The sequence below is a fragment of the Lampris incognitus genome, chromosome 3 (assembly GCF_029633865.1).
Source record: "Lampris incognitus isolate fLamInc1 chromosome 3, fLamInc1.hap2, whole genome shotgun sequence".
Taxonomy (NCBI): domain Eukaryota; kingdom Metazoa; phylum Chordata; class Actinopteri; order Lampriformes; family Lampridae; genus Lampris; species Lampris incognitus.
The window spans coordinates 4,277,810-4,401,418 of NC_079213.1; the positions used below are offsets into that span (position 1 = coordinate 4,277,810).

At 47.2% G+C, this 123,609-nt stretch overlaps 5 protein-coding genes across 9 annotated transcripts in view; 3 read left to right on the forward strand and 2 right to left on the reverse strand.

The window, feature by feature from the left end:
* The window catches only part of LOC130109570 (zinc finger protein 37-like), a 12,302-nt gene extending 11,803 nt beyond the window's left edge, over positions 1-499 (reverse strand). For all 3 annotated transcript variants that reach the window (XM_056276523.1, XM_056276522.1, XM_056276521.1), the window contains exon 1: positions 201-499. In XM_056276523.1, the coding sequence (XP_056132498.1) occupies positions 201-215 (15 nt within the window). In that variant the 5' untranslated portion in view covers positions 216-499. The remainder of the gene's footprint in view (positions 1-200) is intronic.
* A 2,325-nt stretch (positions 500-2,824) lies between these two features.
* Positions 2,825-15,325, forward strand: selenoo2 (selenoprotein O2). Its single transcript, XM_056275777.1, has 10 exons — positions 2,825-3,282; positions 6,791-6,994; positions 8,917-9,094; positions 9,454-9,584; positions 9,727-10,004; positions 10,968-11,101; positions 11,439-11,470; positions 12,091-12,276; positions 12,541-12,697; positions 15,173-15,325. Exons 1-10 carry the CDS (start codon positions 2,825-2,827, stop codon positions 15,323-15,325), a joined length of 1,911 nt encoding a protein of 636 aa, XP_056131752.1.
* A 2,859-nt stretch (positions 15,326-18,184) lies between these two features.
* LOC130109065 (NACHT, LRR and PYD domains-containing protein 12-like) lies at positions 18,185-34,586 on the forward strand. Its single transcript, XM_056275784.1, has 10 exons — positions 18,185-18,455; positions 18,713-20,462; positions 20,904-21,077; positions 21,492-21,665; positions 22,178-22,351; positions 24,952-25,125; positions 26,418-26,588; positions 31,136-31,309; positions 33,468-33,514; positions 33,949-34,586. The coding sequence occupies exons 1-10, from the start codon at positions 18,185-18,187 to the stop codon at positions 34,500-34,502; spliced, it is 3,663 nt and encodes a 1,220-aa protein (XP_056131759.1). The 3' UTR covers positions 34,503-34,586.
* Positions 34,587-42,043: 7,457 nt separating this feature from the next.
* Positions 42,044-56,935, forward strand: LOC130110676 (angiopoietin-related protein 5-like). 3 transcript variants are annotated; one of them, XM_056277846.1, is made up of 7 exons: positions 42,044-42,052; positions 44,187-44,274; positions 50,296-50,323; positions 51,151-51,242; positions 51,937-52,054; positions 55,450-55,635; positions 56,282-56,935. In XM_056277846.1, the coding sequence occupies exons 2-7, from the start codon at positions 44,200-44,202 to the stop codon at positions 56,578-56,580; spliced, it is 798 nt and encodes a 265-aa protein (XP_056133821.1). In that variant the 5' UTR covers positions 42,044-42,052; positions 44,187-44,199; the 3' UTR covers positions 56,581-56,935. The 3 variants fall into 3 exon arrangements, with proteins under 3 accessions (XP_056133821.1, XP_056133824.1, XP_056133823.1); XM_056277849.1 differs by having other exon boundaries at positions 42,046-42,052; positions 51,157-51,242; XM_056277848.1 differs by lacking the exon at positions 42,044-42,052 and having other exon boundaries at positions 44,102-44,274; positions 56,285-56,935.
* An 8,016-nt stretch (positions 56,936-64,951) lies between these two features.
* Positions 64,952-121,642, reverse strand: LOC130109066 (receptor-type tyrosine-protein phosphatase zeta-like). The gene is made up of 31 exons (XM_056275785.1): positions 121,564-121,642; positions 119,166-119,345; positions 113,067-113,218; positions 111,812-111,907; positions 107,940-108,006; positions 107,480-107,637; positions 104,861-105,011; positions 101,884-102,068; positions 101,424-101,550; positions 101,293-101,330; positions 99,863-100,345; positions 98,210-98,378; positions 97,452-97,589; positions 92,660-92,804; positions 89,418-89,509; positions 89,082-89,167; positions 85,594-85,614; positions 82,925-83,021; positions 81,122-81,204; positions 80,598-80,732; positions 79,699-79,839; positions 79,293-79,441; positions 78,907-79,042; positions 78,663-78,809; positions 76,393-76,486; positions 73,040-73,113; positions 72,428-72,556; positions 71,619-71,771; positions 70,079-70,221; positions 69,827-69,962; positions 64,952-65,095 (listed from the first exon to the last, which is right to left on the reverse strand). Exons 1-31 carry the CDS (start codon positions 121,640-121,642, stop codon positions 64,952-64,954), a joined length of 4,128 nt encoding a protein of 1,375 aa, XP_056131760.1.
* Between the last annotated feature and the right edge of the window lie 1,967 nt (positions 121,643-123,609).

A 123,609-nucleotide genomic window follows, 5' to 3' on the forward strand; every position in this document is an offset into this window, starting at 1 on the left:
TAGTGTGGTTTCGGAATGACGCATATAACAACAACAGCTCCGAGTTTCGCTTCAAGCCAGGAGTCAACTCCTCCATGAATATCAGCTAGCTCCAGCTAGGCTAGGTTATCCCAGCCAGGCTGTAACCAGTGGCTTGCTCCAGGAGCACAAACGATACTTGGTAGGTTTCCCCAGTCCCCGGTGTGTGAAAGTTCACCTACCTGGGAAGGCGGCATCGAAAATAACCAAATCCATCCCGGCGCAGGCCACACGGTTAGCTAGCTAGCTGGCTAGCTGGCTGGCTGTATTACTCGCGGTGGACATTGAACAGCAGTTTATGAGGGAAGCTGCGGACGCAGGGGCTTAAGCGCACCTCCCACCTAGCCTAACACAATAAAGACGCGCGTCTAAAGCGGGCGCGCAAAGGCTCGCTCCCCGACAGGGCGCGTTCACCGCCGGCATTTTGCATTTCGCCTCGGAAGATTTCCCAACCCTCCGAAACGAACACTAACAAACGCGACTTCCGGTACCGAGCTTCTTCTGCGATTTCTGTAGACGATTAGCGCATGCGCGAAAACGAATCTACTTCCGGTCGCTAGGGGGCTCGTCTTCGATACCGGGTCACCCACCGTACCGGAGAATACAGAACGGGCTCTAGTTTACGCTAGTCTACAAAAAACCAACTCCAAAACAAAACAAAACAATATTCTATCAACAAAAAAAATCGGTATTTATTAGGAATATATATCACTCCTCTCTGTGTTTCCCACACGTTCTCTCCATTTGTTCCTAATCTACCGCCGCTACTTTCTGCTGCTTCCGTTAGGGGGCGCCACAGCGCATCCTCCGTTTCCATCTCTCCCTGTCTTCTGCATCCTCCTCTGTCACGCCAGCCACCGTGTTCTCCATTTATTCCTAATATCCCTTCCAAATCCCGTCTCCCTTTAACACTCTGTGCTCTGTCTGTTCTGCCCTTACTGTCCTCATCACACTTTCTCTGCCAAAGTTCTGTTTGATTAGTGCTTTACCCCCCACCCACCCACCCCTTGTGCAGGAACAGACACTCATGACGTAAATATGGCACTTTGTAAACAGCCCCCTCTGATTAAGATGTCCCACCTACATATCTATGATGTGCACTGCCTCTTTAAACCACATGCGCAACACAAATGTTTGTGCAACACAAATGTACAATTGTAGTTGTGAGGTGGATGGTAGGTGAATATATTTTGGTGTATAAGATGATATAGTGTAATATAGTAGGAGTGTACAGTATTGTATATGGGCATGATGGGTTGTGGAGTCGTGGTATGGTATATGGTATGGTACATAATACATGGTATATGGTATGGTACATGGTACATGGTATATGGTATGGTACATGGTATATGGTATGATACATGGTATATGGTATGGTATATGGTATATGGTATATGGTATGATACATGGTATATGGTATGGTACATGGTATATGGTATGATACATTGTATATGGTATGGTACATGGTATATGATACATGGTACATGGTATGATACATGGTATATGGTACATGGTATATGGTATATGGTATGATACATGGTATATGGTATGATACATGGTATATGGTATAGCACATTAAATATGGTATATGTATGATACATGGTATATGGTATGGTACATGGTATATGGTATGATACATTGTATATGGTATGGTACATGGTATATGATATGGTATATGGTATATGATACATGGTACATGGTATATGGTATGATACATGGTACATTGTATATGGTATGGTACATGGTATATGGTATATGGTATGATACATGGTATATGGTATGGTATATGGTATATGATACATGGTAGATGGTACATGGTATGATACATGGTATATGGTATGGTATATGGTATGGTACATGGTATATGGTATATGGTATGATACATGGTATATGGTTTATGGTATATGGTATGGTACATGTTATATGGTATGATGCATGGTATATGGTATGGTACATGGTGTATGGTATATGGTATGGTACATGGTATATGGTATATGGTATGGTACATGGTACGATACATGGTATATGGTATGGTACATGGTATGGTACATGGTACATGGTATGGTACATGGTATATGGTATATGATACATGGTATATGGTATACTGTACATGGTGTATGGTATATGGTATATGGTACATGGTATAGTGTATCAGAATGAGAATCATGTTTATTGGCCATGCAGGTTTGCACATACATGGAATTTGACATTCAGTGGGAAGACGTGGCGCAGTATGAAATATGGGAACTGAAATATTAAAAGAAATGATTTGGCAATCTGGATTCTACGCTATTGTTTGAGACACTTCTTTCAAATACAAATACTTTATATTTATATTTATAAAATAAAATAAAAAAGTGACTTGGCAACCTAAACTCTTGTTTGAGACAGTTCCTTCAGTAACAACAGTTTCAGCACAACAAGAAGAGCAAAATGAGCTTTGAGCGCAGTGACAAGAGGGATTGGTGGAGCTGAGTTTATGTGGATATAAATGTGGTGCACTTCAAGCTATTTCACTCTTACTCCTGAATAAATTGGCCCTCGTGAAAATATAATGCTTCACGTAAGCTACGTGTAAGCTTATTAAAGTTGACGACACTTTGGACCCGTGACGAGTGGATTAAGAAGCCCAGCACAGGCAGTAACACATGTAAACCTGCCTGCCTGGCTTTGGGGACTCGGGCCTGCTGCACCGGCACAGGTCAACCCATCGCCTTCTTGGTTTACTTTTGTTTCATCGTAAAGCGCACGGCAGTGTATTGAGATATTCCCTATAGCTCATGTTTGGGTGATTGATTGATTGATCATGGATATCTGCACGGCGCTGGAGCATCTGTCCTTCAACAACATGGCTCTGCAGAAGCTGCCGGTGGACTCCTCAGAGGGCCCAGAGGCCCGGGGCCCCCGGCCTGTGCAGGGAGCATGTTTCTCACGCATCCGGACCCTGCAGCCTCTCCTTAATCCCGTGTTTGTGGCCCTGTCGCCGGCGGCCCTGGCGTTAATCGGACTGAACACACGGGATGTCCTGAGCAACCCTTCTGGTGCGGAATACTTCAGCGGCTCCAAGCTGCTGCCCGGCTCGGAGCCAGCAGCTCATTGCTACTGCGGCCATCAGTTCGGAGTGTTCGCGGGTCAGCTGGGAGACGGAGCGGTGCTTTACCTGGGGGAGGTGGAGGGCCCGACCCCGGGGCAAGCCAACAGTCTCTGCCCTGGTGCACGATGGGAAATCCAGGTGAAGGGTGCAGGAGTCACACCTTATTCCAGGTAATTTATCAAATGTGGGTTCATGCACCAACCTGTCTCATGCACGTCAACCGACCTGACTTGAAACTAGGCATGGGGGCAATTTTGCCAACAATCCAGAAAGGTTACCTCAAGTATTTGCCGGAATACCACAAGTATTTGCCTGAGCAAATACCAAGCCTGATATGCAGAGGCACGTCTAGAAACACTTGTATGGGTGGGGTTGGGGGCAAAGATTGTTGCTGTTTTTTTTTTTGTGGAGTAGCACTGAAAATGGTCTGAAAATTTGTAAAAATGTACAATACAATTCTGCACAACACAACTGCATTTCATATAACTTTGCAGTGAAGGAGGAGTAGGTAAGAGTTTGGTGGATTATCGTAAGTGAGTTGAAAATATTGACCCTCATCCATCTTTGCCGTGTCTCTCGTGACGACACACCAGTTATGGCATCTGCAGACAGCTCTGCTGAATGACAGAGAGAACTACTGGCATATCTGAAAACAAGCCCAGAGCTGGAACTGACCTTTCGCAAAGTCCCGCCCCCCTTAGTTACTGTTGCTATGCCTGTCAAGCATTTCAGAACTATCCAGGAAGTAGCCGGAAAAAACCAAAACATGGAGGAAGAAATCAGCGCATCGTGTGGGTAAAAGTAGCAGTAACGATACGTTAGCTGTATTAGCTATCAATACTAGCTAGTAGCTAGCTTAGCTTGGAGCAGGCAGGTATTTGTGTTGATTCTGGATGGATTAAGCTGGCCATGGGGTCTGCTATACTGCCAAATCTACTACCTACATGGCGCTTCTTGCGTTCTGGGTTTGGGGAAGGGAAAGAACATGACACCCCCTCCAAACTTTCCCATATCTAGTATCCGGTCTGCAGATCCCATAGGAACACCGTTCCAGCATTTTGTTGTGTGTTTGAAAGCTTGACGGACCGTTGCTAAGGGAGGATTGGACCAGCACCGTTCTGGGGCGGTACTTTGCGAAAGGTCAATTGTAAGGTCTCTCGTAAGCGTTGTAGGATTGCTGATCTGAGGCCAAAAAGGTTTTTATGAAATATTTGTTGTTACGCGAGCTGACCTCTGACACAACATCGAATGGCGACAGGGGTCCCGGGCCACCACATACTAGATCCACCTTTTGGTAGTCCATCCATCCATTATCCAACCCGCTTATCCCAACTGGGGTCACGGGATGCTGGAGCCTATCCCAGCAGTCACTGGGCGGCAGGCGGGGAGACACCCTGGACAGGCCGCCAGTCCATCACAGGACCCCCCCCCCCACACACACACACACACATTCATCTCTAGGGATAGTTTAGTACGGCTGATCCACCTGACCTACATGTCTTAGGACTGTGGGAGGAAACCGGAGCCCCCGGAGGAAACCCACACAGACACGGGGAGAACATGCAAACTCCACACAGAGGACGACCCGGGACGACCCCCAAGGTTGGACTACCCCAGGGCTCGAACCCAGAACCTTCTTGCTGTGAGGCGACTGTGCTAACCACTGCACTACTGTGCCGAGGAGAAAAGGGGGGAGGGGGGGCATGATTCAAATGTGTTTTTGTTTATCACTATGAAACAGCTCTTACCTTTACCTTTACATTACCTTTGGTAATGTGGTTTTTTTTTTAAAGTGTAGCAAAACTTGAATCGCAACCCGTCTCCTGTGAGTCCCGCTCACTAGAAGCACGTGGCTGTGTAAACTGACCTGAAAGCCGATTAAGAGATTAACTGCTCGCCACACGTCCGCTTTACCCCCACTGCTAAACGGTCCACGCCAACCCTCGCACCACAAACCTCCTCCGAGTCCAAGTGTACTGGCAGCCAAGGAAGTTTGCATGTGATGGGGGATTTGTGTTGGTGGGCAGGCCCGCCCGCAGATACGGATGGGCCCCTGAAAAGGTCCAGTGAACCCCCCCCCCCCCACAATCTGCTTTACTCATACCAACGCATGTGTGTGCTCTCTCTCTCCTACTGAACACATCCATGTAAACTGAGAGAGACTTGCGACTGGCTCAGCAATGGGGGGCACACACACACACACACACACACACACACACACACACACACACACACAATACAACTCTTTGACACACACACAAACACCCACCAAGGTCAACAAAGATCTGCTACACTTACACCACATCTCTTAGTAGAAAATGTAATTTCTTACCTTATGACGCCATCTTTGCTCTTAGGCAGCCATCTTGTCTTACTGGATGTCAAGTCCTGTATGACGTCTCTGAAGTCCGTCTGTTCAGCCACTTCACACTCCGTGCCAAGCGTGACCAGCGTCATTGCTTATATTTAGGATGAACATGATTATTGCTGGCGTTGTGGTGGTGCAGTGGTTAGTGTGATCACCTCACAGCAGGAAGGTCCTGGGTTCGAGCCCCGGGGTAGTCCGACTTTGGGGGTCGTCCCGGGTCGTCCTCTGTGTGGAGTTTGCATGTTCTCCCCGTGTCTGTGTGGGTTTCCTCCACGTGCTCCGGTTTTCTCCCACAGTCCAAAGACCTGTAGGTCAGGTGACTCGGCCAGACTAAAGCATCCCTAGGTGTGTGTGTGTGTGTGTGTGTGTGTGTGTGTGTGTGTGTGTGTGTGTGTGTGTGTGTGATGGCCTGGCGGCCTGTCCATCATGTCTCCCCACCTGCCCCCCAGTGACTGCTGGGATAGGCTCCAGCATCCCCGCGGCCCTGAGAGCAGGATAAGCGGTTAGGATAATGGATGGGTGGATGATTATTGCTGGCCTCCATGGCCCCCTCTAGTGGTTGAGCTCCAGAACCCTTTCCCCTTCCCCCCCCCCTAGAGGGCGGCTATGGTGGTGGTGGCTCAGCATAAGCACCACGACATAAGCGCTATGTTTTGAAGTAGAACAAATGCTGGAACGTTGAACGTTATCCGTCAAAAAAGCATCAACGTAGCACTGAAATATCCGAGTGTCAAACAGGAAACTTAAATGGCGGCACAGGGCAGCAATGTAAGAGCTGAACCACAAGTCTGCTTCTAGCGGTGTTCTGCTACACACCAGCCACATGTCTAACATGGCGCTATGACAGGACACACTATATGTCCCGTGGCTATACACAGAGGGAGTATTCAGATGAGAGTGCTTCTGAGATAACGATGGTTTGAAATGCAAAACAATGCAAACCATCTGCAAGCAGAGCTTAAACAGTACCACAACAGACGAGCTAACGGCACAACCTGTACCGGCTGTTTATCCTACCGACAGGTATGTGCAGGTCATGTCTGCTGTCTGTTTTCCTTCTGTGCTCGATAACACAAAAGACACCTCTGACCACCACCTCCACACGGGTGGAGGAAGCAGAAAAAGCCCCAAGATCATTTAGCGATGACAAACTTCCCAGCATTCCGACGAGTTGCTTGTAGGAGACAAATCCCAGGGCGGGCCTAAGGCTTCCCGGGGCCCGGTAAGCAGAGTTAGATTAGACTGAACAAAGGACAGAAACCCACTTTAGCACCTGGTGATTTGAAGCGTCTGGGATTCTCTCCCCCCAGGGACGGCGACGGGAGGAAAGTCCTTCGCTCGAGTATCAGAGAGTTTCTGTGCAGTGAGGCCATGGCCGCCCTGGGTATACCCACCACCCACGCCGCCTCCATCGTGACCTCTGACCTCTACGTCTACAGAGACCCGCTCAAGCGAGGCCGGCGTATCCCAGAGCGCTGTTCGGCCGTGCTGCGCATTGCTCCGTCCTTCATCAGGTGAAATGTTCATTTTCCTGCCATCTGATCACAGGACAGGTCGTCTTGCTGCTACGCCCACAAGCCCCCCTGTAATAACGAGCTGCCTGTGCTTTTACAGATTTAAATCAGTGCTCTTATTAGACATCGGCCTTTTCCGGGAATTTACATGGACAGAAAACATATATCTATATATATAATCTTGTTTGTCGAGGTTTCATTTTCCAGGTCGGTCCTCAGAAAGTGATTCTTCATCCCAACGAGGGGCCTTTACTCTCTAACGAAGCATTTTTGTCTACATATAAAAAACAACCCCACGACTTCTGTTAAATGGACGTCATCCACAGTTTATCCACAGCTTTAAAGTCTCATCTTTTTACGGAGGCAAGCATTTTGTCACGTCATGTTTCTAAACTGACAGCTTGTGCATAATCTTGGTTCCAACGTTTCCGTGCGTGTCCCTCTGTGACGAGGCCGCACGCTGCCATCAGACCAGCAGAGCACCATCATAAACCAGTGGGTCAGCAGGTCGGTGGGCTGCTAGAACTGTGGTTACCATGAAGTACAACAGATTTGTGGTGTTTTGTTTGATCACTTGGTGCAAGTAATTATTACGTGTCTGATCAGAAGAGTTCACTGGAAAGAAGTAAAAACAAAAACAAAACAAAGTGACGCTTGTCATTGAGAAAAATTAGTTACAATGTAACTGTAATTAATAATGAACTCTAATTACAAAATTACCACTATGACAATGGTTTGATCAAAGATGATAGACTGAAAATAAACGATAACTATTATAGTTTTTATTAATATGCAGGCCAATAACAAAACAGGAAACTTAATTTCTATGACATTAGATGTGAATTTATTAGATGACCTAAGTTGTGTTTGCTGTGCCTCCGTTTATTAAAATACTGCTTTTTAGAGAGCTGCTTTTAAAAAACAGGTATGTGCTTTCCAACAGGGTCCTAAGAAGCAACACTGGTGGGGACGGGCTGCTCTCTACACCAGAAGAGCCAAAACTGAGTTTCAACGATTTTCTTTTGTGATTCATTGCTTGATGCTGAATGGACATTTGTCCAGTGGTTACAATCAAAGCGGAACCATGTAGAAAGGGGGGCGATAACCTGATTCAACAACAACAACAACAACAACGTCCATTTCCCGTGAAGCAGAAATGGGATCAAACTACAGAAGGCAAACTTTCTCCAGAAAGTTGGCATGCTTGCCAAGTTGTTCTTCAGTCTGGGAGTCTGTTTTAAACACTCAGCCATCATTCTATTAGGACTTTTTTCACACAAATAAAGACAAATATCTCCAAAAGTACAAACAGCATGACAACATTTATCAGAAGCATAAAGAAGCCTAAATTGCAGGACATTTTAAGAGCTGAATGGCACTCAGAGCTGCAAGTGCCTATGTGCAGGATCTCTCCCAAATGTGGATTTGGGTCTCGATCTGGTTCGGTCTCAGAGGTAAAAAAAATGCCTCCATCGCTGTTGCAGGGGGCGGCACAGTGGTGCAGTGGTCAGCGCGGTCGCCTCACAGCAAAAAGGTCCTGGGTTCGAGCCCCGGGTAGTCCAACCTTGGTGGGACATCCTGTGTGGAGTCTGCATGTTCTCCCCGTGTCTGCGTGGGTTTCCTCCGGGGGCTCCGGTCTTCCCCCTTACAGTCCAAAGACATGTAGGTCAGCTGAATTGGCCGTACTCAGTTGTCCCTAGGTATGAATGTCTGCACGTGCATGTGCGTGTGTGTGTGTGTGTGTGTGTGTGTGTGTGTGTGTGTGTGTGTGTGTGTGTCTCGGCCCTGTGATGGCCTGGCGGCCTGTCCAGGGTGTCCCCCCCACCTGCCGCCCAATGACTGCTGGAATAGGCTCCAGCATCACCGTGACCCTGAGAGCAGGGTAAGCGGTTCAGCTAATGGATGGATGGATGTTGTTGCAGGTTTGGATCCTTTGAGATCTTTCTGGGCCGAGACGACTTCTCAGGTCTGCAGGGCCCCAGTGCGGCCCGCCACGACATCCGCCGTCAGCTGCTGGATTACGTCATTGAAACCTTCTACCCCCACCTACAAGCAAGCCGTGGCAGTCGCAGAGACAGGAACACGGCGTTCTTCAAAGAGGTATCAAACCCTTTTTTTTAAAGGATCATGTATCATTACTACCAAACTGCATAGCAGCTGGCTGTGGTCGCTGCACAGCTCAGCGGGTGTTCGTTGAGGCTTTCAAATACAAAGAAGCAAGGTATCCTGCGAGGCCACGGTGGTTTTGAATGGGGAAATGGAGGGTTGTGAGCTTTTTGTTTCGATCAGTACTATTTAGCAACTCCTAATGATATTTACCAGTCATATTATTATATTTGCTACTCACATTCTGATATCGATTAGTCCGTTTATAATATTTGCAGGTCATAGAGTGGTATTCACTTGCCACGTTGCACTTCAGGGAGGCAGAAATATGACGCTCGTTCCTGTGGTTTCAGGTGGCGGTGCGCACCGCTAGCCTGGTGGCCCAGTGGCAGTGTGTTGGTTTCTGTCATGGCGTCCTGAACACTGACAACATGAGCATCCTGGGATTAACTCTGGATTATGGCCCTTTCGGTTTCATGGACAGGTAGCCGTCTGAATGTTTTGTCTGTCAAAAAGGAAAGGGAAAAGAATTTACTAATTAATTTTCATAAACTACTTTTTTTTTTAAACCTTGCCTACTGTCCATTCTGCATGCATTCACATTATGAATTTACTGCCGTTGTCAGGTTTGACCCAGACTTTGTCAGTAACGCCTCAGACAGGAGGGGGCGCTATTCTTACCAAGCTCAGCCGTCTGTGTGCCGCTGGAATCTGGCCCGCCTGGCTGAAGCGTTGGGCTCCGAGCTCCACACGGCCGAGGCGGGGGCCATCCTGGATGAATTCACGCCCACATACGAGGCCTTCTACCTGGCTAACATGAGGAGGAAGCTGGGCCTTCTCAGAAGGGAGGAGGCGGAGGACAGGGAGCTGGTCTCTGACCTGCTGCAGCTCATGCACAACACCGGTACTGGGAGTTGTGGGAGTATTGTGAGAATTTGGAGGTGTCATGGGCTGGCTGGATAAATGTCAAGATTTTGATTATTTCATTCATTCATTACATCCGTTTTCATTGCTAAAGTTTCTCTTAATGTTTGCTTTGTTGTGTTGAGGTGGAGCGCCTCCTGCTGGTAATCTCTTGTAGGCTGTGTTGTAGGAAGTAACATAGTAGAAAACAACTGAAAAAAAAACTATACATACTATACGTTTATTGCCGGCAGCCATACCAACATGTACCCCGGCTCTGCCAAATGACGGAAGCTAAGCAGGTGTGGGCTTGGCTAGTACTTGGATGGGAGCCCTCCGAGGAAAATTGAGTTGCTGCCAGAAGGGGTGTTGTTGGGCCAGTAGGGGGCAATCTTCCCTCTGGTGTCCTGGCAAAATTCCCAACCTGGCTCTCTCCATCTGGCCACCTAATCATCCCCCATGTAATTGGCTTAATGGTTCCTCCACCTCAAGCTGATGTGGGGTGAGCGTTCTGGTGCGAAATGGCTGCGGCGCATCACCCAGGTGGTGCTGCACATTGGTGGTGTGAAAAGTGCTTTGGGTGTCTAGAAAAGCGCTATATAAATGTAGCTATTATCATAATAACAGACTGCTGCAGCATCATGCTAGCTTGTCTGAACCATGCGGTGTTTGTACACTGAAGGAGGGTTGTGGATTTGCCCTCCATTGATTACATCGAAGTGTAGATGACAAGCTGGAGCGGTGTCCAGCATGAAGAAAAGGATGGACGACCGAGAAAATTAAAACTTAGCGATGCACTACGTGAACGCCACGTATAAAACAGAGATAGACTTGAATTAGTCCTTTAATGATACGTCAGACGATGGACATCCGCAGAAGTTACATGTGAAAAATAAAACCAGGCTCCTTCAGTTGTGATTCTCTGGTTTTTATGGTCACTGAGGTCTTCTCCCTTGTGCTCCAGGGGCGGACTTCACCAACACCTTCCGTCTGCTGGGGAGGATCCCCTGGCCCGAGGAGGGGGATGACCTGAGGACCACAGTGGGGCCTGCGGTGGATCTCATCCTGGAGCAATGTGCCTCGTTTGAGGAGCTAAAGGTGGCTAACAGGCCTACTATGCATGACTGGTGAGGGGGGTCGTAGGGTGGTGTGGTGTAGGCTTTTCTAAGTAGTGATCAACAACCTCAGGTCCAACCTTTTGAGTTCCTTTGTTTTGGGCCGTATGGATCACTGTTATGAAATTCGCTATGAAAATGCTTCATCCGGGACCCAAAGTCAGGTGGCTAAACGCGTCTAATCGCGATGCCATCACACGATACCTCACAGCTGGCTGTTTCAAGACCCCACCTCACCACACAATACTGGCTCATCTACATGTAGAACATTTTACCCAGTTTTTCACGTCTCCTAATTGTTTTTCTCTTTGATCTGCTAGGATTCCGGAGAAAAAGCTTACCGAGACAACGTGTAAGTTAAACGCGTGTCTATCAAATATTTCTAAAGAACTGAATTGAGCTGAAAATGAACTGAAATGGGCGGCATGGTGGTCAGCGCGGTGGTCAGCGCAGTCGCCTCACAGCAAGAAGGTCCTGGGTTCGAGCCCCGGGGTAGTCCAATCTTGGGGGTCGTCCCGGGTCGTCCTCTGTGTGGAGTTTGCATGTTCTCCCCGTGTCTGGGCGGGCTTCCTCTGGGGGCTCCGGTTTCCTCCCACAGTCCAAAGACATGGAGGTCAGGTGACTCGGCCGTACTAAATTGTCCGTAGGTGTGAATGTGTGTGTGTTGGCTCTGTGATGGCGTGGCAGCCTGTCCAGGGTGTCGCCCCACCTGCCACCCAATGACTGCTGGGATAGGCTGCAGCATCCTGAGAGCAGGATAAGCAGTTTGCATAATGCATGTGAAATGACATTTCTGTCATGCAGCACTTTTCTAGTCCACAGTGAAATGTCTGCACCTTATAACGGGGTGGAAGTTCTTTTATAAAGCCCAACACGTGAGTGTGGATGAAGCGGTAAACTGCAGCTCTCTGTGCTTCTTTCCGTTGGTTTCTTATCTAACACTCGTCTCTGTGTGGATTCTGGCGTGTGCAGCGAGCTGGCGATGATACTCTCCACGGCCCAGACCAACCCGGCCATGTTCCAGATGATGGCGGACCGGCCGGAGGTTTCCCGACAGCTGGAAAAAATGGGCCGGTTGAAAGAGCTGCTCGGAACCGAGCAGGGCGAGCTCAGCGGGAAGCAGCGGGAAGACTGGATGCGCTGGGCGGGCCGGTACAGGTCAGAGCAACACACAGCTCCACGACTCAGCGTGTAGAAACCTGACATGAGAGTGAAAGTATACAGTCTTCATTTTCCATTGTCATGCTCTTTTGACCCGCACCTTTGTGCGGGTGTAAGATCTGAACATCCATAATTCAGGGAACCCCCCCCCCACCCCACCCCCCAAGTGACTATACATGCTGAGAGTATCCTGGACATGAGCTCTTATCCGGGTTAAAGTCTTGACACTAAACACCTGTCTGGTTTCTGTAAGTGACGCAGGAGGCGGTTGGCCCGGGAGTGGGATGGACGCAGCGATTTGTCCGCCATCAAAACGGAGAGGCTCGGCGTCATGAACAGCACCAACCCACGTGTCGTCCTTCGCAACTACATCGCACAAAACGCCATACAGGCCGCCGAGCAAGGAGACTTCTCCGAGGTCAGCCGACACTCCGAGTCAGTCCATAGCCGATCACTGTCTGTAGCCTCTTATTCCTGTTCAGGCTGGAGTCTATCCCAGCATGCATCGGGTGGAAGGCGGGGGACACCCTGGACAGGTCTACGGACTGGCCAGTCCATCACAGGACACACACACACACACACACACACACACACACACTCATCCATCATCACTGTATGGACCATTGAGAGTCCGTCCATCCATTAGCCATTAGCTTCTCCTGCTCTCAGGGTGGCGGGGATGCTGGAGCCTGCCCCAGCAGCCATTGGGAGGCAGGGGGGGAGACACCCTGGACAGCCGCCAGTCCATCACAGACTCCACACAGAGGACGACCCGGACTGGATTTGAACCCTGACACATTTTAAGTTATAACTATTACAGCTTTTTTTAATGTTATCAACGACTTGATTTTATTAATAAATTACAGGCGGCCCAGCGGTTAGCCCTGTCACCTCATAGCAAGAAGGTCCAACCTTGGGGGTCATCCCAGGTCGTCCTGTGTGGAGTTCGCGTGGTCTCCCCGTGTCTGCGGTGGGCTTTCGCCGGGTGCTCCGGTTTCCCACCACCATCAGAAAGACATGCATGTCAGGGCTAATACTCCTGCCTGTGCCCCTGAGCAAGGCAACGAGGAAAGACCTGGAGCTGGTCCCCGGGTGCTGCAGCTGCCCACTGCTCCTAGCTACACGGCTAGCAGGACATTTTGTTCACGATGCACGTTCAGGAAATAGCCCTGCACGTCTTGATATCTGCCCCAGAGGGGCAACTGTTGTGCAGCAGCGGCAACATTCAAACACACAGACACTCCACAGAAGACACGAGGCAAACGGATACAACGGGTGGCGAGGAGAACGGCGCCAACGAGAAGCGAGGCAGCGGTAAACCGTGTTTATCCGGGTGGAGCTGGTGTTACCTCTCACTGCTGGAGCTTAGCAGTGGCGTGGCTGAGTGAGGGGATGACGGAGCCTTTGTGAAACTCCAGGTGCAGGGGGTGGGTGGGTGCTGTCAGACAGGATGGATTCTGCTTTCCTTAACATCCGCTTGTTATCCGCTTGGCCAACTACCCCACCCTTCTGAGCCGTCCCGGTCTCTGCTCCACCCCCTCTGCTGAGCCGGGGAGGGCTGCAGACTACCACATGCCTCCTCCCATACATGTGGAGTCACCAGCCGCTTCTCTTCACCTGACAGTGAAGAGTTTCACCTGGGGGACGTAGCACGTGGGAGGATCACGCTATTCCCCCCAGTTCCCCCCGAACAGGCGCCCCGACCGACCAGAGGAGGCGCTAGTGCAGCGACCAGGACACACACCCACATCCGGCTTCCCACCCGCAGACACGGCCAGTTGTGTCTGTAGGGAGGCCTGACCAAGCCGGAGGTAACACAGGGATTTGAACCACCGCCCCCATGCTGGTGGGCAACAGAACAGACCGCCACATCACCTGGACGCCTCCTACTGCAGACCTTGCTCACCTTCGTTAGTCAGTTCTTCTGTTTAAGGTTGAGAGAGGCCTACCAACCGATAAAAGAACAAGTAGTAACTGACTCAATAAAACATCTGTAGGGCAAAGTCATCAGGGACCTGTCGACACCCAACGTAGGCAGCTCCCCTGGTATTACAATCACAGTTCAGCTTGCTATCAACTGTATGTAGGACTCGACAATTTCAACCTCCCGATCGCTCATCTTGATGTGGACGGGGTCGGAGGCATTACGTCTAAAGTCAATACACGCCTTTGGTCTTAGTGGCATTGACTTCCAAAGGGGCGTCCTGGCACCATCTGGAGAGATGACAGGACCGTGAGACGGGTCGCTCTCCTTCAGCGGGCTCACCATCCCCGGTGCCAGCTGCACATTTCCCAATGTGGTGATTCTGAACTCACTGCGGCAGTCATTAGTGTACAGGACATACAGGGGAGGGGGGAGAGGGGCCACAGCGCGGAGGGCAGCCGGTTGACGTGGAAGTCAAGGCCAGGAAAGTGTCGCTGCAGGGTCGTCTATCGCCGGTCCCTCGTAATGACACATCGCATGCAAAGAAACCCCTTTGATAAGCTAACACGTTGCGTTCTGCATACCGACTTCAGTTTCTCGTCACTATTTGAGTGTTTGTGCGGGGCTGCCCAGTTGGGCTGGGGCTCATTTCTGGTGCATTGTTATGACACAAATCCAGTCCACGCTCGCCCGAAGACGACAAATGACCGACAGCTGTGAGTGTTGTCAACAGCTTCTTAGATCAAACGATCTTCTGCTGTTGACAACAACGTGAGCATTACGTGACGTAACGTAACGCAATGGGCCGTCCCAGTGCACTGGAATCGAACCCTGGGCCACTTGGATAACCCGGCAGGACTGGGCCAGGGGACTCTCTTTACTAATTAATATTTCTTGTATTTCTGTCTCCATGCTGTTATTTGCTGCTGCAATGACTCATGCCATTTCAAGATTTACTTCTGTCCTCAGGTCCGTCGGGCCCTCCGAGTTCTTGAGAACCCGTACTGTGACACGGACGGTTCCGACGCCGGGGGAGACGGAGGAAAGACGGGTTATGATGAAGCGAGGCCGGCCTACGACAGCAAACCCCCCACCTGGGCGAGAGAGATTTGTGTCACCTGATCGTCGTAGAGCCTCCCGGGGGGCCACGAGAAGGAGAGGGACCGGTCTGGTTTGACATCAGTGGACTGCAGGACAGGGGCGGAGACCGGTGTCGTTTTGGTGTTGGTGGAGTTTTCTTCCCCATCTGGTCCTGATACAATTACACCACACCGTCTCTCTCCTGTGGCCGGTCAATGTGAAGGGAGATCTTATCGTAACTAATGCCCCTTTTTCACTACATGGTACCGGCTCAGCCCGACTCGACTCGACTCGACTAGCGGAGTGTCGTTGTCCATTACCGTAACAGTGTAGCCGGTCTGAATTGGTTTTGGTACCCGCTCCACTTTTTTTTTTTTTTTGGAACCTCCACAAAGGTGGTACCGGAAAAGTGGCAACAGTTACCAAACTGCCGGTACTTTCCAACAATGGAAAATGAAAAAGTGGAGTCGAGTTGAGCCGGGTACCCTGTAGTGCAAAAGGGGCAAAAATGTGCTCCCGTCCTCGTCAGTATCTGCACAGCCTGCACAGAATGTAAGCGATAAGCCTGGTTCTGTCCTTCAACAAGTCCACGCATGTCTGATGAAAAATGACGAATCAGACGAAAAGTTCTGTTGTGACCCGTCTGATTCTGATAAACACACAGACATACTTACAGCCTAATTTTCCAACCATGCGGTTTGTGTTTCTGACCATCATGTGGCATCCAGAGGACAAAGTGTGCAGGTTTCTCTTCCAGCTGTTCTCTCCCCCAGCTGAGTTCACCATGACTTCCCTCCTACTCTCAAAACAAAATGATCCCTTGTGAGTTTAAAAACCCACAGTAATACCCAATGAAGAGACATGGTTAGCTACAGAACCCAACCGCGAGAGGTTTGCCTGCATGCTGAATCATCGTCATCGTCGGTGGTCACTCGGTCACTATGACGGTCTTCTCCATCGGGTTGTCTACTTGTGGGTCTTCAGATGACTGTAGAGGCTGATCCGCGATCCACGTCCCAAAAAAAATATGAAAAAAAAGAGGACACCTGTGCATGACTTTGCTTAATGTGGGGAGACCGGTGCACAGACAGCCACCACACGGTCCTTGACCGATCTGGGTCAGGATCCAGTTGCACGGAGTCCAAGACGACTGGGGGCCCCATTTCTGCTGCAGCCTTCATCCGCCTTTCCAGCCGCTGTGACACTTCCCGAAAGTCAGCCATCATCCTCCACCTGATCCACCGCTGAGGTCTCGGTTGGATTGCTCTTTGTCAGGGACCTCCCCCTTGACCTTACCGCCATGCAGGGGCGGATCTACAGGGTGGCAAAGGGGTGGCAGCTGCCACCTCTGGGACACGGTCTTGCCACCCCTGGTACCACCCCATTTATAAATCAGATAATATGTTTTTAAAGTATATTTTATGTACATGCATGGTGAAGGTCAATGAGACCCACACCAAACTCATCTCAAACAGAAGTCGCCGATTTAGAATCCCCCCTCCCCCTCACAGGCCCGGATCTACAGGGTGGCAAAGGGGGGGCAGCTGCCACCTCTGGGACACAGTCTTGCCACCCCTGTTGCCACCCCAGGAAAAAACCTCTAGATGCACCACTGCCGCCACGGGTGACCCAACCAGGAGCATAGCTCCAGACGGCGTCGCTCTGAGGATCTCAGGACCATGCAAGCTTCTCCACCACAAGGGACCAATCCACGGAGAAGCACACTGAATAATACCGAGGAATCCGTATAGTTAAATGTTGATCACGTCCATAGCTATGTAAAAGTCTGACAATGTTTGCAATAAAAGGTTTTTTTGAATCTTTTTCCCCGTTTTCTTTTTAATTCACTGAATGGGTTACGTCTAGAAAACTGCTGGTTTTAAGACGCAACATTTTCAACAGCTTAACAGAAAGATAGACACGATCGACCGATCGATCGATAGAGTAAGGACGAGAGATAGATGGACAGATAGATAGATAGAGATAGTACATCACAAACTGAAGAGGTAGGCCAATTAGCAGATTGTGAGTTAACTGTTTAGGAACAAGTGGGAGACAGATAATCTCAGTAAAGACTCTCCACATGAGAGGCCGTATGACAAGTTTACCGAAGCAGAAAGCTGTTTTATTTCTTGCTTCATCGTTATATATTGACTGCACACGACGGACAGAACGCAGAGCATGCAAGATAAGGACCGAGGACAAGGGCGTGTCGGTGCTCCCCCCTCCTAACAAGCAAAACGCATGTGCTGTATGCGGCCATGACAGGCGCCCTCCATGAGGGAAGGATCAGGCCGCTTCTGTCTTTCACTACCGGTTCCTTCAGGGAACGAGAAGCGATTTGGAGCAAAAGTGACACAGAATGAAACTGAGGATGTGGCTTTAACAAAACCACAGGTCATCTTTCTTTACACCCCAGGCCGAGACAGGGAAAAAAAGTAAATTCCCACTGTTGAAGTTCATAAGTGCCCCCCCCCCCCCACACATTATCCCTGTCCTATCTCGCAGGCATCAACCCAGCTGAACTGGTTCAGCTTGTGCAGTGATGTGCAATATGCAAACAAAATCACACAGTAACAGGAAGTTTACAATACGGACACGCACAAGACAAGAATACGTCTGTATTTAGTTTGCTCACTTTCACTGCAAGGCAGGAAAACCTTCTATGACATCACGACTTCCGGTTCAGCACAAAACGCTGACAAGAGTTCCTTTCTCTTCAGTGCCAGTTGGCCGGCGTCACAGTCGAGTGTGTTTCTCCGTGCCGGCTGCATGAGAAGACGGGCGCTTTCTAATTGGGTGGCAAATAAGTCTTTTCAAACTTTTTCTTTTCAACCTCACCCTCTCCATTAAGCGTAAGAAGCTGGGGAACGCCGGTGTCGGCGGAGCAAGAGGAGGGCCATGGCGCGCGTCCCACAGCTTCTCTTGGACACGCTGGATGACATGGTCGATAAGGAGCTGAGGACCTTCCGGTGGTTTCTCTACAGCGATGTTCTCCAGGGGTTTGCTCGTATTCCAAAAAGTCGTCTTCAGGAAGCGGACAGGCCCGAAGTTGTCACCCTGCTGGTGCAAACGTACGGCTATGACGATGCTGTCGCTGTCACGGTGGATATACTGCGAAGGATGAGGCTCAACCTGCAGGCAGAGACACTGAAGGAGACGTGTAATGAAGGTTGAAACGAAAGCCATCAATTTTAAAATTTTTTTCAGTTCTTGACAAGAACTCGTTGCGCTGGTCTTGGTATTGGCTAATGTGTAAAAACCATTTTGTCTTTCTTGTTTTCTCAGTAACAAGGACCGAAGTGGGCAAAGGTAAGCACAACATATCACTGACACAGGCATGCACACAGGAAAAGACTGATGCAAAAATATGTAAAAAAAAGACTAGAACTATATTGACCCGAACATTTGTTAATATTCTTTTGACAGGGGTGGATCACTTTGTAATCCAAGAAAAAGTGAAATCAACCCTGAAAGAAAAATGCCAAAACATTTACGAGGGGAACACCGATGAAGGAGACACCGTCTACCTGAACAAGGTCTATACAGAGCTGCATCTGATAGAGGGCGCCTGGGGAGGAGTCAGCGAGGAGCACGAGGTCAGACAGCTGAGGTCAAATCAAACAGCAGTTGACGAATTATCTGTCAAACTCTGTGATATTTTCAAAAACCGGCCCGGTCAGGAGAAGAGGATCAGAACCGTGCTCACACAGGGCATAGCCGGAGTTGGGAAAACCGTCTGCGTGCAGAAGTTTACCCTAAGCTGGGCGGAAGGAGAAGAAAACCAAGATATCAGCTTGCTCTTCCCATTGCCGTTCCGTGAGCTGAATCCCAACATCAGCAGGGGGAAATGCAGCTTGATGGGGCTTCTGCATCAGTTCTTCCCCGAAACTAAACAACTGGAGACACTGGAGGCTGAATGCAAAGTCTTGATCATCTTTGACGGCCTGGACGAGAGTCTGCTCCCTCTGGACTTTAAAAACAACCAGGTCCTGAGGGACCAGACCGAGCCAGCCTCACTGGACGTACTGGTAACCAACCTCATCACAGGAGACCTTTTGGGCAACGCCCTGGTCTGGGTCACCTCGCGGCCAGCCGCGGCCAATCGCATCCCTCGGAAGTACATCCACCAATGGACGGAGGTTCGGGGATTCACCAATGAGCAGAAGGAGCAATACTTTACGAGGCGTTTGGGGGACGACCAGGCTGTCAGGATCATCAACCACATGAGGTCATCGAGGAGCCTCTACATCATGTGCCACATCCCTGTGTTCTGCTGGATCACTGTCACTGTGCTGAAGAGGATGCTGCATGGTAAAGTGGGCGGAGTCATGCCCAGCACCCTGACTGAGATGTATGCCTATCTGCTCCTCTGCCAGATAGGCCGGATGAGGGAAGGTGACTACCCTGTGCGGAGCGACAATATCATTCTGAAGCTTGCCGAGTTGGCTTTCCGCCAGCTGGAGAAGGGCAAACTGATCTTCTATGAAGCCGACCTGAAGGAGTGCGGCATGGATCTGAAGGAGGCCACCGTCTATTCTGGCATGTGCACGGAGATTTTTGTGATGGAGGGTAGGAGAAGGCGAGAGGTCTTCAGCTTTGTGCATCTGACCATTCAGGAATTCCTGGCGGCGGTCTACGCTCATCATGCATACTTACACAGGAAGGAAAACGTTCTCCTCAGTTACATGAAAAGAATATCCGCAAGATGGCTTCCCAAGTCCGTCTTCGGCTTCCACAAGACTGCAATTGAGAAAGCTTTGGAAAGCAAGAACGGCCACTGGGACCTCTTCCTGCGCTTCCTCCTGGGCCTGTCGTTGAGGTCAAACCAAGAGCTCCTCAGTGGAGTCTTAAATGTGAACATTGGCGGAGAGGAGGAAATGGAGAGAACTATCAACTTCATCAAGGAGAGGATCAAAGAGGAGCCTGAGACCAAAATCAACCTTTTCCACTGTCTGAGCGAACTGAAGGACGAGTCTTTCGTGCAAGAGATCCAGAGTTTTTTGAGCTCTGGGAGACTTTCCTCAAAGCAGCTGTCGCCGGTCCAGTGGTCGGCGTTGACCTTTGAACTGATGACTTCCGAGGCCACACAGGGAGAGTTCGACCTTAAAAAGTTCATAAAATCAGAAGAGGGCGTAAGGAAGCTCCTGACAGTTATTACTTCCTCCACACGTGCTCTGTAAGTTTGTCGAAAGTTTAATCTTGAGGCCTTTAAAAATTTCTGAGTATGCTTTGACACTGACTGCAGTTGAGGGATGCAACGATTCATCGTGTTTCAAGCAGTGTGTTCTCTTGTCGAAAGCTAACTTACATGTCAAACACACAAAGAGGAGCATGAGAACAAGTATGCTACCGAGATAACGAGTGGCCTCCCATTGCTATTGAATGGACAGTTCCAGAAGGCTGGACTAAAAGTTCTGCTTGTTCAGAAATGCACACTACTCCCACATCCTTCATCCCATACTCACCTGCTCTCAACACCGACCAGACCTATACTCACATGCACAACACACAGAGCCATAACATTGTGGAAAGTCCACACTAAGCCCAAAAGTTCTTACCCAATAACAAATTAAAGATAGAAAACATACTGGAGGTAATAGGTTTTTATTTTCTTTAGGTTAAATCGATGCAACCTCACAGAAAAGTGCTGCCAAGAGCTGGCCTCGGCTCTCAGCTCAACTTCCTCTCACCTGAAAGAGCTCGACCTGAGTGACAACAGCCTGAAGGACTCAGGAGTGAAGCTGCTCTCCGATGGACTAGTGAGTCCACAATGTATACTGGAGCTCCTCAGGTCAGTAACATTTGCTTTTTACCATGCATTTAGCATCAGGGCAGCACAATACTGCCCTACAATATCAAAACAGCAGTCAAGGTTTCCACTCTAAGAAATCACTTTCCAGGACTTTTCAAGAACATTTTCCAGGACTTTTTCTTGGATATACATGACAGTCTATCATAGAAGGTCATATTATTCAGTATTAACTATCAGCAGAAGCCTCAACGCTCTCTAAAAGAACCGTGTAACTTTAAGCTGCTCACTGACCAAACGTCACAAACTTCAAACTTCCCAAAATATGTGATCCCTGCCAAATAATTATATTAAAAATATGTCATGTAAAGGGGTAAAAATACTATGTCACAACTTCATTTCAATTTCTATGACTAGATAAACCTAAAAAAAAACTTTTCTGATTCTTCCATTCAGATTACGTAATTGTAAGCTCCAAGGGGAGTGCTGTGAAATTCTGGCCCTGGCCCTGAGCACGGACTCCACCCGACTCAGAGAGCTGGACATGAGCACCAACGACTTGCAGGGGGAAGCAGTGAAGCGTCTATCTGCAGGACTCTGCAGCCATCACTGCAAACTGGAAGCACTGAGGTTGTTTCATCGTGATGATGATACTGCTTTATACCTTTTTACTTACGTCACTGATTTGCACGATTTTCATAGACTTGCATAGACTTGCATGTACTAAGAATTTGACTTGGTGGCATGCTCCACATGAAAATACAAGAACGTATTTCAAGTAAAACAGAGAGAGAGCCTCCAAAAATAGATAAAATCGAACAGAGTATTCAACAGATTGTTTTCTATGGGAGAATATCAATATACATAAAAATCCCAACGTATCTAAATTCGCAAGAAAGTAAAGAATTGGGGAATGGAGAGCATCTTGAATGGGACCGCAAAAAGCAACAACAGTCAAACTCTGCTTAATAACAAGACTCTACAATTCAGTATTCATAACTTTACTATTGCACTTGTAACAAATATACTATATAGCACTTGTAAGAAAGCACCTTGATACGCCCTTTTGACTACTCTCAGTCGTGTTTGTGTACTTGCATTAAAAAAAAAGGGGGGGGGTTTGATTGTTTTTCTTTGCGTAGGTTAAATCGGTGCAAGCTGAGGGAGAAATGCTGCCAGGATTTGGCTTCTGTTTTCACCTCGGGCGTCTCGCAGCTGAGGGAACTGGAGCTGAGCAACAACAACCTGCAGGACTCGGGGCTCAAGATGCTTTTGGCTGGACTGAGGAGTCCACAATGTAGACTGGAAACTCTGCGGTCAGTGCAAGACAAAGCCCCCCAAAATCTATTTTCATTTCCTTCCTCTGCCTTTTCATATGGCCCAGAAAGGGCTGCCGTGCCATTGTTCCGATGGCCCATTGTTCCAAAACCCCCAACAGTCTGAAAAATGTCACACTGGACCGAAAGACCGTTTGTCTGCCAGCCCGTTAAACGGCTGATCACACCGGGGTGGCCGCACGCGCCAAAGGGTTACTAATGCAAGCGTAACCGGTTACTTTGTTGCCCGGTGCGGGATTCGATACGGGGTGTACTGCACCACAAGGCGACGTCACTAACCGTTCGGCTAAAGGGTCAGACCCGTTAGCTAGGGGCTAACGTGTCTTATTAGTAGTTTACAGTCGTCACCCTCCCCGGAAGCGCGCCCTCGCGCTTTGTTCTTCCCGCGCTCCGAAGAGACTTCTGAGGATCTGCACACTTCCGGATCCCGCCGCTGCCACCAGTGTAACCGAGGGTGTGCAGATGTCGCCTATACTGTATGAAACTATAAAATACCAAATACGGAGGCTCCACTTTCACACGAGGACCACTTTATTTGGATTCTTCCCCCCAACAGAACTCCACAGCAACAACACTGCGTACAGCACTTCCGCTCTCTCTTCAGCCTTCAAAATAAGAGCTCGAGGCATATACCGTGGCAACAGCTTATAACAGGAACTTAAAATCACCAACAGGCTAAGTCCAGAAAAATAGGTTACACAAGCAAACTGTTAGCTGTAGCTGTTTACGCTAGCTGCTACTGAGTTCACCAGTCAACGACAACATTTCCTGACCACAAGTCTTACCTTGTAATAATTGCACAAACAAATACTTTCGCTCACCTTCAACTCTTCGTGGTAGTCTCGCAACGTTTGGTTTTGATTCTTGCTCCTGGGTCAGAGCTGACAGCTGGTAGCCGACGTTCTTTCGCGCTTCAGCCCGCCAGCGGCGGTGTACCGCTCTAAAGGACCCGACTAGAATGTTGAGCCACATTAGTTCCGCCTTTCGCATCAGCGTCCCAAGAAATCGATAGTTTTATTATTAGTGTAACCGGTTATGTTCTTGCCCGGTGCGGGATTCGATACGGGGTGTGCTGCACCACAAGGCGGCATCACTAACCGCTCGGCTAAAGGGTCAGACCCGTTAACCAGGGGCTAACGTGTCTTATTAGTAGTTTACAGTCGTCACCCTCCCCGGAAGCGCGCCCTCGCGCTTTGTTATTCCCGCGCTCCGAAGAGACTTCTGAGGATCTGCACACTTCCGGATCCCGCCGCTGCCACCGATGTCACCGAGGGTTTGTAGATGTCGCCTATACCAGTGTTTCTCAACCCAGTCCTCAAGGAACCCCTATCCTGCAGATTTTCATTGTAACCCTGTATAGGTAGCCCTGCTTGTACTTACTCGACCAATCATCTCGCAGCACTTAATTATGCAAGGTGTGCAACATCTGACAAATGTCATTGCTGATTGGTTGAATAACTACAAACAGGTACCGATTCAGGGTTGCAAAGAAAATGTGCAGGATAGGGGGTCCTTGAGGACTGGGTTGAGAAACACTGGCCTATACGGTGTGAAACTATAAAATAACAATCGATAGTTTTATTATTATTGTAGACTCTTCATTCAGATGGGGGGAGGGCAAGTTCAGTGTTGGCCCCTCCCCAACACCGCCTATGGATAGCAGAAGCGAATTCAAGGGGGCAGCCCGGGAACCGCCGCAGCCGGGACGCGAACCCGAGTCTCCCGCACTACGGGAGACTATGTTAACCAGTCGACTAAAGGGTCCGACCCGTCAGCCAAGGGCTAGCGAGTCAACTTATTCGTGGTCGTTACAATATTAAAACAGTCCCAAAACAACGACCGGAACTCAAACACTACTAGAACGACAAGACATCTCCATGTGGTATGTCACAGCGATGACAACTAAATCAGAGAAATGGAACAACCACGATTTACTCTCTATGCCTGATCAGTTTCATGAAAACACTGATAATGTGCAGCAATGCCAAGTGAACCATTTAGCGTGGCAATCGTGCTAACCTACAGCTAAACATAGTTGACCAACATTCAATGGGGTCCGTTTTTTTTTAAAATTCTCCCCAATTGTATCCGGCCAATTATGCCACTCTTCCGTGCTGTCCCGGTCTCTGCTCCACCCCCTCTGCCGATCCGGGGAGGGCTGCAGACTACCACATGCCTCCTCCCATACATGTGGAGTCGCCAGCCGCTTCTTTTCACCTGACAGTGAGGAGTTTCCCCAGGGGGACGTAGCGCGTGGGAGGATCACGCTATCCCCCCCCCCGAACAGGCGCACCAAACGACCAGAGGCGGCGCTAGTGCATCGACCAGGACGCATACCTACATCCGGCTTCCCATCCGCAGACACGGCCAAGTGGGTCCGTAGGACGCCCAACCAAGCCGGAGGTAACAAGGGGATTCGAACCGGTGATCCCCATATTGGTAGGCAACGGAATAGACCGCTACGCTACCCAGGCGCCCTGGGGCCAGGGGTTTTTTGGTTGTAACTCATCATGACTGTTTACTGGCGACTTGGAGGACGCAGCTTTCCTTGACCATTTACTTCTCACTCCCCTTTTCAGGCTCAGTAGGTGTGGCCTCACGGAGAAATGCTGTGGTGAGGTGGCCTTGGCTCTCACCTTGGCCACCTCACAACTTAAAGAACTGGACCTAAGCGGCAATGTCCTGCAGGACCCAGGTGTGGACCTGCTCTCCGAGGGCTTGAGAAGTGCAAACTGCAGCCTGGTAACACTGAGGTCGGTTTGTTAAGACCCCTGCGACTCTTACTCCTTCCTCACATTAACGCCGCTTAGCGAAAGGAAAAGTAAACACAATGTACAAATACAGCTAAGAAGACAGGTAAACTGAGGAATCGTGTGAATGACTGAAAATAAAACGCTCATACGACTCACATATCAGTCTCTGAAAGTCAAGTTTCTAAGCGGAATTGATGACTGCATGGATGCTGCCATGTAAACTATTTGAAGGTGTGAAATTCCCCAGATGGCTTGTTTAAATGATCTGACAGGACACAACCAGTAAAGCAAGACATAGTTAATGTATTTTACTTAGTTGACCTAATTAGAATGATTCTAGTCTCACTATGGCAGTTAGCCTGATTACAATTGTTAGCTAAAGATTCAAACATTAGCTAATGCTAGTATAACGTTATCAGATTTTGACCCTGGCAAACTAGAACCAACAGTGACTAATCTGGTTATCCACTGTACATGAATGAATGCTTAACTTTTCGTCCGTTACCAATTTCGATTGGATAGCGCAAGCGACGAGATAGATAGATAGATAGATAGATAGATAGATAGATAGATAGATAGATAGATAGATAGATAGATAGATGTTACCATGGCAATGGTCGGACATCCCTACGGGCGTCCCAGTGGGTAGCCGGATGTGGGTATGTGTCCTGGTCACTGCACTAGCGCCTCCTCTGGTCGGCTGGTGAGCCTGTTCGGCTGTTCAGGGACTGGGGGGGGGGATAGCGTGATCCTCCCACGTGCTACGTCCCCCTGGTGAAACTCCTCACTGTCAGGTGAAAAGAAGCGGCTGGTGACTCCACATGTATGGGAGGAGGCATGTGGTAGTCTGCAGCCCTCCCCGGATCGGCAGAGGGGGGTGGAGCAGCGACCGGGACAGCTCGGAAGAGTGGGGTGATTGGCCGGATACAATTAGGGAGAAAAAGGGGGAACCCCCTCCGAAAGATGTTACCATGGCAACAAGTAATGCTAGCCAACATGTTGGGGAATTAAGAATTACCTCGAGGGACACACCTCTGTATGTAATTAAATCACGCACACTCGCATACAGTCAAACCCCTACACGCAGCCCCACCTCCCCTTACACATATACATAATCCAAGTCAGTACACAAATGCATAGAGGTGTAAAAAGATTGCCTCTAACTACGTCTTGACTCCGTTGCTTTGGTCGACACCACAGTCATACATTTCTGTATCTGTTGGGATGGATCCTTGGCTGGTCTTGAAAGTGCAAAATGAAAAGTTGAACTGAAGCTCTTTCCTCACCTGCAGGTTGAACGACTGCAAGCTGCAGCAGTGCTGTGGGCAGATAGCCGCAGTTCTCAGCTCCGGCCCTTCTCGCCTGAAAGAGCTCGACCTGAGCGACAACGAGCTGCAGGACACAGGGGTGAAGCTGCTGTCTGTGGGACTTGGAAGTATCCACTGTCAACTGGACACACTAAGGTACCTTTGAGCATTTACATTACAGATGTTAGCTGTCCGGAGCAGCTTAGAATGAGTGGTAACTTACGTCAACAAAGAACAAACTGGGATTGCCACGTTTTAAGGGTGATGCAAGGGGATGCCATTCATCCTGTTTAACACACTGACTAAAGCCAACATTTTATAAATCTGCCACCCCGTCTCTCCATCCCCTTTTGGTTGATGGCGCTATGTGATCTACCTTAGTCAAGTCCCAGAAACTTTAACAAGTTCATCTGGACACAAAGTTTAGTGGGAGAAACGCTTCATCACTCATCTTCGTGACTTCATCAGTCTCAGCTCACTGCAGGTATCCCCACCCTTATGTTATTTGTTGTTATGGATGACTGATGACTTGCGCAATGATTAAAGTGAGGAAGAGTTGCACATCATCAACCCCACTCTCCCATCCGAGACCACCTACTACCAGTGGCAAGACTAGCGAGACGACTGGCAATGGAGACGGATGCAGATTTTTCCTAAGGGTTTCTTCCCGAAGCCTTTCCCGTAGACGAGTGCACCCACAAGGCAGCGGAGGTTTTAAATCCGAGTTTGCCTTCTCCTAGATGAACTGCCCGACAGGCTAACGAACTTCATCTACCCGGGTTTGAGATCAGAGTTGTCCTTCTCCTAGATTGGCTGACAACCAAGGCTAACGAGTCCAATCAACCCACCCGGTTATACCGCCGGGAACCCGGTCGCCCCCGCAGCAGACCCCACCCTTATAAACAACGACTGAAACTGGTCGATTCCATATGCAAATGCCATGACCATTAACTAGAGTTACATGGCCATGTGTACTATTCACAGAGGATTTGGGAATGGTTGCAATCACAGCATTGTAAAATAGCGACAGATGTACTATTAGCCCCCCCCCCTCGGTTCAGGGATGGTCATTCCATCTTCACATAGATGGCCTCTTTGACTCCCCGTTCAAACCAGCGTTCCTCCCTATCAAGGATGTGCACATCCTCATCCTTGAAAGAGTGGCCACTGGCCTGTAGATGGTGTAGACTGTGGAGTCCTGGCCTGTAGATGGTGTAGACTGTGGAGTCCTGGTCTGTAGATGGTGTAGACTGTGGAGTCCTGGCCTGTAGATGGTGTAGACTGTGGAGTCCTGGTCTGTAGATGGTGTAGACTGTGGAGTCCTGGCCTGTAGATGGTGTAGACTGTGGAGTCCTGGCCTGTAGATGGTGTAGACTGTGGAGTCCTGGTCTGTAGATGGTGTAAACTGTGGAGTCCTGGCCTGTAGATGGTGTAGACTGTGGAGTCCTGGCCTGTAGATGGTGTAGACTGTGGAGTCCTGGTCTGTAGATGGTGTAAACTGTGGAGTCCTGGTCTGTAGATGGTGTAGACCGTGGAGTCCTGGTCTGTAGATGGTGTAGACTGTGGAGTCCTGGTCTTTAGATGGTGTAGACTGTGGAGTCCTGGCCTGTAGATGGAGTAGACTGTGAATTCCTGGTCTGTAGATGGTGTAGACTGTGGAGTCCTGGCCTGTAGATGGTGTAGACTGTGGAGTCCTGGCCTGTAGATGGTGTAGACTGTGAATTCCTGGTCTGTAGATGGTGTAGACTGTGGAGTCCTGGCCTGTAGATGTTGTAGACTGTGGAGTCCTGGTCTGTAGATGGTGTAAACTGTGGAGTCCTGGTCTGTAGATGTTGTAGACTGTGGAGTCCTGGTCTGTAGATGGTGTAAACTGTGGAGTCCTGGTCTGTAGATGGTGTAAACTGTGGAGTCCTGGTCTGTAGATGGTGTAGACTGTGGAGTCCTGGTCTGTAGATGGTGTAGACTGTGGAGTCCTGGTCTGACGTGTTAGCTCTCCTGTGTTGTGCCATCCTCTTGGCCAGCGTCTGTTTGGTTTCCCCGATGTACAAGTCACAGCAATCCTCCTGGCACCTAACAACTACACTATATTGCTCTGTTTATGCCGGGGGGACCTGATCCTTGGGGTGGACCAACTTCTGGCACAGCGTGTTCTGGGGTTTGAAAGGAACTGAGACGCGGTGTTTGGAAAATATGAGTCTAAGCTTTTTCCACACTCCCGCCACATACGGAATCACCACTGGTTTACGCTTAGGCAGCTGCGGTCCTTCTCCTCTCTTCGATCGGTTGGTGCACCGTTTTGGCGTCCTCCTGGTTTTGACAAATGCCCGGTTAGGATAACCACACTTAACCAGGGCCTGTTTAATGTGGGGTTTCTCCTACATCGAGACGTCCTGAGATTTAATTTTAACCCAGGTGTCGTCCACAAATCTGAACCAATGGCTAGGTGGTGTCCCTGGATAGGACATCAGCGCCCTCTTTTCCACTTCCTCCATATACAAGTTGGCCACTACAGGTGAGATTGGGGAACCTATAGCATACCCATGCCTCTGCCTATGGTACTGCCCCCCTGTATGTGAAGTAGTGGGCTGAAGACACAGCTTCAGAAGCAGACACACTCGGTCAGTGTTAAGGGTGGTCCTATTGCTAAGTAGGGATGTGCAGAAAACCAAGTGTTTGTATCTGTATTTGTTGAGGCAGCAAACTTATTTGTATTTGTATTTGTACTTGAATAAAAGTGGAAATAGGCGTAACAACCCTGTTTTTGTTTTTATTACATTTCTATATTGAAGTCTTAAAATATTTTTTCTTCAATGAACTGTTATAAGAAGTATAAACAATTAAATGTAATATTGGTTTATGGTTTTCCTAGCGGTCGCCACAGCGGTTTTATAGTTTCCATCAGTACCCTGTGAGGACACAGCACCAATGGCAGTAACCCAGCCAATCCCGTATGGAGCCTCACTGATCCGGTATGGTCTTGTCAATCCGCATAAGGATTTGGCAAAATTTTACGTTGGATGCCCTTCCGGACACCACCACTAACCCTATTGGACGGGGGCACAGGTAAAGAGCTGGATGCCATCCCGGTATTCATGGACTTGCGCCCATGCCTGTCCCATTTCATAAACCCAACATTAAGCATGTGTAACCATAAATATCACTGAAAAGAAAATCGTTTTAAAAGTAACATTCATTTCCTACTCCACACTCAAACCCTCCATCCATCCATCATCCAAGCTGCTTATCCTGCTCTCAGGATCGCAGGGATGCTGGAGCCTATCCCAGCAGTCATTGGGCGGCAGGCGGGGAGACACCCTGGACAGGCCGCCAGGCCATCACAGGGCCGGCACACGCATGCACACACTTAGGGACAATTTAGTACGGCCGAGTCACCTGACCTACATGTCTTTGGACTGTGGGAGGAAACCGGAGCCCCCGGAGGAAACCCACACAGACACGGGGAGAACATGCAAACTCCACACAGAGGACGACCCGGGACGACCCCCAAGGCTGGACTACCCCGGGGCTCGAACCCAGGACCTTCTCGCTGTGAGGCGACCGCGCTGACCACTGCACCACCGTGCCGCCCCCACACTCAAACCAATAAACTAAACTCTAAACTAATAAATGCCCATGTGAACATTGTGAAACCCGCCACCACCTACCTGCCCTAACTGGAGGATGCTGAACAGACAGAATATAAACAAACAAACAAAAAATCATCCCAAACGAGGTGACAGGCATGGGCGCAAGTCCATGAACACTGGGATGGCGTCCAGCGCTTTACCCGTGCCCCCGTCCATAGGGTTAGTGGTTGTGTCCGGAAGGGCATCCGATGTAAAATTTTGCCAAACCAGTATGCGGATTGACAAGACCATACCGGATCAGTCGAGGCTCCATACAGGATTGGTCAAGGCCCAGGTTTACAATGACCGCCATTGGTGCTGTGCCCTCACAGGGTACTGATGGAAACAATAAAATCCGCTGTGGCGCCCCCTGAGAAACAGGGAAAAAGCTCAAAGAAGAGGAAGATTACAAACAAGAACTGTTTCTTCTAGTTTCTTCTTCTTCTGCGCTCTCTAATAGCTGTTCAACACACTTGGTTTGAGAAAATCTTTCATGGCTGAGAACATGTAGGTCTGTGGCCACAGTTTAAAAGTTTGATTGTTGGTATTTGAAGGCCTCCCCTCCGCCCACCATCGGGGCGGTTGTCCTCACCAATCCCTTGAAATGTTTTTACGACTCGAGAGCTGAAGTTACACGTTGTTCGTATAGTCCTAAACTGCAACTCAGTTCCAGAGTTTTATAATGGCATCATTCCCCAGCAGATTAAAATGGAGTAAGTAAGTGCAACCCTTTCCTCGAGTTAGCCTGTTGTCATGACGCTGATGTAAGATGGAGAAGTAACTGAGAATAAGTCCAGAAATAGGCTGGAGGGACGAGAGCCGTGGAGAGAAGTGGAAGGTTACTTTTCACATGGATGAACAGGACATCGCAGGAAATGCAAACCCACGTGAAGCGAGCCGACGAGCCTCACCCCCACCCTTGTTAACCTCCATACGTCTGGTCTTTTACACGCTTGGCCTTTTTACCCATTACGACTAACTTGCTCTCAAATAAAGCGAGGTACAACGCCATGAAGAACACGTGTCGAGTAAAAAACATTAACATAGCCATGCATTAACGTGAGGGACATCTTTTAGGTTGTTGTTCTGTGACGTCTCCGAGGATGGCTGTGTTCACCTGGCGTCAGCGCTGAGATCCAACCCGTCTTCCCTGAGACGACTGGACCTGGACTACAACTACCTGAAGGACTCAGGAGTCCAGCTGCTGTCCGCTCAGCGTGACGACCCGCTCTGTAAACTGGAGGCACTCAGGTAAAATATGTGCTGGGCAAAAAAGGCTGTCTCATTTCCAGATGTTTAACCTCCTGTTATCCTTTGAAAAGGTGAGAAGGTGTGGGACGCAATTGCCCCTCGGGGATGAATAAAGTATGCTGGTTCTGAGGAGTTTATATCTCAGGTTTACAAGGGAGAAACTGATGGCTACAAACAAGTACGATAGAGTGACGGACATTATCTGTTAACACTGCCCATAGCTTTTCTTTTTACTTAAGGAATAAGAGCTTCCAAGACTCAGTATTAAACTATTTAACTATTAAATGATTTGTTAAGATTTGTTTTTTTACATCGTCTCACAAGCTCAAAACTAAGCTAAATCAACTTTCAATAAGAAACATCAATCTTTCAAGTTTGAATAAGACACTTTGTTTTAAGTTCCTTTACTTGTACCAAGCCACGCCTGCCAAATTCACCTGAGATTTTATATATACATATACATAAAATAAAATAAAATCTCCACCTTTTTTTGGGTGGCGTGTGTCTTCCTCAAGCTCAGGTCCTCTACCAGAGAGGCCTGGGAGTTTGGGGATTCTGTGCAGTATCTTAGCTGTTCCTAGGAACACACCCTTCTGGAAAGAGACCTCGGATGTTGTTCCTGGAATCCGCTTGAGCCACTCTCCCAGTTTGGGGGTCACAGCCCCTAGTGCTCCTATTACTACTGGGACAACTGTGGATCTCACCTTCCACATCCAATCTAGTTCTTCCCTCAGCCTTGGTATTTCTCTAGCTCCTCATGCTCTTTCTTCCTGGTGTTGCCATCACTCGGGATCACTACATCGATCACTACTGCTGTCTTCTGATCCTTGTCGACCACCACGATGCCTGGTTGGTTAGCCAGCACCTGCTTGTCAGTCTGGAACTTGAGGTCAGACAGGATCTTAGCTCTGCCATTCTCAACCACCTTTGGCGGTGTCTCCCATTTGGACTTGGGGACTTCCAGTCGGTATTCAGTACAGATATTCCTTTACACTATCCCAGTCACTTAGTTATGCCATCCAGTGTGTGCTTTACCTAGCTAGCATTTTAAACCCTGCTTCTGAGTGCTGGACTGTCTCAGGGATCTCTTTGCACAGCCTTCATTTTGGGTCTTGTCTGGTGTGGCAGACCCCTGCCTCAATCAAGCTGGTACTGAGTGCCTGTTCTTGTGCTGCTATGATCCGAGTCTTATAGATAGATAGATAGATAGATAGATAGATAGATAGATAGATAGATAGATAGATAGATAGATAGATAGATAGATACAAACAACATCTGAGGTCTCTGTCCAAAAGAGTATAGTCCTAGGAACAGCTAAGATACTGTGCAGAACTGTCAAACTCCCAGGCCTCTCTGGTAGAGGACCCGAGAAACCCGCCAGAGATCGGGCGTTCAAGCCCTGGTTGGAATGATTCTCCAGTAAGAGTCCGTGACTTAGACTAATAATGCTATACAAGTCAACTACCTCAGATATGAGTGAGAATAACACGAATGGAGTCATATCGGTTCAGACGTTGTCTGGGTTAACAAGGTCTACATCAGGTGTTGGGAACCAGAACAACCTGATGAGAAATTGGCTACTGGAAGAAGACATTCAAGGCCCTGACATGATTCATGTGTACTGGCTGAAGAAGCTAATGGCACTCCATGAACGCCTGGCAACACAGATGAACCAGCTGCTAACACAGGGGGAGAACAATACTGATCATCAACGATCCCCACAAGGGTGTAACACCTTCAAACTATCTTCTGATAACCTGCCTCTCCACAAAATGGAAGATCCTGTCAGGCATCATAGCAACTAAGATGAATGAGCACACGAGTCAATACATGAGTGAAACTCAGAAAGGAATTGCGAACAACACCAGAGGGTCAAAGCATCAGCTTCTGGGTGATAGAGCAGCCACCCAAGACTCTAAGACCAGACAATCTCTAAGACCATAAGCAACCGTCAGCTGATGATTGCTTATGGCATGAAACAGGCTTGTACTATATATATATATATATATATATATATATATATATATATATATATATATATATAAATCCAGTGAGTCAAGTAAATCCTTTATTTTGCTCCTTATTTGTTGAACACTTTCCCTACTGTTGAGTGTTTCTTTTAACAAAGTTATTTCTAATGCTGTCTATATGTCTGTAGTGTGGACCATAATGCAGAGTGCTACATGAAATCAAGGCTTAAAAACTGTGAGTAATTCTAAGAGCTGCCCGTCTGTCTGTCTGTCTTTCCAATCTATCATATTGTCTCTCTATCCGTCTGTTGATAAATTCTTCATAAATGATGGAATGACAGTAATTGTCTCGTGTAAACTCACTGAGATCAGAGGAGGACATGCACTTGCCTTTGCCTTTGTCCTTGAGCACTGCATTGACTCCCTAGCACCTCCAAGGGTTGCTGTTTTATAGCTGACTCTGACGTGACCTCTGACCTCCCTGTGGAGGAGAGGAATGCAAAGAGAGAACCTCCCTGCAGGGATCAATCAAGTATCTTATTACTTCCTGTTGAAGTGAACGTATGCCTTAAAGATAACAATTTGTTCAAATCTTTTAATTTTCTTGTCTTTCTAAGGACAGAAAATAATGAATTCAAAGTTAAACTCTAACCTCTGTGCCCTTGCCAGACACCTGCGAGCTTACGCTGGACCCCAACACAGCCGCCGTGTCTCTTTTCCTGTATGAGGGGGGAAAGAGGGCGACGTGGGTGAGGGAGAGGCAGCAGTACCCGGGCCACCCCGACCGCTTTGAGAGCGTGTCGCAGGTCCTGTGTCAGCAGGGCCTCACCCAGCGGCACTACTGGGAGGTTGAGTGGAAAGGACGCTGGGTGGATGTTGCGGTGGCAACGAGAGGCATCCGCCGGCGGGCAAGTTCCCACCTCTCTGGGTTCGGCTACACGGAGCAGTCCTGGAGTCTGTACTGTTCCGAGGATCATTTCAGCGCCCAGCACAACGGCCAGAACGTCGAGATTCCAGCTGCACCCTCCTCCGTCGGCTCCCACAGGGTGGGTGTGTACCTGGACTGGCCGGCCGGCACCCTGTCCTTCTACTGTGTGTCGGCCAGCAGGCTGACCCACCTGCACACATTCCACACCACCTTTACTGGGCCCCTCTATCCAGGGTTCGGGATGGAGGAGGACGACTGCAGTGTGTTCATTTGCCCACCGGAGGGCACACAGTAGTGTTGGCGTTTCATTCTGTTTCGTTTCCCGTTCTGCATCGTATACAGCCAATGAGAATTGTTCATTTTCTTCATTTCGGGGTTGCAGGAGGGTGGAGTCTATCCCAGCATGCACTGGGTGGGAGGCAGGGGGTCATACTTGACAGATCACCAGTCCATCACAGGAAACACGCACACCCACCTCATTCATGACTATGGCCAACTTGGAGTGTCCATAACATATACATGTGTTCATTATGTCTTTGGACTGTGGGAGTGAAACCTGTTGGCAAACAGTTGGAGAACATGTAAACTACACACAAGTGGACTAAAACCAAATCCGAGACCCTACTGCTGTGAGGAAACAGCACTACGTGTTTCACCCCAATCAGAAGTTTAAAAAACTTTGTTTGCACTTTTTTTAAGGCAGCGTTATAATGACCATACAGCCAGGACAGTAAAGACTCATGTTTACCTGTTTAACCGTTGAACCGATGCTGTTCTGCAGGCTGATTTACACCGAGTTTAACAAGCTTCGAAGAAACTGCCAGATTACCAGAATAACGACTGCCAGATTACCAAAATAACTGCCAAATTACCAGAATAACAACTGCCAGATTACCAGAATAACAACTGCCAGATTACCAGAATAACAACTGCCAAATTACCAGAATAACAACTGCCAGATTACCAGAATAACAACTGGCCAGATTACCAAAATAACAACTGCCAGATTACCAGAATAACAACTGGCCAGATTACCAGAATAACAACTGGCCAGATTACCAAAATAACAACTGCCAGATTACCAGAATAACAACTGCCAGATTACCAGAATAACAACTGGCCAGATTACCAGAATAACAACTGCCAGATTACCAAAATAACAACTGCCAGATTACCAGAATAACAACTGGCCAAATTACCAGAATAACAACTGCCAGATTACCAGAATAACAACTGCCAGATTACCAGAATAACAACTGCCAGATTACCAGAATAACAACTGGCCAGATTACCAGAATAACAACTGGCCAGATTACCAAAATAACAACTGTCAGATTACCAAAATAACAACTGCCAGATTACCAGAATAACAACTGGCCAGATTACCAGAATAACAACTGGCCAGATTACCAGAATAACAACTGGCCAGATTACCAAAATAACAACTGTCAGATTACCAAAATAACAACTGCCAGATTACCAGAATAACAACTGGCCAGATTACCAGAATAACAACTGGCCAGATTACCAAAATAACAACTGTCAGATTACCAAAATAACAACTGCCAGATTACCAGAATAACAACTGGCCAGATTACCAGAATAACAACTGGCCAGATTACCAGAATAACAACTGGCCAGATTACCAAAATAACAACTGTCAGATTACCAAAATAACAACTGCCAGATTACCAGAATAACAACTGTCAGATTACCAAAATAACAACTGCCAGATTACCAGAATAACAACTGGCCAGATTACCAAAATAACAACTGCCAGATTACCAGAATAACAACTGGCCAGATTACCAAAATAACAACTGCCAGATTACCAGAATAACAACAAATGAATGTACATGCTATATAAAACAGAGTACTGTGAAATGAATGTACATGCTATATAAAACACAGTACTCTGAAATGAATGTACATGCTATATAAAACACAGTACTCTGAAATGAATGTACATGCTATATAAAACACAGTCCTCTGAAATGAATGTACATGCTATATAAAACACTGTACTCTGAAACGAATGTACATGCTATATAAAACACAGTACTCTGAAATGAATGTACATGCTATATAAAACACAGTACTCTGAAACGAATGTACATGCTATATAAAACACAGTACTCTGAAACGAATGTACATGCTATATAAAACACAGTACTCTGAAACGAATGTACATGCTATATAAAACACAGTACTCTGAAACGAATGTACATGCTATATAAAACACAGTACTCTGAAATGAATGTACATGCTATATGAAACATTGTATTCACAATAAGGTTGAAGTATTAACGTTATAACCTTTAGAGTTTATGTGCGTTTGACTGTCACAACAGCTCTGCTAGCTAAAGTTAGCCTTCCTCTCATTGACTAGCATTGACAGGAGTAAGCAGAAATACATTTACTTAATTAAATACATATGTTTCAACCTCAGGTTTCATCATAACGACATGTTTATCTTTTAAAATGGGTAAGTACACGTTGTGAGGGAATTTACAAACCTGTGAGTGACGATGAATAGCAGACGTGGGGAGGAGGGGGGGGGGTTTGTTGTTGTGCTTAATAACTAATACTTTTACATATTATGGGATGTGAATGACATGCATGCTGGCACATACAGGGAGTATGGGTACAATATTGTAGATATTTATGCATCTATTTAGTAGTGGATGTACTTGTTTATTGGGGGGGCCTTTTTCGCCTTCCCCCCATGTTAAGGGGGACTTCGCCCTTCCTTCCCCCCCTCCCCCCGCGACTACTACCACAACTACTACTACTACTACCACTACTGCTACTTCCACTACTACTACCACCACCACCACTACTACTACTGCTACTATATATACTATATATCTAGTAGTGGATGTACTTGTTTATTGGGGGGGACTTTTTCGCCTTCCCCCCACGTTGAGGGGGACTGCGCCCCTCCTTCCCCCCCCCCGCGACTACTACCATAACTACTACTACTACTACTACCACTACTGCTACTTCCACTACTACTACTACTATATATACTATATATCTGGTAGTGGATGTACTTGTTTATTGGGGGGGACTTTTTCGCCTTCCCCCCATGTTGAGGGGGACTTCGCCCTTCCTTCCCCCCCTCCCCCCGCGACTACTACCACAACTACTACTACTACCACCACCACCACTACTACTACTACTACTATATATACTATATATCTAGTAGTGGATGTACTTGTTTATTGGGGGGGACTTTTTCGCCTTCCCCCCACGTTGAGGGGGACTTCGCCCTTCCTTCCCCCCCTCCCCCCGCGACTACTACCACAACTACTACTACTACTACCACTACTGCTACTTCCACTACTACTACTACCACCACCACCACCACTACTACTACTACCACTACTACTACTACTACTATATATACTATATATCTAGTAGTGGATGTACTTGTTTATTGGGGGGGACTTTCTCGCCTTCCCCCCATGTTGAGGGGGACTTCGCCCCTCCTTCCCCCCTCCCCCCGCGACTACTACCACAACTACTACTACTACTACCACTACTGCTACTTCCACTACTACTACTACCACCACCACCACCACCACCACCACCACTACTACTACTACTACTACTATATATACTATATATCTAGTAGTGGATGTACTTGTTTATTGGGGGGGACTTTTTCGCCTTCCCCCCATGTTGAGGGGGACTTCGCCCCTCCTTCCCCCCCTCCCCCCACGACTACTACCACAACTACTACTACTACTACCACCACCACCACCACTACTACTACTTCCACTACTACTACTACTCCTACTACTATATATACTATATATCTAGTAGTGGATGTTCTTGTTTATTGGGGGGGATTTTTCGCCTTCCCCCCACATTGAGGGGGACTTGTCCCCCCCCACGCCCTTGACTACTACCACTACCACTACTATTTCTACTAATGCTACTACCACTACTATTACTACTAACTACTACTACCACTACTACAACTACTTCCACTACTACTACTACAACTACTACTACCACTACCACTACTACTACTACCACTACTACTACTACCACTAATACTACTACCACCACTACCACTTCTACTACTGCTACTACTACCTCTACTACTACTACTACTAGTAAATCAAGAGTCGATACTTCATTGCCATATCAACAGAATTGATTGGAATCTGTCTTAGTGAGCTCACTCAAACACAAACAGAGAACCACTCACTTATAAAGCACATTAATCCAAGATAAATAAATAGATAAAATCCAAGCACAAATAAAACGATCATGAAAACATAAAACAAATATACTTCAACAAATATACTCCAACACACGAGAACGTGACATATGATAATAATGCTAATGATAATAATAATAATAATAATAACAACAACAACAACTGCCCAATGGCTGCTGGGGTAAGGCTCCAGCATCCCCACAGCCCCGAGAGCAGGATAATAAGTGGTTTGGATGATGGATGGATGGACAATAGTGATATAAATTTGATTTGTAGTGTCCATTTCCATTCATTTTCCGAACCGCTCATCCTGCTCTCAGGGTGGCGGGGATGCTGGAGCCTTACCCCAGCAGTCGTTGGGTGGCTGGCGGGGAGACGCCCTGGAAAGGCCGCCAGACTATCACCGATTTGTAGAGCGCTTACAAAAAACCAAAGTTACAAAGTGCTCCTGTTTAATTGATCCTTTTAATGCTTTTCGTTTTCTTGGTTGTTCACCACTTTGCAGCATTAAAGTAACTCGAGCGTCATTATTCTGCAGAGGATTCTTCAGGTCATTGTGGCCAGCGTGTTTTCATGAGGTTTCTCATTTCAGTGGCTGCATGCAGGGCGCGCCCTGACACGCCGGCCCCCAGTCAGTGTCCATGCAAAACCAAAAATCCCAAAAATGCTGTTTTCTCTTGTTATATAGAAGTAGATACCGTCTGCATACTTCTGTTTGCTTTGACAAGACTTTATCACTGCCTGCCTTTAACTCCTTTTGTCCATCAAAAGAAAGAAACTGCCCATGGGCGACGGCGGGGCAGAAGCTCCACAGGATGGACAGGACAAACGAACCCACAACTACATTCAAACCACATTTCTGGTGAATAAGTGCCGGTAGTCCAATCCCAGGAGCACGTGCTTTCTAAATTTGATCCCTGAGGTCACGCTAGTAGTCTCTCAGGGGTCCCATGGGCCATGGAGTTTCTGGAATATCATGGAAAAGCCTATTCCAGACTCTGTCCCCAGTCTTTTTGTCAGTGCCAGTCTCCAAACCATACGACATAGCATCTTGTACGAGACAGTGGCACTGACGAAAAGACTGGAGGCAGAGCGACCGCACTCCCCGTTACTTCGGACAGTCGACCCCAAGTATCTAAACTCATACGCCGTCGTCACCTCCTCTCCTTGCATCCTCACCACTTCACTGTCCTCCCTCTCATTCACACATAGGTATTCCGTCTCGCTCCTACTGACTCTCATTCCTCTTCTCTCCAGTGCATACCTCCACCTCTCCAGGCTCTCCTCCACCTGCACCCTACTCTCCTCTACTCCTTGCTGTACCCCACTTCTTGCAACTTATAGATATTTTAATAATTTATAACTTGTAGATATTGTTTGTGTGTGTGTGTGTGTGTATACACATATGTATAAAACTTTGTTAAAAGAAACAGTCAATGGTAGGGAAAGTGCTCAACAAATAAGGAGCATATATATATATATATATATATATATATATATATATATATATATATATTGACAGCTGATGATTGCTTATGGCATGAAACAGGCTTGTACTGTCTCATAAAGCATTTGCTTGACTCACTGGATTATTTTGCTCCTTATTTGTTGAGCACTTTCCCTACCATTGAGTGTTTCTTTTACAAAGTGTATATATATATATACTATATATATATGTCCCACTTCTGACATGATATTTGAGGTGGTGATAAGGCCCTGGGTTCAAATTCTACTGGGGCGGTTGCATGTTCTCCCCATGCTAAGGTGGGTAATTTCTTGACAAGAGGCCCTCATTTGCCCTGTGATGGCCTGCCGGCCTGTCCAGGGCCATCGGCTTGGCTAATGGATGGATGGATGGATGTCTGAGCAGTGAAAACTTTTCAGTTTTGTACTGAAAACATCTGTGAACTGGTATAAATAAAGCTCTCAAACTGATTGGTTTAAAAATAGTGCAGCTGGTTTTTGTCTGCTAAGCACGAAGACGGCCCGTTGTTCCGTTCATTATGGGTCATGAAAATTCAGCCTTTAAGTCAGTGAAACTCAAGGAATTTGACATTTGACATCTGAAGAGCGGGAACCCTGTCGTATATAGATGACACGGAACTAAACTTTCCTGCTTGAGAAGCTGATGGTACTGGTGATGTTCACCTTTTGTCCTCCACCACTGACTGCGGCCAGGTATAAATGAATAGTTTCAGGTATGAATGAGTCCCTCAGGGCTCTTACCTGGTGACCTGCTGCTTCTTGTTTCCTCAGGCATTTCTCCTTGGAGGGAGTTTTATTGACGGGTGTGTGGAGGAAGCCTGGAATGAGGACGTTCACACCTGCTGCAGCAAACAACCTCACCCACGTTACTGTAATGATGTAACGGCGATCCCATTACAAAATCCATCAGATGGTTACGGGAGAATTCTCATCAAACTTCGCAGGAATTGTACAAGTATTTGTCAAAGGAAGAGCACCGTAATGTCTTACATTTAGATTTAACCATGCTTATTCCAAGCCATTTACAAGCCAGTCAACAGTGGGAAGATAAATTTGAGCGTCACCAAACTCCCACATAGCAAAACTGCTGTGGCCCGGATTCTTACCACACCCGACACGTCATCCGGCCCACATACCGCGTGGAATGATGGCACTTGGGTGATCCACTCCTGTTTGCCAGATGTGGGCCAGAACCAAGCCATAGCAATGCCGCATGTGCCACATATTTGCCAAAGGTGGCCCATATTTGTTTTATGATATTTGGGCCATATTCACCATTTCCCACACGGGCCACTTCAGGGTCACATCCAGATCACATGTTGCCCAGAGCACCGCATCTTTGCCACAAAAGGCCCACATGTGATTTGGCATATCTGGGCCATATTTGCTATTATACATGTGGGCCACTTCAGGCTCACATCCATTTTGTCAGGCCCAGAAGAAGACCATCAGTGCCACATCATTGCCGGAAGTGGCCCACATCCGGTTGCTGTCTGGTGGCTGGCATCACAGAGCGCGTCATAGTACTCATTTCATAGTAGTACCAAATGAAGTAGCAGTAGTAGCGCAACTTGCACTACTGCAGTAGTGCAATATTAAGTAGTACATTTGAAAATCGGTACATAAATGATAGTATTGCATGAGGTAGCAGCAACAGTGGTTGTATCTTTGATGCATGCTCAACAATGCCAGTACTGGTTGTAGTACACGTGATGAACAGTAACGGTGTAGTAGTGCTGTGTGAAGTAGCAGCAGTATTACATTTGCTACACGGCAACACGCCATAACCAGGCGTACACGTCGTGTAGCGTGCATAAGTGTCTGACGTCATCACCCGGCGGTGAACTGGAGAGCCAAAGCACGAAATACAGTCACATCGACGCGTGCCAGGCAGTACTACCTCGTGGTACTTTTAGTCGGGTCACATTCGCCGCACAAGCTTTGTTTTTAATGTGCCGTTGACGACCAGTTGCGCAGACGACGGGACGAACCCGCTCGTCCGCGTAGCACGGGTCCACGCGCCGCGGCGGGGGCGCGCGCCCGTGAGGGCGTGACGTCGGACACGTGGCCGTGCGTATAAAGCGGACGGGAGCTCACCTGCTGCGTACAGGTGTCCCTCTACGCAGCAGGTAAGGAGGACGAGCTGGTTCCGCCTCTCCGCGGACCTGGGCAGCGGCGGGGTTCTTCCGCGTCTCACTCGTGGGTCTGTTTGCTGCAGAGGTCCGCCCGCCGTTACTGACGGAGGCGCTGCCCAGTCGCGCGCACTTTCGATAATGGTTTACGTGATGTGGTCACGACTCGAGGGTTAGGGGTTAGGGTTCTGTCAGACCGTGACCACGTCACGTGAACCGGGGCATAGTCGTGATGGTACCACGATTATTAGTTAACGTGATGCCGTCACGAAAGTCTGTGCGACTGGGTTTGGGTTTGGGGTTTGGGTCGGCAAGACGCGCTCTGCCATGCTGCTGAGCGTCTATCCGAACTTCCTGTGGTCCACGAGTCAACGCTGACGTGCTGGATTGTGACTTGCATCTTGCGTCGCATTGTATTACATTGGCCTATATGTTAATGCAGACGTATGGAATGGATGTATAGTGTAACGTGCATGGATAAGAAGACCCGCTGGCCGCTGGCTGGCGGGTCTGACCCTTTAGTCGAGCGGTTAGCGATGCCTCCTGCGGTGCGGGCGACACGGGTTCGCTTCCCGGCTGCGGCACTTCCTGTGGTTGCCTTGTCCCCCGAATTCGCTACAATATGTATAATTATATATGTTATATGCTATGTATAATCATTCACACGCACACATAACGGCGACTAAGTTAACCAGTCGACTAACTGAAGGGTCCGAGCCGTTAGCCGAGGGCCAGCGAGTCCAGCCGTCCGCCCTCCTTCGGGAAGCACGCCAGCTCCCTCACGCCTCCGACGGCCTCACGGTGTCGCCATCCCACTTCTGACACCAATGTAGCGAATTCAGTCGCCCGTGGTGCGGCGCGTGGGAGCATGTATGCTGAAGCGCGGGGACGCGCGTCCCTTGGGAGGGGGGGGGGTTAGTATACCGACCACGGACGGCTGGACTCGCCGGGCCTTGGCTAACGGCTCGGATTCTTTAGTCCAGTGGTTCTCCTGCGTATTTTGGATCTACCCTGAGGACCCCTCCACCTGATCTTGGGGGGGGAGGGGGGTTGCAATTTGATAGAAACAGTAGAAACTGCATTTTAAATTGCATTATAGCATTTATTCACTCTTTGGGGCAAAAATAAGAGCTTTGAGTTGTAACTTAGATATAGTTAACAAAACAGAATTCTTATGCAGTAACTTTCAGATATATGTAACAAAACAGAATTCTTATGCAGTAACTTTCAGATATATGTAACAAAACAGAATATGTATTCAGTAACTTTCAGATATATGTAACAAAACAGAATATGTATTCAGTAACTTTCAGATATATGTAACAACACAGAAAATGTATTCAGTAACTTTCAGATATATGTAACAACACAGAATATGTATTCAGTAACTTTCAGATATATGTAACAACACAGAATATGTATTCAGTAACTTTCAGATATATGTAACAAAACAGAATATGTATTCAGTAACTTTCAGATATATGTAACAAAACTGAATTCTTATGCAGTAACTTTCAGATATATGTAACAAAACAGAATATGTATTCAGTAACTTTCAGATATATGTAACAAAACAGAATATGTATTCAGTAACTTTCAGATATATGTAACAACACAGAATATGTATTCAGTAACTTTCAGATATATGTAACAAAACAGAATATGTATTCAGTAACTTTCAGATATATGTAACAAAACTGAATTCTTATGCAGTAACTTTCAGATATATGTAACAAAACAGAATATGTATTCAGTAACTTTTAACAATGCAAACGGGAGCGAGATCTCTTACTAAAATACAATAAATTACACTTGCGAAACAGATGTAATTAGAGGAAAAAGTCCTGTTACCCTTTATAGTTTAGGTAGATAAAGGTCTCAGTCACATTTGAGTAAAATAATCATATTTCTATAAATGTCATAGGATCTTTTTTTAAAAGATATTTTATTTTCACGGACCCCTTGCAATTACACCACGGACCACTAGGGGTCCGCGGACCCCCGGTTGAGAAACACTGCTTTAGGCGACTGGTTCACGTAGTCGCCGTGGTGCGGGAGACCCGGGCAATACACACACACACACACATAAATGCGCATGTCCGTGTTTTCACCTCCTCTCCTCTGTTGGCAGAGAACCAGGCAGCATGAAGACCCTGACTGGGTTTTGTGGACTGGTGTCGGCTCTCGTCCTCGTCCTCGGCCTCTCGGAGCAGACGGAGGTAGGAACACACACAGACAGCCCAGCTTCCACTTTCTCACTAACACGAAACCTGAGACTGGAGAATAAAACACAGGACGAGGAAGACGAGGTAAACCCAGCGCCCCCTGTAGGACAGAACGGCAGAATACATAAAAGAGAGACAACAAAGTTCAGGGGAAAAAACTTAAGTTACGGAGGGTCTGGATATAAAGGGCATCTTAAGGGGCGACTTTAACTATGCTACCGTCTCTGCCAGCCTGAGGGGGGCGCTGCAGAGACTCTGAAGAGGAGGAGTCTGTGCCGAGCCATGCAGGTCTTTACAGCTCTGAAACACACTGGTAACCAGTAAAGACTGTAAACACACCGGTAACCAGTAAAGACTGTAAACACACCGGTAACCAGTAAAGATGGTAACCCGCACTGGTAACCAGTAAAGACTGTAAACCGCACTGGTAACCAGTAAAGACTGTAAACACACCGGTAACCAGTAAAGATGGTAACCACACTGGTAACCAGTAAAGATGGTAACCACACTGGTAACCAGTAAAGACTGTAAACACACCGGTAACCAGTAAAGATGGTAACCCGCACTGGTAACCAGTAAAGACTGTAAACCGCACTGGTAACCAGTAAAGACTGTAAACCGCACCGGTAACCAGTAAAGATGGTAACCACACTGGTAACCAGTAAAGATGGTAACCACACTGGTAACCAGTAAAGACTGTAAACACACTGGTAACCAGTAAAGATGGTAACCCGCACTGGTAACCAGTAAAGATGGTAACCCACACTGGTAACCAGTAAAGACTGTAAACCGCACTGGTAACCGGTAAAGACTGTAAACCGCACTGGTAACCAGTAAAGATGGTAACCGCACTGGTAACCAGTAAAGATGGTAACCGCACTGGTAACCAGTAAAGACTGTAAACCGCACTGGTAACCAGTAAAGACTGTAAACACACCGGTAACCAGTAAAGATGGTAACCACACTGGTAACCAGTAAAGATGGTAAATACACCGGTAACCAGTAAAGACGGTAAACACACCGGTAACCAGTAAAGATGGTAACCACACCGGTAACCAGTAAAGATGGTAAATACACCGGTAACCAGTAAAGACGGTAAATACACTGGTAACCAGTAAAGATGGTAAATACACCGGTAACCAGTAAAGACTGTAAACACACCGGTAACCAGTAAAGATGGTAACCACACTGGTAACCAGTAAAGACGGTAAATACACCGGTAACCAGTAAAGACTGTAAATACACCGGTAACCAGTAAAGACTGTAAACACACCGGTAACCAGTAAAGACTGTAAACACACCGGTAACCAGTAAAGATGGTAACCACACCGGTAACCAGTAAAGACGGTAAACACACCGGTAACCAGTAAAGACTGTAAACACACCGGTAACCAGTAAAGATGGTAACCACACTGGTAACCAGTAAAGACGGTAAATACACCGGTAACCAGTAAAGACTGTAAACACACCGGTAACCAGTAAAGATGGTAACCACACTGGTAACCAGTAAAGACGGTAAATACACCGGTAACCAGTAAAGACGGTAAATACACTGGTAACCAGTAAAGACGGTAAATACACTGGTAACCAGTAAAGACGGTAAATACACCGGTAACCAGTAAAGATGGTAAATACACCGGTAACCAGTAAAGATGGTAAATACACCGGTAACCAGTAAAGATGGTAACCACACCGGTAACCAGTAAAGATGGTAACCGCACTGGTAACCAGTAAAGATGGTAACCGCACTGGTAACCAGTAAAGATGGTAACCGCACTGGTAACCAGTAAAGACGGTAAACGCACCGGTAACCAGTAAAGATGGTAACCGCACTGGTAACCAGTAAAGATGGTAAACCGCACTGGTAACCAGTAAAGATGGTAACCGCACTGGTAACCAGTAAATATGGTAACCGCACTGGTAACCAGTAAAGATGGTAACCGCACTGGTAACCAGTAAAGATGGTAAACACACTGGTAACCAGTAAAGATGGTAAACCGCACTGGTAACCAGTAAAGATGGTAAACCGCACTGGTAACCAGTAAAGATGGTAACCGCACTGGTAACCAGTAAAGATGGTAACCGCACTGGTAACCAGTAAAGATGGTAACCACACTGGTAACCAGTAAAGATGGTAACCAGTAAAGACGGTAAACACACCGGTAACCAGTACAGATGGTAAACACACCGGTAACCAGTAAAGATGGTAACCACACTGGTAACCAGTAAAGATGGTAACCACACCGGTAACCAGTAAAGATGGTAAACACACTGGTAACCAGTAAAAATGGTAAACACACCGGTAACCAGTAAAGATGGTAAACACACTGGTAACCAGTAAAGATGGTAAACCAGTAAATGGACGATCGAAAAGAGACGTAGTCTTACTACTGAATTCTGAACTCATTGGAGCGGCACTACTACTACTGCTACTACTGCTACTACTACTACTACTACTACTACAGCTACTACTACTACTGCTACTACTACTGCTGCTGCTACTACTACTACTACTACTGCTACTACTGCTACTACTACTAGTACTACTACTACTACTACTACTACTACTACTCTCGGCTCCTCCCATTAGGGGGCGCCACAGCGGATCATCCGTCTCCATCTCTTCCTGTCCTCTGCATCTTCCTCTGTCACACCAGCCACCTGCATGTCCTCCCTCCCCACCTCCATAAACCTCCTCTTTGGCCTTCCTCTTCTCCTCTTCCCTGGCAGCTCCATATTCAGCATCCTTCTCCCAGTATACCCAGCATCTCTCCTCCACACATGTCCAAACCATCTCCATCTTGTCTCTCTTGTTTTGTCTCCAAACCGTCCAACCTCAGCTGTCCCTCTAATATACTCCTTCCTAATCCTGTCCTTCTTCATCACTCCCAGTGAAAATCTTATCTTCACCTCCACCACCTCCAGCTCCACCTCCTGTCTTTTCATCAGCACCACTGTCTCCACACCATACAACATAGCTGGTCTCACAACCATCTTGTAAACCTTCCCTTTAACTCTTGCTGGTACCCTTCTGTCACACATCACTCCTGACACTCTTCTCCACCCACTCCACCCTGCCTGCACTCTCTTCTTCACCTCTCTTCTGCACTCCCCGTTACTTTGGACAGTTGACCCCAAGTAAACAGCACCGCATTAGTCAAATGGGAAAGAAGTAGGGCGTCCGGGTAACATGGTGGTCTACTCCGTCGCCTACCAACACGGGGATCACCGGTTCGAATCCCCGTGTTACCTCCGGCTTGGTCAGGCGTCCCTACAGACACAATTGGCCGTGTCTGCGGGTGGGAAGCCGGATGTGGGTACGTGTCCTGGTCACTGCACATTAATCTTCCTCTGGTCGGTTGGGACGCCTGTTCGGGGGGGAGGGGGAACTGGGGGGAATAGCGTGATCTTCCCACGCGCTACGTCCCCCTGGCGAAACTCCTCACCGTCAGGTGAAAAGAAGCGGCTGGTGACTCCACATGTATGGGAGGAGGCATGTGGTAGTCTGCAGCCCTCCTCGGCTCGGCAGAGGGGGTGGAGCAGCGACCGGGATGGCTCGGAAGAGTGGGGTAACTGGCCGGATACAGTTGAGGAGAAAAAGGGGTAAAAAAAACCCCAAAAAACCCCCAAAGTTGATGGTTTTCTCCAAGGCAAAGAAAAGGCCTTTAATCTTACCCCAAATTGTCCCCCACCAGGGTCATCAGACTTGACAAAGTTGATACTTTCAGATACCTTGGTATTTTAATTGACGAGTCCTTGTCGTTTAAGGAACATATTAAGCAGCTAATCGTGAAACTGAACCCGAAGCTTGGTTTTTATTTTAGGATGAAGGCTCGTTTCTCCTCTGACGCCAGCAGGAGGCTTGCTTCTGCAGCCTTAATGACCGTCTTAGATTATGGTTGCCTTTTGTAATCACATGCATCTGGCTAATGGCTTCAGTCCACTGACACAGTCATGCATGGTGCACCGAGGTTCATCACAAACTGAAAGGCTCAACGCTACACACTTTATTCCATGGGTATCTGTTTATCTATAAGGCGGTTCTTGGCCTTTTGCCTACTTATTTGTGTAGTTATGTGTGTAGGAGCAATGGGGCAGGGCATTCCCTGCGCTCCCAGGACACAGTCCTAATGTCCGTCCCTACTGTGCACACTAGGATTGGAAAGAAGGTTTTTTAGCCCCCCTTTTCTTGGATTTGTCTCCAAAGGGAGCTAAAATTGGTCGACCTGGTGTCCCTAAATGGTTTCAAGTTAACCTTGATAAACAGAGAGGAAGAGTCCCTGTCCTGCCTCTGTTTTTAACTCTGTAAATCAGAATCAGAATCCTGTTTATAGGCCATGTAGGTTTGCACTACATGGAATGGGACTCCGCTTTCATGTCGCTGTGCACTTAACATACAATATCAACACTACAACGCAACAATCTTCAGATTTGAACACAAGGATTGACTATATACAGGTGAAATAAGAGGTGATTAAGCGCAGTGGTGCAGAGAATATATCAGAGATGCTGAAATAGATGTTAGCAGGTTACTTACATACATGCCTGAGGTAGGTGGACATGACAGAGGGTACCAGTATAAGAACAATGTACGGTACAGTATGTGCAAAATGGTTGGATTCATTTGACAGTGTGAAGCGTTCATTTGAGTGACAGCTCGCGGAAAGAAACTATTTTTATATCTGGTTGTTTTGGGGTACAGTGTTCTGTAGCGCCTACCAGAGGGGAGGAGTTGGAACAGGTTGTGACCAGGGTGTGATGGGTCTGCAGTGATGTTGCCTGCCCGTTCCCTGAGTCAGAAGGGTGTAAGTCCTGAATGGAGGGCAGGTTGGCACCAACGATTTTCTCTGCAGACCTAACTGCCTGTTGTAGTCTGTGCCTGTCCTGTTTGGTGGCCGAACCAAACCAGACGGTGATGGATGTGCAGAGGACAGACTGGATTATTGCGGCGTAGAACTGAATCAGCAGTTCCTGAGGCAGGCTGAACTTCTTGAGCTGGCGGATAAAGAACATCCTCTGCTGGGCCTTTTTGATGATTGTACCTACTATGTTGGATGCCCACCTTAGGTCCTGGCAGATTGTGGAACCCAGAAATCTGTAGGTTTTCACTGCAGACACCATGGTGTTGAGTATGGGGAGGGGGAGGCAGTTTTCGGGGGGGGGGGGCACCTCTTGAAGTCCACTGTCATCTCCACTGTTTTGAGTGTGTTCAGCTCCAGGTTGTTATTGCCGCACCAGAGGGCCAGCTGATGGGGTTTCTTGGGGACTGGGATGATAGTGGAACTCTTGAAGCTGGAGGGGACTTCACACAGTTCCAGTTGATGGTTCCCTGCAGTGTGGGGTGAATGGTCTCCTGTAGTTGGTAAAGTCTATCAAATCGCCCCAGACTGATGATGGGTCGTTGGCAGAGAACCTGTCTTTCAACTTTTCAGAGTAGTACCTTTTTGCCACTCTGATCTCCTTTGTGAGTGTATTTCTGGCTTTGTTATACCGGATCCTATCTCCACTCCTGTAGGCTTCCTCTTTGGCCTGACGAAGCTGCCTGAGCTTTGCTGTGAACCAGGGCTCGTTTTTGTTAAAGGTACAGAAGGTTTTGGTGGGCACACACATGTCCTCACAAAAGCTGATGTAAGATGTCACAGTGTCACTAAGTCCATCCAGGTCTGTAGATGCAGCCTCAAAAACACTACAGTCAGTGCAGTCCAGGCAGGCCAGGAGTCCAGTTTTGACTCATCGGTCCATTTCCTCACAGTTTTAACCACAGGCTTTGCAGATTTGAGTTTCTGCAAATGTATATATTGATACCCTGTTTTTCACTTGTTATAGTCGACTGTTTTTGTTGGAACTTTGGGTTTGTCTGCTGCCGCCTACCTTGGCCAGGGCATACTTGTAAGAGATTTCTAATCTCAATGAGTTTCTTCCCTGGTGAAATAAAGGTTAAATAAATAAAATATGTGTTATATATATGATGTCTGAAGTCTAACTAAAAAACTTTTTCTTTTTCTTTTTTGGCAGAGCCAATGGACACCACTTACTCCACAAGGTACTTTGTGAACTATTTACAGTTAATGGAGAGTCTAAATATTACAGGTGTACCATGTCGGATGGTGATTTCTGTGGCTATTCATAGGCCAGCAATAGCCAAGATGTCTGGTTGGCATTGTGGCAGCCAGCGTCCATTCATACCGATGGCTCTGTACATAGCTGTAGTCCACTGACTTCCGGTTTCTACTGCAGCGGTCATACCAGTTTCCTGTTCGATGGCGTGCGCGTTTGACAATGGCATATTTTTCGCGATGCCTGCGAGATTTACCATGTTCCCTACCATCAAGTTACGTCCGTCCGTCCATAACTTGACACGTACAACTTGAAACTTTCCACCTGTTTGCTGGGAGGTGCAGGTGGAGGTGTGTGGACAGTTGTGTGCGTGTGGTTGACATGTGTCCATGGTGAATCTTGCAGGCATCGCGAAAAATATGCCGTTGTCAACAGCACACGCCAACAAACAGGAAACTGGTATGACCGCTGCAGTAGAAACCGGAAGTCAGTGGGCTACACTTATGCACAGAGCCGGATTGCGTCGCCAAGTCCCAGCGGGCGGGCGAGCACCATTCCAACCAATAAAATCATCAAATGCTTTGCACTGTCCAATCAAATCACACCCCTCCTTACATTTTTGTCCCGCCCCACTGGGAAATAGTCCGTCACACGACGGAAGTGACACGCTCAAAATGGCGTCTCACGTTGAAAGTCTTACATGGTACACCTCTGAATCAGCATGGCGTGAACGTTCTAGATGAATTATCAACTTCTTGTTCTTCTAATACGGTTTGCTTTTTTCTGCTCTCCTATGTGCGTCACAAACCTCAGCAACAGACTGCACGCATATTAAGGCTCTCTCACCAAGCGCATCCAGCGGCCTTTACTTCGTCCAGCCGCCGGGCGCGTGGTCTCCCTTCCAGGTACCGAAATCCTGCTCAGTCCTCCATCTCGCACCTTCACCACTCCACCTCTGGGACCGACTAGTTTCTTCCTGGTGACCCGCTGCTGCGCTGCTGCGCTGCTGCGCTCCCACCAGCGCCTCGGCCTTTTTCGTCGAGAACCACCGCGCACCATTCATGCCAACAGCATTTGTGGTGTAATTGCCACAAAGGTCCATGAGAGGGCGCTAAGATACACATACCTTTCCAGAGGGACGAGAGGGAAAGCTCCATCGTTGCAATAATAACAATAATAATAATGAGTTTTTCTTTCTTTCTATTTCATTTTGTTGTTGCTTTTAATCAGTAATGTAGAATGATCTTTTCAATATATTCAAAAAGTGCAAGAAATCTACTACTGCTACTACTTTCGGCTGCTCCCGCCCGTTAGGGGTCGCTGCAGCGGATCATCCGTTTCCATTTCTTTGTGTGCGAGAAATAAACACAGATAAAAGAACATTTGCAAAAATGAAAGAATTTAAAAGAAAAATACATGACACGATCAACGCCCGTAACAACAACAAATGAAGTAGGTTTGTAACGATGATGCTGATTCTCTGATACCACAACTAATTTGCATAACTACAAAGAACACTGTCTGCAGTGTAGGAGGTAGTGAGTCACAAAAATATGTTTTTCTTCTTCTTATTTTTCAACATCACATTAATCCACACAGGTGTACTGCGAGATGCGTCCCGACGGAGGCTGGACCGTGTTTCAGAGACGCAGCGGCGGCGCGGTGTCCTTCAACAGGAACTGGGCGGCGTACAAAAATGGCTTCGGGAACCTGAATGGTAAGTTATGAACATCCATCCATCCACCATCCAAACCGCTTATCCTGCTCTGAGGGTCGCGGGGATGCTGGAGCCTATCCCAGCAGTCATTGGGCGGCAGTTGGGGAGACGCCGTGGACAGGCCGCCAGGCCATCACACAGGGCCCACACACACATTCACACCTAGGGACAATTTGGTGTTCACCTGGCCTGCATGTCTCTGGAGTGTGGGAGGAAAGCGGAGCCCCTGGAGGGAGGAACATTCAGATCTGTCAGGAGGCCTTCCGGTGATACAGGGAACATGAGGTTTAGCGAGCGTGGCACGAATCCTGTTTATGTACCGGTTCCTTCCAGAGCAGCGTTCGACACTGCTGGGTTCAGTCGTCCAACTGTGGCGCTGTGACATGGAGACCAGAGGGGTGGACGGTATTGATGCTGTAGCGAATTCGGGGGGCAGCCGGGCACCGCCGCCACAGCCGGGACGCGAACCCGGGTCTCCCGCACCGCGGGCGACAACGGTAACCAATCGACTAAAGGGTCCGACCCCTTAGCCGAGGGCTAGCGAGTCTGGTCATCCGTGGTCGTTACACTACCCCCCCTCCCCCTCCTTCGGGAGGCGCGTCCCAGCTCCCTCACGCCTCTGGGCTCCGGTGCTTCCGAGGACCTCACGGTCTCACCATCCCACTTCTGACACCAATGTAGGGAATTCGGGTGGCGGCCGTGGGAACCGCCGAAGCCGGGACGCGAACCCGGGTCTCCCGCACCGCGGGCGACGACGTTGACCAGTCGACTAAAGGGTGCAGCCCATTAGCCAAGGGCTCGGGGGTGTAGTCTTCATTGTCGCTACGATATTAAAATCCAGTATCAGGATATTTCTGACTGAATGCCTCGATATTGACAACGTGAGGACATTAAGTCGAGGACAACGGACGTTTCTTGAGAAATTCACACAGCAGCAAATGAGGACAAATGATCTTCAGTAATGTGGACGTGACGACCAAGCAGGTAGACACAGTCATCGGTCATGTCACCGAACAGTGGAACGAGTTCAGAAAACCGCCTCGCTGTACTGCAACGCGGCCTTTAAGGCCAGGGACTGACCACGTTTCAGTTCTATCACCACACCACCACAACCCCAACACACCTGGCCTCACATCATACTGATATACTTCCCGTCGTTAATTAGTAATCAATCTATCTGAACTGTGTGGACACCTTCTCAGCTCCAGCTGGCACCACTGAAAAGATGGTCAGACTCACAGACGTGTAGACATGCCATTCAAAATCAACAAGACTGTTGCAGAGGGTTTCCTCCGGGGGCGCCGGTGTCCTCCCACAGTCCGAAGACATGCAGGTCAGGTGAATCGGCCGTACTACATTGTCCCTAAGTGTGAATGTGTGTGTGTGTTGGCCCTGTGATGGCCTGGCGGTCTGTCCAGGGTGTCTCCCCGCCTGCTGCCTAGTGACTGCTGGGATAGGCTGCAGCATCCTCGCGACCCTGAGAGCAGGATAAGCGGCTTGGATAATGGATGGATGGGTTGAAGGATGGATGGATGGATGGATGGATGGATGGATGGGTTGAAGGATGGATGGATGGATTGAAGGATGGATGGATGGATGGATGGATGGATGGGTTGAAGGATGGATGGATGGATGGATGGATGGATGGATGGATGGATGGGTTGAAGGATGGATGGATGGATGGATGGGTTGAAGGATGGATGGATGGATGGATGGATGGATGGGTTGAAGGATGGATGGATGGATGGATGGATGGATGGGTTGAAGGATGGATGGATGGATGGATGGATGGATGGATGGATGGATGGATGGATGGGTTGAAGGATGGAGGGATGGATGGATGGATGGATGGATGGGTTGAAGGATGGATGGATGGATGGATGGATGGATGGATGGATGGGTTGAAGGATGGAGGGATGGATGGATGGATGGATGGGTTGAAGGATGGATGGATGGATGGATGGATGGATGGGTTGAAGGATGGAGGGATGGATGGATGGATGGATGGGTTGAAGGATGGATGGATGGATGGGTTGAAGGATGGATGGATGGATGGATGGATGGATGGATGGGTTGAAAGATGGATGGATGGATGGATGGGTTGAAGGATGGAGGGATGGATGGATGGGTTGAAGGATGGAGGGATGGATGGATGGATGGATGGATGGATGGATTGAAGGATGGATGGATGGATGGGTTGAAGGATGGATGGATGGATGGATGGATGGGTTGAAGGATGGATGGATGGATGGATGGGTTGAAGGATGGATGGATGGATGGATGGATGGGTTGAAGGATGGATGGATGGATGGATGGATTGATGGATGGATGGGTTGAAGGATGGATGGATGGATGGATGGATGGATGGATGGGTTGAAGGATGGAGGGATGGATGGATGGATGGATGGATGGATGGGTTGAAGGATGGATGGATGGATGGATGGATGGGTTGAAGGATGGAGGGATGGATGGATGGATGGATGGATGGGTTGAAGGATGGATGGATGGATGGATGGGTTGAAGGATGGAGGGATGGATGGATGGATGGATGGGTTGAAGGATGGATGGATGGATGGGTTGAAGGATGGATGGATGGATGGATGGATGGATGGGTTGAAAGATGGATGGATGGATGGATGGGTTGAAGGATGGAGGGATGGATGGATGGGTTGAAGGATGGATGGATGGATGGATGGATGGATGGGTTGAAGGATGGATGGATGGATGGATGGGTTGAAGGATGGATGGATGGATGGGTTGAAGGATGGATGGAAGGGTTGAAGGATGGATGGATGGGTTGAAGGATGTTTCAGAGCTAGTGAACCTCATTAGTCATCTGCCTCCACCTCCTGACCGGCCCACGCTCCGACCGCCTCACCACCAGACGCCGTTAAAGCGAAAAAAAATTTCTCCCCAATTGTACCCGGCCAATTACTCCACTCTTCCGAGCCGTCCCGGTCTCTGCTCCACCCCCTCTGCTGATCAGGGGAGGGCTGCAGACTACCACATGCCTCCTCCCATACATGTGGAGTCACCAGCCGCTTCTCTTCACCTGACAGTGAGGAGTTTCACCAGGGGGACGTAGCACGTGGGAGGATCACGCTATTCCCCCCAGTTCCCCCCTCCCCCCTGAACAGGCTCCCTGACCAACCAGAGGAGGCGCTAGTGCAGCGACCAGGACACATACCCACATCCAGCTTCCCACCCACAGACACGGCCAATTGTGTCTGTAGGGACGCCCGACCAAGCCGGAGGGAACACGGGGATTCGAACCGGCGATCCCCATGTTGGTAGGCAATGGACTAGACCGCCACGCCCCCCCGATGGCCCCGTCATAGTGATCTTTAAATGCGTCATCCTTTCTCTTTGTGTGTGTGTGTGTGTGTTTGTCTCAGCGGATCACTGGCTGGGTCTGAGTAAGGTCCACTCTCTGACCAAGGACCAGACGAGGAGGTGGACCTTGCGGGTCGACCTGTGGGACTACGAGGAAGGAACCGCCTACGCCGAGTACAGCGACTTCCGTCTGGACTCGCAGACCGAAGCCTACAAGCTCCACGTCGGAACATTCCGGGGAGATGCAGGTAAACAAAGGCTCCTTCACCACCTTCGTCCTCCTCGCGGAGCTTTGTAGAAATGTTGAAAATGTCGCCCGTCTTCACAAACAAACGCACAAACTCGCAACACGTCCACAAAGCCGGCCTTTGGCTCGCTCTGGGAAACATTCCTATACGCAAGGTACCTCAAACCTGGTTTTCACTACACAACAGTTTAACACGGCGTCCGGCACAATGCAGCTTGCCCCTGGACCCCTTGAACTTTGACCTCCACCAGTTCTCAAAATGATGAACTCCTGTTATAGCGTGGATAGCAATTCATCGAGATGACAACTTGAGGTAAATCAAAACCATTAGTGACAAAAGTTCTGGCTGGAAAACCACACGACCTCTGCATCGCCCGGACCCAAACCCGCTCCAGCATGGAGCTGAACCACCAAGAGACCGCCTTCCACGTCTCTGGGGAATGTCAAGTCCTTCGCTGCAGCAGTTTTTCCTTGAAGTCGGTGACAGACAGACAAACGATTGTTGTATTTTCTCACCTGGTTCGTTGCTCATTGACTCATTTATAATCTGACATTCTAGAGACCAGCCGTTCGGTGTTGCTGCACAACAATCCTACTGTAACACACCCTGCATGGGTCTGTCTGTGTGTGTCCGTCTCTCTTTCCAGGAGACGCCATCCGCGGGGCGTACGCGGGCATCGACCAGAACGGCTCGGGCTTCAGCACGTTCGACCGGGACAATGACGGCTGCTCGCCCTGCATCTTCGGCGACATCGCCGTAGCGGCCTGCAGCAGAACGGAGGGCGGCGGCTGGTGGTTCAGCAGGTGCGGCTCGGCCAACCTGCACGGGGACTGGCACCCGGCCGGCGACAACATTGGCTGGGCGTCCGGCCTCCACTGGGACACGTGGAAAGGCGCCGCCCCCTATTCGGCACGCGCCACCCGCATGATGATCAGGTCGGCGTGAGAGGGTCGCTCCTCCGTCCCGACACACCGGCCGAAAGACGAGTTTGAAATGAAGAAAGGCTTTGACCAGTCACATTTACGTTGGTTATACGGTGTCAGATCAGCCACGTGTGCACAGTAAACTTCAGCATCTACACAGAAGTTTCCATGTAGCATAGGAGTACATGTAGCATAGTAGTACATGTAGCATAGGAGTACATGTAGCATAGGAGTACATGTAGCATAGGAGTACATGTAGCATGGAAGTACATGTAGCATAGTAATAGTAGTACATGTAGCATAGGAGTACATGTAGCATAGTAATAGTAGTACATGTAGCATAGGAGTACATGTAGCATAGAAGTACATGTAGCATGGAAGTACATGTAGCATAGTAATAGTAGTACATGTAGCATAGTAGTACATGTAGCATAGTAGTACATGTAGCATAGTAGTAGTAGTACATGTGCATGTAGCTGCGTATGGAGTGTGCCTGTATGACTGGAGGGTGGATGTCCCAGCTCCATGTGCACTGTGCCATATTCACGCCTCCTTGTGAAAACTGTCCTTTGTGTTTTAACTCAAATAAAAGTCTCTATGGACACGAACAGCTCACGGCCTTACATCTCTTTTTCTTGCTTAGACTCAGTTTTCAGCCCCCCCTCCCCCCATGTCTGCCCTTTGCTGTTCTTATTATGTAGATTTGATCATTTAGGGGGGCGTCCCGGTAGCACGGCGGTCTATTCCGTTGCCTACCAGCACAGGGCTCACCGGTTCGAATCCCCGTGTTACCTCCGGCTTGGTCAGGCGTGCCTACGGGTGGAAGGCCGGCTGTGGGTGTGTGTCCTGGTCGCTGCACTAGCGCCTCCTCTGGTCGGTTGGGGTGCCTGTTTGGGGCGGGGGGACTGGGGTGGAGCAGCGAAAGGTGTTGTGTCCTAATGGTTCCTGTTAGAAACAGAAGGTGGGGCGCATCCGAGTGCCGTGACAGTCTATTCCGTTGCCTACCAGCACAGGGGTCGCTGGTTCGAATCCCCATGTTACCTCCGGCTTGGTCGGGCGTCCCTACAGACACAATTGGCTGTGTGAAGCCGCATGTGGGTATGTGTCCTGGTCGCGTCACTAGCGCCTCCTCTGGTCGGTTGGGGTGCCTGTTCGGGGGGGGGCTGGGGGGAATAGCGTGACCCTCCTGGTGAAACTCCTCACTGTCAGGAGAAAAGAAGTGGCTGGCGACTCCATGTGTATCAGAGGAGGCATGTGGTAGTCTGCAGCCCTCCCTGGATTGGATTGGGGGGGGGGGGGGGCAGTGAGCGGGACGGCTCAGAAGAGTGAGGTAATTGGCCAGATTCAATTGGGGAGAAAAAAAAAGGGGGGGGTCATCATTTACAGCTGATTTTCAGCTCCTTTCTTCTCTCCACAGAATGGAGGCGGGTGGAGGCGGGTTGGTGTTTATTGTTATGTAGATTTTATCGTTTGAAATGAATTCCATGTCTTGGTTGTAGTGGGCTGTACCTGCATGTATTAGTATCTGCATGTATTAGTACCTGCATGTATTAGTACCTGTATGTATTAGTATCTGCATGTATTAGTATCTGCATGTATTAGTATCTATATGTATTAGTATCTGTATGTATTAGTACCTGTATGTATTAGTATCTATATGTATTAGTACCTGCATGTATTAGTACCTGTATGTATTAGTATCTATATGTATTAGTACCTGCATGTATTAGTACCTGTATGTATTAGTACCTGTATGTATTAGTACCTGTATGTATTAGTACCTGCATGTATTAGTACCTGTATGTATTAGTATCTATATGTATTAGTATCTGCATGTATTAGTATCTATGTGTATTAGTATCTGCATGTATTAGCATCTATATGTATTAGTACCTGTATGTATTAGTATCCATATGTATTAGCACCTGTATGTATTAGTATCTATATGTATTAGTATCTGCATGTATTAGTACCTGTATGTATTAGTACCTGTATGTATTAGTATCTATATGTATTAGTACCTGTAAGAATTAGTATCTGCATGTATTAGTACCTGTATGTATTAGTATCTATATGTATTTGTATCTTCATGTATTAGTACCTGCATGTATTAGTACCTGCATGTATTAGTATCTGCATGTATTAGTATCTGCATGTATTAGTACCTGCATGTATTAGTACCTGTATGTATTAGTACCTGTAGTGTCTTGGCAGACGGGAAGAGTACAGTAGTTTTGAGGTCTACCGTCTCATTGCTGTTTAGTTCAGATTCGGAGGTCGAAAGATTTCCTCCACAACTTGTGTCTCGCAAAAAGGCCGCTATTTCTCCGAGTACTGCTTGCTTTTTAACGACTTATCTAATTAAGTAAAAACAGCCCATGTCTTTATTACATCGCGATAAAGCTTGCTGTAACGCTGCCCTTTGACCTCCAGCCCAGCGGTTCTCCATCAGGTCCTCAGGTTGGTGCCACACCTTTCTCGACTTTCCCTTGTAACGCCAGTTAATGAGCGTGGCAATTTGCATATGAAACCGGTGTTATGACGTTATTTCCGGTCATTATCACTGGCTGAAGACGTCGCTTAGACCAGTGTTTCTCAACCCGGGGTCCGCGGACCCCTAGTGGTCCGTGGTGTAATTGCAAGGGGTCCGTAAAAATAAAATATCTTTAAAAAAAGATCCTATGACATTTATAGAAATAGGATTATTTTACTCAAATGTGACTGAGACCTTTATCTGCCTAAACTATAAAGGGTAACAGGACTTTTTTCTCTAATTACATCTGTTTCACAAGTGTCATTTATTGTATTTTAATAAGAGATCTCGCTCCCGTTTGCATTGTTAAAAGTTACAGCATAAAAATTCTGTTGTTACATATATCTGAAAGTTACTGAATACATATTCTGTGTTGTTACATATATCTGAAAGTTACTGAATACATATTCTGTTTTGTTACATATATCTGAAAGTTACTGAATACATATTCTGTTTTGTTACATATATCTGAAAGTTACTGCATAAGAATTCTGTTTTGTTAACTATATCTAAGTTACAACTGAAAGCTCTTATTTTTGCCCCAAAGAGTGAATAAATGCTATAATGCAATTTAAAATGCAGTTTCTACTGTTTCTATCAAATTGCAACCCCCCTCCCCCAAGATCAGTTGGAGGGGTCCTCAGGATAGATCAAAAATACGCAGGGGGTCCAGGACCCCAAAAAGGTGGAGAACCACTGGCTTAGACGACGATGAAACGTTTCTCCCGCTCCAGAGTTGTGTCCAGATGAACTGGTTCACCTCTCTGGGATTTTCTACCCTGGATTAGCGAGCATGTTAGCTAGCACGCCGCCACTATAGGTCCTTGTAAACATGTGTAACTGGTTATTTTCTTGCCCGGTGCGGGATTCGATACGGGGTGTACTGCACCACAAGGCGGCATCGCTAACCGCTCGGCTAAAGGGTCAGACCCGTTGACTAGGGGCTAAAGGGTCAGACCCGTTAGCTAGGGGCTAAAGGCTCAGACCCGTTAGCTAGGGGCTAACGTGTCTTATTAGTAGTTTACACACGTTTGAGCAAACCATCGTGTTGTGGGAGCGCGGGAATGAGGAGACGGAGAGATCGAGTCGAGTCAATCCCGTTTACTCGCCACACAAAACGACACCGATACGGCGCAATGTCTCCTGGCAACCAGCCGACCAACCGCTAGGCTGCTGCCAACATGGCCCCGCCCCGGAAACCCCCTGCGGTGCCTACGTCAGCACTCTAAAATGTCCGCCTTAAAGGGACCGCGGCCCCTGGTGAACCTACCCTCGTTTGCGCATCGCCACAGTGTAAAGATTTCTTCTTGCGTTTGGCGAAGCAACGGCAAGCCGACATTTTGCAAGTGAGCGCCAGGAACTTACCAGGAGCACCGCCAACCCCGCCGACTCCCTTCCGTGCCTGTTGCGTCATATTCCCGTCCTGGTACGACGTTCATGTCCGGACTCCGGGAAGGAACATCCCGCAGTGATCAGTGTGTCCATCTTGGTCGAATCTTGCGCAGCCGAACTGGGTTCCCCCACACCTTGAGCCACGCATATCTATGGCTCTGACAACGACTCCTGGTCCAGTGTTTCTCAACCCTGTCCTCAAGGACCCCCTATCCTGCATATTTTCTTTGCAACCCTGAATTGTTTGTAGTTATTCAACCAATCAGCAATGACTTTTGTCAGATGTTGCACACCTTGCATAATTAAGTGCTGCGACATGATTGGTCGGGTAAGTACAAGCAGGGCTACCTATGCAGGGTTACAATGAAAATCTGCAGGATAGGGGGTCCCTTGAGGACTGGGTTGAGAAACACTGTCCTAGAGGATAGGTACTGAGTCTCGTCACCAGCCAGTCAGACCAGCTTGGTCTAGTCAGGAAGGCAGAACTGAGGAAGCTTCTTGGATGAGAGGCGAAACGTCCTCACGGATATACACCAAGTCCAGCTGCACTTGATTCACCTCCTCTGGACGCACCTTAATGGTTGCCGCGTCTTCGCCACAAGCAAAACTTTCATTCGACTCGGAATATTTTTGACAATTCTTCAGAGCGGAATAATCCAGGGGTTTGTGACGCGGTGCAGACCAGCAGTTCCTCAGGTACCAGCATTACCGCTGATCTTCTGCCCCACCGGGTAGCTCATTACATCCACCCGCTGTTCCAGGTGTCACACCTCCCTGATTGGACGCCGACAAACAAGTGGCGAATGAAAGAAGTGCCTGCTAGGGTAGAAACCCAGCAGTACAGGTGCTACCCGAGGACCTGATTGAGAACCGCCGATCGTAACAGTTCATCTGGACCCCAGAACACCTATCGGGACAATCCTTTAAAGAATTACTAAGCCCCCTACCCCCGAATCTGTGGGATACAAAACAGGGGACTGACCTGGCTGGTCGGTGGTATTGCACCTTACAGGAAGTGACATCACCTGGCACCACCAGCCAACCAATAGCAGAGCGCCAGGTCAGTTCCCTGTTTTGGGGTTCAGTTAAGTGAGCCCCTTCTGGGGGGGCGCCCGGGTAGCGTAGCGGTCTATTCCGTTGCCTACCAACACGGGGGTCGGCGATTCGAATCCCCGCGTTACCTCCGGCTTGGTCGGGCGTCTCTACAGACGCGATTGGCCCTTCGCTAAGCCACGCCCCCGAAACGCCGACTGGCCAGTCGCAGCGCCGCATAGGAGGGGCTCCGACACATTCATGGCGGCGCTCCGTTGACCCCGACGCAAAAGGTTCAGCTTATCCTCGTCTTCCAGGTGGCTTCGCGGACTTTCAGCCAGCTGTGGCTAAACGTTGTGCCGGGGTCGCTCGTAACAGCGACACTCGTCACCCGGGGAGGCTGGAAGGAGGTGCACGTTTCCAACCCCCTGAAACGTGTAGGCCGTGGATGAAGCTCGGTGGACGTCCTCAAGTCCAGTCGACCCCCTCAAAGCGCAACAAGCCGAGCTTTGTCTGCTGCAAGGTAAGTCGTCGCTTTTATTAATCGTAACGTCATGTTAAAGCTTGACGCGCTTAGCAACAGTAACCAAGGGGGGGCGGGCCTTAGCGAAGGGGGAACTGGGCGTGTCTGCGGGTGGGAAGCCGGATGTGAAGAGTAGGGTAATTGGCCAAGTACAACTGGGGAGAAAGGGGGGGGGGGACTTCCTTCTTAGAAAACATTCATCCATTATCCAAACCGCTTCTCCTCCCAGCAGCCACTAGGCGGCAGAAAACAACACCACAAACTGGACCAGTGAGTTCAAACTATAAGTGAGGGTTAAACCCGATGTTTAATCGTGTTGATTGGGTCTGTTGCTATACATACTGTGGCAGTATATGGCCGGAAGGAAGGTCAGGGCATTTAGTCCCCACCTGGCGTGGTCACAAAGATAACATAAAAAAAAGGAGAAAACATCCATTATTTCTGTGAACAATATTGATCAATATTTCCTGCTAAAATTATCAAATTGAGTTCACACAGTTATATATTTGTAAATGACTAGAAAAACATTTTCATAGTAAAATAGAAAATATATAGAAGTATAAACATAATTTGGCCTTTTGACGTATACGGGGCTATTTACATTAGAAAGAGCTACGAGGTTTGTTTTTGTTTTCCCCGTTTCAGACACATCACTTCATTTCCCAGGTGTTACAGCAGTCAGACCTGGCTTGGGTTCCCCTTCATAGCTTTCCATCCCTTTTGATTTGTGTGGATTTGCGTCCCCGGGGGGATGAGCCGGACAGAAGCGCTACGGTGTGACGAGGAGTGGGACATTAAGAAGAAGCAATAGAGACTCTGGTTCAGTGACTGTGTCTCCAGCATCAAACCACATGATTCCCGGTAAGGGCAAAGCCAATGCAAATGCTCAAAATTGTATAAAAATGTAAAGTCATATTCAGAAATCTAACGCTGGGACTAAACTTTAGCAGCACTTACAGGTGTGGCGCTACGTGTAAGAATGTGTTGTAATGGAACACAGCTGTAAAGTAACCTCATTTGTTAAAAGTAACTTATTTACAATTACGTTAAAGGGCCTAACGTCTCAGTAGTACTGTCTTGGGTGTTGCACCAAATCTCAAATTACACTAAAAATATGAGTTTCCTGTATTCACCAAGGTGGCTCAGACAAACTCGGTTATGTCCCACCCAAACCCGGAGATGCTGGAGTGCAGCAAAACAGTGGTTGCCATTAAGGAAAAAAATAATAGACAAAAGGTCACAGGTCATTATTTTGGCATATTAGTCGCCCAGCCGTTGTATCTAAACAGGTTCCGAGTACAAGAACAAGAATTACAAAAGGCACAGAGTACCGGGACCATGGCAGCAGCTACGTGGAGACCTGAACACAAGATCACCTATGAGGGCTGGAAGTGATGAGGTCAGACATTAAAGGCAGACCTGACGCTTGTGACTTCGGTACGATAAACAGGCAAAGTAACAAGTCACTCATATTGCAACACTAGAATCTTTATCACGTTTTAATTTACTTGCTTTCTGCGGGGGGTTTCACATCCTCTGCATCAAATCAGGAAACTTTCATTACTGGTATCTTTTTACTGCTCACCTTAAACAAACCATTTTGCTGTACTGATAAACGATAAAGGATGGAGCGGGGCGAAAATGAGATAAATGGGTTTTTCATCAAATAGTCTCTGGATTAATCAGAGCACTTTACAAGTTATCTCTGAATTAACTTTTTTTTTATCATCACAAGCCTTTTTTAAAATCACAAGTACCTCTGTTGTTTAGTCCCCATCACTTCCACCCCTCCTGTTCGAGTTCAGGTGGTCCACTGTAGACCCCAGTCAATTTTGGCAACCAGTTGCCCTTGAATATGAATTCAGACATTTTAAAATGACAAAAACAGTCACTGCTGATGTCCGGTCTGGTTGGTCCTCTCACATCTGTCGCCATGGTGACCAGCAATGGCCACAACCACAGAGGAAGGTTCGTAGCTTTTGCCATCAGAGAGGCAGTGATGGCCGCCGCCTCTCGTTTCAGGAAGGTTGTCTCCTTTATTGGTTCACTACATCGTAACAGTGAATGTGTGTGTGTGTGTGTGTGTGTGTGTGTGTGTGTGTGTGTGTGTGTGTGTGTGTGTGTTTGATCATGTGGCAAGTGCCTTTAAGTGCATATGCATGTGTGTGTATTTTTCTGATAGTGTGTGCATGTGTCCACATATGTGTACAACTGTTTGGATAGATGGATGTGTGTGAGTGTGTGTGTGTGTGTGTATTCAGATGGGTGGCAAATGAAAGGAAAAACCAACAGAAAGTGTCTCAGTAAGGTGTTGGGGCACCACGAGCCTCCAGAACAGCTTCAGCGCTCCTTGTCAGATTGTCTGAACTCTCCTGGAGGGATGAACACCTTTCTTCCAGAGGACAGTCCTTCACCTGGTGTTTGATTATGGTGGTGGAGAGTGCTGTCCAACACCTCGGTCTAAAATGTCCCATAGGTGTTCAGCTGGGTTGAGATCTGGTGACTCTGAAGGCCATAGCACGTGATTTACATCATTTTCATACTCATCATACCACTCAGTGACCCCTCGTGCCCTGTGGATGGGGGCATTGTCATCCTGGGAGAGACCACTCCCATCAGGATAGAGATGTCTCATCATAGGATGGAGGTGGTCACTCAGAATAACTTTGTATTGATTTGCAGTGACCCTTCCCTCTAAGGGGACAAGTGGACCCAAACCGTGCCAGGAAAATGCCCCCCCCCAACCTAACATACCCCCAGACCCCCTTACTGTGGGGGTCAAATATTCAGGTTTTTACTTTAATGTGTCACCTATCTGTGTGTGTGTGTGTGTGTGTGTGTGTGTGTGTGTGTGTGTGTGTGTGTGTGTGTGTGTGTGTGTTTTAATTCTTGCATCTACGTATGTGTGTATGTCTACATGAGTGACTCCAGGCTCTCGGCGATGTTGGTCTCGCCTAGCGGTACGGATCCATTGGTTTCTGGGGAGTGAAGGGCTCGCTGGTCCTCCTGACTGCTCACCAGACTCAACACGGCCCGGTACAGATACTGATACTGCTCCTAGAGAGAGAATTCAAATTTACAACGCCTCATTATTTAACGAGAAACAAACGTTAACAAGGACATCAGTAAACATAGTGACTCCGTCATATTAACATGCACAAGGAGAGTTCCAGAGGTGGACACCCCGGCTTTCTGAAGCCGGGTTGTCCACCTGTGGTTGCTGATATATACATGCAGAGGTGGACACCCCGGCTTCAGAAAGTAAAAGCCCGACCATGTATTTGTTCTAGCCTTTCACTAAACAAGGTGATGTCACGCTACCTGGCTGAAGCATTGTGCTAATTAAATTCAGCGGGTGCAGTGTATGGGTGGAACAAATACATGGCAGGACTTCTACTTTCTGAAGCCGGGCTGTCCACCTCTGGAGAGTTCAACTTCCATCATAGAACCCAAGATCAATTCAGAGAGAGAGAGAGGTGAAGGAGGTGGTGAAGGAGGGGGAGCATGAACAAATCGTTAGTTTGACTATTGAGTCCGTGTGAGCGACCAATGCTTTTCATTAGATAGGAGCGAACAGGATGCGTCAGCTGAAGTTATCAAGTGGATATATTGTCATTCGTTTGAGGAAACGGTGCTTTTTGTTTTGTTTTTCAGGGCGGAGGAATTTCGAAAGTCAAGTAAAGTCCAGCTCATCTTGGTGTAAACTCTGAACTAACCAGTCAGAAGATTTCAAGCTTGCTGGGTTAGCTGAGTGTTTATGACGGAAAGGGGAGTCAGTTCGTCTCAACTGACTGCAGGTATCTCCACCCTTACAAACAATACAGTTGCATAACGACCAAAACCAACAGTAGGTTTCATATGCAAATAGGCATGACCATTAACTTTTTTACGTTTATTTGGGAAGGGACGATGTATATTAATCAACGTTCGAAACATCCCTGGGGGGGACGCCAGTGTTGATTGTCTGGTTGCTGGATGTGATTTTCCTCAGCCTCACCAGGTGCCTCCTGTCTGTCAGGAAGTTTTTAACCCAATGGCAGATGGGGGCTGGTACAGTGAGCTGAAGTCCACAAACAGGACCCTTACATACGTCCCTGGGGAGTCGAGCTGTTGGAAGATATAGCGTAATCCCATGACCTGTTTGCTCGGTAGGCAAACTGCAGGGGGTTGAGCAGAGGGTCAAGCAGGGGGCTTGTGATTTCTTTCAGGTGGGCCAACATCAGTCTCTTGAAGGATTTCATGACCACAGAAGTTAGGGCAATGGGCCCGTAGTCATTTAATCCTGTGATACGGGGGATCTTGGGGACCGGGATGATAGTGGCGCTCTTGAAGCAGGAGGGGACTTCCCAGAGCTCCAGTGATCTGCTGAAGATCAGTGTGAAAATAGGGGCCAGCTGGTCAGCACAGACTTAAAGACAGGAGGGTGACACGCCATCCGGGCCCGGTGCCTTCCTGGTCTTCTGTCTCTGGAAGAGCTGGTGCATGTCCTCAACACAGACCCTGAGTGCGGGTAGGGGTTTGGTGGAGACGGGACTGTGCCTGGCAGGGAATGCAGTTGGTTGTGTATTGTAGCTGGAGAGGTTGAGGGTTGTGAAAGTTTGCTTTTCAAACCTGCAGTGTGGGGGGATGCTTTCCTGTAGTTGGTAATGTCCTTCAAACCAGACTGACGATGGGTCTTAGGCAGAAAACCTGTTTTTCAACTTTTCAGAGTAGCACGTTTTTGCCACTGATCTCCTTTGTGAGTGTATTTCTGGCTTTGCTATACCGGATCCTCTCTCTACTCCTGTAGGCCTCTTCTTTGGCCTGACAAAGCTGCCTGTGTTGTGCTGTGAACCAGGGCTTATTGTTGTTGAAGGTACAGAAGGTTTTGGTGGGCACACACACATCCTCACAAACGCTGATGTAAGATGTCACAGTGTCAGTAAGTTTGTCCAGATCTGTAGATGCAGCCTCAAAGACACTCCAGTCGAGGCAGGCCTGGAGCTCCAGTATTGACTCTGGTCCATTTCCTCAGTTTTAACCACAGATTTTAGTTTCTGCCTGTAGGTTGGGATAAGATGAATCAGACCATGATCAGAGAGGCCCAGGGCTGCACAGGAGACAGAGCGATAGGCGTCCTTTAATATTGTGCAGCATTGATCCAGAGTGTTTTGTGTCTGGTGGGACATTTAACATGCTGTCTATATTTTGGCAGTTCGTGACTGAGGTTTGCTCTGTTAAAAGTTCTAACCCGCTTTATGTGATCAGTGAGTGGGCGCTGGAAACTAAACAAATAAATAAAAACAGTAAAAGTACGACAGCACAGAACCAAGGCTACCATTCATGGCGCCATCTTGATGTTCAGGGATGGGTGTTACCTCTTCACACAGATGGCTTCTTTGACTCCCCGTTCAAACCAGCATTCTGCCCTGCCAAGGATACGTCATCAAGATGGCGCTGTGGACGGTTGCCTCGGTTCTGCGCTCTATTGTACTTTCTGTGTTTTTGTTTAGTTTCCACTCACTGATCATATACAGCAGGGAAGAACTTTTAAGCCTCCCACTGTCAACTGGACAAACTGAAGACTTTTTTTTTACCGACTTTAATTGAACATTTTAACAAAAGTCTTGATCGGTACAGCCCTGTGCAGACTATGACGAAGATGCCAAAGGAGTAAGCAAGCAGGAGCGCTCATTAAACTGCAGTTTGCCTACCGAGCAAACGGGTCAGTGGATGGTGCAGTCAACATGGGATTACACTACATCTTCCAACACCTTGACTCCCCAGGGACATACGCAAGGGTCCTGTTTGTGGACTTCAGCTCAGCATTCAACACCATCATCCTAGATATTCTCTACTCCAAACTCAACCGGTTCACTGTACCAGCCCCCATTTGCCAGTGGATTAAAAACTTCCTGACAGACAGAAGGCAGCTGGTGAGGCTCGGCAAAATAACTTCTAGTACCCGGACAATCAGCACTGGTGCCCACCAGGGATGTGTGCTCTCCACTCTACTCTTCTCCCTCTAGACAAATAACTGCACCTCAGGTGACCCGCCTGTTAAACTCCTGAAGTTTGCGGATGACACAAGCATCATTGGCCTTATCCGGGATAGTGAAGAGTCTGCATATAGACAGGAGGTTGATCAGCTGGCTTTCTGGCCAGCTGATCAACAACCTGGAGCTGAACACACTCAAAACTGTGGAGATGACAGTGGACTTCAAGAGGAGCCCCCCCAACACTGCCCCCCTCACCATACCCAACAGCACGATGCCTGCGGTGAAAACCTGCAGATTTCTGGGTTCCACAATCATCAAAAAGGCCCAGCAGAGGATGTACTTTCTCCGCCAGCTCAAGAAATTCAACCTGCCTCAAGAACTGCTGATTCAGTTCCACACTGTAATAATCCAGTCTGTCCTCTGCACATCCATCACTGTCTGGTTTGGTTCGGCCACCAAACAGGACAGGGACAGACTACAACAGACAGTTAAGTCTGCAGAGAAAGTCACTGTTGCAAACCTGCCCTCCATTCAGGACTTATACACCTCCAGACTTAGGAAATGGGCAGGCAACATCACTGCAGTCCCATCACAACCTGTTCCAACTCCTCCCCTCTGGCAGGCGCTAGAGCACTGTACCCCAAAACAATCATAAAAAGTTTCTTTCTTCAGGCTGTCTTTCAAATAAATGCTTAACGCTGTCAAATAAATCCAACCATTTTGTGGATACTGGTACGCTCTGTCATGTCCATCTACCTCAGTAGGTTACATCTACCGCAGCATCTCTGAATATTCTCTGCACCATCGCCTGTATAAGGAAATCCTTGTGTATATATATCTGAAGATTGTTGTGTTGTTATTCTGTTAAGTATGCTGAGAGCCACGAACTGGAGTCAAATTCCAGGTATGTGCAAACCCACATGGCCAATAAACATGATTCTGAAGGATGTGCACATTAGTGCTGCACAATTAATCCAATCGCAATGTCAGCCTGTGCATTTATATAACCGCAAAAGGCTACGATTTAATGAAATAATTAAATGTGCGTGTGTGCAGCCTGCATATCTATGCCAATAATTAAGAGATGACCTATCAGTCTCTGTTTAGGCAGTGAAGCGTGTGCAGTCTATGGTCACATGACTATCCGGTGTGCTGTGTGCAGCCCAGAAAGAAGGAAAAAATGGATACCGATGACAACAAGCAGGTTAAGGCTGACGAAGTGGCGGCAAAAAAAACAACAAAAAAAACAAAAAAAGTGACCTCTGTTATATGGCGACATTTTGGATTCAAGCTCAGCGACATCGAGCAGAAAGAGGTACTGCGTAAAACAAGCAATATATCGCAATCGCAAATCACGATATTGTCCACAATAATCGCAATACGACTTTTTCACCAGATCGTGCAGCACTAGTGCACATCCTCATCCTCAAAAGAGTGGCCACTGGCCTGTAGATGGGTGTAGGCTGCGGAGCCCTGGCCTGACGCGCTCGCTCTTCTGTGTTGTGTCATCCTCTTGGCCTGCGTCACATTGCCATTGAAACTCGAGCTAATAGTGAAGCCTATCTGCATATGAAACCGATTGTTGTTTTCGGGTCGTTATGCCACGGTATTGTTTATAAGGGCAGGGACACCTGCAGTCAGTTTGGACTGAAGAGGTCACTGAGGTGAGTGATGAAACATTTTTCTCAGTAAACGTGTCCAGATGAACTGATTCAACTTTTTGATTTTCTCACCTGGATTATTGAGCATGCATAAAGGCAAAAAGTGCTTGGTTAATTTAGGAGGTGTGTGTGTGTGTACTAATACTTACTATATCATTGAAGACCCCGGGTCTCATCAGGTTGGTCATGCGAGCCACCTGGTAAACGTCCACGGCTCCCTCCTCTTCTAACTGACTGGACAAGGTGGTAAGAGCACAAAACAGCCCCGCGGTGGTGCCCCCCGACCTGCCACACACACACACACACACACACACACACACACACACACATATATTAACATTCACACACGCAGCCAGACTGCCATGTGGATTGTTGCTTCAGGTTCCTGTCCTTGTACTCACGGGTCGTGTACGACAGTTGGTCCGTCTGTGTTCCGGCTGAACTCTCTGACTGTGTTGACCAGCTCAAAGCTGTTCCTGATGGGACTGTCAGGGTTTGGCCAGCAGGGGGCGCTATACTGACGCACCCCCAACACATAGTCATTCTGAGGGGCAGATGACAGGGAGAGGGTGTGAGAGAGAGAAACAAAGACTCCAAAAATGTGCATGTGTACACCAGGATACGATGATTTGAATAACTTCTTGTAATTAACGCAGTGTCGTGCTTAACATGTCACACAACCGCAAAGTTTCTCGACACGTCTCACAGTTTCAACACAACCCAAGCGGAGATTCAGATTCAATTTTTGCAGGTCGGCATGCTGGGAGTTCTGGCAGCGTTCAAAACGGGGTGTAACTCCCCGATCTGTACCGGAAACTCGATTTGTTCTACGCATGTGGTTAAGGTTAGGGTTAGAACAAATCAGGTTTCTGGTACTGATCGGGTAGTGACACGGGGAAAGACCTGAAACTCTGAAAAGACCAGCTCAAAACAATGTCAGCCAGCCTGGACAATGACATGTTTCCAACTAAACGTGTTTCCATGGGTCAGATGTCACGTCAATCAATACGACAGTATTATTTTTTTGTTTGAATTTTTTTTGGAGCACACGACTGGTTGACCCTCTGTCAGTTCTGTCCAAAGATCAGATCTGCATCTCTGCGAGATGAGCTCAGAAACTTGCAAAAATTATAGCTACCATTCACATTCAAATCGTAGTTTTAAACTTGGAGATTTCCATTGATTTTACCTCACAGGTGTCTGATAGCAGGAAATCAACACAAATCCGAAACGGTAAGAGAGGAAGAATGACAAGATGACCAGACAGACAATACACAAAACAAAAACTGGAAACATGCCATGGGTCTAGGTTGTTCTTTTGCTTATTTTAACTGCTTAAATATTCAGATTTCTCCCTTATTTTGTAAACCAATACTGCCCCCTAGGGGCACATGGGACTGTTGCTTGCAAATGTGAATTAACACCTGTGTGCATGTCAGCATCAATGCAACACACAGGCTCACAACAGCACAAACATCCATCCATCCATCATCTAAACCACTTAACCTGTTCTCAGGGTGGTGGGGATGCTGGAGCCTATCCCAGCAGTCATTGGGCAGCAGGCGGGGAGACACCCTGGACAGGCCGCCAGGCCATCACAGGGCGCACACACACACACACGCGCGCACACACACACACACGCGCACACACACACACACACCTAGGGACAATTTTCTTAGTACGGCTGATTTACCTGAAACACATGTCTTTGGACTGTGAGAGGAAACCCACACAGAGGAGGTCCCGCGATGACCGCCAAGGTTGGACTACCTCGGGGCTCGAACCCAGGACCTTCTTGCTGTGAGGCGACTGCGCTAACCACTGCGCCACTCTGCCGCTCAATAGCACAAACATTTAAACATAAATCTAGCTTGGATACAAGATCCTTGTGTGTGTGTGTGTGTGTGTGTGTGTGTGTGTGTGTGTGTGTGTTTACACTACCAGTGTAGACTTCAGAATGAACTCTTGAACCAACAGCCTCTCGTCATTGGACAGGCAGACGTGCTCTTCCACCGCGTATGACACAGAGAAAGCCTCAAAGCTCATTGGCTGGTCTTTACTGGGCCAGTACACACATGGCTCCTCCTCCTCACACTGCACAGAGGCACAGACGTGGGAAAAGTGTAGGTGTGTGTTTATGCATAATGGATTTGTACTCATTAAATCAAAGACCATCTTAGATGAAACCAGGGTGCGTGTTCATAATCCATGAATTTGAGTGTGTGTGTGCAGAATTTTGCATGCAGTTGTATGTGTGTTGGGTAACCTGGTAATGCCCCCCCCCTTTCCTCCCAATTGTATCCGGCAAATTACCCCACTCTTCCGAGCTGTCCTGGTCGCTGCTCCACCCCCTCTGCCGATCCGGGGAGGGCTGCAGACTACCACGTCTCCTTCGATACATGTGGAGTCGCCAGCCACTTCTTTTCACCTGACAGTGAGGAGTTTCACCAGGGGGACGTAGCAAATGGGAGGATCACGCTACTCCCCCCAGTTCCCCCTCCCCCCGAACAAGCGACCAAAGGAGGCGCTAGTGCAGCGACCAAGACACATCCAGTTGTGTCTGTAGGGACGCCTGACCAAGCCGGAGGTAACACGGGGATTTGAACCGACGATCCCCATGCTGGTAGGCAACGGAACAGACCGCTACGCTACCTGGACGCCCGGTAACCTGGTAATGCTGTGTGTGTATTCACTTGTTGGTCTGCGTTTGCCTGTGTGTGTGTATGTGTGTGTGTGTTCTGGCGTCATACCTGATTGTGTGTGTCTGGCAGGCAGATGATGGTGTGTACGTTGTGCTCCCAGATCATTCTCCAGAAGTCTGCCACTGTGCTGCTCAGAGGCTTCTGACTCACGATGAACTCCTTACTGTGATGGTGACCCTGAGAAAACAACACAGCTGACCCACATGGAACATACTGGAGTGACTTACGTTAATTCAATGCACAATAAAGATTTAAACCGGCAACAGAAAACTGCTCCGACTAAATTCTCTTGTCGGGATCCATCATATTGTCAGAACCCAAAATGTGAGTTAGTTTTTGGTAAAAGTCGAGGTTTTTTTTTATTGTTGGTCAATGACATTTGTACAAGGCCATGGTTACGAGTAAAGGAAGAAAGGCTGTTGAAGAACATCAAGTAATTTAAATTGACAAGTGAAGTGAAACTGCAACTGACAGTCTACCAATACAAATTTCACTCCAGCTAATGTCTTTACTGATTGGCGCTAAAAAACAATTTCATGACCTAAAAAGATCTCCAGTTTGTGGATTTTGATTAAGTTCCACTCCCCTCCATAAAGAGAGCTCAGAGTAAGCTGACCCCATCTGCTTTACTGTGCGGGGCAAACTCCGGACCCGGCTTACCATGACGTAGGAGGCGTTGATGTAGCCTGTGGAGTTTGATTCTGATGAACACAGACAGACTCTGGACCGCTCCACTGAAAGAGACACAACAAAGACACACGTTAGCTTCACACATTACAACAGCAAAACCTCACAAACTCAACGGCGCGTAAGATGGCAGACTACAGGAACCACCTGAGAGTCAGCCTCAGACTGAGCAGGATCACACCTAAGAGCCTGCAAGTGAAATGTTCAGTCAAGGGCCACCGAGCTCACCAGATCCTCCAGAAGGCACAGAGCCAGCTGCTGAACCAACTGGTGAGACGAGCTAATTTTACCATCAACGCGCCGATCCAGCAGAGGCTCATGCCGCGTCTCGATGGAACCACCTTCCGACACGAAGAAGGCTCGTCTAACACAACAGGGAAGATGGGAAACCAGGCAGCGTTGGACCTACTTACTGCACGCCAGAGACATCAGCAGACAATGGATGGCGCCCTCAATGGCGCACAGAGACGGACGCCAGACACACGCCAGCAATGTGGACGAGTGGGTGAGGAATCTGTCTGACAGACAACTCGCCCAGGCGGAGAAAGTCACCCTTGGTTAAGGGGCTGAATTTTTCTGTCACGCCGAGGCAAATCCCGCTAGTGGAACGGATCGCAGCTACGGAGTCAGTGATCCGTAAGAACAACATCACGGCCCCGGAAGCGGAGTAACTGCGGACCAAAGTTTCCGCCTGTCTCAGCAATGCGAAGGCGCTGCCGTCCAACATCAGCAGAGACAAGAACATCATCATCCCGATGAAGGCCGGTGCACTGCTGTGTTAAATCAGACAGACTGTCATGAGAAAGTTATGACGCTATTTGGTGGCATGAATACTTACGAGCCCCTGAAACCAGATCCGGGCAGTGGTTACCAGAAAAAGGTGATAGAACGGGACAATGCTAATGACAGAATTTAGTTCCATAGATTATACCCAGGGGGCGCTACACCTAGTCTGTATGGGTTACCTAAGATACATAAACAGGATGTGCCATTACGGCCTGTTGTTAGTATGATCAACTCAGTGACCTATAACATCTCTTAAGTTCTGGCATCTCTTCTTAACCCGTTGGTAGGCAGTAATGAACATCACATGCAGAACACTATGGATGTTGTGGATAAGGTGAAGGACATCATTATGGAGGAGGATGAAACAATGGCCTCTTGTGATGTTAAGTCTCTCTTCACATGCGTTCCTGCTGATGAGGCAGTGGAGGTAGTCCATATGAAATTACAAAACGACCCCACCCTTAGCAATAGCACCACCCTTAACACGTGTCTGCTCCTGAAGCTGGGCCTTAAATCCATGTACTTCACATACAGGGGGCAGTACTATAGGCAGAGGCATGGGGGCCCTATGGGTTCCCCAGTCTCACCTATAGTGGCCAACTTGTATATGGAGGAAGTGGAAAAGAGAGGCTCAGATGTCCTATCCAGGGGCACCACCTAGCCATTGGTTTAGATAGGTGGATGACACCTGGGTTAAAATTAAATCTCAGGATGTAGCACATTTCACCGACCACATTAACTCTGTGGACACCACATCAAGCTCACCAGGGAGGATGTGGAACATGACAGGTTAGCCTTCTTACACTGTGAAATACCTATTGATGATTGGGGACATTTGATTGTCGCTTACCGTAAACCAACACATACTGGTCAGTACTTAAGGTTTGACTCTCATCATCCACTGGAGCAAAAACTAGGAGTTATCAGGATGCTGTACCGCTGAGCTGACAACGTCCCCACCGACACAGCGGCCGGGAAGGGGAGAACCCCCACATTAAACAGGCCCTGGTTAAGTGTGGTTATCCTAACCGGGCATTTGTCAAAGCCAGGAAGACGCCCAGACAGTGAGTGCACCAGCCGATCGAAGAGAGGAGGAGGACAACAGCTGTCTAAGTGTAAACCAGTGGTGATTCTGTATGTGGTGGGAGTGTCGGAACAGCTGAGACGCGTATTTTCCAAACACCGCATCTCAGTTGCTTTCAAACTCCAAAACACACTGCCCCAGAAGTTGGTTCACCCCAAGATATCGGGTCGCCCGGCACAAACGGAACAATATAGTGTGCGCTGTTAAGTGGCGGAAGGATTGCCGTGGCTTGTACGTCGGGGAAACCAAACAGACGCTGGCCAAGAGGATGGCACAACACAGGAGAACTACCACATCAGACCAGGACTCCACAGTCTACACCATCTACAGGCCAGTGGCCACTCTTTCAGGGACGAGGATGTGCACCTCCTTGGTAGGGAGGAACGCTGGTTTGAACGGGGAGTCAAAGAGGCCATCTGTGTGAAGAAGGAACGACCATCGCTGAACTGAAGGGGGGGGGGGTAAGAGTACATCTGTCACCATCTTAAAATACTGTGATTGCAAATATCCCCCAATCCTCTGTGAACAGTACACATGGCCATTGTAACTCTAGTTAATGGTCACACCCATATTTGCATATGAAACTGATCCCTGGTTTGGGTCGTTAGGCCACTGTATTGTTTATAAGGGTGGGGTACCTGCGGTCAGCTGAGACTGAAGAGGTCACTTAGATGATGATGAAACGTTTTGTCCAGATGAACTGATTCACCTTTCTGTGACTCACAAACTCAAGTGGTTTTAATTAGAACAAGCTACTGACCTTGAACGCTTTAAATGACCGGGCCCCATCTTCATATAGTAGCTGATTTATCTTTGCTTTTCTTTTCTTTTGTTTACTCTTACACAGTAGTTTGAGAAATGCTCATGTCATCAGCTCCGGTCTGATGTGAGGTGGTCTTGGACTCATTGATATTTGTTTACTTGTCTTGGACCTTTTGACAATAAAAGCATGCATGATGAGTGTGTTTGCCTTTTGCTGCAGCTCTAACTTGTGTGTTCTGTGTCATGATTTGCTGTTAGCAGTCAACGAGCTTGGTTCTTCAGTAGCTGACCGACTGTAAAGGTTTTATTGTACCTTACTGGCTGAAACACACTGAAACCAGTGAGGAGTGAACATTTAACATTAATGTCACAAATTGTGCGATGCCAAACGACTCCCAGTCTTTGTGAAATCATATTGTGTGTGTGTGTGTGGGGGGGGGCGGGTACTATGACCGAAAAATGAACTTACTTGTATTAAACCTCTGTGTCAGCCTTCTAAGACTCAGTGGTTCTGACAGTCCTGTCATGTATGGGAAGCCCGACAGATCTTTTAAGTAGCGAGTACTCCACTGTCTCGCTCCTTGTAAGCTCTTCTGTGTGTGTGTGTGTGTGTGTGTGTGTGTGTGTGTGTGTGTGTGTGTGTGTGTGTGTGTGTGTGTGTGTGTGTGTGTTTAGACATGTGTGCCTTCCTTACCAGGCATGAGGGCCCTGGCTCGGTTTCTCTCTGCGTTGCCGTCTCTCAGGGCGGTGCTGTAGTCGGCATGCTTGGCCTGACGCTGGCTGATCAACTGAAACACCACAGCAGGTTGATGTTCAAGTTTAGGAGACCGCAACACAATCAATGTACACACTGACAGAACCAGACTTCGGGAGCAGAGGGCTCCAGAGGTAATGTGATGGAGGAGCTGGTAGCAGGTTTTATTTTACAATATACATTTTATCGCAACAAGACTGAAGAGACATTTTTTGTTCCTATGCACCGATCCCGAAAAATAAGAGTTAAAGGTTTGTTTGACAGGAAGGCTACCCAGACAGTGACCCTGACAACTATGAAACTCTACATCAAAAATGTAGATTAGCAAGAGAATTTCTTTTCTTTAACCGCTCTGCCGAGCCGTCCCGGTCTCTGCTCCGCCCCCTCTGCTGATCCGGGGAGGGCTGCAGACTACCACATGCCTCCTCCGACACATGGAGTCGCCAGCCACTTCTTTTCACCTGACAGTGAGGAGTTTCACCAGGGGGATGTATCGTATGGGAAGACCACGCTATCCCCCCCCCCCCGGACAGGCGCCCCGACCAACCAGAGGAGGCGCTAGTGCAGCGACCAGGACACATACCCACATCTCTGGCTTCCCACACCCAGACATGGCCAATTGTGTCTGTAGGGACGCCTGACCCAGCTGGAGGTAACACAGGGATTTGAACTAGCGATCCCTGTGTTGGTAGGCAATGGAATAGACCGCTATGCCACTCGGACGCCCAGCGAATTTTAAAAGCAGCGAAGGCTCAGGATCGTTTATTCATTATTGTCAGAATGTTTCATCAAACCGCCAAAATCTTTTTGTCAAATTCAAAGTTTTTTTTTTGTTTTGTTTGGATTTTTCCCCTCTTTTTCTCCCCAGTTGTATCCGGCCAATTACCCCACTCTTCCGAGTCGTCCTGGTCGCTGCTCCTCTTGGTTGCCAGGCAACGGAACAGACCGCTACGCCACCCAGACACCCGTCAAAGTCAAAGTTGAAGTGTTAATCTTGACGATTTATATGTAAACAAATGTCCTTACCTTATATCAGTATTTAAGTACATTATCCATAGATATCAAAAACATGGATGCGTTTGTAGTTTTATCTATTGATGTTGTATATTACATCAGCGGTCCCCAACCACCGGGCTGCAAAGCATCTGCTACCGGGCCGCGAGGAAACGATATGATCCGGCAACAAAAACCAAAAACCTGAATAATAAACTTAACATTTTAGGCTGTTTGTGTGGTCATTACGCTGACTTGGCACAGACTGACTGTCTGTGCTGCACCTTTCCTCACCATTTCCTGTCAGGCCCACAGCAGGATGAGGATGCTGACGTTTAACTTGAGTAACGCAGCGCACGCGAGGTCATCAGTCGCTCATCACCCACTTACCTACTCGATGTGCATGTTGCAGCTAGCTAACTAACTAGCTAGCTACCATGAGCAAAAAACAACCGCTGCTTGAGCGTTTCTTTGGAAGAGGGAGGGGAGATGAAAGATGAAAGGTCCAACGATGAGGATAACACAGAGGCTGAGACTGGAGGAAAAAGCTTCCTTCAAAAGGAAATACAAGTGGTACCTAAAATATGACTTTATCGCGACCGATGACTTGCATGTCATGACCGTCTTGTTGCAGGGAAACAAACCCATGGCCTCCCACTGATTTAGTGATGTTGGTGAGTTGTAACGTTTTTAATATGTTCATGAGAGGAAAATATGTGCCGTGTTTAATATGGAAATGTTGCATAAATGTTGTGATGCTATCGACTTGTAAACCGAACCTATGTTCCGGTCATAACGCATGTTGCAATGTTTTTAAGCATTTTTTTGCAATGAAACTGTAGGAGCAACTGAAAATGGCAAAAATAGTTGAGATTTTTTGAGACCTTTTTATTCCTAAACTATTTACTTTATCTCACACGCACGTCTCTATCACTTTGTGATTTATACTACACCAACCTTACCACTAACTATGCATATTGACTCTACCTCACCTTGACTCTTTCAGCACCTGCTCAGCGTTTTGTGCGGGGGACTGCTATGATTGGTGAAAAGTTGCGGACAAAATTGCAACGTCATGCAGAATTCACGGGGAGTGGTTGAATTTGCGTTAACTGTTGCGATGGCGACATTGTGAAATCCTGGAGGTACTGGATGGGATATATGATGATACGGGAGAAGTTCTCTCCGTGAGTGAGAGCGAACTGATGCCCTCTTACCTTAAACTGCTTGTCCATGCGTGTCCTGCCCAAAGCCCCGGGTATGAGGAGGTCTGACACGTAGGCATGGAGGAAGTCAGAGGTCACGAAAGTATCCCTGCTCAAGATGGCCTCGACCAGGACATCATGGATGAACACATACTGCTCCTAGAGAGGCAGAGAGAAAAGCAGTGAATGACAGACTAACAGACAAGTACATCTGTCCATCTCATATGTGTAAGAGTGCTTGTGTGTGAGTGTTGACCTCAGTTTGAACCAGGAAATTCCTCTGTGTTCGCACGTGTTTAAGGAAGCCAAGGACGTTGACTGTCCCCTGATCCTGGATCTGCTGCAGCATACTGTCTATCACTATGTATGTTCCCGTTCTGCCCACACCAGCACTATGTTCATAAACACACACACACACACACCCAAAAAGCTGTTGTATGGCAGCAATTTCCTCTCAGAAACAAGGATGGTAATGCATGAAGTGAGAGACAGAAAGCTGTGACACAATGTTAAATGATTTTCCTGTAGCATACTGTTTATGATGGGCATTTCTACAAACACTTAACACACACACACACACACACACACACACACACACACACACACACACACACACACACACACACACACACACAGATCTACCTGCAGTGTACCAGCACAGGTCCCATCTCATGCGTTCTGGCCCGAGATGATGTTCTGATGAAGGACAGGACCGGCAGGGTGTATTCTGGAACGCCCATGTCGGGCCACTGGGTGTAGTGGTATTGGAGAACTGTGTGATCCTCACACCTCTGGGACACCTGGGGGGAATCACTGGGATTTAGACTGTGTGTGTGTGTGTGTGTGAGAGAGAGTGAGAGAGAACGTGTAAATGTAATTACATGTGTTGATCCTGCAGCTTTTATCCTGTGTCTTGCAGTACAATGAGGGTTGTACAGTTCTGCTAATATGGCCCCAGTGGGAATGACACCCCTAAGCCTAACAGAATTAATACCTTGTTCTATCCATTGTGCTGCACTTACTTATGTGTGTGTGTCTGTGCGTGTACCTGCTGTGCCTTGTTGCTGGTATCTCTCACAGTGAAGGTTCGTAACGTGTAGTAGGCCAGGGTGTTGGTGCTTTTCAGAGTGACCTGATATGGACCGTAGTCTTCCTGGTTCTCCTCAGGCCAGTACTGGTCACATTTGATCTGGAGAAATGATAACAGAGAGCGGAAGCCACACAGAAGGGCGGGGCTTAGAGATGCACGATTCTGAAACACCGCTGCTTGCTGGCTCCGCCCCAAAGATGAATCGCTTGGAAGAAGCTTTTAGAAGTCACTTAAGTTAACAGCTGAGACATTTAAGTTGTTTGTCTCAACACACTCTGAAGTGTTTGGTGTGTACACAAAACATTTAGTTTAAAAACTACTGGTTCTACCGTGCCCGCGACCCTGAGAGCAGGATAAGTGGTTTGGATAATGGATGGATGGATGGTTCTACTGTGCACTGTTGAAGTCAGAATTGTCTGTATTTTACTGTATTTCTAAAACTGATAAATCACAGTACGGGGATTGGTGTTTAACATTTTTCTTTACCCTGTTAGTGTGTGTGTGTGGGGGGGGGGTGAAACTTATTATGAGATGAGGTTTATTTTATGAGAGATGAAACAGTGATAGAACAAAGTGGAAAAAGTGCCTGAAGAAAATGCACTTCTGCTAAGTCGCTTTGGAGAAAAGCGTCGGCTAAATGACTGTAATGTAACGTAACGTAACGTAACGTAATGTAATGAAGAATGAAGTGATGAGTGGCGAGATGAAAGAAAGAGGGTTGAGTGAAGGCTGGACGAATAAGTGTCTCTTTTCTGAACCAAAGGCAAGACGTCCGGACAATCACGTCGTCTTTTCAATATAGGCCCTGCTGGGTTTGCACGTGTTAGCGTTAGCACCTTGTTAGCATGACCGCTCACCCGTCCTTTCTCTTTGAGGTTGGTGATCATGATGATGAGGCCGACGTTCTGCTGCCAGATCATTCTCCAGAAGTCTTCCCTTCCCGCCCTCAGTGGACCCTGGGATGCGATATACGCCCTCGTTCGCTCGTAACCCTGAACAGACGGACGGACGGCCAGAAAATCAGTCCCTCGACGGGGTGATGAACTTTGTTTGCATGGACACGGGCAGCAGTGCAAAAAGCCACGCAATGGGTTTTACATGAGAGCAAGTTAAAAGTGACAAAAAGAAACTTTCCCCTCCACATAGGCTAAGCATGCATGTGTGGAGATGAATGTAAATCAGTTACTGCTACACAAGTACAGCGTGTGTATGTCTACTACATACCTGTGTTATATTATGTATGTATGCAAGTGGTAAGGGTAAGTACCGAATGAATGGGTTTTGACTTTGCTTTAGAGTTTTTAGGCTGGTCTAGATTAACCTGGACTAGTTCTGTCTATCAAACTGAGGGGACAGCATGACAGCAGTTGTCATTACTCACGTCAACAAAGTTGGCGTTGATGTAGTCTTCTGCTTTTCCATCTCTGTCCAGACTGTTACACAGCTTCACTCGACTGTGGTCGTCTTGAAGAGGAGGAAGAATGTTTCGCTTACTTTTCCCATTGTTTGTTTGCATTGTGAGCCACTACACAATAACAAAACTAGCTTATGGTGAAACTAACACTGCCACCACCATTATTATTACTGATGAGTAATGGAGATCTTTTTCAAAATGCAATATATTAAACATGCATTAGGAAGTGCATGTACTTAATATCATCACAGGATACAGCACCCTGTCTTTACTAACACTACTAAGAGTTGGCACTAAAACCCCTGACTGGGGCATCCGGGTAGCGTAGCGGTCTATTCCGTTGCCTACCAACATGAGGATCGACGGTTCGAATCCCTATGTTAGCTCCGGTTTGGTCAGGCGTCCCGACAGACACAATTGGCCATGTCTGCGGGTGGGAAGCCGGATGTGGGTATGTGTCCTGGTCGCTGCACTAGTACCTCCTCTGGTCGGTCGGGTCGCCTGTCCGGGGCAGGGAGGGGGAACTGGGGGGAATAGCTTGATCCTCCCACGCACTACATCCCCCTGGCGAAACTACTCACTGTCAGGTGAAAAGAAGTGGCTGGTGACTCCACATGGATCAGAGGAGGCATGTGGTAGTCTGCAGCCCTCCCCAGATTGGCAGAGGGGGTGGAGCAGTGACCGGGATGGCTTGGAAGAGTGGGGTAATTGGCCACCAGATACAATTGGGGAGAGAAAAAAAACCCCTGACTGAAGCAGTTGTAATTCAGAGATATAAAGAAATAAAATACCTTATTGTTTTTTTTTTTTTTTTATAAATCTATTTCTGATTTTTCCCTTTTTTCTCCCAATTTAGTGGCCATTTGATCCCTATTTTAATTCAAACACCCACCCTCGTATTGCATGCGTTCGCCAACTGCATCTCTCCGGCCGGCAGTCTCGAAGGAAAGCGCCTCCCCACTTTCGTGACAAGGCGAATCCAAGCCGAACCACTGTTTTTCCGACACACACAGAGACGCATTCACATGACGAACACAAGCCGACTCCGCCCCCCTCCCGAAGACAGCGTTGCCAATGATTGCTGCTTCATCGAGTCCGGCCATAGTCGGATCTGACGAGACCGGGGCGCGAACCCCAGTCCCCAGTGGGCAACTGCATCGACACCAAGCCGATGCTTAGACCGCTACGCCACCGCGGACCTTATTGTTTAAAAGTGATCATAGTTTGTTCGAATTTTCCAGTCAGTGTTTCTTTAAACGCAGGACATCTCACTGTACAGCAAAGCTCTTTAACTTTAGAGATTCTGAGTGATTCAAAGCTTAAATCTTCAAGTTCAGCACTTTTGTTTAACTTGTGATCCCAGTCAGGAAAATGCCAGAGCTCCATCCAGACTGAATGAGAGTCAGCAGGAAACAAACAGAAAACCTGGTTGAACCTGAGTTTTACTTATTGATGTAGTACTATCTTTTGGTGAAGGTCTTCTACCAGCTTGTTCTGTCACATCTGCCTGTTAGACACAACAACTTCTCCAAACTCAACACCACCTGTCTTCTTCTGTCTCGTTTGGCTGCTATGATGAAGATAGAAAATACTATGCACCTGATCATTTTTCCTGGCAAAGTCCTACCAGACATCGACCATCCAAATGAGCAACTAAACAATGCTGATGATTTGGGTGGCCATGGACCAGATATTGTCTTAAGACGTGTGACTGCATGCAAATCCACAGAACTTGTGAAGGTTTCGGGTGGTGAAATGCTGTTCACTTACAGGCGAGTATATTGATGTAGCGGTTCTTACTCTTGTTGTCGGGGTGGTTGGAGCTGTCTGTGGTGATGCCCATGTCCACCGTACACACCTGCACCTCCTACAACACAACACAACACAAAGCTATTACACAGTGTCTAAAACCAACAGCGAACACACTCATATACTTCATCCATCTTCACTGTCCTGGTAATGGCGAGTTGCTTCTCTAAAAACTCCTTAACCTTTTCATTGAAACAGTTACTGAGGGATGTCCGGGTAGCGTAGCGGTCTATTCCGTTGCCTACCAACTCCGGGATCGCCAGTTCGAACCCCCATGTTACCTCCGGCTTGATCGGGCATTCCTACAGACACAATTGGCCGTGTATGCAGGTGGGAAGCTGGATGTGGGTATGCGTCCTGGACGCTGCACTAGCGCCTCCTCTGGTCAGTTGGGGTGCCTGTTCGGGGGGGGATTGGGGGGAACAATGTGATCCTCCCATGCACTACGCCCCCCTGGTGAAACTCCTCACTGTCAGGTGAAAAGAAGCAGCTGGCGACTGACTCCACATGTATGGGAGGAGGCATGTGGTAGTCTGCAGCTCTCCCCGGATCGGCAGAGGGGGTGGAGCAGCGACTGGGACGGCTTGGAAGAGTGGAGTAATTGACCGAATACATTCATCCAATATCCAAACTGCTTATCCTGCTCTCAGGGTCGCGGGGATGCTGGAGCCTATCCCAGCAGTCATTGGGTGGCAGGCAGGGAGACACCCTGGACAGGCCGCCAGGTCGTCACAGGGCCCACACACACACACACACACACACACACACACACACACACACACACATTCACACCTGGGGACTAATTAGTACGGCTGAGTCACCTGACCTACATGTCTTTGGACTGTGGGAGGAATCCGGAGCACCCGGAGGAAACCCACGCAGACACGGGGAGAACATGCAAACTCCACACACAGGATGACCCGGGGCGACCCCCAAGGTTGGACTACCCTGGGGTTCGAACCCAGGACCTTATTGCTGTGAAGTGACCGCGCTAACCACTCCACCACCGTGCCGCCCTGGCCGGATACAGTTGGGGAGAAAAAGGCACAAAAAAAAAAACATTTACTGATATCTTGTACTTTTAAAAAAATTTCCCAAGGATAAAAAAAACCCCACTTTCACATAACTGTTTTCCATTTGGCGATGTTTTCTAAACATGTTCGGTGGTTTTGCTTGTTTCTAGACATGCTGTGTGGAGGGACAAAGAGGACGTATAGTTCGGTCAGCTCTCGAGACCTACAGCACATGTACTGACAAGAGACCAGGTGAGTTTTTACTGTGGGAGAATGGTCACATTTGAAATATGAAGGGGCTGCAGGACACCCTTATCATGTGCCTGAATTTCAAACGATCTTTTCTGATGAAGATGTGGGAAGAACGACGAGCCTGTCTTGAGAAATACAGTTTTCACAGTACAGCTTTTTACTGTTACACAAGTTTTCACCACACAAATACGCAGTGAAAAAATTAACGGATGACCACAACGGAATAAGTGCGGTTGCACTGACGGCTGCATTAGAAATGGAAAAAAGTTGAGGCCCACCACTTGCTGAGAGGGAAATGCAAACAAAAGAAAGACGTGGGATCTTAGTTTGGAAAATCACATGGAAAAACATGGCGTTGAATATTGATATGTACAAAAGTAATCATTCAATCTGAATTATACCCTGAATCAATATAATCAATACATTATTCCAAATCAGTAGTTGTGTTTCTGGAGAAAAAAAACAAAAAACAACAACAGCAGCAACAACAGGAGTTTATCATTTAATACTGTATATGTGAAACAAAGGTCACAGTTTGGAAGTGTGTTGTTTTTATTTAAGTGTCTCCTACCTTTCCATGTCACCATTTACTTTTTTGGGGATCCCCCCCCCTTTTTCTCCCCAGTTGTACTTGGCCAACTACCCCACTCTCCCGAGCCATCCTGGTCTCTGCTCCACCCCCTCTGCCGATCCGGGGAGGGCTGCAGACTACCACATGCCTCCTCCCATACATGTGGAGTCACCAGCCGCTTCTTTTCACCTGACAGGGAGGAGTTTCACCAGGGGGACGTAGTGCGTGGGAGGATCACGCTATTCTCCCCTGTTCCCCCTCCTCTCTGAACAAGCTCCCGACCGACCAGAGGAGGTGCTAGTCTAGCGACCAGGACACATACCCACATCCAGCTTCCCACCCGCAGACACGGCCAATAGTGTCTGTAGGGACGTCCAACCAAGCCGGCGGTAACACGGGGATTCGAACCGGCGAGCCCCGTGTTGGTGGATAATGGAATAGACTGCCACGCTACCCGGACGCCCTGTCACCATTTACTTTAATGTTGTGTGTTTGATTTTGTGAAGGGAAGCCTCACTTATTCTACGACATGTTGTAGTGAAACTCCTGAATTATATAGCTGACAAACACACAAACAAACAAACAGATAAATGGATGAATAAATAAACAGATAGATAGATAGATAGATAGATAGATAGATAGATAGATAGATAGATAGATAGATAGATAGATAGATAGATAGATAGATAGATAGATAGATAGATAGATAGATAGATAGATAGATAGATGAAAGAATAATAAAAAAGTTCAGCTCCACAACTGCAGGCTAAAGAGTGAAGGGGCAGGTGCCTTACCTCATAGGAATCTTTGACAACCTAATGGAGAATGGTGAGGATGCAGAAAACACAGCGATGGTGGTGGAGGTGGTGTGTGCGGGGGGGGGGCAGTTGGCAGACAGACAGACAGAGGAGTCAGTGCAGGTACAGGACCAATGGGGTACAGATAAACACAGGCTGACAAGGCTGAGGAGGGAAGGATGTAAAACTCGTCCTTTGAATGTATTTCTGCTTTTTAAATTTTTTTTTTAATTTTCATAATTTCATCCAAACTGAAAGTCTTCAGCTCATAACAACCAAATGTGATATTGGTGTATATGCTTTTCTTTAGATACACCGTGAAATGGTGTAATTACTGTTTCAGTGTCTACACGTACGTATACAGAGCAACCGGGGCAAACCTTTCACACCCCGGAGCTTTTTCCCCCATCGAGTTGAGCCGAGGATGGATCCAGAATCCCGAAATGATGACACACGTTGTCACGTGTGGCAGAGGAGGTGAGTCTGACGTGCCCACAAACAGTTAACAAATGTAAATATGTGGTGACACAAGTGCTTCATGCTTGAGACAGGGGGTGACCAGTACATGCACACAGGTTGCGTGAACTAATCGATCCATCATCCAAGCCGCTTATCCGAAATCGGGCCGCGGGGGTGCTGGAGCCTATCCCAGCAGACACTGGGTGGCAGGTGGGGGGGGGGACACCCTGGACAGGCCGCCGGGCCATCACAGGGCCGGGTCATTAGATGTTGTTGCTAATTCCCCGACAGGTGCTAGTGTTTTATCCATGTGTTGGAGTTTCATGATCATTTTATTTTATGGTGTGGATTTTATCTATTTATCTATCTTGGATTAATGGATTATGTGCTGGCATTAGTTAGTTAATTAATTAATTAGACTAGTCCATAAGCTCATTTCTTATAGACACCAAACTTTGATGTATATTAGCAGCTGGATAGCTCAGTAGGTAAGAACGCCAGCTTTCCTGCCGCAGATCAGGGGTTCAAAGCCCGGATGGGACGAGTCTCCGGTTAGAGTCTGTGGCTTAGACTCCTAACGCCATACGAGCCAGCAACCTCTCAGATGTGTTGCTTTGAATACCAGCGTCTGCTAAAAGAAACTGTAAATATAATAGGACTGTATATCTTGCGGTCAACAGTAAGAAGCCAAGACAGTTTGTCGGCCTCATGAATTTATAGCATTAAAGTGTGGAACAAGACCTCTGAGCATGCTTTTCTGGTGGTTTTATTTCCGCTTGATAAACTTTTAATCTGAGCTGAGCGATTCAAATGGTAAAAGACGTGTTATTGTAATGATAATTACCTATAATGCACAACTGGATGTCTTTTTCTAATTGGTATGCCAACTCCTGTTGATTTTTGATTTGATTTTTTGGGGGGATTTTGATATACTATATTAATCCCCATGAGGAAGTTCCTCTCAGCATTTAACCCATCCTAGTTGTGTGGCTAGGAGCAGTGGGCAGCCACCGTGCAGCACCTGGGGACCAACTCCAGTTGGTCTCGCCATGCCTCGGTCAGGGGCCACAGACAGGAGTATTAACCCTAACATGCATGGCTTTTTGATGGTGGGGGAAACCGGAGCACCCGGAGGAAACCCACCGCAGACATGGGGAGAACATGCAAACGCCACACAGAGGACGACCTGGGATGACCCCAAGGTTAGACAACCCCGGGGTTCGAACCCAGGACCTTCTTGCTGTGAGGCGACAGCACTAATCACTGAGCCCCCTTGCCGCCAATGGGTAATAAAGTCCTTGCTAGAGGATGAAGAAGTTGGGAGTCTGATTTAAAGGTTTTTGAGATGGGAACCAATCAACACCATTAGAATAGTTCTAAAATCCTTCCATTCCTCTTCCAGTACTGGTCTACATCAACAACTAAGTCAACACTGCTCTAATTAGACTTCCTCATCATTCGGTTTTATTATATGATGTTAAAGGAGGAGTGGAGGAGCATTAAAGTGCGTGACAGATGGAGATGTGTAGGTTTCTACAGCTGGATATACACAGGAACCAATAAATAAGCCCTCATATTATAGTAACTAATTTTTCGCCAATGCTGAAATAACTTCAATGAACACACATCCATCCAGCATCCTTCATTGCAGGGTTTATCAAATGATTCCTCCTGAAGGGGGCGCAGCATTGCAGCAAGGAGGAATAAGAGACAGAGACTAAACTAGGCAGACTCTGATCATGTCCTTCACAAAGAGTATGAGCTCTTGCTGTCAGGTAGACGGAACAGGCCACCTCAATGTAAACTGAATAAGTAGTGTTCCTTGGTGCCGCTGTCAATCAAGCCACTGAACAAGAACAGGGGATGTGATTTTACTGTTTATCCTGTCCTATTTTGAGATGTATTTTTACTGTGTCTTATTTATCCATTTATCTTACTCACTTCATTGTATTTTTATTGTTTCTATATGTTTAACTATAAGAACTATGTGGTGGGAGTATGGATGTAAGATGCAGTATGTGTGTATGAATAGAAACAGCAGCCTTGTAATCCTAGCCAAATGTCTCCGTGGAGGCCAAATAAAGTGAATTTGAACCTTGTTTCTGTGAAAGTTCATCTTTTTTTAGCCTTTACCATCCATCCATACATCCATTATCCAAACCACGTATCCTGCTCTCAGGGATGCTGGAGCCTATCCCAGCAGTCATTGGGAGGCGGGCAGAGAGACACCCTGAACAGGCCGCTAGTCCATCACAGGGCCAACACACACACACACACACACACTCACACCTAGGGACAATTTAGTACGGCTGATTCACCTGACCTACATGTCTTTGGACTGTGGGAGGAAACCGGCGCCCCCGGAGGAAACCCACGCAGACACGGGGAGAACATGCAAACTCCACACAGAGGACAACCCGGGACGACCCCCAAGGTTGGACTACCCGGGGGCTCGAACCAGGGCCTTCTTCCTGTGAGGTGACCTTGCTAACCACTGCGCCGCCGTGCCGCCCTTCTGTAAAAGTTCTTTACCAATGAAAGCTAAATGACACTGGTGCATGTGAGCTCTTATTTCTGTGCCACATCAGCACACGGTTCTTCCTATTCACACCTGGAAATGACCCAGCAGAAGCAGCTTTCTGCTGTCGCCTCTAAACAGCTCCAATGGGGCAGTTGGGGGTAAGGGTACTTCGAGAGCAGCTATTAAAGAGGGGAACGGCGTCTCACATCTAAAACCCACAACCAGACACTTTTAGCCGGGTTTCGAAATGAAGCGCCGCCCATTTCTACACAAGTTTAGCAAACCCTCAGAATGCGCCGCTGGCCTGCATGAAAAAGCTGGTCGCACACCAGCCGACAGACACGTTTTGTCTGGTTTCAAGGCTGAAACACAAAAAGGATTTTGTGCCTCTTGGTTTCAAAAAGCGATGCGGACATATTTTGTCACCAGGTTCCTGTTTAAATCCAGCCAGTGTTACGACTGTAATGCGTCTTGTCTGAGCGACCGGTTGCTCGTGGCGGCGTACCTCGAACTCCTTGGAGAAGGTGTTGGTGCTGTGCAACTCCATAACGTGCTTCACAAACTGCTTCACTGTCAGAGCCTCGTGGCCATCTGCAAACAGATGTAAACATGCTGATGTGTCTGTCCTTCGTACAGGTCCTACTTTATAGTGCGGAAGTACCGCGATAAAGTTCCCCGTCGACCTCATCTGGCAGAAGTTGTTTGGAACATTTCTGTCTTTATTCATCTACAGAGCTGAGGCTAGAGTTTGAGAGACACCAATTTTGTTAAAATATACAAATTTGTCTCTATTGTCTTGCTTTAGCTTTTTGGAATGTGTGTGTGTGTGTGTGTGTGTTACCTGTGGCCAGCAGCAGGGGTGTAGAAGGAGCAGACGTAGCTTTAGGTGTCACATTGTCTTCTTGATAAAAATTTGCTGCCTGGAAACAGTTTCTGAAAAACAAAATCAAAATGCCCATCAGATGACAGAGCACACAACACTTAACAAGATGTCAGCCTCACGGAGACACTGGTGCAGACCAGCGCCGTCGATCAATTAAAAAAAAAATCGAACTAATTAATCGCATAATTTGCTGTGATTAATTGCGATTAATCGCTTGTTTCTTCTTAAGGCTGAAGATTGTAATAATGGATGTTTAAATGTAAAATCATGGAATTAACGTTGAATCAACACAATGGAATTTAAATTAAAATACTTTTGTTTAATAGCATCTTTCTAACGTTGGACACAGACTCTCTCCTGTGAACAACAGATGTCCAATAAAACGGTCTAGGCCATAAAACTGACCGTCAGCTGGAAAAGCGTATTTCTTATGCGCACTAACAGAAATAACAACAAGCCCAGGCCTTTATGTTTCAGCGCCAGATGAATTTCAAAACCATCGAGGTCATTACCAGCTTAGAAGGCAATAATTTCTTCTGTGCAAAAATGTAAATGATAATTAACAACAGAAATGTGTTCTATGTTCAAGTGCCAGTTAATTTGAATGCTTGAGTAAATTCGTGTGAGTCTGCATGCAAGGCCACATAAGGGTGACAGTGTGCATCTCTTGTCTGTTGTCTCTGACATACTGATGATGGCCACTTGTCTGTACGTTTGTGTATGGGCTGGGTAGCTTGTAAAACTGAATTGCCCTTCTGGGATAAATAAAGTTGTCTGAATCTGAATGTGAATAATCGCTCTCGGTTTATAAAGCACTGAATGGTTTCGGGCCAAATTACATTTCGGATCTTCTGCTACGCTATGAACCATCCAGACCTCTTGGGTCATCTGGGACAGGTCTGCTTCCTGTCCCCAAAGTCACAACTAAACATGGAGCCTCGCATATCTATAGCTCTGACGACGACTCCTAGAGGATAAATACTGAGTCTCGTCACCGGCCAGTCAGACTAGCTTGGTCTAGTCAGAAAGGCACGAACTGAGGAAGCCTCTTGGATGAGAGGCGAAACGTCTTCACGGATATATACCAAGTCCAGTTGCACTTGATTCACCCCCTTTGGATAACCATGACCTGGATGAATGGGAACATTCACAGACGAGAGGCAGCTCTGAGTTAATGCACCACATATCTGGAACAAACTCTCAGAAACCTGCAGGTCTGCTGAGACTCTGTTCTTTAAAACCCAGGCCGAAGACTTTCCTGTCCACCGCTGCCTTTTATTAAATCCCATTTGAAGCTTTTGATTATCATCTCTGTTTTTAATTGTACTTAAAATGTCTTTTTATTGCCTTGTGTTTTGTCTCAAACCTGCAGTGCGGGGGTTTGTCTCTCGCTTCTGGCAGCGAGAGTAATTACGTCTCTTCTTTCGGGCGCTCTCCAACAAGGAAAAAGCTACACCAGTTTGTCTTCGCCGTCAATCGCCTTATTTATTTATTTATTTATTTATTTATTACTTTAAGCCTTCCTCTGAACGCCAAGTTTCTTTCTTTCTTTCTTCCTTTCTCCGGAGCATCAGAAACTTCTCTTCCGACCCCAGAAGTAAACAAAACACAGCTACGTTGATCGCATTAATTTTTTAACGCGTTCAAATTAATCGCAAAAATGAATTTTGACAGCACCAGTGCAGACATTTACATTCAAATGTTGAGCCTCATCAGTATCACTATTAGTAGTAGTACTGTATAGTATCGAGTATAGATTATGACTAATTGATGACTTAATTGATTATGGCTAATGACTATTGCAAACTGTTCTCTTCTCTAACATGTCTTTTCTCTCTCTCTGAATGATGTCTTCTCCTTTCTCTTTCTCTGTGTGTGAATGGTGTCATGTGAGTCTCTCTTGCATGCATGTGCGGTCAGTTCTCCTCCCAGGTCTCCGTGGTGATGGTGGCCACCATTTGGATGCTGCCTGCCCTTCCACTACTCACCTAAGTTTTTCTTAGTACATGATGATGCTGGTCACGTGGCTTGGGTCCTGGACTGCTCCGTTGGCACGTGGACACTGCTTGGCATCCTGTGCATCATGTTCTTCATAAATGTGATGTCCATTATAATTCTGTTATCCTCTTTCAATGTTGTATTGTGTAAACTGCGTGAACACAACATCCATTGCACACTGTCCGTCTTGGGAAAGAGATCCCTCCTCTGTTGCTCTCCCTGAGGTTTCTTCCTAGTTTTTCTCCCTGTTAAAGGTTTTTTTAGGGAGTTGTTCCTTATCCGATGAGAGGGTCTAAGGACAGGATGTTGCGTTGCTGTTAAGCCCACTGAGGCACATTTGTAATTTGTGATATTGGGCTATACAAATAAAATTTATTTGATTTGATTTTAGTAGCAGTAGTATTTGCAGTAGTAATATTATTAACTAGAAAGTACATCTGCAGAGAGAAATGTGTGGGCATGCTGAATGTGCCAGCCAGGTTATTTCAGAGATTACTACTAAGAACCTGTAAACAACCACGATGACTGGAAGCCACTTGATCCAACACTGTATTCTTACAACAAGTTGTATTCTTACAGTGAACGTGTTCTCTGCATTGAACCCACCCTATTGCATAGGAGCAGTGGGCAGCTGCAGCACCCGGGGACCAACTCCAGGTCTTCTTTCCATTGCCTTGCTCAGGGGCACAGGCAGGAGTATTAACCCTGACATGCATGTCCTTTTGATGGTAGGAGGAAACCGGAGCACCCGGAGGAAACCCACGCAGACACGGGGAGAACATGCAAGCTCCACACAGGAAGGACTTGGGACGGCCTGGGGTTCGAACCCAGGACCTTCTTGCTGGGAGACAGCAGTGCTGACCACTGGGCCACCGTGCTGCCATATTCGGTCTATAATGAAACAACCCCCTTGCATCTTGCCATTAATTTCTATGGCAAAAATGTAAATACATATAAAAGAAACTTAATAAATCTATACATCCTCTGAAGCAGAATAATGTTTACAAGTTTTAACGGAGTTGCCCTGTTGAACAACTTGACATTCAGCTAGGTGACTAAAAACATAGAAATCAGGTGTGTGTGTTAGTTTCAAACAGATATACTTACTCCACACTGTAGACTGGGATTAGACTTTAGTCAGTGAAAGTGTGTGTGTGTGTGTGTGTGTGTGTGTGTGTGTGTGTGTGTGTGTGTGTGTGTACCTCCAGTAGATGAGAATGCCAACCAGTACGAGCAGACAGAGAATAGTGAGGGTGGAGACCACCGCCAGAGGTACCACGGTCCTCTTCTCTCTGTCCACGCCTCCAACCAACCCCACCTGAGACTCATGACTGCTGTTACTGCCCTCTGGGGGGGGGGGGGGAGACACAGTAGTGAGGTTTCCATTAAGCCATTTTTGCAAAATGTTATGTATTGAATGGAGAATGGCTTAGGTGAAACACCAAATTTAAAAATAAAAAAATCCAAATACCCCGAAAGAGTTTATATTTATCTGCTTCAACTGAGGTGATTTTTGCTTTTGTCAAAAAAGAGTTCATGGCTGATGGAAACACATTTGCAAAATTACAAAATGAAATGCGAATAGAATTTAATCACAAGATCGCCTTGTTTCTTCATCTTAACTGGTCCACCTTTGTCTGGGTGTTAAAGTACGGACACACAAACCTATGTTCATGCTTTTTACTCATGTAAACAGATCGGAAGGAAAATAAACAAATTCGCATTTTAATTTTTCGTGACTTTAGAAAAGTTTGCTTAATATTTGCTTGACAAATATGGAAACAGTGGGCGAGAGAGAGAGAGAGAGAGAGAGAGAGAGAGAGAGAGAGAGAGAGAGAGAGAGAGAGAGAGAGAGAGAGAGAGAGAGAGAGAGAGAGAGAGAGAGAGAGGGAGAGAGAGAGAAATCATCTCATCTCATTTTCACTTTTTTCATGCAACTTATTAACAACAACATTTGAAGACCAGGTAAGAACAAGAAACAGTCTGTGAAGATGAAGATGTCAGCGTGGTCATAAAGTCTACCTTTGTCTTGATCCTCAGCGGACCTGTTAGTGTCTGTCAGACTGAGCAGAGAGACAAGACGCTGCAGGGCGGGGCGCCCCCTGCTGTCCACTCTAAGACGTTGTTGTTGCCTCTGTCCATACACATCCCCATGGCCACTTCCCTCTCTCTCAACACCCTCATTTTCTTTACCACCGCCATCTCCTTTGCTGTTGTCAGCAAGAATCCTGACAGTCGGCTCTGCAGCCAAATTACCCACAAGTACTTGTTCTTCAAGATCTTCTTTGTTTCTGCCTGGAACTTCATCTCTATCTTCTTCTTGGCTGCTTTGTTCTTCTCTGCTTTTATTGCCCACAGGTGCCTGAAGCTCTGCTTTAGCAGAGACCTCACGGTGAACCTTCTCAGCATCAACCTCAATATCCTCGCTATCTTTTCCTCCGTCCCCACTTCCTTTCTCCCTAACGTTTCTGTCACTCTCCTTAGAATCTCTTTGTTTTTTAACGTCTGTCTCGCCGTTTCTCTCCTCCAGGCAACTGTCTCTCCATTCGCCTGCACCGTCTCCAGAACCATCGGTCTCATCTGACATGCCATGTACACAAAGAACCATCTCAGCCTTCTTTGCCTCAGGGAAGATGTGATTCCTGGCTTCGCCACTGGAGGACTCTCTAAAGGGCTCCTTCTCAGCGTAAAAGCTGGGGGAGAGCTCTAGAGCGTCACCACTAAACTCACTTCCTGACTCCACTTTTGCCTCTTCCTTCATCCAAATTTCACTATTAGTTTCTCTCGCTGCTCCTCTTGTGTCACTGCCAGGTTGTCTGGATGAGTTGGAGTCTGTCTCGGTCTCGTTGTGCCCTTCATTCCCTGTGTGTCTCTCTGCCTCATCACCCGTCTCACTCACAGCCTCCACTCTCTCCCTCTCTGCCGTGGTTAGCTGCTTCTCTCTCTCGCCGACAATTATACTTCCTATCCCATCTGCCCCACTTCCTGTTTCACTGTCCGTCTCACTCCCCATTCCATCTGCACAATCAGGTTTAGAGGGAACAGTTGGATTGGAGATGGACTCCAGGTTGAAGGTATCAACCCCGTCCAATTCTTGACCACGGCTCTCGCTATAAAAACCAGAACCGGACCCACTGTCATCTTTCCGTCCATCTGTTTGTGTTTCCTCTGAAATATGAACAGAAGGGTCTGAAGCACTGAAGATAGTTTCAGAGGTGGAGAGGTGGCCTTCAAACTGTTCCCCCCTCCCATTTTCAGAGCTGAAGTCAGTCTGAGCTGGAGAAGAGACTGTCATATAAGATGTTCTGTTGAAGGAGTTTGTGGGGTTCAGAATATTACTGAATGAAGGGGAAGGTTCTTCGGCACTCGGACTAACCTCTGAACTGAATGCATTTGAGATGTGTGAGCGTCCTGTTGAGTGTTTTAAACCAGTTTGTACTTCAACACTGGAGGGCTCCTTAGAAGACTGGTGGTCATGGTGGGAGATACCTGCACTCATCCTGTCTTCATGGATGCTAGAAAAGGGATGTAGGCTGCTTGGGAACATCTTAAATGTAGTGAGAGAAGGGGGCATGTGACTGACTAAACCCCTTTCTGCAAGGAATCCTCCCTCCTGCATAGAGAGTGTGGGGTTTTCATGGTTGGCTGTCGACCAATGGGGTGTAAAACTGGTTGTGAAGCCAGATTGTTCCACTGAAGACTCCTCAGATAATGGTAAGGTTTCTCTTACTGCAAGAGAAGCCAAAGCAAAAGGCTCAAAAACACACTTGAGAATATACAACTTCAGAAATGTTTTTTGAGAGAGCATAGTGAGAGGTAAAGGAACCACAGCCAAAGAGAAATCATCACACTATTGTGTCTTCATGCCCAACCCGAAAAACCAGAGGATGCATAAGGAAGTTAGAACTGAATGTCATTTTTGAGAAGGTATGAGCAAAATAATCTACGCAGATTGAGTATTGACTGTCGAATTTTTTCTGTGGATAATACATAGAGAAGACTGCGTCACAGAGAAAGTGAGAGCTGTTTTAGTGAAAAGGAAAGAAAATACAGAAACATCCACCAGAGGGGGACCTGGAGCTGCAGCAGAGAAAGCAGGCACAGAATGAAGGCAGAGGAGTCCCAGAAGCAGAGCTCAAGACGCTTCCTTTAGAAAGGACCAGAAAAAGGGCCCGTTCACTGTTGAGAGCAGATAAACCACCAGGAAAACTCAAGCCAGCTTGATCATTGTTTGGCAAAATTAGCTAGCAATGAAGAAAGCCACCAACCCTCAATTCAGTTATCATCGTCATCATAAACATGTCAACCCCCACAAAATCATCACTATTACTGTTACACAAACACTGCTGAGGGCCCAGACCACAGTTAGCATACAGAGAGTAAGCCGTTCACCACAACTAGCTCCCAGCAGCTCTCCCACTGTGAACAAACCACCACCAACTACTTCCTTATTGCCACTGCTGATGCTGTTTTGTCTCTGCAACGACGAGATGCAGGGACACAACCGGCAGAATGGTCCAGCAGAACTGACGACAGACAAAATGTCAACAGCTTTTTGCTCATTTCTGGCTCGCCAGCTCACTTTGACGCTCACGCGTGCCACACACACACACACACACACACACACACACACACACACACACACACACACACACACACACGTGAGTTCCTGTGTGCATGTATATAATATAGCAATGATACTGCTCTTCACGGTGATGATGGTTACAAAGGTGATGTGATACCGCAGCATCCGCAATACCAGTAAAGAACATCCTTAGGAGTATTCTAGGTTTTTCTTTAGGTGGTTAACAACAGGGTTACTGTTGCAAATCTGTCCTCTAAGTAGTACATAAGATAAATTCATATGGGCTGGCCATGTTTTATGGGAGTCATTAGCACAGTCCACTTAGAATGCTTCTTTGAAACTAACTGACATACAAAAGTATGAGTGTAAAATGAGCAGGAAACTGGTGGCATAACAGTGTTAAGTCTACTCATGCTGCATTCTGTTCAGATTGTGAAGTCAGGATTTCTGTTATCTGACTGGAAATAGTGGAGGAGAAACTTGGAAACTTGGGCAGGATTTCACAACCTTGACTTTTGTGAGATGCAGCTGTCTGACATCTCAGTACAGGAAGAAATACACCGTGAACTTTGAACAGCATGCTTTTGTCATCAGTTAAAACTTTATAAAACAAGTAACTTCTATTTCTTACCCCCCCCCTTTTTCTCCCCAATTGTACTTGGCCAATTACCCCATTCTTCCCAGCCATCCCGGTCGCTGCTCCACGCCCTCTGCTGATCTGGGGGGGGGGGGGATCTGCAGGCTATCACATGCCTCCTCCCATACATGTGGAGTCGCCAGCTGCTTCTTTTCCCCTGACAGTGAGGAGTTTCACCAAGGGGACATAGCACATGGTAGGATCATGCTATTCCCCCCAGTTACCCCTCCCCTGTTGAACAAGCGCCCCGACCAACCAGAGGAGGCGCTAGTGCAGCAAACCAGGACACATACCACATCCGGCTTCCCACCCGCAGACATGGCCAACTGTGTCTGTAGGGATGCCCGACCAAGCCGGAGGTAACACGGGGATTCGAACCAGCGATCCCCATGTTGGTAGGCAACGGCATAGACCGCTACGCCACCCGGACGCTGTAACTTCTCTTTCTAACATTGTCTGAGTCTTCATTTATTGAAACATCTGTTTGGAAATTGGTTAATCGTATTACTTTTCAACTCGTCTTGTGTAGCTCTGTATGCCCATCAGACTAGTTTGCTAGTTTAGCTTAAGAAGCCAATATTGACACTACATCAGCCATAAAAAGGATGTTTCTAATGAGTACCCATGGTCTTGCTTTGTTTCTCCAAGCTCCTGTTCACCGGTCAGAACTTCCAACTAAAAAAATCCCGTCTTCCTAAACTGAATGGAATGCAACACAGAATAGAAGATACATAATCTTGGTAAAGGATGCTCTTGGGGGCATCACTCTTACCATTGAACATGGGCTGGGTCGTATGCATCAGCACCCGGTGCAGGGAAGAGGTGGTGGGTTTGTAGGTTGTGCTGGAGAGGGTGTTGCTGGGAGTTTCCGTTCCGGCCCTTGTCCAAGGAGTGGCAGGGCTGGAGGACGCTGAAATGGAAGGATCTGGGAGAGGTCTGGTCACCGAGGCTAAGACTGAAAGTTTGTTCTTTCCATTGTCTGTCGGGAAAAGTGTTGACAATGGTGCAATATAAGATAACGTAAAGACTGTATATGGTTATGTATCCATTTACAGGGATTTCTTTTATAAAGTGAATTACATAAAACGGAAATGGAAGCATAAGATCGTGTTGACACTATGTCAGCCATGAAAAGGAATTAACCAAAAAAGACAACTAAATTATTCAGCGAAAATGTGAAACACCATGCAGATTTGAAAGCAGTCAAAGATGTGCATTAACCACATAATAGTGGAGTAGAAGAGAGGTGTGGTGGTCATCTGATTATGTTCTCATAGAAAAGACTTTAGTGACCAGTATTTCATTGAATAATGATTTATCTCAAACCCTACAGCAACCCCCCCCCCCCATTTCTTCTTTCTTCATAGATTCTTCCTGTGGGTTCTTCAACAAACAAATCCCTTAACTTCCTTGATATCCCAGGATACCCTCGGAGCAGCAGTATTGAACGATGTGTGTGTGTTTGGTAAAAGAGTGTGTTGTAGTTCAATAGCAAGCATACGATTAGAATAATTCACAGAACCAAATGACCTGGCACAGCAGTAGTAGCCATGGTGCTGGTGCTGTCAGCGCTGCCAATCATGTCTTCATAGTAGACATCAGTGACCTGAAAGTCCTCAACTGGAGTAATGTAGAGGTCTGATGGGGAGGAGGAGGGGTCACTCTCAACGCTTTGGTCCGACACACCATGATCATGAATCTAGATGGAGAACATGTGACACAGGCACATACATATACATACATACATACATACATACATACATACATACATACATACATACATACATACATACATACATACATACATACATACATACATACATACATACATACATACATACATACATACATACATATATATACACAAGCACAGAGAGAAGTGTTAGGATAGTGGAAGATAATAATAAGATAAGATGACCTTTATTCATCCCCGACATCAACAGGGTAGAGTAACAGAGGTAGATAGATAGTAGAGGTCAGTCACCTCGGGATGAGAACAATACTAAACCTAACATTAATATTAACAATACTAAACAACGTCACAGATGAGATCAGCATCTACACACACACACACACATATACCATAGCATACACACATGTAAACAGCAGCAACTTGTACACTGTAAAACAAAATGTGCAATATGCAAGGTACGGTACGGTCAGGTGGGTCACTAAATCAAATCAACCTAATCATAAGTCAGAGGGCTGCTCAGTGGCGGGCTATGGAGGTCAAGGAGTCGGTCCTAGTCAGTCCTTATGCAGGGCTCAGGGGGTCAAGGAGTCAGTCCAAGTCAGTCCTTGTGTGGGAGGCGGAGGAGGAAGGGGGGGGGTGAGGTTGGGGCAGCGGGTGGGCCTTGTTGTGGAGCCTGATAGCTTTTGGTACAGAAGACTGGCCAAGGCATCTTGTGGCTTGCCGGGGGGGCAATGAGTCTGTGACTGAATGTGCTCCTCCTCCCCACTTTCTTGTCGTGTAGGGCAGTGTTTCTCAACCCAGTCCTCAAGGACCCCCTATCCTGCAGATTTCTTTGCAACCCTGAATGGGTACCTGTTTGTAGTTATTCAACCAATCAGCAATGAATGTCTGAGATTGCACACATTGCATAATTAAGTGCTATGAGATGACTGGTTGAGTAAGTACAAGCAGGGCTACCTATGCAGGATAGGGGGTCCTTGAGGACTGGGTTGAGAAACACTGGTGTAGGGGATGGGAGGAATTCATCAAGATGGCGGCCATCTTCCTCCTCATCCGCCCCTCTGCAACCGCCTCCAGGTCATCCACGTCCACCCCTACTACTGAGCTAGCCTTCTTCACCAGCTTAGTTTAATAATAATAATAATAATAATAATAATAATAATAATAACCAAGTAAAAGCTGAAATGGGGAAAAAAATAAATTTTGTTTTTCCAATCTGAGAGTCAACGGGGATATTTATGTTTCTCACCTCAGGGATAGGCCAGATGAAACCATAAGAACATAAGCTTCTATTCAAATTAAAGCGAGTACTACTCTTCTAGTCATTGTGTGACCAACTAAAACTGGGCCAGCGTTGTGAATATGAATCCCAGGTCTCAGTGTGAGGTTTAGATTTAAGCTTTGATCAGTTCTTCAGAGAGACAGAAAAGAGTGTTGAAGGTTTTTAAGATGCGAGTACAAATTAAAGATGACATTGTACAAACAACCACCTGTTGTGGCGCCGAGAGCGAAGCCTCCTCTGTGATCTGTCGGCGGGCCGTTGGCTGGCCGGTCGTTCGGGAAACCGGAAACAGGAAGCCAGGCTGCTCTGTTGCCATGGTGATCCAGATAGCGCTATTGCCCTCAGAGGAGGCGCTGGTGAATGGCCGATGTGGCAGAACCCTCTGGTTCTCGTCGATCCAGTTCTGGTCCAATTCGGTTGGAACCAGTTCCGGTCTATCCTGGTCTGGTTTCTTCATGTTTTGGTCCATGGCGGGGTTCTTGCCCTGTCTGGGTTTAGGTAGACGGGCTGGCTTAGAAGCTGTTTTACCACCAAGGCCAGTAGTGACAAGTTGGTTCTGGTTTGATTGGTCTCTTTCATGGATCTGAGACCTTGCAGGTTGGTTCTGGTAAACTCTGGTCTGCTCCACTGGGATCTCCTCCACTGGATTCTGGTCCTCTGGAACCAAATCCACCTGGTTCAGGTTCTCTACCTTTGAGTTGTTGAACAGACAGAAAGAAAAAGGACACCTTTAGAGGCATGTTGTAAAATGTCTGTAGATGATGACCCACAGTTAAGACACAAGCTGCTATATTGGAGGAGCAACACAGAACGGGAAGGGTGGTCATGTTACCCTGTCTGCCAGTCTGCTCCTTCTCTCCCCATTTCACAGACTAATCAGTGGGGGTGACACGACTGTTGGGTTGGGAATCGTGGGCAAGATATAGAACAGCTGTCCTGAACGGATCTTGAACCCTTCATGATGAGGTTAGACCTGAGTCTAATTCAGCCCTTTACCATTACACACAAATATTCTTTTTCTTTCATTTTGGTTTGGCTTTGTGTGTCTGTCTAACAGCTTCATGGTGAGTGGTTCGGAACGATAGCTTTCCCAAACATGCCATGGCAGACATCTATTATCCAAACCAGTTATCGGGCGGCAGGCGGGGGGACACCCTGGACAGGCTGCCAGGCCATCACAGGCCCCCACCCCCACACACACACACACATTCACATCGAGGGACGATGGGAGGAAACCCACACAGACACGGGGAGAACATGCAAACTCCACACAGAGGACGACCCGGGACGACCCCCCAAGGTTGGACTACCCCGGGGCTCGAACCCAGGACCTTCTTGCTGTGAGGCAACCGTACTAACTACTGCACCACCATGCCGCCCTATGATGGACTTCTACGGATGTAATTAAATAATTTTCATAATAATTTCTTTCCATATGATTAAAGCCAACACTCAGTATTGTAATATAATTTAAAAAATGAATGCCACAAGGCTATTCAGAGCCTAGTGAGACCACAGGCAGGCATACCGAGATAAAGACATACAGACAGATATACAGAAAGACAGACAGACACACAAACACAGAGAGACAGAAAAAAATGAAGACAGACAGACAGACCCACATAAAGACAGTCTCACCTTCTGTTCTTCTTCAACATCAGGATCAGAGTCACTCTCTAGAGAGAATTGGACAGTTGTAGAGAAGTCAAACTGTAGTGAATGTAAGTAAAAATATATATGTGTGTGTGTGTGTGTGTGTGTGTGTATACCAGGATCCTCCAAGGGCATGTCCACTATCATCTGGTCACTCCAGCGTCCTGTGAGGCTGTTGGTGCACATGGCCACCACCTGAACTACATAACTGCTGTTGGAGAGCAGGCCAGGGATGATGGCACCCTGAGGAGATACAAGCAACACTTCCCTTTCAAAATGATAGCCAACTGTTTTTTGGGGGGGGTTCCCCCTTTTCTCCCCAGTTATACCCGACCAATTATCCCACTCTCCCGAGCCGTCCCGGTCGCCGCTCCACCCCCTCTGCCGATCCGGGGGAGGGCTGCAGACTACCACATGTCTCCTCCCATACATGTGGAGTCGCCAGCCACTTCTTTGAAAAGAGCAATCAAATATATGCAAATTTACACGGCTCACAAAACAGATTCTCATTTTCTTTTAGTAACATCTGTGACATGTCCTTCCTGCACCCTCAACTTTTCTCCACCCCTCCCGTACCACGTCCTGGTCGCCGTCTGTCCGGTACTCCTGTTTGGGCTGGCTCCGCCCCTGCAGCCTTTGATAGGTAACGGTGTACCAGTCGATGGTGGTGTCATAGACGACCCGTGGACGCTCCCACGTCACCACGATGGTTGTGTCATTCTGGGCGTCTGCCATGACGTTCTCTGGCTCTGAGCTACAGGCTGACAGTTTGGGGAGGGGGGCAACAAAGACAGAAAGATTAAAAAGGGAAAGAGGTGAAATGAAAAGTGGAGAGGGGAGAAGAAAGAGACAGGCAAGGAGATGGGAGCAAAAAAAAGAAGAAGTTGAATATGGATCCAGCTTGTTTCATGATCAATGCTCTTTAGAAAAAAAAAAACAGGATTATGTGCATCATAACACGTAAACACAATATGTCTCCAGCAATTCCTTTATGCTTGTGACACTCCCCTGGCGAAACTAGAAAACAGAGAGAGACAGAGAGACAGACAGACAATGAAAAATACAGTGAGACAGACACAGATAGATGCTATATCTCAGGGAGAAGCAGGAAAAGAGGGCTGCAAAGAAAACTGGGCAAAAGAGACAGACAGAGAGGGAGACAGGTGGAGAGGGATAGACAGGAAGAGATAGAGAGGGAGACTGGTGGAGAGGGACAGACAGGAAGAGACAGAGGAGGAGACATGTGGAGAGGGATGGATAGGAAGAGACAGAGGAGGAGACAGGTGGAGAGGAACAGACAGGAATAGACAGAGGAGGAGACAGGTGGAGAGGAACAGACAGGAATAGACAGAGGAGGAGACACGTGGAGAGGGACAGACAGGAAGAGACACGTAGAGAGGGACAGACAGGAAGAGACAGAGGAGGAGACAGGTGGAGAGGGACAGACAGGAAGAGACAGAGGGGGAGACAGATGAGAAATGAAGGCAGCCAAACAGAAGGAAGGGAGAAGAAACACTCGATGAGAGTAAGAAATGGGGATGGAGGTAAATTAGCCTCTTAGCTTAGCCTAGCTCTGTCCCCATGAGGTCAGTTTACTTTGACGACACAATATCAAAAGTACCTAAAAAAAAAGCCCCAGAGAGACGGGGCAAACAATCTAACTCGCACAAGAGGAGAAACACAAAAGCATCTCATCTCCACACAAACAAGAAAGAAATAAAACCAATATGATGAACTACGAACCAATTACATGAATTAAACATAAAGAAACTGAAGGAAATGAGCAAGTAATCAATTAGATAACGATAAGACAAGGTCAATAAAAATTAATTAAAACAGCCCGAATACAGATGGAACCTTGGCTGAAGAAAATGTGGCCTTGAACAAGACGAAATGTGTGGGTGTGTGTGTGTGTGGGTGTGTGTGTGGGTGTGTGTGTGAGTGGGTGGGTGGGTGTGTGTGTGTGTATGGGTGTGTGTGTGTGTGTGTGTGTGTGTGTGTGTGTGTGTGTATGTGTGTGTGTGTGTATGGGTGGGTGGGTGTATGTGCCAAGCACGCATGTGGGGCCTTGTGTGACTTCATTAGAGGTTTAAAAAAAGGCCTTTATGAACCTCTGAACACTTTATTTCAATTTCAAAAGACCTCAAACATGCGTCGCCCATGCGGAGGGGCGGGGCCTAATTACAGTCAACTTCTCTGCACGGCAACCACAAAACAAAAAGGCAGACTGCACAGGCGCATCTCAAAAAATTGTAATATTGTGGAAAAGTTCATTATTTTCCGTAATTTAATTCAAAAAGTGAAACTTTCATATATTCAAGACTCATTACACATAAAGTGAAATATGTCAAGCCTTTTTTGTTGTAATCTTGACGATTACAGCTTACAGCTCAGGAAAATCAAAAATCCAGTATCTCAAAATATTAGAACACTAGAAGAACCCCGCTACAATGTAGCGGTTTGGTTATCCACCCGTCTAAATCTCCCTCCTCTTCATCCTGCCAGCTAACCCCCTGCCCCTAACCCCCCCCCCCACTCCAACTCCCTCCCCCCAAATGCTCAGAATCATCTGAAATGCTGAGAAAAGTGGTTTTGAGCCGTTTTTAGAAAATGCATATTTTGCATCATTATGCATAATTATTATAATCATTTTAATTTTCTGCTATTTTTCTGGTCCTCTCTGGAGCAATACCTACCACCTCCAAAAAAAATGAGGATCATAAGTGCATTTTTGCAAAAATGCATATTTTGCATAATGCCAAAACATTTCGAAGTCCCAGAAATTTTTTTTTATATAGCTGAAAAAAATCAAAGATGCTCAGAATCACCTGAAATGCCGAGAAAAGTGGTTTTTAGCCATTTTTAGAAAAATGAATATTTTGCATATTTATACATAATTATGCATAATTTTAATTTTCTGGGATTTTCCCCGTACTCTCTGGAACAATACCTACCACCTCCAAAAAGAATTAGGATCATAAATGCTTTAGTTTTTGGTCCCGCTATCTACACTAACTAACTAACACACACACACTAACACCACACACACACACACACACACACACACACTAACACCACACACACACACATTACGAAAATATGGGAGTTGATTACACAAGACCAACCAAAAAAGGAATTTATAATACAGAAATGTCGACCTTCTGAAAAGCAGCAACCGACAGTAGGCGGTGGTGGTTTTACCCTGATGTGAATGTGTGAAACTACCAGATGCGTGGATGTGTTAGTAAATGAGCATATGGTCTGGCAATATGGCCGCCCATCTGGTTAACTCATGCAGTGCACATACTCCTCCAAAAAGTAAGGCAACAAAAGGTAAGGTGAAAGTAATTAAAAACAAATTTCCCTCTTTGGGATGCTTGAATGTGAACCTTCAGTAGTAAAACAAATTATGACAAGTGTCTTTTCTGTAACTGTACACAATTATTGTTTTTTTTGGGGTTTTTTTTTGGCCATTTGATTATGTAATGCCATGACGTGCATTGCGTTAATCCCCAGGTCTGGTTGCAGGGTGGCTGTAGGTGTGAGAACGTACTGGGAGTGAGGACCTCCTCCACCCCTGTGTAGGAGGCAAACACTTGGCCCATGAACTGCTGCTGCTGCTCCCTGAAGTTGTTCTGAAGGTAATCTGTCAACATGACGTACCCTGCCTGCTCCATGGTCATCACCTCACAGAACACCTCCAACTGGAGGTGAGAGAGACAGCGAGAGAGAGACAGCGAGAGAGAGACAGCGAGAGAGAGATTCAGAAAAAGAGTAATGAAAAGAACAATCATTTTGTTTTATCCCCTCCCCCCATTTTTCTCCCTAATTGTACCCGTCCAATTACCCCACTCTTCTGAGCCGTCCCGGTCTCTGCTCCACCCCCTCTGCTGATCCGGGGAGGGCTGCAGACTACCACATGCCTCCTCCCATACATGTGGAGTCGCCAGCCGCTTCTTTTCACCTGACAGTGAGGAGTTTCACCAGGGGCACATAGCACGTGGGAGGATCACGCTAACCCCCCCAGCCCCTCCCCCCGAACAGACGCCCCAACTGACCAGAGGAGGCGCTAGTGCAGCGACCAGGACACATACCCACATCCGGCTTCCCACCCGCACACACGGCCAATTATGTCTGTAGGGATGCCCGACAAAGCCGGAGGGAACACGGGGATTCGAACCGGCGATCCCCGTGTTGGCAGGCAACGGAATAGACCACGACATTACCTGCACACCCAGAACAATAACATTTGGACCACAAGAAAACTCCCTCTCACACACATCCACACATATTAAATTACACACAACACAGAAAGCCATGCACATCAACACAGAACCACAACAAAGGCGTAAAACTACACACAACAGACAGACAATCTCACACACAACACAAAGTTGTAAACATTGTGCTGTAGAGTCCAACACTTGTATAACACATTTATAGAAACAAGCAGGGAGGGATAGAGTCACCAAAAGAACAGAGAGTTTACTTTTTGCCCCCTTTTTACTGTGAAATATTGGTGTGTGCGTGTGTGTGTGTGTGTGTGTGTGCGTGTGTGTGTGTGTGCGCATGTGTGCAGGTATGAATTTAAAAAGTTTGCCCTGCTGGAGACAAACAGAAGATTCAGTGCTGCTCTATTTGTGGTGAGCTAAAACGGACCCATGTCACGCCTTGCCAACCCTGTCACACTCACTAATGGTTATACCCCCCAACCCCCCCACCCACCCACACACACACACACATCTTCTTAACCTCATCCACACACCATTATCCTGCGACATAATTTTCAGGACGTTTCATGCGTTGCGACCACGGTCCTTAGACTCTATAAATAATGGCAAGGCAGATCTTTATTCTTGGGAGGCATTGTGTTTGAAGAGCAGCACTTTACTCAAGTTAAATATTTGAGAGGTTCATCACCCAACAAGTCAAACACGCCTGGCCTCTCTCAACCTGAGAAACTGAGCTTGGACTCCATGCAGCCATCCAAAGCTCTCTGTCCCATGAGCAGCTGAAGTACAACAACCTTACCCTTGGTTTTCTAGCCATGCGTGAATAAGTCTAAAAGCTTAACGGAGAATTTAGATTTTAGCGAGCAGAAACTTGGTGAAGCCAAAGGACGAATACTAAAGGGATTCTTTTAGTGCAGTCTGTTGCAAACAACCTACTGACTTTAAAAAGAGTATTTCCTATTTTTCTGGGAAAACAGGTGATAAAAAGCAGTCTCTCTTCCAATAATTCAACATGCCTCGCCGTTACTGAGTGTAACCACTCTCTAAATATCCCAGACCGAGCCCAAGTTCTCCCTGGGCATCAGGTTCTGTGTGCACACTTCAATGTGATGCCTTTTGGGGAATGTAATGGCTTTTTGTTAGTTTTAGTATGACGTCTGCACTGAACTGTGTCCTCTGGCCTGCTGCTGCAACATACTGTCCTACGAAACGCCTCCAGTTAGATAAGAAAAGACTTTTGGGGCACCAATCGCATGAGAGAGCGACTGCTTTGGCTTCCGGTGTGGGAAGATGGCGGCGCAAATTCACGTTTGCAGCGGCCTCACCCGGTACTGGTGTGGGAGGATGGCGGTGCGAACTTATGTTTGCGGTGGCCTCACCCAGTGCCGTCCATGCAGCGTCTTTGTTCACATCTGCATCTAAGTTTTGTCTTCGTCTGATGGCTGGGAGAGCTGGCGCTGGATCGGCTGGGAGAGCTTGGTCTGCTGCATCCTGTGGGCCCAGGGACCGCAGCCCTGACCGGAGCTGTGCCCGAAGAGGAAACGCCGAGGGCGGTCTGACAGGACGCGCAAGTGGGGGCAGGCTAAGCTAACTGCTAGCCCATGCAGACCGGCAGTTCCGACAGTCATCCTGCATTCGTTCTCTTGGACAGTGATTTTTTGTTTGATATGTGCGTTCTTGTAATTTTTGGATATGTGTTTTTGTCTGTGTTGCACTGTTGTGGGCTGGGAATGAAACGATGTTTCGTTTCAAATGACAAAGCAAGTTTTCCTGATTCCTGCTGTTCATTAACAGATGCTAACAAACAGTGTGTGTGTGTGTGTGTGTTGTTGCACGCACCTGAGACAGACAGCAGAGAGAAAGACATGAAATAGGACACTATATGCGTATTCCTTTATGTGTGCGTGTTTATGCCCGTGTGATGAATCACGTCTACTGACCTGCGTCTCGGATATGGCTGAGGTGTGTTTGAAGACGATCCACTCCACCGTCTCTGAGCAGGGCGGGGTGGTGAGGGAGCCATTGTAGATGTAGTATTTATCTGTATTGTTAGGCAGCAGGGCCCTCAAAGTGAACGCTTCCACCGCTCCACTTTTACCTGGTGATAACAATTCAGTTTTGGTCTAAACACTTTACATTCCTCCAGATATCAGCTTTGTTAGGGTTATGTTAATTTGTATTTTAATTTTTCAGGCTAAAATTGCGTGATTGTATAAATCTGAACATTACGTCCTGCATTAAAAATGTTTTTTTTTTACCACAACACAGCAACCTTTTATAAGAATAACACAAGATTAACAGCTCTGTCATTACAGCTACTCCGTAGTTGTTTGGTTTCTTGGTAAAATGAGACTTTTTAGAAGTGACACACTAGTTTTCTGTCCCTCACCAGTGACTTACCAAACCTGCTGACAGAGTTGACGGCTTCTATTATGGGGTCGAAGCTCTCGTTGTCCGCCAGGCTGATCTGTAAGAGAGAACGATTTGCCGGGGTCACTTTCACAGGCAGCATCTCCAGCAACAGGATTTCATTTACTGTGATTATTAGTGAACGCAACAAATTCTGAGGGTCGTCCGAAGTGAAGAACAACCTCTTCCCTTGCACTGCAAGGAGCAAACAGGCCTTGGTCTACACTGGTGTAGTGGCAGACTGGTTTCCTGCACGCGCTGGGATTGAGCGAGTTTACCAGTCTGCACCGTACATACATGCAGACAGCAGCAGTTTGATCAGCTCAGCCTGTGAAAAGCTGAAGTTCTTCTTTTGTAAAGAGCAGACTTTTCTAACGAAAAAGAGGCTATAAACAGCCATTGCCAATCAAAGGCATACTAGTTCCTAGTTCCAGTGTCATTCTGTTCAATGTTCAAATTATACTGACATAATTTAAAAGAAAAAACCCATCTATACACTAATCTATATATATGCACTATACAATTAAAACTGACAAGTTGATGCTAAGGTCTTGTAACGTGCACTAACGTGGACTGCCACAATGGCGGCGCGTACGGAGGCAGTCGCTTCTCTCAGTCCCAGTGTAGTTCTGTGTGTTGCCGTCAAGTCCCCTGAGGCAAATTTGTAATCTGTGATATTGTGCTACACAAACAAAATTAAGTTGACCTAATCTATAGCATCTTTATATTTTACTCGTTGTGCTTGACTTGTGCAACATTCTATTTATTCAGATTTCATTTATTTTCACAAAGCTACAGACCGGTGTAATTTTTTTTTATCTGAAATGTCGAATTTGATTCAAAACAAAAATAACTGGGCGTCTGGGTAGCGTAGCGGTCTATTCCATCGCCTACCAACATGGGGATCGCTGGTTCGAATCCCTGTGTTACCTCCAGCTTGGTCGGGCGTCCCTACAGACACAAGTGGCCGTGTCTATGGGTGGGAGCCGGATATGGGTATGTGTCCTGGTGACTGTACTAGCGCCACCTCTGGTCAGTCAGGGCGCCTGTTCGGGGGGGAGGGGGACCTGGGGGCAACAGCGTGATCCTCCCACGCGCTACGTCCCCCTGGTGAAACTGCTCACTGTCAGGTGAAAAGAAGCGGCTGGTGACTCCACATGTATGGGAGGAGACATGTGGTAGTCTGCAACCCTCCCCGGATTGGCAGAGGGGGTGGAGCAGAGACCGGGACGGCTCGGACGAGTGACGTAATTGGCCAGGTACAGTTGGGGAGAAAAATGGGGGAGGGTCCAAAAACAAAACAAAACAAAACAAAACAAAACACATTTTTGTTTAAAGCCGGTTGGGCCATAACTTTGTTAAAACAGCTATTGTATAAAACCAAATTATTTGACAGTGGAAGTCTTTCACAAAAATAGTCGTTATAAATAATACCTACAGGCGTGTTTTGTGTTTAATTTGGATTTTTTTTTTTTACTTGTCAATTAGAAATGTTTCCTTAGAGGCTTTCTTCTTAGCTTCTCGTTTTCCTCTCTCATTTTCTCACTTTTATTTTCCCCCAAATGCAAATAAACTGAACCTAAAAACCTGAAGTCACCAAGACGACTTCAAATGACTGTTCTGGTGTCAGTCACAAACACACACACACACACACACACCTAGGGACAATGTAGTATGGCCGAGTCACCTGACCCACAAACCCAAATTCCAATGAAGTTGGGACGTTGTGTAAAACGTGAATAAAAACAGAATACAATGATTTGCAATCCTTTTCAACCTATATTCAATTGAATACACTACAAAGACAAGATATTTAATGTTCAAACTGATAAACTTTATTGGTTTTTTGTTGCAAATATTCACTCATTTTGAATGTGATGCCTGCACCACGTTCCAAAGAAGCTGAGACAGGGGCATGTTCACCACTGTGTTACACCACCTTTCCTTTTAACAACACTCAATAAGCATTTGGGAACTGAGGACACTAATTGACCTTTCGCAAAGTCCCGCCTCCCTTAGTTACTGTTGCTATGCCCGTCAAGCATTTCAGAACTATCCAGGAAGTAGCTGGAAAACACCAAAACATGAAGGAAGAAATCAGCGCATTGTGTGGGTAAAAGTAACAAGTAATAATACGTTAGCTGTATTAGCTATCAACAATAGCTAATAGCTAGCTTAGCTTGGAGCAGACAGGTATTTTTGTTGATTTTGGATGGATTAAGCTGGCCATGGGGTCTGCTATACTGCCAAATCTATTGCCCACATTGCGCTTCTTGCGTTCTGGGTTTCGGGAAGGGAAAGAAAATGACACCCCCTCCAAACTGTTCACATATCTAGTATCCGATCTGCAGATCCCATAGGCCCACTGTTTCAGCATTTTGTTGTGTGTTTGAAAGCTTGACGGACTGTTGCTAAGGGAGGATTGGACCAGCACCGTTCTGGGGCGGTACTTTGCAAAAGGTCAATTGTTGAAGCTTTGTAGGTGGAATTCTTTCCCATTCTTGCTTGATGTACGACTTCAGTTGCTCAACAGTCCGGGGTCTCCGTTGTCGTATTTTGTGCTTCATAATGCACCACACATTTTCAATGGGAGACAGGTCTGGACTACAGGCAGGCCAGTCTAGTACCCGCACTCTTTTACTATGAAGCCACGTTGTCGTAACACGTGCAGAATGTGGCTTGGTATTGTCTTGCTGAAATAAGCAGGGACGTCCCTGAAAAAGACGTCGCTTGGATGGCAGCACATGTTGCTCCAAAACCTGTGTGTACCTTTCAGCATTAATGCTGCCTTCACAGGTGTGCAAGTTACCCATGATGCCATGGGCACTAACACACCCCCATACCATCACAGATGCTGGCTTTTGAACTCTGTGCTGATAACAATCTGGATGGTCCTTTTCCTCTTTAGCCCGGAGGACATGACGTCCATGATTTCCAAAAACAATGTGAAATGTGGACTCGTCAGACCACAGCACACTTGTCCACTTTGTGTCAGTCCATCTCAGATGAGCTCGGGCCAGAGAAGCCGGCGGCGTTTCTGGGTGGTGTTGATATCTGGCTTTGGCTTTGCATGGGAGAGTTTTAACTTGCACTTGTAGATGTAGCGACCAACTGTGTTAACTGACAATGGTTTTCCCAAGTGTTCCTGAGCCCACGTGGTCATATCCTTTACACAATGATGTTGGTTTTTAATGCAGTCCCGCCTGAGGGGTCGAAGGTCACGGGCATTCAATGTTGGTTTTCGGCCTTGCCGCTTACGTGCAGAGATTTCTCCGGATTCTCTGAATCTTGTGATGATATTATGGACTGGAGATGATGAAATCCCTAAATTCCTTGCAGTTGTACGTTGAGAAACGTTGTTCTTAAAATGTTGGACTATTTACTCATGCAGTTGTTCACAAAGTGGTGAACCTCACCCCATCCTTGCTTGTGAACGACTGAGCCTTTCGGGGATGCTCCTTCTATACCCAATCATGACATTCCCCTGTTTCCACTTAACCTGTTCCCCTGTGGAATTTTCCAAACAGGTGTTTTTTGAGAATTCCTCAACTTTCACAGTCTTTTGTTGCCCCTGTCCCAGCTTCTTTGGAACGTGTTGCAGGCATCAAATTCAAAATGAGTGACTATTTGCAAAAAACAATAAAGTTTATCAGTTTGAACATTAAATATCTTGTCTTTGTAGTGTATTCAGTTGAATACATGTCGAAAAGGATTTGCAAATCACTGTATTCTGTTTTTATTCACGTTTTACACAACGTCCCAACTTGGAACTGGGGTTTGTACTTCAAGCTGAATAAAACAAGGAGGGAGTGAGTCGGGTGTCGTTATGACTGGAATCGTTGTCATCGACCATGAAGACATACCTCAAACAGCACCACCAGAGCAGACACCCTGCCTCCATCTCTGACGGCCTCGCCCAGACTCTGGAAGCTATCAGGGTCATAACTATAAATCTGCATCTGATAGAGGAGAAAAATTATGGAGCTTAAAAAACTGTGGAGGTCACAACAATAGAAGAAGTAATCACATAATAATTCATATTCAGTCGTAAATCGAACTGGCATCCGATGCGACCAGCTGTGGTAGGTCACAAGAGCCTGCCCACGACAATGCAACGTAATGCCAGTTGACATGAAGGGTAGTCTACATCATAACCTGGAAAAATGCAGTGTTAAAGTAAGAAAATTTGAAAATTTCATTTCCCAGAAGAGTGAAATTTGTAAGCAGATGTTTCACAGTACCAGTCTGCACAGGGCAACGTACACTAGTAAGAATAAAGAAGTAGAAGTCAAAGTACAAGTCATCTGTATACCTCTAATTTGTCGTGTGTATATCAGATAATTTAGCGGTGATGGTATTCCATCCTTTACCCGTGTCGGACTTACAGTGTCTACAGCCTGATTCAAGTATACAGACCACTGAAGTCAAACACGCAACAATCAACATGACAGACCCTCGAGATTAAGGACAATAATGATTTTTTTTGTGGCCTTTTTTGTCTCCTCCTTTTCTCCCCAATTGTACCCGGCCAATGACCCCACTCTTTCAAGCCGTCCCGGTCTCTGCTCCACCCCCTCTGCCGATCCGGGGAGGGCTGCAGACTACCACATGCCTCCTCCGACACATGTGGAGTCGCCAGCCGCTTCTTTTCACTGGACAGTGAGGAGTTTCACCAGGGGGACGTAGCGCGTGGGAGGATCACGCTATTTCCCCCGCCCCCCGGAACAGGCACCCCGACCGGCCAGAGGAGGAGCTAGTGCAGCAACCAGGACACATACCCACATCCGGCTCCCCACCCGCAGACAGCCAATTGTGGCTGTAGGGAGGCCCGACCAAGCCGGAGGTAACACGGGGATTCAAACTGGCGAGCCCCAATAATTATATTTTTACTGGCTTATTGTAGGAGGAGAAAGAGTAGTATCTTGATTTACAAGAAAAACAGAATGAACCTGTTGCTCACTTTTAAAGAAAAGTCTTGAGCCACCTTTGGTGCTATACCCACGACCTGGCGGCTGTTCTACTACGACCCAGTCAGTGGGATTATGTGTGTGGAAAGCCTGTATTCAGCTCCTCCTATCAGAGGTCATTAAAGACAGATAGACAGACAGGTCGCTGTACCTCCAGGGGATACTTCATTCCGTTGAGGCTGTGCTCTGATCCATCCGAGGTGGCGTTACAGAGCCCCCAGTGGAAGGTGATGCTACCCACACGGAACCTGGCACTCAGGCCGCCTCCACTCACGTAATACTCTTCATCCACATTAATGACCACTGGAAAACGCGCATAACACAGAGTTACATTAAATTCACTTCACTTCAACCTTAGTTTGAACCACAGGAACGCAGTGAGGAAATGGGAGTTTTCTCATTTTAGACTAATGGCAAACTCAAGTACATTTTTCGAGTGAAAATCTTAAATGTATGGCTTCATTTCAATGATAGTCATCAGTCATGGGTAAAATTTCAACAATTCTGAGCAAATGTGATAATATCCACCTTTTAAGTAATAAATCTGCCAAGACTGCACCTCTGTGAGTTGAATTCTGGCACAGGCCTGCAGTTCTGAACACTTGTGTCCAAATGGTTTCGTCCGTCACACGTGTAAAAAAGGTTATGAATGTTACTACTCCCACTGCACAGACATTCCCCCCATGAGATATACAGACAGCTGACAAATGAGAGGAAAAACCAACATAAACAGCTCAGTAAGGTGTTGGGTCACCACGAGCCTCCACAACATGCTCCTTGTCATGGATTCTACAAGTTTCTGAACTCTACTGGAGGGACGGAGCAGCAGTCTTCCAGAAGACATTCCCTCATTTGGTGTTTTGATGGTCGTGGTGGAGAGTGCTTTCCAACACATCGGTACAAAATCTCCCATAGCCGTTCAATTGGGTTGAGAGCTGGTGACTGTGAAGGCCATAGCACATGATTTACATCAAGTTCATACTCAGTGACCCCTCGTGCGCTGTGGACGGGGGCGTTGTCATCCTGGGAGAGATAACTCCCATGAGGATAGATATGTCTCACTATAGGACGAAGGTGGTCATTCAGAGACCATGCCAGGAAAATGCCCCCCACAGCCTAACATACCCCCGGACCCCCTCACTGTGGGGGTCAAGCGCTCAGGTTTTTCCTTTGTCGCCCATCTGTGGGTGTGTGTGGGTATTTCATATATAAATAATCCTGGATTACTTTGCTCCTTATTTGTTGAGCACTTTTCCTACCATTGTGTTTCTCTTAACAAACATATATATACTATATATATATATATATATACACTACCGTTCAAAAGTTTGGGATCACCCAAACAATTTTGTGTTTTCCATGAAAAGTCACACTTATTCACCACCATATGTTGTGAAATGAATAGAAAATAGAGTCAAGACATTGACAAAGTTAGAAATAATGATTTGTATTTGAAATAAGATTTTTTTTACATCAAACTTTGCTTTCGTCAAAGAATCCTCCATTTGCAGCAATTACAGCATTGCAGACCTTTGGCATTCTAGCTGTTAATTTGTTGAGGTAATCTGGAGAAATTGCACCCCACGCTTCCAGAAGCAGCTCCCACAAGTTGGATTGGTTGGATGGGCACTTCTTGCGTACCATACGGTCAAGCTGCTCCCACAACAGCTCAATGGGGTTCAGATCTGGTGACTGCGCTGGCCACTCCATTACCGATAGAATACCAGCTGCCTGCTTCTGCTCTAAATAGTTCTTGCACAATTTGGAGGTGTGTTTAGGGTCATTGTCCTGTTGTAGGATGAAATTGGCTCCAATCAAGCGCTGTCCACTGGGTATGGCATGGCGTTGCAAAATGGAGTGATAGCCTTCCTTATTCAGAATCCCTTTTACCCTGTACAAATCTCCCACCTTACCAGCACCAAAGCAACCCCAGACCATCACATTACCTCCACCATGCTTAACAGATGGCGTCAGGCATTCTTCCAGCATCTTTTCATTTGTTCTGCGTCTCACAAACGTTCTTCTTTGTGATCCAAACACCTCAAACTTGGATTCATCCGTCCACAACACTTTTTTCCAGTCTTCCTCTGTCCAATGTCTGTGTTCTTTTGCCCATCTTAATCTTTTTCTTTTATTGGTCAGTCTCAGATATGGCTTTTTCTTTGCCACTCTGCCCTGAAGCCCAGAATCCCGCAGCCGCCTCTTCACTGTAGATGTTGACACTGGTGTTTTGCGGGTACTATTTAATGAAGATGCCAGTTGGGGACCTGTGAGGCGTCTGTTTCTCAAACTAGAGACTCTAATGTACTTATCTTCTTGCTCAGTTGTGCAACGCGGCCTCCCACTTCTTTTTCTACTCTGGTTAGAGCCTGTTTGTGCTGTCCTCTGAAGGGAGTAGTACACACCGGTGTAGGAAATCTTCAATTTCTTAGCAATTTCTCGCATGGAATAGCCTTCATTTCTAAGAACAAGAATAGACTGTCGAGTTTCAGATGAAAGTTCTCTTTTTCTGGCCATTTTGAGCGTTTAATTGACCCCACAAATGTGATGCTCCAGAAACTCAATCTGCTCAAAGAAGTGCCCATCCAACCAATCCAACTTGTGGGAGCTGCTTCTGGAAGCGTGGGGTGCAATTTCTCCAGATTACCTCAACAAATTAACAGCTAGAATGCCAAAGGTCTGCAATGCTGTAATTGCTGCAAATGGAGGATTCTTTGACGAAAGCAAAGTTTGATGTAAAAAAAATCTTATTTCAAATACAAATCATTATTTCTAACCTTGTCAATGTCTTGACTCTATTTTCTATTCATTTCACAACATATGGTGGTGAATAAGTGTGACTTTTCATGGAAAACACAAAATTGTTTGGGTGATCCCAAACTTTTGAACGGTAGTGTATATATATATATATATATGTAAGTGCAGTGATGGTACTGGGGTGCTGTTGTACTAAGAATCAGCTATTACAACAATCTTCCTACATTTCAGCAGTTCAAAATTAATAAAAAAGGTTGTAGCTTCTAAAGCCGACAACCAAAACTGGTGCGAGTCCAGCCTAAATGTGTAACAAATACATTCGTGACCTACTCTACTCAGACTTTTTCTTTGCAGTGTGCAACAATAAAATAGCATCCACTGTGCCAGGATTCAGGCAATTCCGCCTCGCCTCCAATGCGCCCTGCTTCGCTGAATGAGCCTTCGCTCGCAGCGCTTGCTGCAGGAATGCACAAGATTCTCCTTGCAAGGTCCTTGGGTTCCTTGAGAGGCGCTATACAAAACTAAGTTGTTGTTTTGTTGTTGTTTTTGGTGGGGCAGCCGTGGGAATGAGGATTCCCGTTTCTCACAAAAAGAAGGCACATTTTTCTCTGATGACTCCTCGAATGGAAGGTTTGTGGGGCCGTACTCCTCCGCTCCACCGATCACTTTGGGTGTCTCATCTTCTCATTGTCGGACAAACTTTGTTGGACATCTTACATTGTCAGTGAAAAGAGTAACTGCCAAGTTTATTACCGGATATGTATCTGTGCCCTGTGTATCAAACAAGACCTTCAACTTCAAATTTATCCACTGTACTTGGTCACTGAAATTTTACTTGTTGACATGTATGTATATATGCCCTGTGATGGCCTGCTGGCCTGTCCCGGGCGTCTCCCCGCCTGCTGCCCAATGACTGCTGGGATCGGCTCCAGCATCCCACGACCCTGAGAGCAGGATAAGTGGCTCGGATAATGGATGGATGGATGGATATATATATATATATACATATATATATACATATATAACCAATCTCTGATATAATACCACTGAATCTAATATCCTAATATAGGTTTGCAGGAGTCTGGAACTGTTCTTAGCAGGGCTCGGGACTGAAGGCGTGAGACACCCTGGAAAGGACACGAGTCCATCACTTCCAAATACAAAGTAAGAATTACAGATTCACAGCCAGGGGCCACTGACATCAGAGGAAGTGAAAAACGGAGGAAAGTAAAACAGAACGATAATCAGGTCCGGGATTCCACTGCCTGTGCCGCTCAGCGGGAAAGGCACTAACACGCGGCCACGGGGAAGAATTCCTGCCCCTCGGGGGGACTCCCGTGGCAAAAACAAGAGCTCACAGTTCCTACGGAGCTGTAAAATTCTACGAATAAAAGCCAGATCCATCTTTAAACTGTAAGCACTAATACTGTTAAATTCTTAAGACAAAGCGTCTCCAGCAAATGAGATGTGTAAATGTAATGTCTTCGTCCCAGTAATAAAGACCAGCAGCTGACAGATCTACGATGTCCTATTTAGTGGTCGATTTCCCTTCTGCCGTTACGGACATTCTCATGAAAATTTCATGAATATTAACATGTGGAAGGAACGTGTGTGCAGAGTCACAAAGGTTTAGTACACGTATACGTATGTGTGTGTGTGCGTGCATGTGTGTGCGTGCACACACACACACACAGTTGTAAATGTAGAACAGTGACTGTCCTCATAAACTCCAAGAAGTAAAGTGGAAAATAAAGGAAGGGGAATGGATGGCCTCTCTCTCTCTGACTCATGCCTGCACATGCACACACATGTACACAAGTATTCATACCTGTGGGTACGTAGACACATGTGAATTCATGCATGCATACACTCAACACACATACAGCAGAGGGGCCACATTAAACTATGTGACCACCCAGACACCTTCCATTTGATTCAGAGGGCAGACACATTCATCAGCCCAGCCTTCACTTAACCCCTCTTTGTCTTTCCCTTCTGTCTCTCCACCTCTCCTCCCACTTATCACTTCACTATTCAAGCTCGTTATCACTTTCTGCTATCGCTGTTTCATCTCGTCTCTCCACAAACACCCCCACTCCCCCTCTCTCTTTCCTGCTCCCTATCTTTTGTGTTTTTTTTGGGGGTGGGGTTTCCCCCTTTTTCTCCTCAATTGTACCCAGCCAATTACCCCACTCTTCCGAGCCGTCCCGGTCGCCCCCTCCCCGCCCCGCCCCGCCGATCCGGGGAGGGCTGCAGACTACCACGTCTGCTCCGATACATGTGGAGTCACCAGCCACTTCTTTTCACCTGACAGTGAGGAGTTTCGCCAGGGGAATGTAGCGCGTGGGAGGATCACGCTATTCCCCCCAGTTCCCCCTCACCCCCTGAACAGGCGCCCTGACCGACCAGATGAGGCGCTAGTGCAGCGACGGGGACACATACCCACATCCGCCTTCCCACCCGCAGACACAGCCAATTGTGTCTGTAGGGACGCCCGACCAAGCGGGAGGTAACACGGAGATTCAAACCAGTGATCCGTGTTGGGCAACAGAATAGACCGCTACGCTACCGGGACGCCCTCGTCCTTTGTGTTCTAGACATACTGTTGTCTGTCCATTTCTCCCCTGTTCTCTTTCTCTCTTCTTTTTTCAGCTGGTTCCCCGTTTCTCAGGGGTCGCCACAGTGGATTTTACAGTTGCCATCGGTGCGCTGTGAGGGCACAGCACCAATGGCAGCTGTCGTCAGCCAATCCCATATGGAGCCTCAACCGAGCCGGTACGGTCTTGTCAATCCGATTTGGCAAAATTTTGCGCCGGATGCCCCTCCTGACACCACCACTAACCCTGTGGACGGGGGCACGGGTAAAGCGCTGGTTGCCATCCCAGTATTCTTGGACTTGCACCCACGCCTGTCGCCCACTCCCATTCTCTTTCTCTCAATGATTGTTTTTCTCTCATTCTATATATTTCTCTCGCACACTCATCCAACTCTTTAAATACTGCCCCTTTCTCTCCAAATGGCTTTTTTTAACTGCATGCTGACATTTAAGACATCAAGACCGCAATTTAAGAGGAAAACTTGCATGCATACGGAGATCACATTGTTTTTTTGTGGGATGTTTGTGGCCCTCTTAGCATCCAAACAGAGACAGAGAACTACAAACTGAAACTATTACCAAGAATTAAATGTATATCTTTGTAGCCTACTGGATCTAATATGTTCTTGTCGTTTGTTTAAAAAAGAAAACCTTTCTATGTCTCCTTTCTTGTTCTTACATCTCTAGTTTATTTCTGAAGCAGGTCCACGTCTAATGATGCTGTCAGAGGGACAGAAATACCATACACTGCACAAACACAGGACAGCTGCAAGATGAATACACGAAGAGGACCTTCAACAATGAATACGGTACCAATTCAGGACAACGTCGCAATAAATACATGAGAGATCTTCTTTATTGGATACCAAGATAGCACCAGCACCCTGTGGGACATACCGGTCTTCCCATTGTTGCGGATGGTGGTGCTCTCGGATGTCTTTTTGTCCCATCCCTCTAGCTGTAGGTTCTGGTACTGCAGTCTGACCTGAGTGAACGTCTCGTCAATGTCCACTGGAGACTGTCTGGCGCTGTTACAGGACGGATACCTCTTTCCCCAGTTTTGCTGGCTGAGTGTACCTGTACAGAGAGATGGAGGGAACAAATGGAGATAAACGTTAACTGTGGCAGGCGGGGTGTGGTTTTCAGCGCTGGTTCAGGGGCAAATAGGGTAAAGTAGCCTACATGTGATTTTCAGTATAAAACACAAAAACACTGGTATGACCCTTTAACAATTTCAAGTACAACATAAAAATGAGAAACTCAGTGTCCAGTCCCCTACGAGCCCCTAATATGGACTGTACCAACCAAGCTGCAGTACTTTTCTCTACTGAGACAAATCCTTAAAGGTAACCAACGTAGTTGTGTCACTAGTGGCGCAACAAAGCAGTGGGTCCCCAGTCCCCACATTGGTTTTATCATGTTTTCTTCCAGCACACACACGGGGATGAACATGAACGCCATGAGCACAGGGTGACATATTACACATATCTGCAGCATAAAATGAAGAGGAGGAACTACTGAGCCGCATCACACTTATGTCAACCGCCGAGAACGAAGCTGCTGGTGCAAAGGCAAAGAAACAAAAACCTGACCGTAACATAGGGCTGTCAAAATTGGCCAAAAATGACGTTCGATTATTCCAAAAACACATAGGTTCGAACCCATTTGAATATATTTCATAATATACGTGCTGGGAATCCACGGCAATCCCCCCGGCACTTGACAGTTAAGTGCCGGGGGGATTGCCATGACTTGTACGTCAGGGAACCTAAACAGACACTGGCCAAGAGGATGGCACAACACAGGAGAGCTAGCACGTCAGGCCAGGACTCCACAGTCTACACCAGGGGTGCCCAACTCCAGGCCTTGAGCGCTGCAGTGTCTGCAGGTATTTGTTGCAACCATGCACTACACCACCTGATTGAACTAATTCCTTTCCCTCCTTGGTCCAAGAGGTGAGCTAATTAGTTAAATCAGGTGGTGTAGTGCACGGTTGGAACAAATACCCGCAGACGCTGCAGCCCTCGAGGCCTGGAGTTGGGCACCCCTGGTCTACACAATCTACAGGCCAGTGGCCACTCTTTCAAGGATGAGGATGTGCACATCCTTGATAGAGAGGAATGCTGGTTTGAATGGCGGGAAGAGGGAACGACCATCCCTGAACCCGGGGCGGGGGGGGGGGGGCTAAGAGTACATCTGTCACCATCTTACAATGCTGTGATTGCAAACATTCCCCAATCCTCCGTGAATAGTACACATGGCCATTGTAACTCTAGGTAATGGTCATGGTAATTTGCATATTAAAACCGATCATTGGTTTCGGTCGTTACGCCACTGTATTGTTTATCAGGGCGGGGATACCTGCAGTCAGTTGAGACTGAAGAGGTCACCCAGATGAGTGATGAAACGTTTCTCTCAGTAAACGATGTTTCCAGATGAACTGATTCAACTTCCTGTGATTTCCTTACCTGCACTATTGAGCATGCATAAAGACTTGTGAGCAGTTTCATGTCGGAACCACTTTCTTGGACCGAACTACACCTACATGAAACTGCCCACAACAAAGTCTGTGGATTATCATGAGTAACCGGGTCATGATTTCTGCAAAGACACCGCTGTTGAGTTTTCCCAAAAAGGGGGGAGAGACTTTGAGCAAGACAAGCCCAGCGCCATCCAGCTCCGCTGTATTCGAGAGAAGGCAGACGTCCCTACGGCCGACATCTCCAGAACTTGGCAACGCACACCAAAACGACCTGGATGGAGAAACAGCACTACAGGTAGGAGGGAAAACATGCATTTTTGATTTAGGGGTGAACGAGTCCCTTTAAAACCAGGCGTAAAGGGCCTCGTTGACTCTTCTTTCATCCTCATAAACACGTTGGCTAAAACTAAAACAATTAACTTTTAAGTTGTATGATAACGTAAAGTAATCCGGACTTCCGTCGCCGGTGCAGGTTGTGTGTGTGTGTGTGGTCAGAAGAAGGGTACGCTACAGGGGACACGACACAAGATGGGCCGCCATCTTGGGACTCCGAGCGGAACGATAGCTTGGGCCGCCATCTTGGGACTCCGAGCGGGAACGATAGCTAAGCTAAACCCCTTCAAAATGTGGGTCCGCTTTGCGACCGCCTGTGACAACAAGGTAGCGTCTCTCTTGCGTAAAATGAATCATAGTAAAACGTTTAGTACACATGCAGGTTTTTGTGTTTTGTTTGGTCCCCCCCCCGCCATGTTTTCGCCCATTTACTACGAACTGAAGCGTTTCAACGGTCGATATTTTCAATGCGTTTCCTACCTTCCAGCCAGCCACCGGTTTCCATGCACTTCCTCACGGCATGACGTCCTGAGTGCGACGCACGTGCGGCAGCGGCCATTTAGTTGAAACAGGAAGAAGAACCAGGACTGCGGCGCAGGCAGACCGGAAGGGAGGCTTGGTAACTATAGCAACCACAACCCCCACTGGCGCGGACGCTTTTACTTTAGTATTTTTTTTTGGTCGAAATGACGTAACCGTTGTGATAATCCAGTCAAAATGTCCCGGATCTGTGTTACCCCGACAAAAGACGTATGTGCTGCATTAGTTTATGTTTTAAATTCGGTTTGATAAGAATAATAATGCATTTTATTTATATAGCGCTTGTCATCATACTCAAAGACGCTTTACATAACTTAGAGTAAACCTAAAAGCAACGCGCCAAAAACATGAATCACACATGAGAGCAAGTCTGAAGAGGCGAGTCCTGATTAATGACTTCAGCGTGGGCAGATCGCAGCAGCGTCTCATGCGCTTGGGGAGGGAGTTCCAAGAGGAGGGGGCAGCAGGTCGAGTGCTCGGTCCTTAGTCTGCCTCAGATTAGGGGTGGATAAGAGGGCCGGGGGGGGGGGGCACGAGAAGGCAGTGGAGAAGAGGTGTGTGTTGGGACGGGATTGGAAGAGGAGGGGGAGAGATTCTGAGTCTCTAATGATTTGGGGGGAGTGCGTTCCAGAGCCTGGGAGCTGCACTGGCGAAGGCTCGGTCACCAAAGCCGCCGAGGTTGGACCTGGGGGTGGAGAGAAGGGAGACTGAGGTGGGTCTGAGGGGCCGAGAGGGTTGGTAGGGGAGAGGAGGTCGGTGAGGTATGGGGGAGCCAGTTGGTGGAGGGCTTTGTAAGTGAGAACCAGGATTTTGTAATTGATCCGGTGGGAGATGGGTAGCCAGTGGAGGTCTTTTACGACTTGGGTGATGTGGTGCCAGGATTCGGTGAAAGCTAAAAGTCGGGCTGATGCGTTCTGGACCAATTGGATTCTCTTGGTAGAGCTAGCACTGATGCCATAGAGGAGTGAGTTGCAGTAATCAAGGTGGGAGGGGATGAAGGTATGGATCAGTGTCTCAGCAGCAGGGCGCGCGAGAGGGTCTCGCAATGTTGCGAAGGTGGTAGAAGGAGGATTTGACAATTTGGCGGATAAGGGGCCCAAGGGAGAGGGTGGAATCAAGGATCACACCAAGGTTGCGTGCCTGGGAGGAAGGGGAGACAGTAGTGCCAACGATGGTGAGTGTGAGGTTGTTGATTTGGCCCTCAGTTTAGAGAGAGTTTATAAGAGATTGGAAATTTATGAGACATGTTCTTACAGGGTCGTCCAAAATACAATAAAATTGGAGATAGTTCCCCCCCCCCGAATTTCCTAAGAAAATCACAGACTTCCTTTTCCTTCCAACAGAAAAACTAATCCAGAGCCTTCTTGGAGAAACGATAAACAGCAGAACAGAGTATACAGTACATTATGTATACAGTACATGAGTTATACAGGACATTATGTATACAGTACATTATGTAGTGTATGACTTAAGACAAACCGAGAATAATGGCGGTAATGGCGGGCTGAAGTAATTGATGGTCCATCTGTAGCTGGCCCCACACCAGGAATACGTTATCTGCTGTTTCCCCAGCCCACAGCAGTGCAACACAAAGACAAAAACACATCCAAACACTACAAGAACACATGTACACTACCGTTCAAAAGTTTGGGATCACCCAAACAATTTCGTGTTTTCCATGAAAAGTCACACTTATTCACCACCATATGTTGTGAAATGAATAGAAAATAGAGTCAAGACATTGACAAGGTTAGAAATAATGATTTGTATTTGAAATAAGATTTTTTTTACATCAAACTTTGCTTTCGTCAAAGAATCCTCCATTTGCAGCAATTACAGCATTGCAGACCTTTGGCATTCTAGCTGTTAATTTGTTGAGGTAATCTGGAGAAATTGCACCCCACGCTTCCAGAAGCAGCTCCCACAAGTTGGATTGGTTGGATGGGCACTTCTTTGAGCAGATTGAGTTTCTGGAGCATCACATTT

Bases quoted from the DNA above. Each gene is read 5' to 3' on its own strand.
- LOC130109066 (XM_056275785.1), bottom strand. From the start codon at position 121,642: ATGGCCGCTGCCGCACGTGCGTCGCACTCAGGACGTCATGCCGTGAGG. The intron at 79,840-80,597 runs GTGAGCGGTCAT...TCATTTCTCCAG, and splicing joins ACCTCAAAGAGAAAGGACGG to ATCAAATGTGACCAGTACTG. The intron at 71,772-72,427 runs GTATGACGCCAG...GCCTCTGTGCAG, and splicing joins TGCCAGACACACACAATCAG to TGTGAGGAGGAGGAGCCATG.
- LOC130109065 (XM_056275784.1), top strand. From the start codon at position 18,185: ATGGCGCGCGTCCCACAGCTTCTCTTGGACACGCTGGATGACATGGTC. The intron at 18,456-18,712 runs GTTGAAACGAAA...TTCTTTTGACAG, and splicing joins GAAGGAGACGTGTAATGAAG to GGGTGGATCACTTTGTAATC. The intron at 21,666-22,177 runs GTTGTTTCATCG...TTCTTTGCGTAG, and splicing joins TGCAAACTGGAAGCACTGAG to GTTAAATCGGTGCAAGCTGA.
- LOC130110676 (XM_056277846.1), top strand. From the start codon at position 44,200: ATGAAGACCCTGACTGGGTTTTGTGGACTGGTGTCGGCTCTCGTCCTC. The intron at 51,243-51,936 runs GTACCGAAATCC...TAATCCACACAG, and splicing joins GCGCGTGGTCTCCCTTCCAG to GTGTACTGCGAGATGCGTCC. The intron at 52,055-55,449 runs GTAAGTTATGAA...TGTTTGTCTCAG, and splicing joins TGGCTTCGGGAACCTGAATG to CGGATCACTGGCTGGGTCTG.
- selenoo2 (XM_056275777.1), top strand. From the start codon at position 2,825: ATGGATATCTGCACGGCGCTGGAGCATCTGTCCTTCAACAACATGGCT. The intron at 9,585-9,726 runs GTAGCCGTCTGA...TGCCGTTGTCAG, and splicing joins CCTTTCGGTTTCATGGACAG to GTTTGACCCAGACTTTGTCA. The intron at 11,102-11,438 runs GTGGCTAACAGG...TTGATCTGCTAG, and splicing joins CCTCGTTTGAGGAGCTAAAG to GATTCCGGAGAAAAAGCTTA.